The sequence below is a fragment of the Candoia aspera genome, chromosome 4, assembly GCF_035149785.1.
Source record: "Candoia aspera isolate rCanAsp1 chromosome 4, rCanAsp1.hap2, whole genome shotgun sequence".
In the NCBI taxonomy this organism is placed as follows: Eukaryota; Metazoa; Chordata; class Lepidosauria; order Squamata; family Boidae; genus Candoia; species Candoia aspera.
The window spans coordinates 118,726,496-118,840,771 of record NC_086156.1 but is presented as its reverse complement, the minus strand read 5'-3'; the positions used below and the strand labels follow the sequence as shown (position 1 = coordinate 118,840,771).

The 114,276-nt window shown below is 58.1% G+C and overlaps 7 protein-coding genes across 12 annotated transcripts; 3 read left to right on the top strand and 4 right to left on the bottom strand.

The window, feature by feature from the left end:
* The first annotated feature begins 1,521 nt into the window (after positions 1-1,521).
* On the top strand, positions 1,522-8,434 carry ENO3 (enolase 3). Its single transcript, XM_063301807.1, has 12 exons — positions 1,522-1,611; positions 2,308-2,393; positions 2,488-2,583; positions 3,010-3,068; positions 3,536-3,605; positions 3,705-3,838; positions 4,062-4,284; positions 7,152-7,349; positions 7,488-7,689; positions 7,822-7,930; positions 8,012-8,070; positions 8,176-8,434. The coding sequence occupies exons 2-12, from the start codon at positions 2,309-2,311 to the stop codon at positions 8,243-8,245; spliced, it is 1,305 nt and encodes a 434-aa protein (XP_063157877.1). The 5' UTR covers positions 1,522-1,611; position 2,308; the 3' UTR covers positions 8,246-8,434.
* Positions 8,435-9,597: 1,163 nt separating this feature from the next.
* Positions 9,598-11,078, bottom strand: SPAG7 (sperm associated antigen 7). The gene is made up of 7 exons (XM_063301821.1): positions 10,908-11,078; positions 10,715-10,782; positions 10,542-10,630; positions 10,379-10,463; positions 10,204-10,293; positions 9,894-10,050; positions 9,598-9,793 (listed from the first exon to the last, which is right to left on the bottom strand). Exons 1-7 carry the CDS (start codon positions 10,987-10,989, stop codon positions 9,672-9,674), a joined length of 693 nt encoding a protein of 230 aa, XP_063157891.1. The 5' UTR covers positions 10,990-11,078; the 3' UTR covers positions 9,598-9,671.
* Positions 11,079-11,156: 78 nt separating this feature from the next.
* Positions 11,157-46,351, bottom strand: LRCH4 (leucine rich repeats and calponin homology domain containing 4). Of its 2 annotated transcripts, none has more exons than XM_063301797.1 (18): positions 46,111-46,351; positions 23,704-23,848; positions 23,468-23,594; positions 22,983-23,088; positions 22,738-22,874; positions 21,459-21,574; positions 21,191-21,287; positions 20,922-21,009; positions 20,644-20,810; positions 20,362-20,432; positions 19,912-20,055; positions 19,221-19,284; positions 18,765-18,813; positions 15,402-15,524; positions 13,981-14,072; positions 13,603-13,740; positions 13,301-13,378; positions 11,157-11,303 (listed from the first exon to the last, which is right to left on the bottom strand). In XM_063301797.1, exons 1-18 carry the CDS (start codon positions 46,301-46,303, stop codon positions 11,196-11,198), a joined length of 2,043 nt encoding a protein of 680 aa, XP_063157867.1. In that variant the 5' UTR covers positions 46,304-46,351; the 3' UTR covers positions 11,157-11,195. The 2 variants fall into 2 exon arrangements, with proteins under 2 accessions (XP_063157867.1, XP_063157866.1); XM_063301796.1 differs by lacking the exon at positions 11,157-11,303 and adding an exon at positions 11,830-13,075.
* A 3,471-nt stretch (positions 46,352-49,822) lies between these two features.
* On the top strand, positions 49,823-57,058 carry FBXO24 (F-box protein 24). Of its 2 annotated transcripts, XM_063301775.1 has the most exons (10): positions 49,823-49,948; positions 50,919-51,017; positions 51,113-51,299; positions 51,568-51,806; positions 53,195-53,456; positions 53,772-53,930; positions 54,671-54,792; positions 55,394-55,525; positions 55,908-56,078; positions 56,594-57,058. In XM_063301775.1, the coding sequence occupies exons 1-10, from the start codon at positions 49,862-49,864 to the stop codon at positions 56,921-56,923; spliced, it is 1,788 nt and encodes a 595-aa protein (XP_063157845.1). In that variant the 5' UTR covers positions 49,823-49,861; the 3' UTR covers positions 56,924-57,058. The 2 variants fall into 2 exon arrangements, with proteins under 2 accessions (XP_063157845.1, XP_063157844.1); XM_063301774.1 differs by lacking the exons at positions 49,823-49,948; positions 50,919-51,017 and having other exon boundaries at positions 51,236-51,299; positions 51,591-51,806.
* A 5,092-nt stretch (positions 57,059-62,150) lies between these two features.
* Positions 62,151-67,493, bottom strand: PCOLCE (procollagen C-endopeptidase enhancer). Of its 4 annotated transcripts, none has more exons than XM_063301770.1 (10): positions 67,169-67,493; positions 66,775-66,883; positions 66,435-66,696; positions 65,840-65,920; positions 64,447-64,571; positions 64,175-64,311; positions 63,528-63,829; positions 63,185-63,268; positions 62,780-62,950; positions 62,151-62,441 (listed from the first exon to the last, which is right to left on the bottom strand). In XM_063301770.1, exons 1-10 carry the CDS (start codon positions 67,258-67,260, stop codon positions 62,284-62,286), a joined length of 1,521 nt encoding a protein of 506 aa, XP_063157840.1. In that variant the 5' UTR covers positions 67,261-67,493; the 3' UTR covers positions 62,151-62,283. The 4 variants fall into 4 exon arrangements, with proteins under 4 accessions (XP_063157840.1, XP_063157837.1, XP_063157838.1 ...); XM_063301767.1 differs by having other exon boundaries at positions 62,161-62,441; positions 63,185-63,256; positions 67,169-67,332; XM_063301768.1 differs by lacking the exon at positions 65,840-65,920 and having other exon boundaries at positions 62,165-62,441; positions 67,169-67,331.
* Positions 67,494-68,432: 939 nt separating this feature from the next.
* KIF1C (kinesin family member 1C) lies at positions 68,433-90,776 on the bottom strand. The gene is made up of 22 exons (XM_063301773.1): positions 90,606-90,776; positions 81,856-82,001; positions 79,033-79,109; positions 78,740-78,919; positions 78,495-78,560; positions 78,241-78,419; positions 77,839-77,950; positions 77,336-77,413; positions 77,158-77,223; positions 76,788-76,875; positions 76,013-76,091; positions 75,715-75,860; positions 75,349-75,527; positions 74,799-74,878; positions 73,693-73,768; positions 73,117-73,196; positions 72,921-73,015; positions 72,416-72,499; positions 71,796-71,976; positions 71,479-71,551; positions 70,360-70,998; positions 68,433-70,034 (listed from the first exon to the last, which is right to left on the bottom strand). The coding sequence occupies exons 2-22, from the start codon at positions 81,959-81,961 to the stop codon at positions 69,360-69,362; spliced, it is 3,339 nt and encodes a 1,112-aa protein (XP_063157843.1). The 5' UTR covers positions 81,962-82,001; positions 90,606-90,776; the 3' UTR covers positions 68,433-69,359.
* Positions 90,777-91,542: 766 nt separating this feature from the next.
* On the top strand, positions 91,543-113,437 carry INCA1 (inhibitor of CDK, cyclin A1 interacting protein 1). The gene is made up of 6 exons (XM_063301766.1): positions 91,543-91,620; positions 94,349-94,447; positions 104,883-104,925; positions 109,538-109,749; positions 111,335-111,482; positions 111,788-113,437. Exons 1-6 carry the CDS (start codon positions 91,580-91,582, stop codon positions 111,938-111,940), a joined length of 696 nt encoding a protein of 231 aa, XP_063157836.1. The 5' UTR covers positions 91,543-91,579; the 3' UTR covers positions 111,941-113,437.
* Positions 113,438-114,276: the final 839 nt, after the last annotated feature.

The window sequence follows — 114,276 nt, the reverse complement described above, 5'->3', positions numbered from 1 at the left end:
AAAACCATGCTTTCCCCACTTAAGTCGCTTTTTTTAAATGTAGTGCTCTTGAGCAAAAACCACTCCCAACGAAATTGTCCTGCTCTGCTTCTGCCTGTTACCTTGTTCTCTTTGGACCTCCTTCTGGTATGTGGCGCACACACGCCCGCATCCAGTGGGTGGGAGGTACGGCTGATACTTCAGAGGAGAGGAGATTCCAGAGATTCAGGCGGCTTGAGCAGTGGCTGGGAGGCACAGGATGGAATCAAACTGGGAGGAAATAGGATGGGGAGACCAGGCTTGGCAGCCTGGTCGAGGGCAAGCTGAACAAGTGCCAGCAGTGCAAGGCAGCTGCTCAGCAGGCCAATGCCAGCTTGGGGGGCATGAAGATGAAGTAGACGCTGGGCCAGAGGATTGCAAGTTGCCTTCCCCCCCCCCCCCCCCCCGTCTAGAAGTCCCCCCAGAATGCCACCCCCAGGAGTACCGTCCAGGACCCTCTTGGGCCCACACCCCTGTCGCCCCGTCCGAGGGGGAGCCGCCTGCCCCCAAGACGTCTGTCTCTTGATCACCCCTCCTGCTGTTGCTGCGCTCCCCCTCCCCCCACGCGCCTTTCCTTCCCTGCCCCTTTGCTTTCCACGAAGGCTGCCTTCGGTTCTCTGCCCCAGACAGACAAAAAGCTCCCGGTGCAGCTCCTCCTCCGCAGCTTCCCTTTGCGGGGCAGAGCGTCTCCAGCCTCCCCGGTGGGCCCCCAGCTCCGCCGTCGGAAGGGCTGCGAGAGGGCGGGGCCGCCGGCTGAAAGGTGAGCAGCCGCGGCTCCTCAAGTTGCCTGCTGTCCTTTAAGCGGCTGCTTGGAATGACCCGCTGACCTTTACCGGGGCTAAATTTAGGCCAAGACGCTGGCAGAGGGCCTGGCGGCGAGGGACCGTCTGCAAGTCCCCAGGCCAGGGAGGAGGGGGCCGGGGCCGGGCCCTGCTTCGTGCAGCCCTGGGGCCGGAAGGCGGCCCGGGGCGGCTGCGCTTGCCAGTCGGTGGGGCCTTCCCCCGGAGCCCAGGCGCGGCCGGGCGAGAGCGGCCGCTCGGGCTGCTTAAAAACGGCCCTCCGCGACCGGAGAAAGCCGTGGGCACCCCAAAGCGCCGGAGCGCCCTCGGCTCGGGGTCGGAGCGCGGGAGCCGGCTGGGGCCGAAAAGTTCCCTCTCCCTCGGGGGCAGACAGGAGTGGGCGGCCTGGCGGCGGCGGCGGCAACAGCAGCACCATCTCGGGGTTAGCTCGCTCCGCCGCGCTCTTGCCTCCCTGGCGCCTAACGAGGGGCTTCGGCTGGAGCCGTCCCGCACACCGGCCCCGCGCCCAGGGCACCGGGACTGGGCGGGCGGGGGGAAAGGCGGCCTCTTCGGGCAGTTCCGCCCGGCAGCTGCTAGGAGCCGGGGGCGTGGGGGGGGGGGGAGAAGCTGGTGACCTACAGGGAGCCCTAGCTCCAGCCGCCGCCGCCGCCCTTTCGGCCCTTTGCCGATGATCCCTAAGCCACGGGCGGGGAGGCGGGACTGTCCGGAGCCTCGGCTATAAAGGCTCCTGGCCAGGCCCGGTCGCCCCCGCCACTGCCAGCAGCTCCGGCGCAGCCAGCCCGATCCCACGCAAGTGAGCGAGCCGGCGGGCGGCTGGGCCTGGATTGGGGGCAGGGGGAGGGGGGGAGAGGCAGGTGTGCGGCTGCGGGCGGGACAAGGCCCCCAGGGGTTCTCTCCAGTGCCAGTGGGTGCCCAGGGCAGCGAGCCCTTGCCCGTTGGAGAGGGACCGGCGCCCCAGTTTCTGTTCTGCACAGAGGAAGGGGGGAGGGGGGCAGAATTCCTGGCTGTGCAAACAACATGTGGGAGCATTGGCAGCCCCAGAGAAGGGCCCCCTCCAGTCCAGCCTGTCCTCAGATGGCCATTCCTGGCCTCTCCAATGTGTCTGTTGGGTCTGTGGGTCTTCAACCCGCCCCAGAGTGGGGCCTTTTCAGAGAGCTTTGGAACCCAGGCCGGCCCCTCCCCTGGGCAGGGGCACTGCAAGGACCCTCGAAGCTGCCCCTCCATGTCCCAGCTGCCCCTCGGGTGTCTCCTTGCTGCCCCAACACTGGCCTGCCCTTCCAGCAGAAGCAGAAGAGAAGGGGGGAGCGGCTATTTTTAGTCTTGGCAGCTGCCCCCTCCCTCCCACCTCTGGGTTGCACTTCCACCCCCCACCCCACCCCCAGCACACAGACTGGCTCCTGGCTCCTCAGAAACAGGTGGGCAGACAGGCCAGCAAGGGCTGGGGCTGAAGGGGTGTGGCTCCACTGCTCACCCCCCCTCACCCACACAGGATGTCCATCCAGAAGATCCACGCCCGAGAAATCCTCGACTCACGGGGGAACCCTACGGTGGAGGTTGATCTACACACCGCCAAGGGTAAACAGGAGGGGCAGGGTGGAGGCTTTGGGTGCCCCCACCCAGTGCAAAAGTGGGAGGTATGGGATGCACTGACCCCGTCTCTCTCGGACAGGCTGCTTCCGGGCTGCGGTGCCCAGCGGTGCTTCCACCGGCATTTATGAAGCCCTGGAGCTGCGGGATGGAGACAAAGCTAGATACCTGGGCAAAGGTGAGGGACAAGAAATACGGGGGGGGGGGGGCGGCAGCAGTGGCAAAATCCCTTTTCCAAAGTCTCTGCGGGGCTGGGTGATCACCAAAAGCCTGGAAGCGGGAAGATGGGCAGAGGCAATCCACGACTGGTGGAACTCGCTGCCATGACATGATGCAGGAGCCCTTCTCAGGAGGGGATGGACGAAAAGCATGGCAGCAAACCGACGACCCCTCGGCAAGCATTTTCCGTCCACCTCCCCTGCAGGAATAGCGTTTGTCATCCTGCTGGGCAGCTCCGAGAAGGAGCAGGTCCCGTCCTCCCCCTGTTGCCCCCTGGCCCCTACCCCTAACCCTTTCCAGGCTGCTCCAGCAGGCCTTGGCTCCTCTGGGCTCAGCCTGTCCTGCTGACACCCTGCATTTTTTTTCCTGGTTGCTTGTCACACAGGGGTATTGAAGGCCGTGGAGCACATCAACAAGACAATTGCCCCTGCCTTGATCGAGAAGGTGAGTGTGTGTGTGGGGGCCTTTCCAGCCCTAGAGCACGGCCCTGCCTGGGGGGATGCTGGAGAGGGGAGAGCAGGCGCTAAAGCCTTCTGTGGCATCATTCCAAGGTACTGAGTGAGGGTCTCCCACTTCCTGGTAAATGGCAGTCTTCACATGCTCCAGGGGCCTTTCCCTGCACCTGATTCCTGCCCTTCTGAAGACCGAGCTCCACCTCAGAGCTCCTGTTGTTCAGGGGAGAGGCTGACTGCCCGGGAACACAAGAGTTTGAGGGCCTTTAGATGGGGCTGGGGGGGGGGTAGGAATTTTGCATTGCTGCAGTTGGCCTTTGTCCCCATTTCTCTTATCAACAGGGACTTTTTAATAAATCTTAAGAACAAAAGATGAAACTCGGCATTTTTTCTTGATTTTGTGTCTCCACATTTGAAACTTCTGGAAGATTAACCCACCCCTTTTTCTTTCCCTGGTAGAAAATTAGTGTTGTTGATCAGGAAAAGATTGACAAACTCATGATTGAACTGGATGGAACAGAGAACAAATGTAAGTGGGGATGCATTTGCACCCCTCGCCCCTCCCCGGTGGGGAAGCCTTATCTTGAGGTTGGGCCGGAGCTCACATCTGGCCCCTTTCCCTCCACAGCCAAGTTTGGGGCCAATGCCATCTTGGGGGTCTCTCTTGCCGTGTGCAAGGCTGGGGCAGCCGAAAAAGGGGTCCCGCTCTATCGCCACATTGCAGACCTTGCTGGGAACAAGGAGCTCATCTTGCCAGTGCCTGTGAGTGCCTGAGCAAGAGAGGGGGGGGCAAGTGGGGGGGCTCAGCTGCTTCAGCTAAGGGGGGTCTTGAAAGAGAGCTGGAGAGCAACTTTGTGGGGGTCTAGAAGTGCCTCTGGGTGGGAAGGTGCAGAACTGACATGGGACAGGTGCCCAGCAGGGCCTTGAGGGGGGGCGGGTCTTCAGTGGGTAGTCTGAGGGGTCAGCACCTACTTGCCCCCGCCAGGCTTTCAACGTAATCAACGGGGGCTCCCACGCTGGGAACAAGCTGGCCATGCAAGAGTTCATGATCCTGCCAGTGGGGGCGACCAACTTCAAGGAGGCCATGCGGATCGGGGCTGAAGTCTATCACAACCTGAAAGCGGTGATCAAGAGCAAGTATGGGAAGGATGCCACCAACGTGGGGGACGAGGGTGGCTTCGCCCCCAACATCCTGGAGAACAACGAAGGTGAGGGGGCCTCAGTGGCCATGGAGGGAGGGGCCCGGGACAGGCTGTTTTCAGCTGGCCGCTGCAGCCACCTTCGTCCCCAGCGGATTGTGTTTCACATGCCTGCGCCCTTCAGCCTTTGCGTGCTGGAGCTGAACTACCGCAGAGCTGTAACTGGAGCCCTGGCTGAGGAAGACAGTGATGGCTGGGAGGGCAGGAGCACAGGGCTCCTGCTGGGGCTGGTGCAGGCTGCACTGGGGGTCTGAGTGAGGGGCTTCATGGAGAGGCCAAGCCCCTCCTGCCTCCCTCTGCTGGGACCCTGCCCTCAAGACAACAGAAGCCCAAAGTGCATAAAGTTTCCTCCTAAAATCAAAGCCGTTCAAGTTCCATCAAAACAATGGAATTCTTAAAAAAGTAATAATAAGCCACATTCCACTAGAAAAAGTCTAGGGAAGAATTTAAATGGAGAAAATTAGGAAGGCATCTTCACCTGAGCAGAGTAGATGGAGAACCCCTCTTGGGAAAGGGGAAGCCAATTTCTTTAAGGGTGACAGAATCGTAGAGTGGGGAGAGTCCCTGAGGCCGTGGAGTCTCCCCCCGCTGCCAGGGCAGGGATTCGGCCAAAAGCATCCCTCCAGCTGGGTACATCCGCTGAAGGGGATTGACTCCCCCACCCCCAGTCATGGACTCATCATCATCACCACGCCCTCTTGGGTAGACCAGCTCTGTCTGCCCTCACCTGTCGTGCCTTCAGCCCTTGGCAAGGGAACTATCCTGAGATACTTTGTCAAACACTTTGCTGAAAACAAGATAGATTGTGTCGACAGCATTCCCAGACACGATCGAGGTCACAGGCTCGAAGAATGAAGAAAGGTCACCCCTGCAATGTTCGCTCTTGGCAAACTCATGCTCTTTGGAAACAATCTTCCCCCGCCCCCACTGACATTGGCCTAGCCGCAACACCCCGATCCCCCACTTCCTGCTTCTTGGAGGTTCACTCTCCTCTGGCATCTGGCGCTGCCCCTGCCATCCAGAATGTCTCTGACAGACCATCGGCAAGTTTCTTTGGCGCCTCGGATGCAACTAACCTGGCCCTGGAAAGCTGGACTCTTTCGAGCATCTATTCCCCGGTCATCCTCCTATCAAGCCCCAGCCTCACTCCTGCCCCTGGATCCTGCTGGCCGCAGTTTCTGGGTGAAACACATCTCTGTTGCTGAAGAGAATGTAGAGGTGGCTGACCTTTGCTTTGTTACTCTGTTAGCATTTGGCTTGGTCCCCCTTAGGTATTTGGTACCTCAATTGACACTTTTCCCGTTGAGCGATTGGCTTTTAGGATCTGGGATTTCACAATCTCAGGCAAAGCACAAGCGACTAAGCCATCGAAGGCAAGAGGGCGGACCCTCCCCCTCACTCGCTCCCCATACCTTTCTGTGCCTGCTTCCACTGCCTCATACGTCCTCTTCTGGAGAGCCGCCTCGGCTCCATTCAGCCAGGACTCTCTCCTCTCAACCCGTTCACACGTCTTTCTCATACTTACTGTGCAATTCAACCTTTACTCCTTCCGCACAGTGACCAAACCCCCTCAAGATAAATTATTTCCTGACCTCCACGTTTTGCATGCAGTCCACTTTCCTTCAGCAGCTTTTCATTTTCATTTCTGAAGAAGCCCATTCCCACTGCATTCAACTTACTTTTATGCGTCACCTGATACTCCCAACTTTAATTTTCATATAGCAAAGGGGGTGGAAGCTCTTGTGGTGAAAGGTCTCCTGTGCAAGCACCAAGTCATGTCTGACCCTTTGGGGGGACGCCGCTTTTGCGACGTTTTCTCAGCAGACCATAGCGGGGTGGTTTGCCATTGCCTTCCCCAGTTGTCCCCTTCCCCAGCAAGCCGGGTGCTCCTTTTACCGACCTCGGAAGGATGGGAGGCTGAGTCGACCTGAGCCGGCTACCCGAGAATCTGGCTTCCGCTGGGATCAAACTTGGGTCGCAGGGAGGGTTTTCGGTTGCAATGCTGCCCCTCTGCGCCACACGGGGCTGATTGAAAGCTCTCATTCGCACTGATTTTTGCTTCTGTTCACAAACATACAACCCATCCGTTCAAGGCAAATAACTGCTTCTCAACCAACAACACACCATCAGCTTGCACACAATCACATCCTGAGACAACACATCTCTAACATCAGCAGCACACAACAATCCCCTATAAATTTACTGACACAAACGTTAAAACAACCAAGGGGACATCACACCCCCTTGTCTCTTTCCCATCAGCACTGACCAACTCTCTCCCTTTCTTTCATTTTCTTTGGGGTCCATTTTCCTGAGCTCCACCCTTGAGGCCACTCAAAAATGGTCTCCCCCGTTTCAGAGCCGCTCATTGCTCCCATTCCCTTGTTCTTCACGCAAATCATTCGTATTTGCATTCATTCCTTTGCCACGTTTAAGTACGAACAGCCTGGGCTTAAGCTGCATAGTCGAACCAACTGAGGGTTTTCGAAGCAGAGACTCCGCAAACGGTTCCCGTTCTCAATCCTTGGGCCCACAAACGGCCCGGCCACTTTTTCTGATTTCTCTCATCTCGTTCCCACTTGTCCATTTGTGTCACCCAGCAGAATAATTTTTCCCCAGCGTTACATCTCTTTAGAAAGTTGCAGCATTATCTGTCAGCGGAAACATGGCAGTCGACCTTTCCAAGGATTGCCGCCAGCTTGCCTGAATTGCACAGGCAGGCTGGAGATCTCAGCAGGTGGTCCTGCAATCCAGACCCCCCCCCCCCCGCATTCACTCAGAGCTGGAAGGGGCTTCTTTTGCTCAGGCACTGCAATGCAGCTGGTTTGGGCGAGAGTCTGGGGTGCTCCTCAATCCACCAGTTTCCCCCCCTGCAGCCCTGGAGTTGTTGAAGAGCGCCATCGAGAAAGCTGGCTACCCCGACAAAGTGGTCATTGGGATGGACGTGGCTGCCTCCGAGTTTTTCCGCAAAGGCAAATACGACCTGGATTTCAAGTCTCCTGACGACCCGAACCGCTACATCTCTGGGGAGAAGCTGGGGGAGCTTTACCAGACCTTCATCAAGAACTACCCAGGTGATGAGGACAGGCTGCCAAGGAGGCAGACAACAGGGGAGGGCTGGCTCCCAGTGTGCACTCAGGAGCTCTTTTTGGCCCTCAGCCGATAAATGTATATCAGAGCAGGAGAACTGACTTCTCGCCGCTCTCCCTCAGTGGTCTCCATTGAGGATCCATTTGACCAGGATGACTGGGAGATATGGAAGAAATTCCTGACCGAGGTGCAGATCCAGATTGTGGGGGATGACTTGACCGTGACCAACCCCAAGCGGATCCAGAAGGCGGTGGAGCAGAAGGCCTGCAATTGCCTCCTCCTCAAGGTCAACCAGATTGGCTCTGTCATGGAGTCCATCCAGGCGTGAGTACCTTGCTGGTGGGTGGGTGGGGGGCTGAAGGCCTGCGGGTGGCCCCTCTGTAAGAGGGGTGGGGGAATCCCTCCTGGGTGGCGGTCTGCCTGCTTGCTTGAGCTTTTCCTTCTCTTGGCTTCCAGCTGCAAGCTGGCCCAGAGCAACGGCTGGGGAGTCATGGTGAGCCACCGTTCCGGGGAGACCGAGGACACCTTCATCGCAGACCTGGTGGTCGGGCTGTGCACTGGGCAGGTGAGAGACCAGCAGCCCTGCCTCTATCCTCCCAGGGCACACAGCCGCCTCCTAAAATAATACCTTGGCATCCACTTGCAGATCAAAACTGGAGCCCCCTGCCGCTCGGAGCGCTTGGCCAAGTACAACCAGCTGATGAGGTGAGTAGACAAGACACCCCCCCCCCGCTGCCACCCTATCTTCTTCTGGGGAGTCTGCTGCAGGGTGCCGTGGATTAAGGCCAGCCACTCTCTGCCTTTTTGCAGGATCGAGGAAGAGCTGGCTGATAAAGCACACTTTGCTGGGCGCAAATTCCGGCATCCTCTGGCCAAGTGAGAGCTCCAGATGGTGAGCCAGGGGGCTGACAGCAACCTCTTCTCTGCCTGCAAAACATGGTCCCAACACCAGCGGGGGGCCTTTGGGGTTTCATCCCTGTCTCTTTTCTGAACACAACTGTAGAACAACTGTGGAATTTCCCCAACTCCACTTTGGGGGGCTGAACAGAAAGGCTGCTGTGCCAGGTTACTGTGTGTGTCTGTGTCGTTCTTGAGAAAGGGTGACCTGGGGCTCCCTGCTCCCGTCTGTCATGTCCACTTTGTCCAGGAGCCTGGCATGCATCTGAACAGAGCCGACCTACCCAAGGGCCCCACTTTCGCAAGGCCAAGCTCTGAATCCCCACCGCAGGCAGGCAGGATGCCTGCAGTGAAGTCAGACCCGAAGTCTAGCCCCCACCCGCCCCAGAAAGCCCTAAGCAAGCCCAGAAGGCAAGAGCAGCCCAGGCCCACCCATGCTGCACATGGCTGCCAATTCATTCCAAGGAATAATGTGGGACCTTGGCCAGCTTTTCCTACCTGCACAAACAAAAATACAAAATCTTGTCTCTTCTTTCCAAAGAACTGGAAGCAAACACAAAACGCTGACAGGAAGTGTTTAATGGGACATGGATATGGTATCCCCCTCCAGATGTTAAAACCAGGCTTCTGGGATACCCCTCCGTGTCTCAGCTCCCAAAACAAAGCGACAGGGAGGGAGAAGCGAATAAAAATCCAGCATTATTTACACACTTATTGAAGTCATCCAAAGGGAGCCGAGACCAGCTAAGTAATAAAGGCGCTGACATCTGCCCTGCCCCAAAGGAAGCCCCACCGCCACTGCTCTTTCCTGGTGGACTTTGTTCTCGCACAATGTGCAGCTCAGCTGCGTGGACACCAACGAACGGGGCTCTCGGGAGGGGGAGGGGAGGGGGACCTCTGGCAGGGCGAGCGTAAGCGGTGAGGAGGAGGTAGTTCAACTCCAGGTCTTCCGGGGGCAGCGGGTCACCTTCCTCGTGAGGGGCAGAGGCCGAGCCGCAGCCCCAACGAAGATGCCTGCTGCAGATGGGGTAGAAGTGGGGAATTTGGATGGCAAAGCCAGGGGGCTGCAGCCCCACAACCCAGCCTTCCAAAAAGTAAGCCACAGAGGGGGCCCCTTGTGTGACTCAAATGTCACAGCCAAGCCGGATAACAGAGCTTAACAGAAAAGGAGAACGGGGAGGGGGATGCGCATTCGCGCACAGGGACCCCTGGAGGTGCGTACGTCCATGGCGACCTCTTCTCCTTGGCTGGCGCAACCTTTAAAGTTATTCTCCCCGGCCGTGCTAAAAAGCGACTCTAGCTAGAGCTTTAGTATTCAAGAAAGGAAGGGGAGGAGGGTGGGGCGTCCTGCCCGTCCCCGCTGAGTCCCCCCAACAGCAGCGGCCCCGGGGGCGAGGCAGCTGGACCCCCTACGAGCTCTTTGCCGGCGGGGCCGAGCCCTCCTCTTCGCTCTGGCGCAGCCGCTTCTTCGCCCTGATCTCGTTCATGGCCTCTTCGATGGAGCGGGTGTCCCTCTTGTTGGCGACTGGAACTGGAAGGTGGAGAGCGCAGGAGGTGGGGTTCCAGAGGCCCCCCGGGGGACCCGAGGGCCCAGCCGCTCTCGCCCTGCGGAGCCCTCCCCGCCCACTCACCGCAGCCGTAGGCCTTGTTGGCCTCCATGGCGTGGGCGGCGTCCTTGGCGGCCACCTTGCCGATCAAGCGGCTGTACTTCTCCTTGTAGTCGCTCTGCGGGTTCACCACCAGAGGGCCTCGCAGCGCCTCCTCCGCCGCCTGCCTCTGCGCGAGCTCCTGGGGACCGAACGGGGGACAGCCCGCCCCCTTAGAGGCGCACGGGGGCGCAGGGCGACCCTCGCGGAGGGGCGGGGCGCGGGGCGGGGCAGGCGCCCCTCAACCGCGCCCCGCTCCTTCTCCCCCCACCCCCGCCGCGGGCGCCGGGCGCACCTTCATCCGCCGCCGCTCCTCGGCCTGCTGCGGGTCCCACTCCTCCCCGCGGCGGTAGGCGTCCAGCTCCTCATCGCAGGGCGCGAACTCCTGGCGGGGGAAAGGCCGGTGAGGGCGGGCGCGGGGCCGGCGCGGGGCGCGGGGGGAGGCGCCCGGGGGCCGCGCGGGGCCTTGCCTTCTTGAAGACCATCACGTAGCGCGAGTCCTCGTCGTCGCCGAAGGAAAAGGACGCCAGCCCGGCCACCTCCGCCACGTCGTGCCTGCGCGGAGCAGTCGTCGCGTCAGAGCCGCCCGCAGCCCCCGCCGACCCCCGCCCGCCCCGCCCCCCGCGCACTCACAGGATGCTGCGCTCGATCTTGCTCATGGGCCGGAAGCGCCGCCGGGGCTGCGCGCTGTCCTGGATGAAGGCCGAGACCTCCCGCTCCATCTGGGGGAGAGGCGGCGTCAGCGCGACCCGCCGCCCGCCCGCGCCCCGCCGCCCGCCGCCCCGCGCCCGGGGAGGGGGACAGACCCGCTTCCGGAAGGCCGCCTTCTGGCGCTTCTCCTGCTCCTGCAGCGTCCGCAGCCGCGCGCTCTGCTCTGCGGGGAGAAACGACACCCGGCGGCGGCGGCTCAGGCGGCGGGCCCGGGCGGGCGCCGGACCCTTCGCCCCCCGCGAGGAGGGAGCCCGCCCGCCCGCCCCCCGCAAGCCCCGGCCCACCGACCCCTGGCGCGCCGGGCCTCGCGGTCGTCCAGGCTCGGGGGCGGCTCCATGGCGCTCAGGATCGAGCCCAGCAGGTCCGCCATCTTCGCCACCGCCGCCGCCGCCTTCGGCCCCGCCCGCTGCGCGGCGCCCCCGGTGACGTCACGGCGCCGGAAGGCCGCTCCTCTTCCTCTCAGCCCGCCCGCCCGCCGCGGTGGACCACAGCTCCCGGCGTGCCCTGCGCCCCGCGGTTCGAGGCACCCGCGCCGCCCCTCCCCTCCCCTCCCCCCGCGCCCTCCCAGCCGTGGGCCTAGGCCGCCCCGGTCCTGCGGTCCGTCTCCAGCAGCGCCTGCACGGTGGCGGCCAGGCGGGGCAGGTCCTCGTCGTCCAGCCCGCCGCGGGGGCAGCAGAGGTCGGCCTGCGGGCGGGAGGCGCTCGTTAGCGGGCGACCCCGGGCAGCCCCCCTCCCGCGAGGAGTCGGGCGGGCGGTGTCCCGCGTCCCCGGGGCCTTCGAAGCCCCGCCGGCGCCGGGGAGCGGCCGGCCGGCCCGCCCTTCCGCCCCGCAGCAGGCGCGTTGCCCCGAGGAGCGCGCGGGAGACCGGGAGCACGAAGCGAGCAGAGCCACGCGTCTGTCCTTTGCAACACGGTTTCTTGCGTTTTTCAGCGTACACAATTGGGGCGAGGGAGAACAGACGAGCAGGGGAGCTTCGACTGTACAGCGCGACGGAGGCTGACACACAGATGCGTTTATAGGATGCAGAATACAGAGAAGCTGGAGCCTTGAAAAGGGCTCCTCCCAGAGGAGAACGATAAATAGCTATTTACAATACTGTACACGCAGTAAAAAGACAAATCTTCACAATATCCCATAGTTCTCTTTTCTTCAAATATATATATACGTGTGTGTGTGTGTATGTATAAAATATATATATGTATAATTTAATATATTTAAGGCAGCAAAGGGGTAGCATTATTGAAAGGCCTACATCCGAAAGGAGAATCGCTTTCTCCCATTAAGGCATTTCCATTCAAGGGGGGGCTTCACCGGACAGGGCAGAGGCAGCTCAGGAGGAGCAGAGTTGTGCCAAGCCAGGTCTAGGTGAAGAGACTGGGGCACACGGGGTTCCTTCCTCTTCTGCCCCTACCTTGGACCTTCAGTTGTAGATCACAAGTCTGGTACCCTCGAATGCAGGCACGCACCAGCATGGGCAGCTTTAGGCAGAGAGGTTTCCAAAACCATTCCCAGGTGCCCCAAGATATGCACTGTTACAGCAAGAGTAGGAACTGAGCGCCCAGATCTCACAGGAGGTTGCAGCCATTTGGCCCACAGCCCTCGAAAGGTCATGGCCTGCCCACCCGGGGACAAGCCAAGTCCTTGAGTTCCCAGCTGGCAGGCAGAGGGGAAGCAAGTCAGGGCCTGTTCCAGAGTGCGAAACAGCCAGAAAGCTCTGCAACTCTTGGCCAGAAGGGTGTGGGAGCCCACACTGGGATTGGGAAAGCGTAGCCATCATTAAAGCGAAGGGCTGCTGTGCTGGAAGTAGCTCAGTTCTCGGGAACAAGCAGACAGAGGCCTCTGTGCTGCCAGGTGGGGCACACCTGCAGCCATCCTGCCCCAGGAGGCACTTAGGAAGGCAGCAGTTTCCTGGGCACTGGGCCAAGGGGAAGGCACAAGCATGACCAGGCCACGGTGAATCTGAACTGACGTAGCAGGGAACCCGCAGCCTCGAAGGGTCAGGAAACCCCGGCTGAACTATGTGGGGCAGCCAGTGCCTTTGATTCCCGACTGCCCCCAACCCATCCCACCTGGTGAAGAAAGGAGGGCTCGCCCAGCACTTGGGCGCTGACTACTGGTCTGACGTGGGAGGAAAGGTCTCCCTAGCAAGGGGGCAGCTTGACCAAGGCCTGAATCTCTGCTGCATCCTGACGCAGGGAGGGTGACTGGCGGAAGGGCCCAGCTTCAGACCCTCAGCGGCAGCAGCAGCAGCCACACAGCTTGCAATAGGCAAAGTACAACAGCAGCATGACGCAAGCATAGAAGATGCCAAAGCCCGCGAGGTGATCGGAGAGGGCGGCAGGGGCGAGGGGACTCCCTGCCACTGGGTGCAGCAGCAGGGCTTCCAGAAGGCACAGGAAGCCGTGGGCGTTGCCTTGGAGGAGCAGGGCAATGTCTGAGGCACCACAGAGAGACACCTGTGGCAGACAGAGAGAACACAGGACAAAAAGGACAGGCACGTAAATGCTAAGAGAGCAAGCCCAGGAGGAGGGGGAGGGAGGCACCCCCAGCTTTGCTTGGCGGGGGAGCGTGAGAGAGCAGGCCCGGATGGGGGAAAGCGGGCCTGAACGGAGCTGCGGGGAGGGGGTGGGGGCCAGTCGCTCCAGAGAGCAGCCCCCCCGGGTCCGCACCCCCAGTCTCACCTCAGGAATCCCAAGCTGGTGGCAGGCAGCCAGGAAGCTCTGCACGTTCTTGCGGCTTTTGAGGGCGTTCAGCTTCGGCTGTTGCAAAGGAGAGAGGAGTCGGTGGCCGAGGGCAGCGAGGAGGTTCGGCCTGCTGGACACGCACGGGCAGTGCCTAGCCCGGGCAGGGGACGCCAAGGCATGACCAAACTTCAGCCTGCAGGAGCCCTGGGCGGTCTGATAACAGCAGTGGCAGCTTGGCCACTCTGCGGCCACCCTGCTGCAGGAGCGAGACCTGTCCCCACCCTCCCCAAAAGGCTCACCACAGCAGGCGAGGGCACATGAATGAAGGGCACAGAGCGTGGGCACAGCTGGTTTGCCAGCTGGCAAAGGATGACCCCGTCAGCCAGGGCCTCGCCCAAGTCCTCAGCCAGCGTAACGTTCAAACGGGACTCGATCGCCTGGGGGAGGAGGGAAAGCGGCTCTTGGGTAAGAGAAGCAGGAGGGTGCTCCCCCGCCCAGCTTGGGTGCCGGGTCCAGCTCCAGTCCCCCCTGCCCCCTGCCCCTCTCTGAGAAACCCAGCCCCTCCGGCCGCAAGCCAAAGCACGGGAGCTGCTCTGCTACGTCTGGCGATAGCAAAGGCCACGTGTTTTGAATGACCTTGCCTTGGTTGGTGTTCGCCAAGCGGCCAGCACCCCTACCTTGCGCAGCTGACTGAGGAGCTCCTGCTCATCCAGGGCCTGGGATCCGGCACGGGACCGCAAGGGGCTGCCAAGCTCAAGAGAGCGCGAGCCTGGAAAGGGTTGTTTGCAGAGGTCAGCGGAGTGCGACTGCCAGGCTTGGTCCGGGCCTCCCAGAAGGGCAGGCTGTGTCTCCTGGGCCGGCTGGAACGATTGCCCTGGCCGAGAAGGGTCCAAGCCCGCACAGCAACAGCAGCACGCCTCTAGGGCTCACCCCTCTGTTGGGATCCTCTCAGCCCGCCTAGGCAGACCAGGCCAAGAACCCCATGGGAAGACTAAAGCGACGGCTACTGAAACTGGCTCTAGTAACAATCCTGCAAGCTGGACTCTCCTCCTCCTCCAAATTAAGGAGGTGTCTGCCAGTCGCTCCCAAATGTTACCTGGACGTTCTGGGCTTGAAAAATGTTTTGCACCTTGCTGCCTTGCATTCCTCCATCAGGGCCATCTTCCTCGCTCCCTGCTGATCCCACTTTTGCCTGGGAATCAGGAACTTGAGCACTGAGGCTTCTGAAGGGACCCACGGCAGCTCAGCTGGCTCCGCAGCACATCGGGCTCAGCCCAAACCCTAACTAGACAAGCGTGCCGCTTCCTGGTCCCCAACCAGAAGCAACTGGGAAGACCACAAGGAGCAGGACGGAGCCTGCAAAACTCTCATTTTGGGGGCCTCGACCCCTTGTTCTATATACGCCTCACCGGTGTACATAGAGCCACTGTGGCCAGTAGCCCGTCACGGCTTGGACTAATCCCTTTTGAAACAGTTCAAATTGGTAGACACCATTTCCTGGCAGGACATCTCACAGGTTAACTCTGTTATGCTATTTTCCATATCTCCCTAATTTTAGCCTTTTACCTCTCGTTGCTATTTTAATTTTTAACTTAATTTTAAAATTGCTATTTTAATATTTTAATTAATTTCATTCAAGGGTGTGTTCTATTTACTGTGTAAATTCTGCAAGCCGCCTAGAGTCTTGCTGGTTTCAGGCAGTCAGATAATTTTCATAAAGAAAGAACGAGACAAGCAGACCCCGGGCTCTGCGAGGCAGTCTCTGGTCTCCTCTGAAGCTCACCCCGCACCCACCCCCGTTCATCTCCACCAGAGGGCCCTGGACAGCCCGAGTACTCAAGGCCGAGAGAAATTCCCCTAGGCATAATGGCGCCTGCCGTCCTCTTCTGGTCCCTCTCACTTCCTCACACCTGGGCCTCCCCTCGCTTCTCTTTCCCTTTCAAAGTCCTTCCTGGTTCCTCCAGCAGCAAGGAGCTGCTTTTCAGGGGTTAACGGCGGCAGTTCAAAGCCTCCTCCGTGTTTCTGTGCAACATGTCCAGATGGCCCTTAGCAGGTCTGCCAACTGGCATGGGGGAAGGGTTTTCTCTTGAACACTCACCAGAACTCCTCTGGATGCTTTGCTGGGAGGAAGAGCGGAACAGGAAACTGGAAGGCCTGTGCACTGAGCCGGCCTCTCGGGGTCCAGGATTGGCAGCAGTAGAACTCCGAGAGAGAAGAGGGTCTGTATGGGCAGAAGGGACAAAGGTTGGCCAAGGATTCACTTGCCGGATGGCTGGAAAGGGCAGTGGCAGCCAGGGCGCCTGGGTGGGTGTCAGCACACTGCACATAGCACCTAGTTGGTGGGATGCAGGCCACAGGAGGTGCGTTTGTTTATTAAACTTGTATGCCGCCCAACTCCCAACGACTCTGGGCAACTCACAATGATCAGCCAAGGAACTACAGTAAAATCAATTAAAAGGAAGTAAAAAAAAAAGATAAAAGTTGCCAGGAACAACAGACTGGACGGAAACGGAGCAATGTGGGCTTAGTCGTAAGGTAGCCTTTAGATTGGAGATACTAGCCTGCAGAAAAGTGTGACCACGTTTGGGGGGAAACCTGGCTTTGGTCGCACTTGGGTACACGGGTTAAAATGAGCCAGAAGTGCCCGCTACCGTCCTTACTGTTAGCATATGCGGACTAAGCCAGGCTGTTCGTATATTTAAACGTGGCAAAGGAATGAATGCAAATACGAATGATTTGCGTGACGAACAAACAAGGGAATGGGAGTGAAGAGTGGCTCTGAATGGGGGGGGACCGTTTTTGGGTGGCCTCAAGGGTGGAGCTCGTGGGGGAAGAAGGGACACTGAAGCAAGGAAAGGAAGTGAAAGTGAAAACCGAAAGACCACAAGTTCAAGTCCTGTTTGAAAAGGTATTCACAGACAGACTAATCTTCCAATTAATGAATGGAAAGTGATATTTTATTTTATTTTATTCATTCATTCATTCTTTATCCCGCCTTTATTATTTTTATGAATAAATGGAAGACAGTAGAAAGGGCATGTACAACTCCACACATTTCTGTGGCACAGGGCACAGAAATGCATGGAGTTCTTCTCAAGAGAAGTACCCAAAAGGATGCAGTGCAACCATCAAGTGAAAGCGCTGTGAATAAGGCAAGCATGCACACAAGAAGTGACTTCTGCATAAAATGATGAGGGAATTACATTGCCTAATGTATGGAGAGAAAAGGTTGCAAAGCAGGTAGGCAGAGAAAGAAATGGCTACGATTAAAGGAGCAGAATGATTTAAGGGAGATTAGACGTGGGTGACAAGAGCTAACGACGGTCCTGCATCAGAATGAAAGGAATTCGAGATGATGAAACGGTTTGAGATGAAGCTTAAGTGAGGGATACGGGAAGGAGTATTTTAGAGAGTTCTATGAGCATCACAGGGATGTGTTGAGAAGTGGATTTGAAATGAATATTATAAATGTTAGTCTTTCGGGGAAAAATGATGGAACTAAGTCACACACACTCTGGCAACATTGAAAAGCAGTAAGTTTGCAGGTGCAGACGTTGTAACTGCAGATACATTAGAATATGAATGGAGCTGGCCTGTAGAGTAACTACAGTTGTTGTTGAACGTGTATGTGAAGAACACATCCATGCCTGATAATTGGAAAAGGACTGCCGTTGCTCCCATATACAAAGGGAATGCGAATGCAAAAATCTTCGTGTATTTCGGAATACTCCTCTGTGAGATGGGCGGATATATAGAAATATGATGCAATAAATAAATACATAAACGAAGCAGGCGGGAGCACCCAGTACGATAGCAGGGAATAGCTGTAGCTTGTGGCTAACTGTTGGGTGGTTGGCATCCTCCGAGCTCGGTTGTTTTTCCCTGAAGACATTTCATTACTGGGCTGGGTAATACCATCAGTGCGAGGGAGGGGTTGGCTGGTTGTTTATATTTTCTAGGATGCTAAGGAATTTCTGGAAGTTTGACATTCTGACAGATCAGCCATCAACAGACAGGAAAAGACAAACCCTCTCTACGTACCGTTGAGAAGACACAGCCAACAGTCAAGGGAGGAAGCAAACAGCCCGGGACGCCTCCCCTCAGCCAACAGCCCGGCAGACCAGAAACAGCCAGAAATGAAGCAACGCGAAGGCACTGTCAGGATCCCAACCTGATCCCAACCAAGACGGGCAGGGCAAGCGTCTGCCTGCCTGCCTGCCTGCCTGAAAACTTCAGTCCCCCTGCACTGATAATATTCCCTGGCCTGGTAAGGCAACATCTACAGGAAAACCACCAAGCTGAGGTGTGTTGGAGGCGATGTGAGTGAGTGCACCTTCCTGTGTGCAGACCCTGCTCGTTTGCTGGCTGAGAACCTGAAGGTTTACATCACGTTTTAGAGACATCACAGGATGCAACTAGACAGACCGACCCGGAAGGTAACACAGCGAAGACCAAGGGAGTCGTGTTTGGCCGGGGAGGATAGCCAGGCAAGAAACCAGACCCACCAGGTGGATTTCTGCACCTTGGAAGACCGCTTATGAACGATGAGAAAATGGGTGGAGAAGCTCTGAGGCACGCAAATCCTGGTAGAAAAGTAGTTGTTTGTGGTCTCTTTTGAGGAATCGTTTGTTGAAAGAAGCACTTAAAAGTGTACCTCTGCCCACTGTCTTACCTAAAAGTGAGATTTGAGGGTGTCAGAAGAAATACATAAGTTGGACGTGGTGGGAAGGGTGTACTTTATTATTTATTTATTATTCAAATTTCTATTACCGCCCATCTCCCCACAAAGAGGGGGACTCTTAAGATGCATGTGGGTTGAAAGAACGGCTGATGGATGAGCGTGAACTGGGTGCGAGAGTGAGTGACCAGGATGAGGTGGTTTGCTTGCACAGAGAGGAGGAAGGAGGGAAGAACTGCTAAAGAAAGAGAAGACGGAAGATGGGTCTTTGAATGAATGAATGAATGAATGAATGAATGAATGAATGAAGAGGAAAATTGAAAAATGGATGGCTGGATGGATGGAGCTCATGCGATTCTCAAAAAGAGAAACTGAAATTTAAAAAATGAAAGGCAACGTCTGGAGCAGCAGGTGGATGCAATGGACGCAAGGGCGATTTGCAAGGACCAAAAGATATGGGGGGCCATCCTAAACGGTGTGGGCGGAAATCGGGTTCAGCTACCTCTCCTCTTATCTTCTGCCTTGAATTGCTATGTCTTACAAACTCCTTTTCCGCATTCTGTGTAATGCTATTGACCCCAAGAGGGAAGTACATGATGCGCAGCATGGATGGGAGCCAGGGCCAGCCATCCAAGGAGCCGAGCCCGGCTCACGGTTATCTTTGCAAAGAATCCCCCAGGAATTGGCAGCTTCTTCCCACCCCTTCCCCTGTCCACCAGAACACAGAATGGCTGGGAAGCTCCCTCTGGCTCCCACAGCGTCTCTTATGAAAGGCCAACCTACCTGCGCAGTGTGGACTTTGCTTGGGGGAACCAGCCAGCGGTTCGGCTCCCTGCAAGACCATGAAGGAAAAGGGGAGTCAAGGGACAGCGGCGGCCTTCCAGTGGGAGGGAGAGGCAAGCAAGGGCTCCGGAACGCTCCCAACTGAGCGACCATGCAGGGCAAGCTGGTGGCGGCTGGGGCTGCAAGAAGACGTGGCACCCACAGCACCACACCTGCCCTCTCTCTTGCACGTACGCGGAGACCCCATCTCACCGGCTGAAGCCACATAGCACACAAAACCCAGCTTAACAAACCCTAATTACTTAGTCCATAAAATACGCAGCGCCAAAGTAAATTCACTCGATTCTGGCTCATTGTGAAGGCCTGCTTCCCTCAACAGGCTGCCTGGCACACACTACCCTAGACGAGCACGCCGTGTAAACCAGGGACAAGGCGGCAGTTGCCCACTGCTCCTACCTGGCTGCAGGGCCTCAGCTGAGAGAGGCTGCTGCTGCTGCTGCTGCTGCTCTCCACCAGGCTGCTGTGGAAGCAAGATGGCACCGTCAGGGGAAACCGAGGCAGCCCCAAATGGTCCCACTGGGTGTCCAGAGATTATCCTGTTCCCCTTTCTCAGCTCCCAAAGGCTGGATTTTAAGAAGGAGCTAACCCCTCCAAAGGAACGAGGAGGAAAGGGGGTAAACCAGCTGAGGCGCATGGGGAGAGAGACAAGGGCTGCCTTGGAAAAGGGAGGCCCCGATCCAAAGCCTGCCTGTCTGCTGGAGAAGGGGAACGACTCCTCCTCCCGGACGTGACTGAGGGCAACTATTTGGCGCTTCGCAATTTAAAGGAACAAGCGGGGAGGGGGTGGCAATTCGCTCCAGAGGCTCGAGGGAAGGGGAGCTCCCTGGAGGGAAGCAGGCAGCTTATGGCTGTGAGGGCCTCTCCGCAGTCACGTAGCAGGAGGCCCAACGGCTTCGGCAGCCACTGGATGGGGCTGCAGCTCCTCTGGATGAACCTGGGGAACGGGGAGGATCCCGGCCACTCGTTCACAGTCATGGTGGGCTTTGCTGATTGGAGACCAGTGGGAGGAGCACCTCCACCAACCGGAGGGCCCCAGAACCACTGCTGGGATGCAGCGGGTGCCCACCCTAACTCCCCAGATGACCACCTGTCCGGCTTCTCGGTCCCCTGGGGCCACAGGGGCCGCTGCTGCTGCTGGCGCTCCCTTTCCTGCCACAGCTGCAAGAGTTCAGGGCGGCGGCGCTCCTCGGCAGACAACTCTGGCCTGGGAAGGCTGGCCCCGCCACTGCTCCTAAGGAACGGGGAGAACGTCACCGAGTCCGTGTCCTCGGGGGGAGCCCCTTCTGTGGCTAGGCCCCAAGCCCAGCCGGCGGTGGGGCACCCGATCCGCAGACCAAGGGAAGGTGTCTCCAGGCCCTCGTCCCAAGGGGCAGGACAGCTGGCCTGCCCTCTGATTCCTGGGGGGAGGGAGGACCACAACCATCCCCAGCAGAGAACTGGCAGTGCCCGGGGAGAATGGAGGGCTGGGCAAGGCCTGGCCTCTTGTAGTCCTCTCCAAGACAATGCTGAGTGCAGCCAGCCAGGGAGTGCCATGTACCTGCCAGTTGCTCCTGGCTCTGCTGCAGCACCTGCTCTCTGGGAAAAGCTCCTGGCTGGCTTCGGGTGCTCCTATGGAGGGACCGGGGACAGGAAAGTCAGAGTGCCAAGGGGGCATAGCTGCCTCCTCCTGCCCCCACCGAGCACCCAGAGCACGTCCTGCACAGAACAGGAATCAGAATACTTCCCCGTCCCCAAATCTCAAGCCCGCCTGAGCCAGAGTCCCGGCTGCTCTGCTGCTTCAGTGAGAGCTGGGGGGAAGGTCCCGGGCAGCTCCTTCTACCTCGTGAGACGCCGTCCCTGGGAAGCCGGGCCACGCCTTGCCGGCCCTCCCTGCCAGAGGAGGGGGTGCCGTCCCCTCCTCCTCCGCCACCTCCTCCTCCTCCTCCTCCTCCTCCCCATTCACGCTGCTGTCGATGTAGTCGATCTGCTCCAGTTCGCTGGCATCGGCTGGGGAGAGAAGAGCTTGGCTGCAGCTGCCCGGCCTCTCTCCAGCCTCCCGCCTGCCCCTCAGATGTGGCCTGCCGGCAGCCGCACACAACCCCCTCGCCTGCCGCTTACCTGCCCCGCCGCGCTTCTCCTTCAGCTGCTTGGGGTCGCGGGCCAACTCAGCGATGCGGAAGGAGAGGTCTGAAAACTCATCGGTGGACTGAGAGGCAGAGAGAGATCCTCAGGGGAGGAGCCACGTAGTGGCTGAAACCCAGGCGCGGGGGTCTGCGCTACCCACGGGGGACCTTCCTGCTCCGGCAGCCCAGGGCAGGCTTCCCGCCACCAGCAGGGGAAAAGGACGACAGGGTCCCGCCCGCAAGGCCCGGCGAGGCCCGCGCTACCTCGTTCCCCGACCACCGCTTGCTGCCGCTGTCCACGCTATGGAAGCCAGAGTCGAGGCCCCCGTGCTGCCGGGCAGGATAGAAGTCCTCTGGGAGGCTGAAAGGTGGGACGGAAAGAAGCAGAGGTGGTGCCCAGAATGAGACCCGGCCGCCACCACAGCCCAAGGCCACGCCGCTTCCTCTGCCCAAAGGCTGAAACTGGCGTTACGGCGAGGTGGGTAGCTGCCCGGTAGACCCCTCTGTGGCCGCCCTCAACCCCCTTCCTTACCACGTGCCAAAGCCAGTGGGGCGTCCTTGGGCAAACTCTGCCAGGTCCGACCTGGCCTTGCTGCAGGCCTCGATGTTGAGGTATTTGAAGATGTGGATTTTGCCCTTCAGGCAGACCTGCGGGAAACGGGACTGGTCAAATCCAGAAAGACCAACCGTGCCACTCGGAAGGAGAAGCCGGGGTCTGCGTTCCACTGCACGTCCGGCCTTACCCATCCCCTGGTTTGATGAGGAGGGGTCTTCAAGTCCCAGGCAAACCATTCAAGTCTGCCTTTGTTCAGCCAATGAGCTGCCCAACTGAGAGCCTGAAAACTGGAGTGCCAGATAATACGGTTTCCTTCATAAAGATTTTGAATGCTTTAGTGTGAAGTAGGGGGACAAAGGCTCAAATTCAATACACTAGCTTCTTAATAAGCCTTTTCCATTTCTTATTTAATCAGAATTTAGGATGTACTTATTCACCATATATGATTAGTGACTCCCTTTAGCCAATCATATTGCCATCGTTTAATTTATCATGCTTTAAATAGATGGATAATTTTAGGCCATCTTTCCCCTGTTTTTTCTATTATTCCCATACCATTTAGATTAATTTTCCTCCTTTTCCTTTTTGGGCCATCTTAATTCCAACACCACAGGCTTTCTCAACCAGGGTCCCGTGGCACCCTCAGGTTCCACAAGAGGTCACGAGGGGTTCCCTGGGAGGTCAAGATTTATTTAAAAATTTATTTCAAATTCGGGCACCTTCACATTAAAGAGGAACGTTTCATTCCTTATTTTCAGTTTAAGAACGCTGTTAATGCATCTAGACAGGCCTTCCCATGAAACGAATATAAGAATTCTATGACTTCCGGCCTGTCTTTGGGCCTGAATGGGCAGGGGGTGGGTTCCCGAGGCTTGGAAAATATTCCATGGGTTCCTCCAGGGTCAGAAGGTTGAGAAAGGCTGCTCTATCAGCTCACCAAAGCCACCCAGGAAAAGGGGTCGGAGGAGCCTGGCTTACAGTGCCCACCTGTCCTCTTTGCTCGGGGCACCCTCGGAGGAAGGGGAGCTGCCAGGTCCGGGGTGCAGGAAAGGCCTCAGGCGACAGGAGGGGCAGAGGCTGGGAGACCCTCTGGCAGCCTCAGGCTTCCCACTGTTCCCGCAGGGGGCTCCTGGCCTCCAGGGGAGGACGTGGCAAGCCACGGTCCAGGGGACCGGCGCAGGTGCTCAGGGGGGGTCCGGACAGAGCCGGGCCCAAAGGAAGAGGGTGAGGGCACATCGGGTGCCAGCCCCCCTACCTGGGCAGGTGGGAATTGCAGGGGATTGTTCTCCAGAAGGATGCACTGGAGGTGCCGCAAGTGACGGAAGCAGACCGGGAGACGCGCAATCAGGTTGCAGGAGAAATCCAGCCGCACCAGCGGAAGCTCAGCCAACTCTGAGGAGGCAAATGGGACAGTCGGAGAGTCTTCCAGAGCAGAACCTGAGCTGGGACCCAAACGCCCGAGCCACCGGCCCCAGGGAGCCGGCCGGCCAAAGCCCTGACCTTCGGGCAGGACAGTGATCTGGTTCCGGCGAATGTTGAGATCCCGAAGGGACTCCAGGCTTCCCATGCCCCCTGGGAGGGACTGTAGCTCATTGCTGCTGACGTCCTGGTCAGGAAGACACAAATGTGCTGCGTGAGAACCCCCTGCCCCCCAAAACAGAGGGCCTGCCATGCTCTTGGCAGGAGGAAGGGAAGGAGCAGGCCAGGGCTGAGCAGCAACCAGCCGGTTGCTGCTCAGACTCTGAAGAGCTCTCCGAGCTCCGTCGGTCGAACCCCTTCCTCTCCTGTTTTTCAGTGGGTTGCCTACCACCGCCATAGCTGGCCAGCAACTGGAGGATTCCACACTGTCGCAGCCACGTGGACCTTTGCAACCCAGATGCAGCGACAGATTTCCCAGCTGGGGGCCCCTAAAAGCTTGATCTGGCTTGGACTCTCCCTCTCTCCGAGGGCCCCCGTCGCCCACCCTCCGCAGCCGGCAGACTCACCAGCTGGCGAAGGCTGCTGAGGGAGCCGATGTCATCCGGCAGGGACGCCAGCTTGTTGTTGCTGGCGATGAGGACCTTGAGGGGCAAGCGGCAGAGGCAGGAGGGCAAGGCGGAGATCTGGTTCCGGCTGAGGGGGAGGAAGGCATGGCTGGCTGAGAAGGGCTCTGCGGCAGAGCAGCACGCCTGTTTGCTCCCTTTCCCTGCTGACACCAGGCCGGCCCCCTCCCACGGGGTACCTGATGTTCAAGTACGTGAGGGCCTGGAGGTTGGCAATCGCTGGAGGGAGGCTGCGCAGGCAATTGTGGTATAGGCTCAGTCCTTCCAAGGACATCAAGTGGCAAGCGTCTTCAGGCACTTCAGCAAAACGGTTCCGGGAGAGATCTGTGAGGGAGGAGGGGCGGAATGAGAATCCCAGAACACTTTCCAAGGAGACCCACTGACCTGCCAACCCAGAGAGAGAGCCAAAGAGGAAGATGCCCTGTTACAATATGCCCCCTCCCCGCCCCCTGGATCTCTCTGTGGATCCACCAAAGCCTGGAAGGATTTGATGCATGATCTCTACAAGGAAGAGAGGCTGGGGTGGGGACCTCTGGGGAGGCAAAGCCAAGAGGTTCTACAATAAAGCCTTGATTTAATGGGAAGGATTTAGGGGAAAGGAAATCCATTAAACCCGAATTGGCATTAGTGGCATTAATTTGCATCATTTCTGCAACAATGTCAATCGATGCGAATGGCATAAAAACACCCATTACATAGTTACATAAATGATGGTAAAATCACAGCCAAGGGAACCAGCTTGGTGCCATCAGTGGGGAAACACCATGCTGAGCTTGTCCTGTGAAAAGAATTCCCCCAATACTGAATAGCTCATTCACTACTGCAATCTCAGCTGGCTCTAGGCCAGCGTTTCTCAACCTTGGCAACTTTAAGATACGTGGACTTCAGCTCCCAGAATTCCCCAGCCAGCATGGGAGTTGTGTGGACTTCAAGTTGCCAAGGTTGAGAAGCACTGGCCTGGACTGTCGTGGGACCGACTGATTGCCCTACTGACGCAACAGTGGTCTTGCCCAGCACAAGAAGCAGTGCCGGCTCAGGCCCCGGACACCGGTGCTTGGCTATGGAGCCCAAGGGGGGAAGCAACTCTCTGGGTGGTGACGCCTGAAGGCCTTTGGGTTAGCACCTCCCCAAATTGAACACTACCACCGTGGCCTGGGGTGGTATGAGGCACAGCCGGCCTGGTCTTTCTTGAGAGAGGGGCTCGCCCCCTGAAGAGCAACCTCCTCTTTGGACGAGAACTGCCTGCCAAGCCCAGCAGATCGGCCGGGCCTGAGCCCCGGGCGGGAGGCAGCCAATCGCCTAACCTCAGAGGTGGTTTTTGTATTATGCAGGGCTTCGTTTCCCTGTACAACGCTGGGCAGCACATCTCCTTCACAATCAAGAGGGGCAATCCGATTCCTGCTTCTTTAGGTATGCCCAGCATGCGTCCACCTCCTAGAACTTCAGGGGGGGGAGTGTCCTCGGAGGCGTGTCCCATCTGAACGACCCCACCCACACCTGCAGCACATTCAGGGGCCCTCTCAGCTTCTGGGCCCCTGAGACGATCCCTCGTCATCACTCCTGCAACCCTGCCTTGTCAGCGCTGAGTCCGTCCCTTTCTTGTTCTCTGAGCCTGGAGCGGGGGTGGTGGTGGTGGTCCATTTGCCATGGAGATCAAACCCGTCGAGTCCACAGTCTGGCCATCCAGGGAGGAGACCAATCATGTTTTACAGTCCTTTTGGCGCCTGAGAGAAGCAAGTCCCAAGGGCAGGTGACTGCAGCCGAGAGGTCCTGGGAAACTGCTCTTTAGAGTCACAAGCCAAGCCCAGCTCTTTAAACTACATTTAAATCCAGTTTATCCTAAAACGTTGAGACTCTGAGATCCCTAATAATGGCTGACCCTCTGTTTGGTCCCTCTGTGGGCTGCGCCTGAAGATGCTGAAGCGGTCAGAATACCAACACTTTTTGTCCTGCTGAACATCACGACGACGTGGACATTGGTACATCCTAGCCATTTGTGACCAATCTGGAAATGGAAATCTGTGGCATTCCCTTTTCGCTTTGGAAGAGGTAGATAGAACTGCCTCCACCTTTTTCCACCTTTCCATCTACCTCTGTCCCCAGAACCCCCGCTCCACGCACCCCAGGCATCACAGGGCCCCCTTCCATGCCTCATTGGGCAAAGGCCAACCTTGCCAACCTCTTGCTCAGGTCAAACCTAGTGATCTGCACGTTGGAGGGGGGAGAAGGGGGAGGCTTGGTAACACTGGTGTTTCTCTCCAGACTCAGTGTGCGTGGGGGGAGGGGGGCGAGAAAGCAATCCAGCATTCGGAACGTGGATCTCTCTGGGAGGTAATTCCCATTGCTAAGAAACCATTTCGGTTTGACGAAACTGGGCTCCCTCGTCCCAGAAACAGTGGGTTTCCTTCTCATGCTCCTCAGAGCAGATTCCCCACCCACCCAGGAACCTGCCCAATCTCCAACCCCCGTGGCCAGGGGAGCCCTCTGGAGGGGGGGGGGAGGGCTTTGTGGGCCCGGAAAAGAAACAGGCCGAAACCGACAGGAGCCCTGACCACCTCCCCAGGGCACTGAGCCCTCCGCCCGCCTCCCCCGCCCTTCCCGGGGGGCAAGGAGGGAGGAGTGCAGGGAGAGGCGCCTGGCGCGGATCCACGCGTGCGTAAGGGGGTGAGCGCACCCTGGAGCAAGCGGCCAAAGGGAGCCTCTGGTTTGCGATGCTTTTCTTCCGACAGCCTCCGGGGGGGGGCAGAAAACAGACGGGTGCCAAAAGGCGACGCTGTCCCTTTCAGAGGAGATGCTGCACTCGCTTATGGGGCGTTTGGGAAGCGGCAGCGGCTAAACTGAGAAGCTCTGGCACATCCACTGAGGCAGGAAGGAAGTGCAAACAGCTGCTGCTCCCACGGGGCCAGCCCCGTAGCCCAAGCTGCTTTTGAGCCCCTTTGCAGGGGCCATCCTCCCAGGGGAGCCTAATGCTTACACCAATCTGCTCTGCTGGCCTTTCTCCACTACGTCAAAAGCAGTTCTTTGAAGGTACAGTGCAAGTGTAGTGTTCAAAAGTGCAGCATTTCGACGATACGTCAAATGCAAAATCACGGTCAATTAACTGTACAGGTAGTCCTCATTTAGTGACTGCCTTCTTTAGTGACTGTTTGCAGTTATGACAGTAATGAAAAAATAACTTTCTGACCAATCCTCGCATTTACAGCCTTTGCAGGTCTGTAAAGCAAAGGATAGCTGAGGTAAAATCATACGCACAGTTGTGGTTTCACTTAGCGACCACTTTGCTTAATGACCAAGTTGCCAGTTCCAATTGTGGTCACTAAATGAGGAGTACCTGTCGACAGGCCGTGTGACTGGTCTTTCATTGTGGGGTCACTCAAATCCTGCATCCCGTGTCTTTCCAAGCGCAATGCCCCTTTCCCCAAACCTTTTTGGGATGAGCGAGAAAGAGCAGGGTGTCCACAACACACACTCAAACCAGGAATTTGTAAGCGCTTCCACCCAACAACCCTCTCCTGCCCCCCAGCAGAAGCCCAAAAGGTTGGGTTTTTCCCCCTCAGCAATCTAATTTTCAAACTGTTCCTCTTAGACCATTAGGGGCCCGAAACATCACCTAACGCAAACCTTCCCTAAAGTATGTCACCTCTCTCTATCCCAAGTGATCATGTGCAGCCTTTTTTGGGGGGGGAGTGATGACAGCTGGTAGATGGTAGCACGGAGCCAACTGCCCCCCCATTCCAACATTAACAATAGCGACAGAACGGCTGGCCCACGTGATTCTCCCAGGCACAGATGGCCACTGTCATGCCGAACCAGAGGGGAGGTGAGCAAGGCACGGGCTTGTCCTCAAGGATAATGTGAGCCGATTTTCCCAAGGCGGCCGTTCCGGGGCGCAGAAGCCTGCAGTCCTTATTCCCACGGTGGCTCTGCTGGAGTCACGCCAACAGTCCTGTGCTCCCCCGGGCTCCTGGGGAGCCCCACGATCCACTTAGCCTGGAAATCAGATTTATGCTGGGTGTCTGCTGAAGCACGTGCGCAAAGCCCCCAATTTCCCTCACGTGCTCCCCCACCACCTGGCTTTCCTTACAGTTCACGACTGAGCCCGTCTTAAGACAAGGGGCCCGTTCAGTTCCGAAAGTCAGGCTGGAGCCGCCCTTGAACAGGCCGGGAGGGGCAGCTGCAGCAATGCTTGGGCACCTGTCCTGGTACAGACAGGAGACACCTGCTCAGGCCCGGGCCTCCCCCAGCACTGCACTGGGACTGAGGAGCTGCCCAAGGCCAGGGGAGGGAGAACCGGCCCCCCTTCAAGCTGTGGGGAGGCCTCGGCACCCCAGAAGGACATGTGGCTTCAGGGCAGAGAGCTGGGCTCCTTCATGCCACCGGATGGTATTTATTTGCTTGTCTGCACAGCCTTATACGACGCCTACTTCCAGAAAGGCAGTTTACAGACGCCCAAACTGCTCTCATCTGCAAAAGGCAATGGTTGCAAAATCCACTGACTGAGGAACTGTCGAACTCCTTGGGACCCCACCCCACCCACCACCCACCACAGCCACGTCTTCAGCATCCTCCTGAAGGCCAGCAACTCCAGGGTGTCCACTCCTTCAGGAGGCAAAGGGTTGCAAAGGATGGGGGCCCTTCCCCAAGGACACACTATCAACCCGCCCGCCACCTCGCACGGGGTGGGCGCCTCAGCAAGAAGCCAGAGAGGCTGCTCGTGATGGCTGGCTATGGGCCGTCCCCCTTTGGGGGAAATGGGGGCGGGAGGTACGGCGGCTTGAACCACGCCCCAACTTGTGAGTTGCACGTGAGCAAAAGCTCCCTCCAGTCTTGCTTAGTACACACTCAACACTCTCCTGCACACCACACCCAAACTCAAGGAATACCGGCAGGCAACGCTTATGGTTCTTTATTTATTAGGGTAACATTTTATTTAGAATCCATACGACCGACCCCAATTCTGGAGGAATCCAGGCACCCTACAACTACAGCCAGAACAGAAACCAAAAGGATCTCTGCCGCAATAAAAACACTATTGAAACCAAAACCGAACTCGAGACAGCTGCCAGTCAGCTGGGGCCAAAGGCCTCCTGCTGGACAACTTTGTGTCTGAAGCCTCGGCAAGGCAGGGCCATGGGTGTGATGTCTAAGGAGAGGGAACCCTCCTCTGGCTTCGTTTCCTTACAGTTATTGGCCTCTGTAGAACAAGCCAGAGACCTGCATCTAGTCACTCGCTGAGTGAGATGGGCGGGGAGTAAATTTTATATATAAATGAAACAGTTCAGCACCTGGTACCCATCCTCCACCCCCAGGCCGAGCTGTGACTTAAATGGGATGCCCCCCCCAAGCAGCAGGGCCTGAGCACAGTGGGGCCTCTCCTCCCTCATGTCCCCAGGAGCAGGCACCGAGGGGCACCTGGTCCCCTGGATCTGGGGTGGCCTCAGCCATCCCAACGGCCAGCCGTGAGGACAGCTTTGTCCTCTGTGAACTGATGCTCCAGGCGGAGAGCCTGGGGGCTCCCTGACTGCTCCGGCAGCCACGTTTGATCCACCAGGCCACCACCAGGCCGCCAAAGAGAGGCGCTCGGCAGGCCCGAGGGTGGTTTCGCCGCTCCCCTGGATTGTTTCTGACAAGCCGACCAACCCAGGACCGAACTTCGGCCCCAGGCCTGCCTACGCTCGCCCAGCTCCGACTTCCTGCTGCAGCGGCAGGAGAATTCTGCGCTGACTCTCCATGCCCTGCCTCTCCCATGGGCGGCACAGCCCAGTTCACAGAATGCACCCCCACGCCAGCTGCCCCCGCAGACTGGGGCTTCCCTTCCCAGGGGGAGCCTTCCCAGGTGCTTCCCAGTTCCCCGCAGAAGGGGACCAGCTCCCTGGGAGGGCTGTGTGGCTGGGCGGCAGCAGAGGGCTTTCCTTGGGAAATGGAAAGGCAGGGGTCGGGGAGACCGGCTCCCCACCGCAGCCTCTGGAAGGGCTCTGAGCTGGCGAGAGGAGTCACCCGCTCGGAGGTGGCACCTGGCTTCGAGGCCAGTTCGGACAGTTCAGGAGGACCAAAACCAACTTTGTTGCGAGCAGCCAGGAAAGAGGAGCCCTGTCCTTTGAGTTCCCTGCCAGGCACAAGGAGGGGGAGGGAGGGGACAGCTGGCTTTGGGAAGGAGCCCCCTTCTGTCGGTGGTGTCCTGTGCCCGGGCTCCCTGGCCTCTTCTCCAAGGGGAGGGGGCTGCTCAGAAGGGGCCCCGCAGGGCAGCAATGGAACGGGTCAATCAAGCACCTCCTGGGCCTTCAGCTCGCCCAAGAGGGAGGCGGAGGGCAATGAGGCTCTCCCCCAGATAGGGGCCAGCCCAGCACCCCCTCCCCTCCTCCCTTCACCCCACTTCCTACTCCGGTAGCTTGAGGGACCCAGGCACCCTCCCAGGATGCATCCACATCACCGTGGTCACCGTGTACAGGACCAGATTATCCCACTGGTCGCAAGGAGCCACTGCAGATGCAGGCACCGACAGCTCCCTGTAATCATATGTAAAAGTAAATTTCCATGTTGCTTCTCTACCTCCTTCTCCATCAAACCAAAGAGAAACATTTCTGGGTTGTTGTTGTTTTTGTATGTTCACTTTGGGAATCTCATATTACCTATTTATATGTTACATATTTGGTCCCAAAACGTTTTAGCCTTCTCACATGTCCACCAAAGATGATAAAAAGTTCTTTCCTCCTGTAAACATTTCCAACAGACATTTGTTACACCATTATACATTTCTGACAACTTATCAGGGGTTAAATAATAACAACAATAATAATAATAGGAAGCCCGGTCAGAGACCCTCAACGCAGCTGTAAACCTGATCTACCGAGGGCACTTCCGAGAGGTGGGGATCTGCCTCAGGCGTGCGACCGCAGGCGCCTTCAGCACGGAGAGCGGCAGCCGTGAAAGATCTGCACGTCTTCCTGGCCGTTGCTCAGCTCTGAGCAGGAACCATCATCCTGCTGCTCGACGCCCCTTCCCTTAGGAGCGAGGAGTGGGGTCTGCCTGGCAGCGGGTGCCTCCCAACGCCCACCCCGGGGTCCAGGGAGAGGATCTGCCTGCAGGCCGGCCTCTTCCAGCCGTGCACGGCGTTTTGCAGCTGCCTGCAACGGTCCAAATTTGGCAGCAGCAGCTGCCCCTTCTCTTCCCCCTCCCTCCCACCCAACCTGAAACAAGCCTCCTTGCCACGCCCAGCAACGGATATCACAGAGGGAGCTGGGAGAAATAAAACCACCGCTATTTTGGAGGAACTCCAGGCCCCGGCTAAAAATAACCACCACATGGTTTCTTTCTTGGATAAAAGGAGGGTCGCAACTGCTGGCTGGCTGCGGATCAGCAGACACAGGGAAACCGTTGGGGGGCCTGAAGAGCAACAGCAGGAAGTTTTCGTACACACGGGCACACCCTCTGGGCGGGAGAGGGGGTTGAAGAGCAGGCCAAGGAAGAGGGAAGCAGCTCAGAGACCCAGGATTGCCCGAACCCTCTTGCCAGCTCGCTCTGTGCCCGGAGGCCTCCACGAAGCCGGGCAAGGAAGCGCGCACCAGCTTGGCATCCTGCAGAGACGCTCCACCGACTCCCGCCACCACTGGACGCTTATGGACGCCTCCATTCAACACACGGAAGGGGCATCACATGAGGGAAGGCGGCAAAGGGGAGCCTGTCCTGGCCGTTTTGTATTCTTGTGAAAGCAGCCCTGGGAACCTGGAAGTGGTCAGTGGCTACTCTGCATCAAGAGTGAGGTTCCACCCCTCCGATGTGGATGGACAGCAGCACCCCAGACCCTCCATTCCCCAAGCTCTCCTGCCCCCCCACTACTAGACCTCAGGCTGGGGAGAAAATAGGACCAATATGGTTCCTTCTAGGCCCTCACCTGCCCAACGGAAGATACAGGTAGTCCTCACTTAACAACCATTCGTTTAGTGACAGTTCAGACTTATGACGGTGCTGAAAAAATGACTTACAACCAATCCTCATACCTATGACTGTCACAGAGTCCCCACGGTCACATGATCACGGCTTGGGTGTTTGGCAACCAGTTCGCATTTACGTCCGTCACAGCATCCCGTGGTCATTTGACTTTCCCAGCCAGCTTCTGGCAAGCAAAATCAATGGGGAACTGTGCGCGTCACTTAAAAACCATGTGGTTCACTTAATACCCACGGTGATTCGATTAACAACTGTCGCAAAAATGTTGTAAAATTGAGTTGGATTTGCTTAACGACTACTTCGCTTAGCAACCAAAATTCCCGTCCCAATTGTGGTTGTTAAACGAGGGCTACCCGTAACCTGGAAGGGTGTGGAAGGGAGGAAGACTCAAAACAGATAGTGGGGAGGGTCACCGGTGCCCTCCCTTTGCCTGAGCCAGGCTTTTCCAAGCAGACAGCCACCAGACGTGCCAGAATGGGCGCTCCAGCAGGACCAGACAGGCAAAGGCTGAGGCGATCAATCCTTTCCCTGGCGAGATGCTCACAGGATAGCACAGCTGCCCTGCGGACGAGCACGGTGAGGTGCACTCCTGGGCCACCAGAGCCTGCTGCTCCACCACACAACCCCCCCCCCCAATTCCACAGACACAAAAGGAACCGAGAATTCCTGCTTCCAGCTGTCCATATCTCCTTGGAAAGGGTTCCTCCCCCAGCAGGCAGCATACGGGTGCTGCTATTTCTCCACCGATGGCTGAGAAGTGAATTCTTCCTCCACTCTGACTGCGAGGGGCTCCCCACCTCCCCCCAAACTGCCAGGTCCTATTTTGCAAGGGAAACTGACTGGCATGGAATCCCTCAGAAGATGGGGACCAGTTGGCAGTGCCCCCACCAGGGCCATCCTGGAGGCTGGCTGCTGCAACGGTGGGGCTGCAACTCACCCCAGAGCCCCCGGGGTCCAGCTCCTGCCGGTGAGTTCGCTCAAACCCCAAGCCGCCAAGGCCCGCCCTCTCCTGCGACAGAGTGCTGGGCCAGGCGCTCCCAGGACCCACGGTGGCTGAGTTGGGGGATCCTCCTTGCTACACATCGGGGATGTCGGGTGGGGGCTCAGCGGAAGGACCTTCCTTCCAGGCCACCTGGACATGAAATCTCGGATTCCCATTTGTGAAAAATGGGAGGTTCACCGTCCCCTTGTTTCTTTTCCACCTGGGAAAAAGGCTTCTGAATATGAGTTGCCAGAGAGGGGTGCTCCTCCTGCGTTCCCGCTTGGGAGATTTCACTTCAGCTAATTTCCCTCCTGCTAGAACTCTGCGGGATGTGAGTGAAGGGAAAGGACATCCCTGTTTGGTGCAACCGCCTCTTCTCCTCTTCAGTTTCCAGCTGGATTTCGTCTGGCACATCCTCAATCTCTTGCGTGGCCTTCGGTTGTGGGGTTGCTCTATCTAGGAGGGTCAATTTCCTTAGCTCAAAGTTTGGGAAATGTCCCCATTTCCTCAGCTCGGGTCCTTCAGGCTGCCAGCCCCCCACAGCCAGAGAGGCGCCTCTGTCAGCCACCCCCAAAGGCTCCACTCCTACCAGAAGCGCCTCGGAGAGAGGGGCACCAAGGCCTGCCAAGGTCACCACACAACTCCGTACCGCCTCAGCCACAACTCAAAGCCACCAGAGAAAAATTAGCCCCACAAGGAGTTTTATTAGCAGAATGTGACTTCTGATTTGAATTCTAGGAATCCAGGTGTTACAGTTTACAAAGGAACAAGCGGTAGGCCTCTGACTGGCGGCAGATGGGCACCACACAGGCATCTCTGCAACCTATTCTGGCCAAGCAAGGCCTCACAAGCGCCGGAGAAGGTGTCCCTCCAGAGCCATCAGATCCTGTCATTCTTCATCCCTTCAGAACACCAGCATCCACCTTTCCATTCTGGGCAACGGCAAGAGAGCAGGAACAACCCTTGAAACTCCGAGAGAGCCACAGGCGAGCAAAGGACCGGGCCGTCCCCCGCATGGAGCAGAGCAAAGCAAAGCAATCCCTTGACTGAAGGATGCGTTTTTTCTCCAGGCCGCTGGCCCTGATCCTCGGTCGTCATCCTGCTGACTCCAGGCAGTCTCAGCCGGGTGCCAGAGGAAGAACCGTCTGTGAGCAGAGACGGCTCCGCTACGTCCAGGGAATGGCTTCGGAAGCAAAGGGTCTTGTGTTGACCCTGACAAGGCTATTTTCTGTCCCTTTTATTCCAAGAGGGGAGTCTGGACGTTCCCCTCTTTCTCTTAAGCTTCTGACTCTTAAAGGGCAGGAAACAGACAACAAACATTTCTGAAAGAGGTGAGGCGGCTCTGGGCAGGATTACTGGCTTAAACCCAGATCTGCCCCCAATGGAATAAGGACTTCAGCGAGAGGAATAAAGTTTTTGGAGCAAAAGGGTCCCTCCTGCTAAAGGAAGTCACACTTCTCTTGGCAGCAGCCAGAGGCTGGCGAGGGAGGGGCCAAGCCCATCCCCTAGTGGAAAGCCTCCGAAAGGGATCCAATCGCTCGACAGCTGCCTCGAAAATGCGAGCATGCTAGCAGAGCAGAGGAGCCTGAGGATCTGAAGCAGAAGGGTCAAATGGAGGCCCAGAAAACCACACCCAGCGCTGGCGAGAGAAGCCGCTGCCCAGAACAGAACTGGCCTGTCCGGCTGGAGGAGCTTCCAGTGAGCCGCTGCAACTCACGTCCTCGAGGGACGCAGTAGTGGGGAACCTCCTCCTCGTGAACACGGCGGGACCAGCGCTCCGTTCTGCTACAGCGCAGCCCCCTCCAGACGTGGGGAGACAGTCTGGGGCCCTGGAGAGAGCAGCATCGAGGGACCCTGCTAAGTCTGCAAACCATATGACGCACACGGGTCTTCTCTCTCCAGGACTCCCAGCAGTAATAGTTCAGCCAGAACCCCATTTAGCCGCTGATGCCTTTGAAAAGCCTTTTACTGACGTGCTTTTCACATCGGTAAGATGCAGTGCTTCAAGCCCCATCCCTGAAAACCTGGGGACCCTTCCAACAGTCACCCAAGGAAGAGAACACAAGCAGGCATCCGCCCTTCTGGCCACACAGCAGCCACTCCCCAAGGAGGCAGCAAGCCGGGCGGCACATCTCGGCTGCGAAGAGGAGGATCCCAAAGATGGGTTTCAGAGTCCAGAACTGCAGAAAGACCGAGCCTGCATCTAGAGAGAGAGAAAGGAATTCGGGGCCCTGGAGCCAAAAAGGGAGATCGCCCTGCTGCTGGGACAACCCGGAAGCCCGAAACGCCCCACCCCAACTCAAGATGACAAGCTCAGCACCTGCGGTGAAAAGCGTGCCTGTCTGCTGGGCCCAGCTCTAGCCGCGTTCAGGAGGAGAGCCTTCCCAGCAAAGGGGCCTCAGGACCGTCTCCTGAGACCGCAGCGAAAGCCGGCTGCCCCTCGGACCCTCTTCTGCCTCTGCGACTGAGCAGGACACCGAGAGTGCGGGGGGGGAGGGGCGGGGGGGGGAACACCTCTTCTGGGGACCAGGCTCTGGCGCAGAAGGGCAACGTGAGCCCAGAGGAGGAAAAGCGGGCCTCGGCCTTTCCCGAAGGAAGGAACGTGCAGGCAGCAGAGCCGCTTCTGCCAGCCTAAGAGGCACCCTTACGCCAAGGCCACAGAGGAAGACCATTCTCTTGCCAGGGAGCGCCGCTGCTGGCCCTCGACAGGGACATGCTTTAAACACCCATCTGGTGCACCCCAGTGGTTTCCCAAAGGGCCCCTGGGCATCGCTCCAACGCACCTCTCCCTGGATTTGGTGCTGAGCACCTTTTCCCCCGCTCTAGAGCAGAACGTCTGTGGGAGAAGAAGGGCTCCGTTGCCGCCACCCCTAATCCCGGGGAGACCAAAGAACGGACGGCAGAAGGTCTCTCGCCCATGGAGGGGGAAGAAGGGAATGGTCTGCGGCACTCTGGCCGCTCACCCCGGCTTCTGCCAGCAAGTGGAAAAGCACCGCTCTGGAAGCGCAGCCTGGACAGGCCACGGAGGCTGCTTAGCGGCAGCGGGCGAGGCTGAAGGCAGCATCATGCATACCTCGGCCGTTCACGGGTGTCTCCACATTGGGCCAAGCAGGATGTGCAGGTGAACCCCGCGACGAAGCGGCTGGAACCTCCTGAAGTCCTGAAACCCCTCCGCGGCCCTCTCTCTCGCCCCGTGCAAGCCTTAAGGCCACCGCTGCATTTCCAGGGGTGACCGCTGGGGGCGCAGCTTGCTGGGAGAGCCCCTGTCCCAGATTCAACCCCGACACCTTCTTGGCTGCCAGGAAGGCTGGAAGAAACTCCTGCTTAAGAGGAGCTTAAAGACATAACCCATAAATATAGATTTTTTAAAACTTAAATGGAAGCTTTTAAAAATAAAATCAGCTCACATTAAGTGCTGTTTTTGAACCTGGTTTTTAAAATCTGTATTACATCCCAAAGGTGTGTTAAATTCTAACAGCTCTCTTTGAACGCAATCCACGATGACGCGCAAGGCACATCAGTACTTTTGGATGAAAGGGGTATGAGTTCAATCAGCAGGAATCGATCACACCCTTGGAGCTTGGGCACTGGGGATGGGGCACATTCTCCCCAACCCTCCGCTCTACAACGCATCCAGCAATGCTTTGCATGCGTAGAGAATTTGTGCGTATGGCACAGAGATGAAGAGGAGGCCTGGCTGAGCACTCATGCCTCCTTTTCTTTTCGAACAGCTTCTGTTGACTTTTGCTGCTTTTTTCAACCAATTTCTCTCCTGTACATGGGTATAGGCTCCATCTCAAACTTGCTATGGGCAGACCAGGGAGGAGAAGGCCCCCAGATAACTACCAGTGGGCCAGGATGCTTCTCCATGGAGTTGCCAGCCTGCTCGCTCTAGCCATTTGCTTTCTGACAAAACAATTAGTCCCTCTTGTGCGGGGGAGATGGGCAGTGGCAAAATTTGAAAAATAAATAAAAATAAATAATCCAACAGACAAACATGTTCATAGTATGGCACTCTGGCCCTCCCGGCCTGGTGCCTATCGAGCCATCACCTTGACAGCTTGATAGGCAGCAGTGGTAAGTCCCATACGTCAGGATGCTGAACTTGGTTGTTCGCATAAGAACTAAGGAGCAAGCTAGAGGAGGATCTTGACAAGCTGCAACGGTGGGCAGAATCCAGCAAGTTGAATTTCAACAGGCAGAAGGTTGGGTAGGAAAAACAATAAAAAACGAACAACCACGGCATGGTTGGGGGCATGAGGCTTAGTGGATCGCAAGCTGAACAGGAGCCAACACTGTGATACGGCTGCAAAAGGGGCAAAGATAATGCTAGGCTGCATCAACAGAACCATCAGGCCAAGATCAAGTGAGGCCACGGTTCTTCTAGAAGGTTCTGCCGAAAGGGAAGAGCTGTTCAGCCCAGGGGCGGGCTGCAGCAAGAGGCGGCGGACTCTCTGCCAGGGGGCTGCAGCGGTGGACGTGCAGCGGGCAGGGGCTTTCATAGAACCCGGTTTCATAGACTGTAAGGATCGGAAGGGACGCTGGAGATCATCTCGTCCAAGCCTCAGACGCGCTTCAAGGACCCTTTCAACTGTGACACTACAGGGCAGTTCAAAACAAGCCCGGTTTGTAAACAGAAAAGGGGTGGAAGTTCATGGGCCTCTTCATTCCGTCATCGCGCATCTGACTGGCAGGCAGGAAGTTCCACGACGCTTCTCAAGCGTGTCGTTCTTTGCTCCAGGGACACCCAAAGCTTAGGGAGGGACATGCGGCCATAGTTCCTTTTCACCTTCTACAAATGTGACCCATCACAGACCTTGAGGGGTCCAAGAGGGAGCGGCCTGCACCCAAAGAAAACATCAAGGCCGCCTCAGATTCGAGCCCCCTGGCGGACAGCGCTCGCCCACTCCACAGTGGATTGTGTGGGGTGAATCAGAGCTACCCGTGAGGGATGTAAGTGCAGATCTTTGTTTTCTACATATTTCGACTACTAGAGATTGAATGGTGTCAGGCTTGATCCAAAGGTTTGGCTTAGTGCATGAGAAAATGAGAAATGACTCCAGGAAGCCTGGACACTTCTATTTACTTTGACCTCGTAAGTGGCCAGAAGCCACCTTTACATACCGAAGGATATACTGAGATGCCCAGATCACGATTTAGGATGCTGGGGCCTTCGGGCTCCTCTGGCTAGTTTGACATGAGAGAGACCCTTCCCCTTGGTGGTGCAAGTCTTCTAATGCTGAAAGGCGCTGTAGGTGGGTGGCGGGGGGGAACTGCACACGCGGCAGCAGGAAGCCAAAACACGAAAACAGGTGTCTAGTTGGTCGAAGGGAAGCCGAGGGTGGGGAGCAGCCCCTCCGACTGCAGGAGGACGAAACCTCTGATCACGGTGAGGCGGAGAATGCGAGGGGCCTGCAGGTCACCATCCTGGCCGGCAAGTGTGCGAGGTAAATTGATGTGAGGTATTGTAAGACGTTGGATCCCTGAAAGATGCCGATATGGAGGAATCTGATCAACCAGCTCATTTTCACGGTCTTCCCTTGCTCCTAAGGAAGCACGTGGGGGAAGCGGAAGAGACCCCTCGCCCTCTAAGCAGACCGGGCACACACATCATCATCAAGCCGCTCCGGCCGAGCAGGCGGGCAAAACTCAGCCTTCCACCACCTGCGACCTCAGTTACAAGTCGGTGCTTTCGTCTGCGTAGTGAGCTGTTACGGCCCCTCCCCCCAAAAGCAGGCACTGTAGGATGCTTGCTCTGGGCAACTGTGTGGGTGCCGGAGGAAGCCAGTGAAGGGCAGGCAAAGCTGAGAATGCACACCAGGTACCTCCTCAACAAGGCCTCCAGCAGATTCCTCAGCAGGAACCGATCACACATCTTGGAAGACAGATTGCTCTAGCTGGAGACCTTGCCTCCCACAGTGACACAGACCACAACAATGCAGGGACTTCCTCATTCTTTCCACCCCATCCTTGCCGTGCCTAGAACTCTCCGTTGGGCTGCAAAGAGGAAGAGGCCACTTCCTGATGCACAAGATGCTCTTGCACAATTCCCATGCTCTCGGCTCTCCCCAGCACACCATTTTTGCTGGCGGTGGGGGCAGAGAAGAGCATCAGGGATGCCAGTTCCCCCAGACAGCATCAGGAGGACTAACCCAGTTTTTACACACAGCATAAATATTCCATCTGAACAGCCCAGAATATAAGGTTGACCCTTCCACCTACCCCACCCTTGACTTAAGGTTTATGCTGCTCATTGACCTTCGGGGGGGAGGGGAGAGGTCTCACAAGGCAGACACCCATCAGAGATGATGTCTCCCTGGCCAGCCTGGCACCACCAGCTGGATGAAGTGCATCTCCTCTGGAAATGATGCCAAACCATTCAGAATTGCCACTAGAATCCCTCTGATCTGCACGAGGCCATTATATTCAAATACTAAGAGGCAACATGACAATAAATTTAGGTTGGGGATCCAGCCGTAGTCTTGGATGAAGGTCCCTGTTTTCCACCATCATGGTCCAACTTCACCAAACCGTTGTGAGAATGATGAGAGCCCTCAATGGGTCCTCCAAAATCCCTGGAGGGAAGACGGGGCACAGCAGAAACATGGAACATTAACACTGAGTGCCCCTCTTAAAGTGAGACAAAATCTCCTTCTGTCACATAGCAAGTGGCCCTTCAGCCTGACCTTGGAGGTCCATCCTGAGACGCTGAGCCAGGCATCTTTCGTAGAGGGGCACGTGCAGTACCCAGACAGCGAAAGTGCTCGGACACGAAGGTACTGGAACTGAGCCCCGGTTAGTGAATTTAATCCTCCTCCAAAAAAGAGAAACCCAAATCTCTTAATCCAGTTAGAGCTGGAAATGGCTGCCTGCTCTTGATCCAGGCGCACGGTCCCACCACCCACCGCTCTCTCTCTTTCCAGGTGCCTTCTTGCCTCCTGCGTGCGGGCCACGGCCCCCATTTTTTCACCAAGTGACCCAGAGGGAAGGGACCTCCGATCCATCCCTGCAAAAGCCCGGGCAAGCGGAAAGGACTGGAAGGTCAGCCTCCCTACCTGCAAAAGAGGCCCCTCATTCAGGATCCGGCTCCCGTATCAGAGCAACAAACAAAGTCCGTTTCTAGCCGGGCTTGGATACCTTCGGCCACCCGCCAGGCGGCCAGGCGGCCCTCGGCCGTCCCACGCACACTGGGGGTGGGGGGGACCTCTGCCCCTCTGCCCAACAGAAATGCCCCCGGAGATTAGGGAACTGATGTTCCCTAAGTGCTCCCCACCACCTCGAACTGAACAAAAGTCTCCTGGCAGGGACTCTGCCAAAAGTGCTCCTCCGCTGCCTCTTGTCTGGGGGTGGAGCAGGCTGAGAGAATCGGGGGGGGGGGGGACAAACATCCATGGAAAATGGCTGGTTCCCTCAGAGGGCTGGGGTGGGAATGGCTGTATCACCCCCAAACCCAAAGGGGGCTTCCCACCAAGGCTGTTCTCCCCACCAGCTTCCCTGCAAAAGACCCCTAGCAAGGCAGCCTTCTCCAAGCAGAGGCTGCCCACCCCCTTTGTTGGCTCTGGAGTGATGAGGAGGGGGGCAAGTCTCCCATCCCCCCCACCTGCAAGAAGGAGAACGACAGCTGTACAAAAGTTCCCAAAGGCCAAGGGGCTTCCTCCTGCCGCCAGCGGCCCCCGCTCTCTCTTCAGCCACGGCAGGTTGGGCGCAGCGAGAGGCAGGCCCCCTCCTCTGCGTGGCTCCAGGGCCCCACCGATACCACGGGGCCCCGACAGAAACAGAATGGGGTAGATGGGCCCCAAAACAAGGGGGGAGCAAAAGAAGAGTCGGATCAGCATCCAGTTCCATGGTAGGATTCCTCGGAGGCCTCGGGCACCGACGAGGAAAAGGCTCCCCCAAGCCAGGAAGAATTCCCTCAACACCGAGAGGAGGGACAGCTTTGCGACCTGGAGCAGGCTCCCCATCTCAGACTGGCCGTTTTCTCCACAAAAGGAGGCTGAAAGGCAGATCTGAGCCGACTCGGAAAACTAAGAGCGTCTGGAGAGTGAAGCAGAGGCCCAGGAAGGCGCCAAGCTCCCTTGCTGGAGGTGGTCGAGCGTTCCAGGTTGGATGCCCGCACCAAGGAAGAGCCGGCGGCACGCTAGACAGCCACTGGCAGCTCCATGACTAATGCAACAGCTGGTTGTTTTTTCAGTAGGAGCTGACAAATCTGGGAACTACCTTTCTGAAAGGCTGCCTCAGAGGAGAAGCGACTTCTAAATCTGCCCTGGCTGTGAAATGGGATTGTTTACTGCATCTACCCTACCCCTGATCGACCCAAGGGCCGGCCGGCTTCTGCCACAGCAACGCCTGAGTCAACTAACAGCCACCCTCAAAGACTCTGACCCACAAAAGGGGGAGGGGAGTGGCACCTTGGGCCCCCAGGCCTGGAAACTCATGCCTGCGGAGGACCCCGAGGCCTCGCAGGCTGGCTCAGCGTTTTCCTTAGTCAAGGCCATCCTCGGAGCAACTTGCAACACACTGCAAACGCCCAGGCGCTCCAAGGTCCCCTCCGGAGAGTGGGATTCCCAGACATGCTGCTGGGCAGTTGCCTCTCCACCCCTCATCCCCACGGGGTGCTGGGCTTTCCCTGAAGAGAAGGCCTTCAGCAGCGTTGACCCCAGGGCCAAGGAGAATGAGAGGCCTGACCTGGAGGGCCCACGCAGCGCAGAGGCAGAAGGGGCCGAGTCACTGTCCTGAGAAACCAAGTGCAGCTGGGCGAGGCACAGGGCTGCAGGACTGATGCAAGAGGCAAGAAGCCCAGCCATCACTCGCTCCGGTGCAGGGAGAAGGCGCTGCGAGCTTTTAGCCCCTGCCCTCCACTGCACGAAGCATGCTTACTGTCCGGCTTCGATGGGCCTCAGCAGCAGGCATGCATCACACAGAGTTAATCTGTAGCTAAACTAGGTACACCAGAGGAGGACTGGACGCTCCGAACATTCCCTAGTCAGTTTTTCCACTGCCCTCCAGCGTGAGCCAGCTGGACCTGGTCTTCAAGGCAGAAGTCAGCTCAAAACCCTAAAATGGAACAATTCTGTTCCACTGGCAGTTCTGTCTGCATTACCACCACATGATCTTTGGGGAACCTGGCAGATACGACAGCGCCTTATTATGATTTACGGTACTTGATTCCTACCTTGCTTTTCATCACCGGAAAAAAAATCCAGAGAGCAAAAGAAAGACTGTGGCAGGAAAAAGTCTGAATGAAAAATTCAAGAATTACCAAGACGAATCCCATTAATCTATGCCAGTCTTTCTCAACCTTGCCAACCTTAAGATGCCTGGACTTCAACTCCCAGAATTCCCCAACCAGCCTGGAGCCTGCACATCTTAAAGTTGACAAGCCTGAGAAAAACTGATCTACGCATCCAGCTCCCAATCACACCTTATGGTAAAATGTTGTAAGCCCAGTTTCTGAGAGAGAGATACCCAGTTCACAGGTACGAGACATGCAAACCTTTTCCATAAAATACAGTGGTTCACCCAACATGTTATGCCATGGCCTCTAATCATGGCTTGTGGAATAAACCACAATGATCTGAGTTAATACAACAATCCCTATATTACGATTGAGAAATCAGGATGTGACTTTGCATCGTGATAAAGCCAAAACCAAACCAATCAAATGGGGGCTTAATAAAATGAATGAACTCAGCCAATTCAGGTTTCACGCAATGCCCTAATTCAAACATCACCCTAAACCATGATTATGTATGTTACCCCATTTTTTTTCTTCAAGACCTCTCATGGTGGTTTTCTTTAATCTTATCTCCATAATAAAAACTCCAAAAGAAAGCTAACCAGTCTCTCAAAATTACCACTGATTCTGTGATGTGGGGACCTGAACCTGGGTTGCCTGATCCTAGTCAAACCCCTTAATCGCTCACTGCACCTCTGCCTCCTGGTTTTTCTCTCTCTCTGAAAAAAAAATTCTGAAGCTTCAGCGTTGTATCTGAACGTTCCCGGATGCACAAAGAGACAACGCAGAGCCACCCGTTGCCTGCTAGCCAGAAGCCACTCTTCATGTGGATTGACAAACCCTGGCTTGTGCTATCCGTGGTCCGGCATAACTGACAAGGCCCAAGTGCCGGTCCATGTCCTTCTCCTGGTGATTTCTTGCCTAAGGCCGGAGCAGAGAGCAAACTGGGCCAACCTATCCCTTTAGGACTTGGGCGGCCCACGTATCTGCAGGCATGCCACCTTCCGTTTCTGAAGGAAGCCAGGCAGCTTTCTCTGCTTTGCCTCAGCTAAGAGGAGGAAACCAATTGAAGCATTATACCCTCAGCTGATCTCTACCCAGAACTGTGGTCACTGGTTCTGTCGTGCCACCAGTGAGTCGGAAAAGGAAGTGCGCCTACGCACAATGCCATTTATTTAGCTATCGAATTTCTAGGCCACCCAAATCCAAAACAGCTCTGGGCAGCTTCACAAGATTAAAAAACAAGAAAAACCACTTTATACAAGAATGCAGCTATGCCAAGGGAACAGATTAAAAAACACTCTCTTATATCACCCCAACCTCAAAGGCCCATGAAACACCCTAGCCGAGGCCCGGAGAGAGAGCCCGATTTTTAAGGCTCACGCAAAGGTGGGTAGGGCGAGCGTCTTACAAATTGTGGGGGGATGCTTTTCCAGACAGCAGGTGCTGTGACAGAGACAGCCCCCCACTAAACGGCACGAATCCAAAGGAAGCCAATTCTGTCCAATGGCACAGGACGGGCAGACGCTTTGGGGCCGTCAGGGGAATCTCAAATACCAGGAGGTCCAAACCCCACAGCCCTCGGCCTTGCTTCCTCCCCAGCCGGACCCAACAGCCTCCAGGCCTGGGAGGAGAACTTGACAGCCCTGCTTAGTTGGCCTGGGGCATTTCTTCCACGTCCTGTACAGAGGATAAGGTAAAGGTAAAGGTTCCCCTTGACATTAAGTCCAGTCGTGTCCGACTCTAGGGGGCGGTGCTCATCTCCGTTTCAAAGCCGAAGAGCCGGCGTTTGTCCGTAGACACTTCCGTGGTCATGTGGCCGGCATGACTAAACGGAACGCCGTTACCTGCCCGCCGAAGCGGTACCTATTAATCTACTCACATTTGCATGTTTTCGAACTGCTAGGTTGGCAGGAGCTGGGACTAGTAACGGGAGCTCACCCCGTCACGCGGATTCGAACTGCCGACCTTCCGATCAGCAAGCTCAGCAGCTCAGCGGTTTAACTCGCAGCGCCACCGCGTCCCTGTACAGAGGATACCTGGCCCCAAACTGACCAATGACCTCCCCAGTGACCTCACATACATGTCAAACAGAAGAGGCAAGAGCATCAAGCCCAGGGGCACCCCACAGATCAGGGGCTTTGGACTTGACCTCTCCCTCCCCCAAAGACCAGCTGCAGAAAAAGAAGGAAAACCTCTGTCACACCATGCCCCCCACCCACTATGATTTCCAGCAACTGGTCCAGAAGGATGCAGTGCTATGAACAATGGTACTGAAAGCCACTGAGAGGTCAAGGAGGGCCAGGACAGCGGCACCCCCCAACACAGCCGCAGATCATCAACAAGGGTGATCAATGCCATCTCAGTGCTGTGTCCAGGCCCGAAAAGAACCCCTCAGGCACCAGGGGCAGGCTGATCTAATAGGTCCTACACCCTGGGGGTGGGGTGGGGGGTGGGAGAGCACCAGCAAGCCAAAAGGTAATGCAAAAAACTGGTAGTAACCACCATCTTCCAATGAGGTCGCAACTGCCCCAGGACGAGAAACAGGCTGAAGGTGCAACCGCCATTTGCATCAGGCCTTTGATGATGTGGGACATTTCCACGGTTGCCATGCATTACTGAGCTGCCTGAATGAGGGCCAAGCAGGGGAAGGTTAATCCCCAAGAGCTATCACCCTGGGGAATCCACTGTAGGTAGTGCCCAGGTTTGGAACCTCGTTGCTGCGCATTGTGGAGGGCAGGACAGCCACAGCCAACCCAGCTCCCCCATACGGCCTCGGGCCAGGGTCAACCCCAAGGTCTCCCATCTGGTTATCTGTGGCCCACGGCCTCTGAAAACATCCTGGCAACTTCCTTCATGGCAACTGCCTCCCTGCCCCCTCCCCCACAACCTGCGGGGTTCGCTGCCACCAGCAACCATGGTATCGACTGGCTTAGAAAGGGGGCCAGGCTGAAAGAGGGAACCAGATGCTGCGGGGGGAAGGCTGTGGGCTCAGCACCATTCCACCTGCCTTGGTGGGAATCTCTGACCCCTGTAGGAAAAGGGGATGCCTTTGGCCTTCTCAGCACCTCAGAGAGGGAGACCTGCCGGCCCCATGCTCTCACCACATGGGCACTAGCCAAGAGCATGCCTCCGGGCAGACATTTCAGCAGCTAGCAGGCTCGATTGCAGAAGCAAACCGCCCCACTGCCTGCCCTGCCTGGGGTGAGTCACTTCTCCCCAGCAAGAAGCACCTTTCTCCTTGCCACTCAATCCCCGCCTCTCTAGGGGAGCAACCTGCACAGGCATATGGCTCCCCAAATAGGGTGGGGGGGATCAGCCAGCCACAGCAGGACATCTGTCTGCAAGGAACCCCTGGGCGCAGGGAGCATGCCCGCAGAGCATCACTCACACACACAGGTGCACCTCCCTGCTCTCCTTTTGACTATGGCAGTAAAGCCCAAGGGCCGCACATGCAGGCCTGGAAGGGCAGCCCCCCGCAACCTTCCCTCTCCTGCTCCCAGGAGAGACTGATGGGAGGTTAAGGACGGACTCTCCAAGGGCCACCAGAGGGGGGCCAAGCACTCCAGAGGGCAGGAACCACAGCAGAAAAGGCCCTGCTGCAGCCCCCCCCAGAGACCCCGCTGCCTCGGGGGCGAGCCTGGCAGAGGAGGGCTGCCCTCGCCGCCTCACTCCGAACGGCCGAGCCTCTGGGGCGCCCTTTGCCGCAGGGGGGACGCGTCCACACGCGTCCCCGCTTGACGCGGGCCAGGCAAAGCCCAAGGCAGCGCCCCCCCCAGCCAAGGCCCCGCTGCCCGCTCTCCGGCGAGGCGGCTCTCCGGGGATTCCGCTCTCCTCGGAGTGACGAAGGCCCGGCCCGCGGGGTGCCGGCGGGGGCCTCTGGGCGGCAGGGCGCGGACCCCTCCGCTCCCCTCCGGGCCGGCTCCCCAGCCCCCCGAGCCCCGCCGGCTTCCAGCCCCGGCCGTCCCTCACTGCATGGCCCGGCAGAGAGGCCCTCGCGGCCGGCCCCGGGGGCATCCCCGCCGGGCAGAAACGCTCCCGGAGGACGCGCCGGGGCCGACAGGCACGTCCCGCCGGGAAGGAGGAAACGCCGGGGCGACCTCCCCCCACGCCTCCCAGATGGTTAAGCTACAACCCCCATTATCCCAGGCGGTAGGGATGATGGGCCCTGTAGTCCAGCCCATCTGTCCGGGAGGAGAAGCGGCCGGTAGAACCGTCCCGGCGGCTCCTGCGAAGGGGCGTGGCGCGGCGGGGGCGTGGCCGAACGCAGCATAACGGAGAGGGCGGAGCCTGAGCGCAAGAGAGGAGCCGCTGGGGGCGTGGCCGGAGCAGTCGGGGGCAAGGGGCTTCGAGGAGCGTGGCCGCACCGCGGGAGGCGGAGCGGCGGCGCGTGGCCGGGAGGGGGTGTGGCGAGCACCTCACCCGCTTGCGTGATGTCGCTGAGGTCCCAGCGCCGAGCTGCTCCTCCGGGGAAATGCCTCAGCCGCCGTCCCGCCAGGCTCAGGCTGCCCGAGGCCGCCGCTTCTTCCAAGGCACGCTCGGAGCCCGGAAGGGGGCCCGGCAAGGAGGGGGAGGGCGGGGGCAGCGAGTCGGCCCCGCCCTCGCCCGCCGCCATCCCGTAGGCTCCGCTGTTTTCGCTGCGGCCGCCGGGCGCCGAATGCGAACTCGAAGGCAGAGACAGCGAGACCCCAGCCAAAGGGGGCGGAGCTAGGGCGATCGCGTTCGCCTATGAGAGGCCGGCCACGCGGGAAGTGGCCAATCATAAGGTCCCCAGCCGAGCCGCTCCGCGCCCGAAAGCCAATCTCGTTTAAAGGGCCCTGGCTGACTCTTCCTCCTTTTGCTCCAATCGGATGCCCGGGATTGAAGAGAACTGGGACGTGTGCGAAAGGACCTCAGTTCAGCCAATCGCTTACGGGGGAGGCAGATTCCCCCGGATCCAACTTGTCTAACCGCCGCGTGAAAGTGCCGCACACGTGCCTCTGCCATCCTATCAAATTGAAGCAGGCGGGGAGGGCAGCGATTGGCTTAGCGGGAGAGCCGATAATGGGCGTATCACTGCGCGTAGCGTCGGGCGAAGGCAGGCCTCCCTCTGACAGATGGCTGAGCTGCCAATCAGACACAAGGCGAAATGTCGCTCTGCTGCTGGCGGCAAGCGGTTGAAAGCCGGGAGCGCGGCCGAGCCAGGCGCGGTCAAGCGTCCATAGGGAAGAATGGCAGCCACGGCAACCAATCAGCAGCGACACGGCCTCTCTGTGCAGGGGAAGGAGATCCTGACGGCCAATCAGGATAAAAGCCGCGGTCCTGGGGGGCGGGCCCGAGCGCGTGGAATGGCACGGCGTCGGGAAACTGAGGGGGAGAGGGATGCGGGAAGAGGGGCTGGCTGCGCGCAGGGTCCTCGGGGCATACGCAGAGCGCATCGGCAGGATGCCGGATGAAGAATCCACCATAACCCCGAAGACCGCACACCGCGGCTTTAGCAAACTCCTGAAAAGTCCCCCGGCGTGGCAGGCTTGCGAGTGATTTAATGAGCGTCTTTCCTACGCTGGTGGTAAAGGGAAGGAAAACCTGTTTCCCGCTTCTAGGCTTTTGCTAGACAACTCCCCTAAAACAAAGAATGTTTCAAAGAATTGTGAAGGAAACCCAAAGGTCATTTCTCAACCTGGGCAACTTTAAGATGGGTGGACTTCAACTCCCAGAATTCTGCTGCTGGGGAATTCTGGGAGTGGAAGTCCACACATCCTGGCTGGGGAATTCTGGGAGTTGAAGTTGGTCGGTCGGTCGGTTTAGGCCCATGTCGGTTGGCTTAAGCCAGTGTTTCTCAACCTGGGCAACTTTAAGATGTGTGGACTTCCACTCCCAGAAGTCCCCAGGCTGCCGGCTGGGGAATTCTGGAAGTCTGTGCATCTTAAAGCTGCCCAGGTTGAGAAACACTGGTTCAGGCAGTGTGGCTGAGCTACTGTATTTCTCTGGCTCGCTGGTATGACATTCCTGCTCCCTTGGAAACTGGTTGACCTCCAGGAGCTGGTCAAGCTGCAGCTTCTCCCTGAGAGCTAAAGACCCCCCCAGAGGGGCTCCACCCCACATCACCCGGGAGGGTGGTCAGCCGAGCTGAGAGCCAGCAGCTGAAGGGGGGGGCTTGAACCCAGGCCTCCCCAGGCCCCGCCCTGCCAGACCGGAAGCCAGGAGGGCGCTTCCCAGGCCCTTCCCCAGGACCCTCCAACTGCAAGGGACCCCCTGAGCTGACAATGCTGTTCCTCCAATCCCCTGAAAAGGAGGGGCATGTCTGCCCTAACTAGTATGGGATGCTCTGATATAAGGGGGTTGCCTTTATTCCTGGCATTTTGGCAGGTTTATTAGCCCAGGGGCCCTCAGCTGCCCTTCCTAAACCAGATGCCACCTCCTGCATCCCATGCATAATGGCTGGAAATGCCAGGTGTCCCCATCTGATATACCACTAAGTGGGAGAAGCCTCTTTTATGCCACTTGCAGCAACTAAGTAGAATGGTGTGGTGTGCCACAGGGGTACACTTGATCAGTGAATAATTGTGCTGTCCAATACACCATTCACAGCAGAAAGGGCCAGGTGGAGGCTCGGTTCCCCTGTGGTGTAGCCCCATGCCCAGTTGCTAGCTCGGAGAAGTATGCCTTCTGCTGCGCCACCCACGCAGCCAGACACCCATGTCTGTTTGTCATTGCAGGAGCGCTGCAGCCTTTTGTTCGTGTAAGTTGAGAATAGAGGAAGAAAACAGGGCAGGTTATGAACATTGGTGGCTGGGGGTTTAGGGGTGGCTGTTTGGATAGGGAAGCAGCCAGAGGGTGGTGCTATACAGTTCAAATCACGGTGTGATTATTGGTTTAATTGTCCACAGCTACTGAGACTTGTACCCATAGCATGATGCCCCTGATGAAGACAGCTACCGTTCATGAAATCTTAGGCCTTTTATTAAATGTGGTGGTCTGAAAAGGGGCTGCCAGGCTCCTGCTGATGTATGGCTTCTGTAGACTGACTTGGCTCTAACCCTAACAATGTAACTCATGTGCTTTCTCCTTCCACTACACTGTCCTTCCTCATACGCTAGTGGCCTTCCTCTTCTCAGAGCTACGGCTGCTGCTGCCCACTGTAAGTCAAACTCCAGCCCACGTTGGACCCCTGGGAACTGCAGCAGAGCACTGGCAAATGAAATGATTGATAAGGAACCACAGAGTGCCGGCTTCTGGTGGTGAGTGGATGAGGCCTGGGATCAACGGGGAATGTGGAAAGATGGCTAAAACGGCTCAGAGCCTGGGCACTTAATGTTCTCTAGCATAAGATTCTGATTAGAACCCTGGCAGGCTCTAGAATTCCTGGATTCTGCCAGGAAGGGAATCCAGTGGGTGGACAGAGCGTGTAATCTGAAGCTGAACTCAGTAAGGGAAGAGCCCACTGTTCTTTCTGATCACCTTTTAGTACCGTTTTGACAAATGCAAATATTTCCACAGGGTCTTCAATACATTTGGGAAGCTTTAAAAAATAACTTTCCCGATGACTCAATTCCCTCTATTCCCCCCAAAATGACCCTGTAAGAACCTACAGGAATTAAGCGAAGCTCTCCCACCTCGTCCTCCAAACACCAATGAGCACTGGCTGCAATGAAACAAAAATTAAAAGAAACGAAGTGATCGATCACCTTTTGTCAATCAGTCTTCAGGTTTAACAACAACCCAAAATGCAAGGTGGAAACGGCTTGGCCAGGAGTTCTTAATGAGAAAGCTCACTATGATTTCAAGAAGAGAAAGACTGATTTTTGGTTCCTGCCACTTAATGTTCCTTAGCATCTGGATGCAACATTCGGAAAGCGAAATCGGAGGATGGACTGCCAGAGCTGTTTGCAGGATCTGTGCCCCTCAGTCCACCTCTAGGCTAATCTTTGATCCGAAGACTAGATTGATCTCTCGTGTCCGGGTCACAAAGCATGTCCCGGATGGGTGCTGATGTCACAGTGCCCCAGTTACCAGGGGAAACCCAGTCTCTGTGAAGCCATCAGGACGGCCATTATCACATAGTGCTATGTCCCCCAGGGTGATAGACTTTGTGGGCAGAGGCATTCAAAAGCCTTGGCCATGCTGGGCCCAGCAACAAGGGTGGGTCTGAGAGCTCACACCCACCGCACAGTCCTCGGCTGGGCGGGCAGACATGAGCGACAGGCGCATCACCCGAAAATTCAGGAGGAGAAAGCCCCAGCGCTTCTCCCACATCTCTAGCACTGAAGAGCCACCTGGAGTGAGCATACATTTTGACCACAGGGCGTGGAAGAGGAAAACTATGAGAAATGCTTTGGGGGGGCGGGCAAGGAGGATGCTGAACAAGGGAGGGGCTTTCTCTTTGAGCTTGGCATGCAAAATTTCCACTTCTCCTGTTCCTTGTTTGCATATGCAAATTAATTTACAGGCATTAATCTGCTTCCTTTAAAGCTGGAGAATTCCATAGAAACTGACTTTTGTAGCAAATGTTGCTACTCTTAATCAAGTTAGTCAGTGCTGTGATTCACAATGCATAAACCTTGAAAAGCAGACTGATGTGGGGTTTGGCAAATTTGATTGGCCTCATTTCAAAATGTTTTTAAGTCCTAGTATCAATACAAGAAAGCAACTGCAAAAAAAAAAAGGCCAACTTGTCGTCCTAAGAATGCAAAAAAGTCTTATGAACCAGCTATAATGAAGTAGATTCACTTCACGGAATCCATATTCACCTGTTAAGGACTGTTTTCTCAGAAATTGGAGTCACCTCTTTACCTTTAAAGATGGTCAGTCCTGCCACCTGGTGCACATTTTAGGAAATGCATCCAGAACCTGGCATTCCTTTCCCTCTATCTGGCCAAGAAAGCAGTTCTCCGTTGGCTTGACTACTTGTGGTTGCTCCCATAAAGAAACCTGGGGAACCAGAGATGGGCGCAAGGCTGAAGAGCTCTTTGTTGGAGATTATGAGCCTTCCTTGCAGCTTTAGAAGTAGCGGGAGTGAGGCAGATGCTTCCTATTTCTTCTCTGGCTTTTCGCAAGCGTTGGTCAGCCACAGATCCACCAGGGAATACACCGCGTGCCAGGAAATATCTTTGCCCACTGAACGTCTGACCGCCAAGCAGCTGTTAAGGGCAGTTCAGGCCCCCTGGGATAAAGTCCTGCTCGCCTCTTTGTAGGAAGGCCCCCCGGGCAAGATAATCCATGGCTACTCTGCTTCTCTCTTCCGCCTGCAGCAGCCCAAGAAGAAGCGGCGCAGCTCATCGACCGAGACCACGGAGGATAAGAACACCAGAGGAGATTCCGCCTCTATCCAGATCTTCCCTCCTGAACTGGTGGGTGAATCTGAGCGGGAGAAGGGACAGGGAGGGAGAGGCTGGGCTTGGGAGCAGCTTGAGGTGTGCCTTGACTGAGCCCGCTCATTTTCCAGCTGTACTGCATCATCTCCTTCCTGCCAGTAAGGGACTTGGTGGCCCTCGGCCAGACCTGCCGGTATTTCTATGAAGTTTGCGACAGCGAGGGGGTCTGGCAGCGGATCTGTCGCCGTCTCTCCCCTCGGCTGCGGGATGAGAATTCGGGTGGCAGCCGGCCGTGGAAGAGATCGGCCATCCTCAACTGTCAGTATAGCGTGGTGTGAAATGGGGCGGGGCAGTGGGCGAAGGAGTGAGAGCTGGCACCGCCCAGAGGAGGGTGGTGTTTGCATGGAGGAAGAGGTTGCACGTGGGGAGGGGCACTTTGACAGAGGTTGGGATGGCCTCCTGGAGAGCCCCTCAAGCGTGGAAGGTGGGGCTCGTCCCCAGACCCACCCCTGGAAGGGAGAGCTTACCGAGTCGGCTCCTCTAGACAGACCCAATTTCCCTGCCCTTGGGTCTCTCTGTCCCACAGACACCAAGGGCTTGTACTTCCAGATGTTCAGCGGCCGGCGGCATTTCGTCAGCAAGACGGTTGCCCCTCTCCTCTCGCACGGCTACCGGAAGTTCTTGCCCACCAAGGACCACGTCTTCATCTTGGACTACAACGGCACTCTCTTCTTCCTCAAGAACGCCCTGGTCTCCTCCACCATGGGCCATATCCAGTGGCGCCGGGCCTGCCGCTACATGGTGCTGTGCCGCAGCGCAAAGGACGTACGTGCCTAGGTGGCAGAGGGCCTGTCCTCCTGCTTCCAAAGATGATGGGGAGGCAAAATGCTCTGGAAGTGTGTCCTGGCATGCCAGGCGTCGGGAAGTGCAGTTCTGGTGGGAGGAAGGGCACCTTGGTCCATCGGAATCAGGGATCCTCTTCCCGCGTTTTGTGCCCAGTCCCCTCCTTCCTCCTTGTCCTCCTCAGTAGTTTTCTTGTCTTCCTGGACCGAGAACCATGAAACAATGGGTAGAAAAAAGAGGTTAAGGATCCCTCCTTCTGTTGGCACACTGCAGACCAACCCTCCCCTCTCGCTCCTGCTCTGCGACACCAGAGAAGACCGGAGGAGGGTTCCTCTTTGGTCCTGCACTGCTCAGAGCTACTTGTGGCTCCTGCTGCTGACGCCAAAGGAGGACACGGACCCTGTTCCCAGGCATGAGGCACCTCTCGCGGCAGCAGCCCCCTGGCTGAGTGGGTTTCAGTCTAACGTCTGGTCGTCACTCTCCAGTCTCCTTCCCAGGCCTTGCTGCCCATCAGGTCCTTTTTACCACAAGCCTCCCTTGCTTTCCCAGAGTCTCTGGACCAGGGTGGCATCGATGCCTGAGCCTTGTGTGTACAGTCTCTCTGTGCCTGGTACCCTGAAAACAGGAGAGGAGCAGGCCTCCTTGAGACATTCTGGCAAGAGATTCGCCGCACGTCTCTTAAAGAGTACAGTTGCCCCAGCAGGCCTTTACAAACCATTCTGCGGCTTGATACCCCAGAGGCCAGACCTGGGGATATGATCAGAATTAACAACTAAGAAATAAAGGTGGCTGTTCCCCCTCTGCTCCTGCCCTGCTTGACCATCGCTGCAACCGTCCATATAACCCAAGGGGTCACCGAGGCTGACGGAGAGCAGCAGCTTTGCCAGGACTACCCAGTTGGATGCTGGCTGGGATGCCAGACGGAGGGTTACCCCTTGAGCCGCTGTGCTCCGCTGGCTCTTCCGTAACTCAGCTGCTGCTTGCCGGGCTCCTGAGCGTCTGGGGGCAGAAGAGCACAGTTGAAGTGGGGGAGAAAAGCCCCACTCTCACCAGCTCAGCAGAAGTTTATTCCCTTTGAGGACTGGCAAGAGACCACCCTCTGGTACCTGGAGGTCAACTTCTGTACTCCTCCAGGAACAAAAAATAGTGAGCTCCTGGTGTGCCAGAGGACTCTTAGTTACCTCCTCTGCAGCAGTGAACAGCAGACTTCTTGATTATTACGTGGAGTATCCTAAGAAGAGAGAGCTGCTGCATGACCACAGGGGGTGCACCCATGTGTTGCGCTGTAGAAAATAACCTCTTTTCCACTTAGATCCCATAGGATTTACTGCAGCTTCTGACATTGGGTGCCTCCTGTCTTTGCACTGCAGTTTGCCACAGACCCCCGGAATGACACGGTGTACCGCAAGTACCTGTACGTGCTGGCCACCCGGGAACAGCCAGTCACCACTGCTCTGGGGCGCACTGAGGGCTCTGGCCCAGCAACCAGCAGCCGCCTCTGTGACTGCGTGGAGGTGTATCTGCAATCCAGCGGCCAGCGGGTGTTCAAGATGACCTTCCACTTCTCCATGAAGTTCAGGCAGATTGTGCTGGTGGGACAAGAGACAGAAAGGTCTCTCTTGCTCCTGACAGGTGAGAGTGAGAAGGCCCGGCACAAAAGTAGCAGTGGCCACACACTCTAGAGGGGGTCCTTCCCAGAGTTCGGCAGCAAGGGCATAGATGGTCTGTCTGGACCGGAGGGGACATAGTCTGCTCCTTCTTCAGGGCACATGTCTACCACAGAGAAGGATATTTCAGCCCTGGGTTTACCCAGCGTAGTTCTGCTTGTGGGAGAAAAGGAGAGGCACATTTTATCCGCCACAAGACCTCCCACCATTTGGTATTGCTTGTATGTATGCAGCAAAATATTCTTCCCTATCATCACCTTCTGGATTTTTTTCTCCACAGAGGAAGGAAAGATCTACAGCTTGGTGGTGAATGAGACGCAGCTAGATCAGCCCCGTTCCTACACAGTGCAGTTGGCGCTTCGGAAAGTGTCCAAGTGTCTTCCACACATCTCCATCCGTAACATGCATTCCAACCAGAGCAGTGCCGTCTACCTGACAGGTAACTCAAAGACAATGGCTGCCACAATGCCGCTTTCAACCCAAAGTCCTCATCAGGGGGCTCTGTGGCTCTGGCAGGGCTTGACCATCCTGGCTAGCCATTGTTTGATCGGACGCCTGGTGGGACGGGTGGTTGTGTTTCTGTCGATTGTTGTGAGCTGCCTAGGAACATTATGTATATGAGATGGGCAGCCAACTACATTCAGGTTTTTAAAAAACAAATAAATAAATTGTAGCACTAGCAGGAGTTCAGGGGCTCTACTGCCTCCAGGTGCAGCAGGGTCCGCACCTAGGAGCTTCCCAGTCCCATTAGACAGGGGTTGAAGATTGAGAGGTAGCTCGTATGGACTGGGAAGGAGGCGGCTGTCACTAAGCCAGACAGGCTTTGAGAGGAAGCAAGAGACAGGCACCGATGATCGAAGCAAGGAGCTCTAGGACGGAAGTCAAGGGGGATGGTAAATGTGTTTGGAAACGAAGAGTGGAGGTGGAGGTAAGGGGAGGGTTGAGGAGGGAAAGAGAGAGCAGCTTTAAGTCAAGGCAAAGCCTGGCCAGAGAATCGTGCCCAGAGGCTGAGGAAGCAGAAGCTGTTCCCAACACCTGTACCAGACTGCAGCAGGAAACGGCACGAGCCCCTTCTGCCCCACCTCAGATCAGCGGGACTCTGCTCTGGGCGGGGGGGGAGCCCCTGCTTCTCGGTAGAGTTGGGTTTAAGCCAACTGTGAGCCTGTCTCCCCATGACAGATGAGGGCACCGTGTACTTCGAGGTCCACTCACCTGGTGTTTACCGTGATCTCTTTGGCACCCTGCATGCGTTCGACCCGCTTGATCAGCAGATGCCCCTGGCCCTTTCTCTCCCAGCTAAGGTAACACACAGGTAGAACTTTGCCTTACCTGGTCCCATGGCAGGAATGCGGCTGGCATCAAGGCACACAAAAGAACTTGCAGTAAAGTCAGCATGAGACGGGCAGACTCTGAATGAGATGGTGGGGAGGAACCAAGGTAAGATCCCCATGTGTAATCAACCTTACCAACCAAGCCTCTGTTTCATCCCTTCCCTGCATAGCCACTGTTGCCCTCCCCGCTGCCCTTCTGGGTGCTCCGGCGGAGGGGAGGGGAGCAGGGTCCTTCCACACAGGCTTCTTAGACAATACTTCCAGGGAACAGCACTTCCCAAGGGGCCTGGACAGCTGAGTCCCAGGCTTGCACGTTTAAGGACGTGGCATGAAACTTAAGAGTTGACAGTTCCTACCGCCACCACCATTCCTACTTGCAGCTCCTGGGAGAAAGTGCTCCAGATGCTCAGAAGCATACTTATAGCAATAAATCAAATATTTTCACTTTGGGCAGCCTCCAGAGATCTTTCTTGAATTAAACCATTATTCCCTGCCACTCCTCAAGCACCATCTGGCCTCGAAGCCTGGCTCAAACTTTCTCAGCCCCCCTGCCTCTCTCCATTTGTGTTAGGTGCTCAGCTGCGCCCTTGGTTACAACCACCTGGGTCTGGTTGATGAATTTGGACGGATTTTCATGCAAGGAAATAACCGTTACGGTCAGCTGGGAACAGGGGACAAGATAGACCGTGGAGAGCCTGCCCAGGTATAGGTTAACCGTCTCTCCCGTCCACCCCATTTTCCAACGAGTCTCAAGGGCAGGGAGGTTTGGATCTGCAAGCCACATTGGTCATTGCCCAAGGTGCTTCTGTCCCTCACAGCTTCATTGTGACCCTTCTTGGTTTCGGTTGTCCCTACTTTTGCCTGGCTACCCCTCCCCCAACCTGGAACTATGGCTATATGATGTCAGAACTTTTCAGAATAACGATCAGGGGAGGAGTCCTTTAATTAATAATAACCTTGGTATCCTCTAATACCTCCGACTTGGTGCCTGTAGCAGGAAACGTACTGTATTTCCTGTGCCTGGTGGGGGGAGTAGGACCCTCAGCCCTGGTCAAATGCCCTCCCATCATCATTGTCCCATACAGGTGCACTATCTCAAATGGCCCATAGACCTGTGGTGCGGTCTCAACCACACCCTGGTGCTGAGCCAGAGCGGGGACTTCAGCAAGGACCTGATGGGCTGCGGCTGTGGAGCAGGGGGGCGTCTGCCGGGATGGCCAAAGGGCAGCGCCTCTTTTGTCCGGCTGCAGATCAAGGTGAGGGGGCTGGGCAAGCGAGGCAGGCCCAGAGCTGGGGGGAGTGCCTCAGACCATGTCTCTTCGGTCCTGAGGAACCCTTGGGATCTGAGCCCCGTCTTTCCACTCCCCTTCCTCTCCTCCTTCCAAAGAGCAGGTGTCCTCTCCACTCACCTCAGAAATTAAGGCCCAAGAGGCAGTGGCTGGGGTGGACGAGGTCTGGCGTAGGGGTCACACTTCGCTTCTCTCCTCCCTCCTTCCACATTGCCAATCCCCCCTCCCCCCAGAATCAAAGGGCGGGATACAAGCAATGACCAGCGGTCTGCCTGCAGCTAAGTAAGAAGCTACCCATGTTTTGTAGAGCAGCCAAATACAGGCCAGTTTACCTAGAGGAACTGACCACAATAGTCGATCCGTGATGATGTAGTTTCGATTTTAGCTCCTGGTTCTCAGTGTCTTTCTCCAGGCCCCCTGCGCCCACAGCTTCCCGAGCCAAGTAGGGCAGTACCTGATCACTGTCTCCTACGCCTGTGCAGGTGCCACCGTGTGCCCGCCGTATCTGCTCCACCCGTGAGTGCCTCTACATGCTGTCCAGCCACGACATTGAGGAGGTGCCCGCCTACCGGGAGTTGCCTGCCAGCAAGGCGGGTATGCCCCCCAGCGACACAGACGCTCTGGCTGCGCGCACGTGTGAAGAGTACCTAAGCCAGTTGCACAAATGCCCAACGCTGGAGGGGCGCATGGCCAAAATGAAGGAAGCCGTTGGTAGCATGCCTCTCATGACGTTCCAGAAGGATTTCTTCTGGGAGGCTCTGGACATGATCCAGAGGGCAGCGGAACTCCGGGACACCCCTGCTTCCAGCTAGCTCGCCGATCGTGGCTCCCTCACCCCATTCCTCCTGTCCCCGATATCCCTCCCTTATACGCATCATGGATCATGATTCACAGATAGAGAAGACTTCACACTGAACAATTGGGAATAAATAAACCACAAGCACAGACCTTGTGCAGCCTCTGCTGAGCCACGCAGGCATCGGCGACGAGCGGCCGGACTGGGACTCCCAAGGAGGGGCTGAACGCGACAGGCGGGTTGCCACGGGGCCCCTCGGCACGCTCTGCCTCAGCTGCTTTCACATCCTTCTGGACAGAACGGCCTGTCTGCAGAACACGACTAGCGGAGCAAAACGGCACCGCCAGTCAAGAGAGCTGGAACAAGTGGCAGCAACAGCCACAAGTTGGCCATAAGGCAGAACTATGCGCTGTGGGCACAGCCTCCTGCGGAGGACCTGTCCACAGTGCGCTCGTCTTGAGCGCCGGTGTCCTCCTGGGCCATGCTGGCAGCTCAGAGCGTGTGCGTGCCCACCCCAGGAGCCATGCCACGCCCCTGGAGCAGGTCTGAGGCAGGCCTGTGCCCAGAGGAAGGCCGCCCGCTTGGAAGTTGAAGCGCCGTTGGCCCTTTGAGGCAGGGCCAGGCAAGAGCCACCCTTCCCCTCCTGAAAACGGGCCCTGGGCTTCTTTGGGCAGCTTTTCTGCAGTTGCCGTGCCAAAAGCAGACGCGGCAGAGCCAGGCGGAGGGTACTGCAATTGATGCAGGGGTGGCAATTTCTGTCACGGCGGTTCCCAGACCTCCCTGGGCCAGAGGATTGTTTGGGGCAGGGCGATGACATCACAAGCCACGATGGAGGGACTCCCTTTGCCAGTGCTAATGCACCTTTGACCAAGGTCAGTGTTTCTGCCTGTCTGCCAGCCTGCGAGGGCACCGAAACAGCCTTTGCATGGGCGGTGGCCAAACCTGGAGCGGGTCGGAGGCCCGAGGTTGCCTGAACCCCACCTGCCACCATGGCAGCACCTGGCGCCCACTGCTCCTCCAGCAGGACCCTTCTCTGGCCCCCTCGTCTGCAGGCGGGGCTTTGCCGCCGCCACCTCGTGCCCTTTGCCCTGGGCCTTGGGACCCAGCTCCGTCCTTCAGCCCCACAGAGCTCTTGCCAGTTCCCCATGTGCCACAGTTCTGCTGGGTACGACTGCCCGCCCCAAGTGCTCCTTGGAGGGGGTGAGTGCCAGCCCTAGTGTGGGAGTTTGGCATACACTGTGCAGCCGGGCCGCACCGTGCACCTTCTGACCCGCCCGCTGGGCTTGGCTGGGAGGCACTGACACCCTGCTTTTCCCAGCACATGGAAAAGGTGAGTGACAGAAAAGTGGAAACGAGCCAGTGTCCAGAGCAAAGAACATCTCCTTAAGTCCCAAATGCTTAAGGCCACTGGGCACAGAAAACAAGCCGCCCCTTGCCAGGAGCCTAGGGCCACAGGGAGGCCACAGAGAAGCAGCGAAGCCCAGCCCCCTGCCTGGAGGTGGGTCTGCTCATGAGGAAGGACCTTGCTAAACATCCCAAGAAAGCTTTTGGAGGCTGGGGCACACACACACCCCAGTCTTGGTCAAGGTCAGCTCCAGTCAGGGAGCCTGATCCTCTGCCTGTGAGCTCGCACATGCCACCCCAGCAGCTGTTGCGCAGCCCTCGAGCGACCTCAGCTGTGGCGTTGCTTGGAGGCTGCAGGGGGGGAACGGTGCCCTCCCTGGCAAGCCTGTGGGCCACAGCAGAGGTGTTGGAAACAGCAATGGGACAGCCTGGCTGCATGCAGCAGGCAAGGCTTCCATCAAAAAGCTAGTTTTACTCCCCCCCCCCAAAGAAACGCAGCCAAGCACCCCTGTTTTTGCGCATTAGACACAGCAACTCAGGTTACATCAGTGTATTCAGGCAGAAGGTGCCGCAAGGCTGGGAACAGGGCTGGTGGGAGCAAAGCGGGAAGGGGCTCGGGTCAGTGTGGCTGTTTCAAAAGCAAGGGGGACAGGGCTGGCAAGGTGGCCGAACCAGGTTCACCACGGTGCCTGTGCCCAGGAGGAGCCAGCGCTGGATCTGAGCAGAGCAGTAGGGCCCATCCCCCTTTGGCCCCAGCCAGAGCCCTTCTGTCCTGGGGGTCCTCCAGCCCGTCCCGTCTGGAGCTGCACCTTCCCCCCATCGCCATTCCCCACTTCAGCCCTGTTTGCTTCTTAATGCCCCCCTGGGGGCGAGTGGAGGGACAGGCCATCTACCCACATGGCGTCTTGTGTTCAAGTTGCATCCTCTCTACTGGGCTTTGCTTCCCCTCCCCCCCAGGAGAAGAACTCAGCTTCGATTTTGGGGCGCGGGGGGGGGGCACAGATGGCAAGGCGTGTGCCTCCTCCGTCCTCCTTCCCAGGCTCGCTCACGTCCTGGCAGCTGGGGTTAGAGGGGGAGAGGAGGGGGGGGCCGTCCCGCGGCTCCACCTTCCCACGGATCAAGTGCAGTTCATCCGAGGTGAGGGGTACAGAAGGCATCCAGCAGCCGGCCAGGAAGGGGCCCTTCCAGGCCCCCGAGCTGCTCCAGAAAGCGGAAGGCAAGGCGAAGAGGGCCGGGAAGTGGGTCCAGAAGCCGCCGGTTTCGTCGGTGGGCCGGGTGGCACTGGGCGGCCAGGCAACCACCGACGCCCCTCGAGGTCCCGGCGGTGCGGGAAGGCCGCCTGCTGTTCTCCGAGGGGAACGAGGGAGGCTGGGGGCCGCCGCGGCGGGACTCAGGGGAGCATCCGGGCCCCTCTCCCCCGCCCCTCCCCGCTCCGCTGCCATGCCTCGAGGGAGGGGAGGGGGGCCAGCACCGAGAAGAGCGGCTGGCAAAGGCGGAGCTTGCTGCCTTGCGCGGGAGCGGGCGGGGAGGCCAAGCTGAAAATGCCGCCGGGGATGGGGAGGCGGCGGCGGCTCCACCGGCTGCCCTGCGAAGCTCGCCCGCGCTCCGCCGAACCCCCCCGACGGCGCGCGGAGGCCCTGGGGAGGGACGGGTGAGGGACGGCGGGCGAGCGTCGCTGCAGCGCCCTGGCGTGGGGCGGGGGATTCGGAAGGCGGGAGGGGGCTCCCCGGGCGGGGGCGGAGCAGGGGCGGCGCCCAGCCGGGATGCGGGCGCCGGGATGCGGGCTGGGCGGGCTGCTCCGCCCTCACCTGTCCCGCGCCGCGCCGCGGGCGCCCTGCCAGGCTCTGCGGGAGGGGCGGGCAGCGGCGGCCGGCCGGCCGACGGTCCCGCGAGGCCCCGCGCGTCCGAGTCCTGGAGCGCGAGCGAGGCGTTGCGCTGGGGCCGCCGGCAGCCCCGGAGCCAGGGCCCCCCGCCTCGGGAGAGGGCAGCGGGTCTGCCCGGGCGGAGGGGATGCGTGGCGCCGGCCGCAGTTAGCGAGGCGGTTCCTCGGGGAGCCCTCGCCCGTCCCGCGGGAATCGGCGGGAAGGAGGGGCGAGGCCGGAGCAGGGCGGCGGACCGACGCCGGATGGCCCTGAGCTAGCGCCTGGGCCCTGCGCCCTCCCGGCCCCCGGGCCGAAGCGCAGCCCCTCCTTCCCGGTCGGTTTCCTGCCGCCCAGCGGCCTCGGCCTGGCTTAGTGCCCGGCTACCTGGGGGCCGCCTGCCCGCGCGTTTCTGGCCTCTAGGCCCCTCGCTGGAGGGGGCGGGCTGCAGGCCCCAGGCCCCCTCCCCCCTCCGTTGAGCAATGGCATCTTATGGGACCCCGGAAGGCGGCCCCCCAGCATGATCCCCCCCCCCGCCACATCTGTACCGCCCCCACCCTGTTGGTTTTGCACAGACCTGCTTTTCTCCCAGGCCTTCCGGTAGGGTTAGGATGGTTTTTTGCTTTAGGCATTTTTTTGGTTTGTTCCTGTTATGGGTTGGTCTTGATAGGTGGTATTTTGGGTTTTATTTGGTTTTATTTCATTGTCAGCGGCCCAGAGTTGTTGCAGTCAGGCACCCTCGAAACTGGGATATTAAATTAAAATAAAATACTGATGATGACTGGCTAGTTCCCCCTGCCCAAGGTGAGTGGCCAGGGCCTTCTACTGCCTTCTATTTTTAGAAAGCCCCCCCACCCTGAGAATGTTGGGGCAGCATAAATAGTCCAGCCCCCCCCCCCCCCAGTCACCACTGCAAGGACAGCCAGGGCACTGCTGTGTCTGGCTCAAGGCCCGGATGGGTGACTTCAGGGCATCAGGGAAAGCAGAGCCCTCCCTGGCTTTTCCTGGCACCACCAGGGGGCGCTCAGGCCCCGTCTCCAAGCATCCGGCCCTTCTGGCTGTGACTAAGCAGAGAAGGAAGGGCCCATGGTGTGGGAAGCAGGCAGATGCCAGGCCTCCTTGCTAGGGAAAAACCAGGCCTCTCGCCTGTCCTGTCAGCAGACCTCTGAGGGGAGCAACGCTTGCCCATTCATCACCTGCCCCACTTTGCCACCAGCCAAGCAGGAAGGGCAGAGAAAAGCTGCTGGAAGGTCGAAGGGCAGCTGTGGCCCAGCCAGCCCTGTGACCCTGCCTGGGGTCTGGAGAAGAAGCACCGGGCTGCCCTGCTCTTCCCTGCCACCTCCTGCCGCAGCCCAGCCCAGCCCAGCTGAGGTCCCCCCCAGTGGCCTGGACTGTGGCCGCAAAGGGGAAGGCACTCGGGGAGGCACTTTCGGGGGTCAGGAGGTGGTGGCCAGTGGGGGGAGCAAGTGCCTCACGTGCAGGCTGCCTCCCAAAAGAACGGAGGGGGCCTTAGGGGCATGGCTGTGGGGGCCAGCCAGAGGACAGGCTGTGGCTTCCCATTCAGGCTGCTGTAGGGGAAGAAATGCGACGGGGCCTGTGCTGCTGACATGGCTGAGGGAGGCTCGCAGGAGTGGGGTATTCCCGCTTCCGCAGAGGCAGCTCTGCAGGCAGACTGCCTGCCAGAAGGCCACCGGCCAGACCTGATCACAGACTGTCAAGTTTGATCGCCAATGGCCATTCCTGAGCCCCACTCCTAGAGCTCAGAAGCACATGTGGGAGCTGGGGGAACAAGGGGGGGCAGGGCATCTGGAGCCAGCCTTCTTCCTGACTGGCCTTTCTCAGTCACAGAAGGCAGAAGCCCTCCTCCTTATGTGCCACCCAATCAAGGGCATCCACCTGGTGGGTGCTGCATCTGCAGCAGGGCAGCAGGAGGGGGGGTACGAGGGAGCTTCACAACGTTGCCAAACAACAAAGGCTAGCGCATGTGTGTAAAAATACCTTTAAGATGGTGTGGGTGTGAACAACAGGGAACAATTTGTGCAATTCTCCACCCAGGGAGTCCATGAACTGCTCTCCCCCCCCCACCATTTATCGATTATATGGTGCGCTTGCGCAGCTTCTCCAAAGCCTGTCCAAGACCAAGGAACTGCCGCCGCCTCGTTCCTCCTGGTGCTCAGCTCCGGTTCCTGGCAGCCGGGCCGGGGCACGGACGCTTGCTGAGGTTGGTGAGAATCTGCTGCTGCTGCTGACGGAAGGGGACCACGAAACTGGTAGGAGGCAGCTGCCCGGTCCCATCGGCCTCCACCCTGCCCATGAAGACATAGCTGGCCCCTGCGGAGGAGAGAGGGGTGAGCCGGAGGCCGGGAGTGGCAACCAGGTCCGAACCGAGCGGGAGGAGTATCGTGCCTGACCCCGCGGCCCTCTTCCCTCGCCAAGAGCCGCATCCAGACACTCCTCCTAATCTTGACGGGAAAGCAGCCTGGCATTCCGTCCCTGGCCTTCCAGGGGTTTGGCTGCCTCTGCCGCTGACCGGACACTTCCCTCCCCCACCGTTTTCCCCCTCGCTGGGCAGGTGGATTGTGCACAGATGAAGCGGTATTGGGAGATCCGAGCGAAGGAGCGGCCCACAAAGAGGGAGCTCCCCAGAAGCGGTCTGCCTGCCCTCTCACCTTTCTTGAGAATGGGGCACTGTCTGCAGGGCACATCCAGGCGGAGGGTAGCTTCGTCTCCTTCTGGGGGGAGGCTCAAGGCTCCCGTCTTGTAAGTGTGGAGGAGTGTCACAGTGGCAGCCACCCGGTTCCCCGTTCTTCGCATCACTGTTTTCACGGTGCCGATGATCACTGCAGATGGGATATCGGGGGAAGGGTGAGAGGCTGGCAGCGAAGGTGGCCTCTTCTCGGGGAAAGGAGGAGCCGTGCAGACTTATGGGACTTTGGGGTCCCTCCCAATTCTGTGTCGGCTTTGCTCCCACCGCAGGGGGGCTGCTCCATGACGGTTCCCAGGGCTGGCAAGGTTGGCAGGCGGAAGGCGTGCAGGCATCCCCGTGCTGGGAAGACCGCCCCTCTGGCACTTACCGAAATCACTGGCACAGAAGTTGCTCTGCAGGGTCCCCGTCCGCTTGCAGCGTTCTGGGCACGTGATCTGACCTGGATGGAGACCTGAGAGGGCCGGGGAGAGGATCAGAGCTGGGAGCAGGGCTGAAGCCAGAGCCAGAGCCGAAGCCAAAGGCCAGCTGCCCCCTCCTGCCCTCCATGGCTTTCCTGTTCAGAAAGCTGGACCCAGCTCCAAGTGCCCTCTGCACATGTTCTGGCTCTTCCTGAGTTTGCTGGGTCCAGGCCTGCTTCAGCAGCAGCACCTCGCTCAGAGCACAGACCAGGCTGGGACGGAGCCCACCCCTGCCCCCCTCAGCGCCCTCACCTGCAGCAGGAGTGGTGGGGCCCACCGCCTCGGGAGGGGCTTGGGGCGTTGGCTTGAGGGGCCGAGCTGGCCTGGTGGGGCCTCCGGGTCTGCTGGCGGGCTTCGGCTTAGCTGGGATGGGCTGCCTGCCTGTCTGGGTGGGCTTGGAGCCCGGGAAGACGGGGCCTGTTGGCTGGGCCTGTGTGGTGTCCACCAGCTCATCACGGCCCTTCATCACGTACGAGGCGGAGAACCCATCAGCGGTGACGCTGAGATCCGAGACAAACTGGACCAGGAGCTCGTGGCCGTCTGAGTGGACCGGGCTGCAGAGGGGTGGAGAGGAGGGCAGGGAAGCTCTCTCTTGGCAGCTCAGATGCCCCCAGCTGCCCGCCCTTCTGAACTGGGCTCTGTGGGTGCCCTTTTGGCGATGCCAGGAAGGCCTGTATGGGAGGGTCCCTCAAGCTGGTGCAAAAGGAAGATCTGCAGCTCCAGGGGGGAACGCAGCAAAGGGCAGAGCAAGGGAGACGCTGGTTGGAGGTTTTGCCAGAACCTGTGTAAAAACGTCACCCTGGATTGGCTGGCTCGGATTCTGGGGGGGCCAGGCTAGGAAGCATTTCAGCCCAGAGGCATCACTTTTAACCCTCTCAGGCTGGGAAGGGCAAACTGACCTTGGGGAGCTGTCTCCACAGAATTTGCCCACACGGCGCGAGTCGTCTTGCTCCCTGCTGTTGAACACGGCAACGTAGTCGTACCGGCAGTACGTGTCAGGCTCCACGTCAAACTTCCCAAACGTTAGGATGATCACCTAGACCAGAGAACTGGGGGTCACCCTCCCGCTCCTAAGTTTTAGCCTCAAACATTTGGGGCAATGGTGGATGGCTTGCTGTTCGCCCCCCACAGCAGAGGGCTGGAGAGCTGTTTCCCTCTCCTGCAATGTTACCTTGTCCTTTGGGGCGACGATGTGCCAGGAGCAACTGATGCCAGGTGGGTAGTCACTGTCAGGCCAGTTGGGTGTTTTGAGAGAGCCTTGGGCTTTTTCAAGCTTCCCCCCACAGAACTGGTGCTCTGCAAAACAAAAAGGGGGGGCGAATGAGAAGGAGCCCCCAGGCACTTGAGAGCTGTTTTCTCCAGCCAGCAAGTGGCTGGCAGTTACCCTTTCTCATGCAGAATGTAGCTGGCAGGAGCAAGACCTTGACTTTCCTTGCCAGCCAGCCTGGCTTTGCAGAGGCTTGGAAAGGGGGGCACAAGAGCCCTTCCCTTTGGGTTCAAACTGCCCAGAGTCGTTCTGGAGTCAGGGAGCACCTAAATTGAATGTATTGAATTGAATGAAGCATCCAAAGAAGTTGCCCCATTAGGCAAGTACCCATGGCCAGGCAGAGTAACGTTTGGGGGGTCCCGAGAAGTCTTCCCTGAAGAAACATAGTGGGGCCAAACCACTCGTGTGTGACCCATCTCGGGGCCGACATACTCACCTTCTGCAAACCTGTGCCAGGCACGTGCACCAGCCCAGGCAGATGCTCAACCCAAATACACATGCCAAGGTGCATGGATCCAGGGCTCATACAGTCAGAAACATCTAGGCATTCCTGCAGACTCATGCCCACATGCAAACCGCGAAAAATCTCCACGCCCAGTGCCAGGGATGTCGTTCTACTATGCAGCCGTAGGCAAGTATGCAACTTGACTTTGCGTGCATTCTTGCATGCGTGCCAACCTACACCAGAAGGAGTGATCTGGACATTCTGCTCCCACCCTAAGCCCTTAGGGGCATCCTGTTTTTTGGGGGGCAGAGGGAGGGATCTAGACTGGCAGACCACAGTCAGAGGGGAAGAGCAGGCAGGAATGCTGGCTCAAGTCATGATGGCGGCCTCCCTGGTTGCACTGCCAACGGGAGTGGGTGGGGAGGGGGGAGTGTGCTACGCAGAGAGAGGCCTGTAAGGGGAGCAGAAGAGCAAAACACCCATTTTGGAGACCGCAAAATACTTGCTAATGACCAGTTACAACGGAAGTGGAAGTGGAGAAGCTGTTTAGCCTTGTCCAACTGGATGCAGGAGGCAAAGAATGCTTGGGAAGAAAGAGGACTGGGGGGCGGGGTGGGGGTGGGAGTTCTCTGCCAAGTTCCTTATTAGTTCAGCTCTTCTGCTGCTTTATTCTTTTTCCTTGTGGCCCAGCTGGACAGTCCATCCCTGATTTTCACTCGCAGCAGTGGAGCAGCAGCATTCACTACCCCCCACCCCACCAAAGCCAAGCCAAGTGCTGGTCTCTCTTCAGAGGCTTCGGGGGGCTGCCAGGCTGCAGCTGGGGGGAAGTGCAGGGTGGGTTCCCGTACTCACCGTCCCAATAGTCCCACGGCTCCCAGAAAGCCCAGGGGCCTATATGGTTGGGAGCCCATTTCCGCCGTGCCTTTGAGCGCCCTAGAAAAAGGTCCTGGACGTTGGGACTGGCAGCGGCGGTGGGGCAGGACAAGAAGGCAGGGAGCATCCTTGCTCAGCGATACCCCCCTTGGCATTGGGGCCAAGTTCACAGAGAGGTGCCCCCAACTGGACTAAAAGCCTAGCTCCATGTCCCCTCCTTCCGTTCACCTCTGCAGAGCGCAGCTGATCGTCCCCACCCTCCTTCCCAGCCTGTATGAGAAACATCTGGGGAGCCAGCTGGCCGCCCCTGAGTCAGCAGCATTCATTCCTGCGGTGGGCTGCAGGGCTGCATCCCGTTCCCCAGAGAAGGTCAGCAGCCCTTGGCTGGCCAGTGCCTGGAGAACCAGGTCTGCTGCCCCCTGCCCTCCCCTCCCCATTGGGCACCCCTTGGCTTCCTTTGGCTCCACAGGCGCCATCCAGGAGGTGGTGCATCATCCCAGCCCGGCTCCGTGGAGATGGGGCCCCGGGCGGGGGGCAGTCTTGGCAGGCTCCACCACAGTAGAGCGGCCCTTACCATCCACGTGGGGGAGGCCACTGCTGAACCAGACAAGGAAGCCCCTGCCACCACTGCCTTCGTCCGACACCATCCGCAGCAGCATCTGGTTGCTGGTAGCCAGGATGGCGCCGGGGCGGAAGGTGCCGCAGAAGCGGCCCAGGCGCTGGAGTTCGATGGCCGCGTGCCCGTTGAAGACCTCCAGGTAGTCGTAGCGGCAGACCGGGTCAGGCTCCAGGTCGAAGACACGGAAGGAGAGCATCACCACCTGCCCCTCCGGCACCTGGAGGGCGGGACGGGGTCAGCGGGCTCCCCGCTTCACTCACACGTGCTGGGGGTGTGGGGGGGTGCCCCGCCTTACCGTGATGGTCCAAGTGCAGGTCTTGCTGGGCGGGTAGTGCTCTGGGAAGCGCTCGCTGGCCAGGTAGCCGTTGCTGGCACTGTAGTCACCCCCGCAGAGGAAGACGGGCCTGCAGGAGAGGGCGACATGAGGGAGCGACCCGAGGGCAGCTCCCAGCTGGTCTTCCCGCTCTTGGTGGGCCCCTGCCTGGCCTCCGGGGCTGGAGCGGGAGCCCCTCCCCGCAGCATCCCCGCGCCCCGCTCGCGAGCCGAGAACCCGCTCGGCTCGTCCGCCTAAAGCCTTCAGGAGAGGGGCCGACGGCCGCCCCAAACCCTCCGGGCTGAGCCCGGGGAGCTGGGCGGGCGGGCGAGCGATGGGGCCGGGGCTCCGCCGGCCTGCGCGGCGCACGGTCTACCTGGTCTGGTTGGTGGCCGGAGCGGCCGAGGGGCCCTGGGCGCGGGCCAGCTGCAGCAGGGGGAGCAGCAGCACCGGGAGGGCGAGCGGCATCGTGGGGGTGTCGAGGCACCACGCGGAGCAGCTATACGGGCTGGGGCGGGAGCCGCTAATGGCGGGCTGAGGGGAGGGACAGCGGGACGTGGCTGCGAGCGAGGGGCTGGGCAGGGGCGGGCGCAGTAGCCCCGGCCCCGAAAGGCCCCCGGAGGCGGAGGAGGATAGGGCTGGGAGGGCCGCCGAGCATGTACAGAGTGCCCTGACCACCGGCCCGGCGTTTTCGAGGCTGTCTCACAAGCAGCCCGCCCGCCCCAAGGGGCCGCGGGGCTGCCGGCCCTCCGTTCGCGGGCCTCTCGCCTCGCGCAACCACCAGCCCCCCCGCGAAAATCACGCCCCTCATTCACGCCTGGCTGGCGCGGCGCTGGAGGGGGAACCCCCGCTTGCGGAACGTGACGTGGCGGGCAGCCCCTGCCAACCGGGCGGCGCGGGCGGCGAGGAGCGGGGGCCGGGCTGGCCAAGAAGGCGCCGGGAGAGGCAGGAGGCGCGGGGGTCCCTTCCCTCCCCTGGCAGAGCGGGGCTCCCCTCCTCCAGAGTAGACCTCTTGCTGGCTTCGGAGCAAGGTCGCTTCCCTGCAGTAACCAGAGGCACATCCACCCTCGGGAGCGAAGGCGAGGCATCGCGAGGAACCCCCCATTTACAGCAAACCCCCCCACCCCCGGACGAGCTCCACTAATCCCATCCTCACGTGGTGGCTCTCCGTCCTCGGCCGCCGTCTGCCTGGCATTACTCCTGCAGGTGTGGCCCTGATCCTGCTGGCCACCCTCCCACAGAGGTTAGCGGTGGCTTGTTTTTTAAGAGGGGGCGGCTCAGTGGCCTCCCAACCGGGCCGGTGGGGGCAGAACAGCACTGTTTTGCACGCCACCAGCACTACCACCCCGCCACTTAGCAAGGGACAGGCACAGTTGGAGAAAAGAGGGGCTGCTTCTCCAGGCCACTGGGGGTGGGGGGGCACAGGGCGAGAGGAGGGACCTTCTGTCCTCCTCTGATCTTCTTGCTGGTGGGGCCCTTCTGTGTTGGCCGCAGTTGGCGTGACCAGGAAGGATGAAGGCTCACGAGCTTAAACAGCTCCCTTGCCGCCTGCGCCTTGGGGGAAGACAGCAAGGGTCTGCCTCAAAGAGGGTGCGGTCCCAGCTCTCCCCCTTCGCCCCAAAGAGCCAGAGGCAGCCAGGTGGATGTTCTGCCACCTTTATTGTTCAGGAATTTGGCAGCAAACAGAAGAACGCAGCCCCCCCATCTCCCACAAGCATGAAAATAAGAGCTCCAGATACATCCCCCTTGCCCCCAGCAAGGCTTGGGGACCCCCCCCCCCACGAGGCTGGCAATTTCCAGGGAGCTCTTCTACGGGGGTGCTTGGGTGCCTGATTCTCCTGAGGCCAAATGGACCATGTGGAGGGGGAGGATAAAGGTCCTCTCTAAAGCGGGTCCTTTTCCTCTCACCCTGGCACTGGGGAGGGGATCCCCAGGAACTTACAATTAACGCATGATTAGCAGGAGCAAAGTCAGAGGCAGCTAAGGATTTATCTCCCCCCCCCCCCAAACAGCACAATGAGCTGTTTGTACCGTTTTGGAGCCATTGCAGTGGGGAGGGGGAAGCAAAGTTTGAAGTTCTGCCCCTTTGCCCCAAGAGCGGATTTTACTTCAGGCTATATCTGCACCTCCCCCTTTGGGAATTCCATCCCTTCGCCCCGTTTCGCAGATCAAACCGGATCAAGCCAGCCCATCGTGCCTGCCCACCTACCGTACAAAGCAAGGGGAAGCCCCCCCAAACACTCGCTGCACTGGATTCCCCCACCCCCCCCAAGGCTGCTCCAGGGCGGGGCAGTGGGGGGGGTGCAGACAATCCCTGCAGCTGCTCCCAGGCAGCTCCGCATCCTGTCCCCGGCCAGGCGCTCCCAGCCCTCCACACTGCCTTCCTACAAATGCTACCGCCGCTCCAAGCAAACTCGTTGCGCAGCCCCCGTCAAGGGCTCTGCAAACTGCAGAAGCCAGCTCTCTGCCCATTGGGCGCTGGGCTCAGCCGCCACCACTCTTGTCAAGACGGGCTCCTCCCCACTGCCCTCTGGAAAAGGGGGTGCAGGAGCAGCCACCTTGCAGAATCACTCGGCGCCAGCATGCTCCTGCTGCAGGTTGGGTGCTGATCTCTGCCGGCGCATGCGGGGTGGGGTGGGGCTCTCCAGGCCCCCCGGCCGGCGCTGCGGGTAGGGCTGGTGCTGGTAGGGGTAACAGGTATGCTTGCGTGCTGGGTGCTGCTCCTGCCCCCGTCCACAGCTGTGCCTGCCCCGTGGCCCACCTTCCAGGGAGTGGCGCCGGGGCAGCTGCTTGGGCTGAGGGCCGGGGCTGCTGTGGCGGTCGGGGCTGGGGGCCGGGGGCATCTCCTCGCCCGGCGCCCCTTCCTTCTCCTCGCCATTGCTGCCCACCATAAAGGCTGTGCTGGGCCCCCACGAGTAGCGGTGCTGTGGGTTGCTCTTGAAGGGGAAGCGCAGCTTGCAGTCCTGCGGAGGGATGAAGCGGCTGTGGCCCCTGCGCTGCTGCGGCTGCTGCTGCAGGTTCTGGAGGCGCAGCTGCTCCTGGCGGAGCCAGCGGAGGCGCCCCCGGCGGAAGGCAGGGTCCTTCTTCATCAGGCGGGAGACTCGGTCGCAGCACGAGGACCCCTCTTCCTCCTGGGGGGCTGGGCTGCCCCCCTGCTCCCTCGGCTCCCCCTTGGCTCCGAGAACGCGACCCTCCTGCACCAAGATCAGGGATTGCCACTCGTTCTCCAGGTCTTCGTCTTCCTGGGGCAGGAGAGAAACGGAGAGGAGGAGCTGGCGGGGACCCAGAGGGAGGGCCCTGCCCTGGCGTGGAGCGAGGGGCACTCCAAAGGTGTTTTGGAGAACAAGTGGGTGTTTCTGGCAGAGGCCATGGAAACGTGGTCTCTTTTGTTTACTTACTGTGCTGGGCAAATCAAGCCAGGTTGCTCAACAGACCACAGTTAAGCGCCCCCCAGCACAGCGGAAGCTGTAAATGGACCCCCGATTGCTGAGCAACTTGGGGAAAACCTCCTGCCAACCTGGAGAGCAGAAGCCGGGCATCTGCTCAGCGATACAGGCGGCTGCTCACCTCGGTCGAGACGGGGATGACCTGCTCCATCTTGACCACCCGGTCCCGCAGTGCCCGGATCTCTTCGTCCTTCATGTTGTTTTGGATCTTCACTTCTTGGAGAATGTCCGTCAGCTTGTCGATATGCGCTCGGAGGTCGCTGACTTCCACCCCCGGCGTGCTGGCCCGGGTCTCCGCATTCCCAGTCCCCACGCCACATCCTCCAGGGCCCTCGGTCTCGCCCACACCCACCGTGTCCCAGACGTCACGGGCTACAGCACGCCAGCTGTCGCGCTCGTTGGGGTCGCGCCTGCCATAGATACGGCAGAGCTCCTTCATCTTGACGATGCTCATGGCCTCGATCTCCTGGCGGGAGTGCCGGAAGTCATTGAGGGCTACCTCATAGCAGATCTCCTTGACCGCCTGCATCTTGAGGTCGGCCAGAGTCAGCCAGCGGGGGTCCTTGGCTGCCCTTCGGCGCTGCGGAATCTGGTACACCCGCAGCGGCTCCCGCTTCTTGCCCGAGCTGGGCAGGCCGCAGCGGCGCACGATCGTCTGCACTTTGGTGGCCGGCAGCTTCTCCCGCAGGGAGGAAATGAGTCTCCAACTCTCCTCGCACGAGCGCTTGTCAGAGTCGTCACCACTGTCTGAATCTGCATACTGGGAATTGGGGGGAGGAAAAGGGGGTCTGTCAAGGGTCCGTTCGCTGCCAGGCTCAGATAACTCCACCAGAAACCAACGTGGGCCGCTAACTGTGGGTATGCATTGCAGGGAGACAGGAAGGGGACCTCAACGGAAACACGCAGGAGCCGGTACCAAGGTGAAGGGAGCGCCAGCGTTCTTGAAGTCTGGAGGATCCAGATGACATCTGGAAGCGGCTCAGACGCCTCCCTGATTCACTGAGCTATAAAGGGGAGAGGGAGGGGGAGGTCCTGTGCCATAAGACCCGCAAGACCCTGCTTTTAAGGCCAACACCAGTCAAAGCAATTTAGGCCTCCAGTGAAGTCGATTCCCTGCCCTGCCCTGCCCAGCGGGGCTGATGTGTTTGGGGTGCACCCCCTGACGCACGCTGCGGAGCATGGGTGACCGTGGCACTGCGCCCCAGAGCATGAAGGCCTGTCATGGTTTGTGCACACGTACCAGCCTTTGTTGCTCCAGCAGCAACTCCGCTTCCTCCTTCTCTCGCCGGTACTGGGTCTCCAGGTCCTGAAGCCTGACCACAGCGCGGGGCAAAAGCAGGACGCTCAAATGAAGCAGGCCTCGGCCACAGGGGCCATCCGTCCCAAGGCCCCACCTCAAAGGCAGCATCGAGGCTGTGGAGGCGCTCCCCCACCCGGGCCTCGAAGACGAAGACGGCCTGGGGGAGCAGGGGCTTAGGAAGACCCCGGCACACCCCGCACCGCAGGGCCGGCCAGCTGCCCCGCCTCTCCCGCACAGCCGACACCCTGCCCGCCCACCTCTTCTCCATCTCCAGCTTAATGTCGATGCCCTGCTTCTCCAGCAACTCCCGCTGAGCGAAGTTCCAGTCCACCGGCTCTGCCTGGGCCTCGAGGGGGGCGCTGCGCTCCCGCTCCAGCCGGGCCTGCTCAGGGTGGTTGAAACGGAAGACGTGGTTCTTGCCCATCACGACGCGGTGGCCTGGTCAGGGGGCAAGGCGGGGTTGGGGAGATGTCAGCTCAAGTCGCAGCAGCAGACGCAGGAAGCGCAGAGGGAGGCCAGCTGGCAGAGGCAGGGCGCCCGGAGAAGGGTGGGCAGCCTAGCCCAGGGGCCCGGAACTGCCTCGGCAGCAGAGCCAACTGGCATACCTTTTTCCCACTGGGCTGGCTGCCCTTGAAAAGGAACGCCAAACAGGTAGGAGGTGGGAGGGGCACCACAGAGCGCTTTGGGGGGGCACCTCCCCCCTCCTGATTTTTGAAAGCAGCACAGCCCAGGAGTGCTCAGGGCAAGCTTAAGAGCAAGTGGTGAAGCTCCGAGGCTGCAGGTGCTGGAGCGTCCCTTCACTCGGCGTTTCAGCTGAAGCCGCTCTTGGCAGCCCTTGCTCCCCGGACACTGCGCCCACTGTGCCCCCCGGCACTACCTGATCGCAGGACCTGGGGCTCCGTCACCTGCTTCCCGTTGACATAGGTCTCAGCCCCGTCGCACGGCTCCAGAGTGACGACCGCTGCAGATGGGAGAGGCAGAGATCAGGGCATGAGGTCTTGGGAGGCGCCCCACGCCTGGTGGGGGTGCAGGGGAGTTGGCAACAGCCTGGGCTGCCACTGACTGCCCTGTGCGGCCACCCGGTCAAAGGGCCACTTGGCTAACGCACCGCCGGGACAGGAGCAGGTGCAGAGAAAGGAGCACCTCTGGACGGGGGAGGCTGTTCGACCCTGGGCTCGGCAGGATGGTGACTGGGATGCCTCCCTGCCTCCCCATCCAGCAAGACCCCCAAACGAGCCAATACCTGCTGCTGCCTGCTGCCCCGTGGCTGGGCACCCCTGCTCCCGGCAAGCACAAAGAGAGGGGAGAGGAAACACGGTTACCCTGAAAGCGAGCGCCACTGGCAGACACACCGGTGGAGCTGTGCGTGCCCCGAGCCTCACCTTCTCCCCTCTCGCTGGTGACGCTGCGGAAGATGCAGTGCTGCTCTTTGATGAACTGCCCGCTCAGCCAGATGTCCGCGTTCTGCTGGCCAACCCTAGGGCGGGAAAGCGGAGGTCAGGCCCGCTGGGAGAGAGACCAGCGCTCCGTCCACCTGCTGGGGGAGAGACCAGCGCTCCCAGCACCGTGCAGCCTCACCTGGTGACACCGTCTTTGATGTGGTAGAGCAGGCACTCCGACATCAGGGGGTCCTCATTCAAGTTCACCAAGTGGGGAGTCTGGGGAGGGCAGGCACTGACATCAGCAGGGGGGCTGGGGACACTGCCTCCACCCAGCCCAGCCAGGGCATTTCAGATGGCCTGCCAGCAAGTGACCCTGCGTGGCCGCGCCCCGCCGGCCTGTTTTGGCAGGTGCACAAACGAAACATCTTTCAGGTTTGGCAGGAGGCTCTCCGCAGGGCAGATTCCCTGCGAGTCAATTCTAAAAGGTGGCGTTTTGGCACGTTTTCACTGGCTGAGCACAATGCAAGGTGGCTGTCTCACACTGGAAGCAGCCCTTTCTGGGAAAGCCCAGCCTGAGGGCAGCTGCTCTCCATGTCTGCTAAGGGGCTGTGAAGGAGCCTCTCTCTGGGGCCCCGGGGAGAATTTCCTCCCAGGAAGGGAGAAGGGTCAGCCCAAGGGACAGAGGGGAAGGTGGGGCAGGTCAACCAGGCAGGCGACCCAGAAACATGGCCACCCTGACCGCTCTTGCATGGCATCAGCGCACTGTGCCTACCTTCTTGGGGGAAAAGACCCCAACGGTGCCCCCGTCCTCTCGAAGAGCCACGCCCATCTCTGCCAGGAGAGCCTCTCTGTAGGAAAGGACAAACAACCCCCAGTTGGGTCATTTGAAGACCAAAAGAAACCTGCTAAGTTTGTGCGACACGCTTCAATGGTGGTGGACAAAGGTGGTTCCGGTTGCTGAGCGCATAAGCCCAGCCACCGAGGAAGCAGCAGACGTCCTGCTCCCGTTAGCTGCATCCAGGACCAGCACAGCCGTGTCAGAGCTGGGGGACTGACTGAGCTCCATCAGCTCAGCCTTCAGGAAAAGAAGCCGGGACAGGAAAGGACTGGAAAAACGGACTCTCTGCCACGGCCTTCCCGCCAACCATTCAGCAGCCGCTGAAAGCGCTTCCCTCAGGCTCATTTGCTGCAGGGACATGGAAGGGTTCCGAAGGAAAGCTCTCCAAACATGCACCTGCGCATTCCCACGCCCTCCCAGTGCACTCAAGCAACAACACCCTGGCTTCTGCCCCCCACCCCTTGAGGTCAGAAGCCCCCAAGTTTCTTGTGCAAACTGTTCCGTTTCCAGACGTGGAAGATCCAGGAAACGCAGAACCTGCCACTCCTTCTCTGGACCGGCTACTCTTCTGGAAGAGGAAAGGGCCCGATTCAGCCCAGGGGCACAACCTGAATGCCCCAATCACTTCCTCTTCCGGAAGAGTGCTGGGCCACCCCAGGATGCCAGATCAGCGTGGCTGGGAGGAAGGCCAGACTAAGGACACTGGACGGGCTCAGCAGCTGACGAGGCGAGGCGAGGCGAGGCGTGCCATCGGAGCACGGCTGCCCTGCGCTACGGAAAGCCAACTCTCCGATGGCCCAACTCCTCTGGGGATCAAACAAATGGACGCGGAACAAGATGGAGGACAAGGCAGAGCTGAAGATCGCAGCTCAGGTCACTCCTGCCTTCTGGGGGCTCCCCTGGCCACTCAGCGGCCTTGGGGCCTTCCCTCCCCACCAAGAAAGAGGCCCTGGAGCACTGAAACGTGCAGCCCGCTGAGCAGGATCCCCTGGGGCTCACTGGCAAAGCCAGAGCCCCGGGGAAGGGGCGGCTGCGCTCACCTCTCCATCCGGATGGCCTCTGTCTTCCGCAGTTTTTCCTCCCACGTTTCGTTGAGTTCCGCAATTATCCGCTCGGTCTCCTACGAGGGCAGGACAAGAGGCTGCTCAGGCAGGCTGGTTTTCGGAAGCAGCGCCTCTCTGCCAAGGCTGCCCTGCTGCTGCGTGCCAGAAGGGGACCGACCGCGCTGCGGCAAGGGGAGGGGACCCGAACCACAGCGGCTGCACAGAGCGAAGGCAAGGCGGATCGGGCAAGGAGTCCGCCTCGAGCCAGGCTCCTGCGGCTGTGGAGGATGCCGTAATCCGCTGCTGCGGCTGGGCGGCCCTGGGCCAAGGGGCTGCTCCCCTGCAGAGTCTGGCCACCAGAAAAGGGCCACTGATGGGGCAGAGGTGGGAGGGCGGCTGCTCTCAGAAAACCGGGCAAAGAGGAGTGCCGTCTGCCCTTGTTCCTGCCCAGCAGACCCCAGGTGCTTGTGCCCAGGAGGGGGGGTGGCGCCCACTCCACTGGAAGCTGGAGCACTGGCAGAGATTGTGTCCCCCAAAGGCCCCTCACCTCGAGTCTCTCCATGGCCTCCTCTGTGCAGAGCATCTGTTCCTCCGAGGCCGGGAGGCACAGCTCCAGCTCCCCGTTGAGGGCAACGGGCTCCAGCAGGAGAGAGGAGCCAGCCATCGAGGCAAAGGGCAAACTGGGGATGCTCCGCCTGCTGCTGCCCAGATCGGCAGGCTCAGTGCCTGGAAAGACACAAGTCGAGTGAGGGACAGGGCCTCCCTCCTCCTGCCAAGACCTCACGTGGTCCTCCCCGCCTCGACCGGTGCTGCTCTATGCTGCTGGGAAAGATTCGGAGCGCTTCCAGGCAGGGGACAAGTACCCGGTGTGCCCACCCCAGATCTGCCTCTTTTTCCCGGGGGCTGCTCCTACCCGAGAAGCAGACAGCCGAGAGGCCCTGCGTGGAGAGGAGGTCCCGGAGCCTGGCCACTTCCTCCTTGAGTTCCCGGATGAGCCGGGCATTGGGGTCCTCGTTGATGATGGCATTGCAGCGGATCTGCTTGGCACGGTCGGCGTAACTGGGGCAGGAGGAGAGGGCACTGAGACGGCGGGGCAGGGGGCTGGGCCTGAGCAGGCAGGAGGAAGAGCCCAGCCTTTGCTTGGACCTTTGCCACAAGGAGGCTCCCCCCCCGCCCACTGACTCTCCTCCTGGGTCCGCCTTCCAGCTCACCGGAGGGTGCTCAGCGTCTCCTCGTAGTTGATGTCGGCTGGGCTGAGGGCGGCAATCATGGCCGTGCGGGAATTACCCCCTGAAAAACAGAAAAGGGGGAAATTGGAGAGGAAGATCGGAGCTATGTTCGCTTTCTCACCATCAATGCTCCTGAGGGGTTGGAAAGAAATAGGGCTGCGCGTAAAACGAAGTGCATTTTGCTCTGAACCCTTAACAAACACACTGTGTTTCCGAACTTCTGCTGAGCTATTCAGGGAGGGCAGCTGAAACAAAATCCAGAGGGGGGTTACGGAGGGAGATGGTATGCAGTGCGCCCTCCCCTCCTCCACGTGGCCAACACCTGGACCCTGCCTTCCAGGCCCCTCCGCTCCCTGCCTCTGCTGAGCTGCTGGAGAAGCCCCAGCATTTTCCCGCTGTCCCCCCAGGGGCACCTGCTGGGAGTGGTTAGTGCACAGAAACTTCTGCAGCCCTTCCTGGGGAAGCTGGCCATGCAGTGACACAGCCCTCCAAGCGGGGCCAAGTCCCACCAGCTGCAGCAGCCCGACCAAGAAGGGTGACTTTTAAGTGCCAAGTTTCCCCAGTCAGGCTGAGAGGCGCGAGGGCAGCAGCCCTCTCCGGCCCCTGCCGCAGGAAAGAGGACCAGACGAGCCCTCGTGCAGCCCTTCCCGGCCCTGCAGCAGCCCGAGTACATCTCCCAGGCTGCCCGTTCAGCAAAGCAGGGGCGGGGTCTCTCCTGCAGCCCCTTCTCCCTCCTGGCCCCCATTCAGGCACTCACCCAAGTTCTCTTTCAGCAGCCAGGTGAGCACTGAATCCCGGTAAGGGATGAACTCTGTCTTCTTCTTCTTCTTCTTGTGGCTGCTTTGCTGGGAAGGCAGGAGGCATGAGCTGGGGGGGGTGCCCTCCCACCCCCAGGGGACCAGGGAGGAAGGGAAAGGGGAGGATGCTCTGGCAGAACCAGCCACATCTACATTTGACCCCCCAACTTTCTCCAGCAGAGCCTCCCAAGTGGCCTCAGCTGCTGTGGGAAGTCCCCGGGCCACATTCCGTCTTGGCACAAGCAGAGCCCCCAGCTTCCTGTCCCAAGAGTGCCCCCCCAAAGATCTCTGCATCCCCCTGGACCAAGGGGGCCCAAGCTCTTTGCTCACCATCTCAGCCAAGGCAGAGATGACCTTGCCCAGTGTGGTCAGGGATTTGTTGATGTTGGCACCTTCCTGGGGAAGAGATTCCTTGTTTAGACATGCATATTTGGAGAAACGCATGAGCTAACGCCGCCTGCCCGCCCACCTGCCAGGAAAACGAGACACAGCCAACCCGAGTCCTTGCCTTGAGCCTTGTGCCCTTCGCACCCGATGAGTTAGCCCGCTCGCTCCCGGCCAGGTCCACCAAGCTGATCTTGCTGACCTGGGGAGAAGGGGAGGGCAGCAAGGATGAGGACGGGAGCCCCCAGGGACCTTCTTCAGGGCGCCCCAGGGTGACGTAGCAAGGGCAGGCCGCTGTGGTCTGGGGGCCTGAGGTCCAGCATTACCCTAAGCTCCAGAAGAGTTGCCCGTTGCTACCTGCCCCCTTGCCCGTGTGTGCACAGGCTGGCTGCTGCTTCTCAGCAGAGGTCCAGGGCAGGAACTCTGCAAACGTGGGACTCACAAGCCAACCAGCCAGACCGTTGCTCGGCAAATCTCCCATCGGAAGCCCCTTCCAACCTCAAAGACCTCAAAGTGGCCCTTCCACACCGTTCAGTAAGGCCACTTTGACCTCAGAAAGGTCTGTGCACCTAATGGGAGGCCCCCCCGCACCCGGGCCCGCCTCCTGGCTGGGGTCGGCCTCCCTACCTTCTCGGTGTCCAGGTCCGTGAGTTCGTCGTGCCGGCGCTGCGTGAAGACGATGGTGAACACAGCGTGGGAGCGGCTACTGGTTTCGTTCATGTTGGTTGCCGCCACGGTCCTGGGAGGGCAGATGGGTGTGGTGGGGCCTTTCCTGGAGCAGCCACCCGTGTGGGACCACACCTCTTGGCCCCGATCTGCGGGTCCCAGGCCCCCTGCCCGCGCAGCTGGAGGAACACCCACAGCCCCGTCTCCCACCACCAGGCCCGGGCTGGGGGGCTGCTTCCTGGCTGGCCGTGGGGGGTGGGCGTCCTGGCTGAGACCCCTGGGCGGAGAAGTGGAGGAAGGAGGGCCCTCTCCCCCCCCGGGGCCCAGGCACCCCTGGCTCCTCCCCTCCACCGGAGGGCTCACCTCGCTTTATTGCCGCAGTCCATGAGGTCGGCGATGTCTTCGAAAGAGGTGACGGCCAGCTTGGAAAGGTCTTCGACGTAAGGCCCCATGATAGGGTGCTCGCGCACACGCAGGTTCCCGCAGCTTTTGGGGTTCAGGAGGTCACGCACACGTTCACAGTAGATCTCCATGTAGCTCACCTGGGAGGGGCAGCAGGCCGTTCAGGCTGGGGAGTGCGGGGCGAGAGCCAGGCGGGGGACGGCGGCCCAACCTACCTCCACGGAACAAGACAGGGAGGGTGATGCGTCCTCCGCCACGCGGCCAAAGAGGTCTTCGCAGAGCTGGGGGGAGACGGAGGGTGGTCAGGGCTGGAGGGCCAGCTGAGGGGTGGGGTGGGTTGCCCTCTTTAGCCACACATCCCAGCACACAGGGTGCGGGGTGTTGAGCGGGTGGAGGTCGGGGGAAGCAAAGAGCAGCAAGGGACGATTGATCGTGAAGGTGTCCCCTTGCCTCCGGGCACCTGAGGGATGATGCCCTGCTGGCCCTTCTCCTGCTTGCCCATCATGGTGTACGACTTGCCGGCCCCCGTCTGCCCGTAGGCGAAAATGCAGACGTTGTAGCCCTCAAAGGCGTGGCGCAGCATTTCCTCCCCGATGTCTTTGTAGACCTGCCGCTGGGAAGCGAAGTGGGGGTCCTCCTCCTGGAAGAGAGAGGTCCTTGCATGGGGCGCGCGAAGCGAGCCAGCCCTGTCAAGCAAGGGCGGCGCCTCCGCCCGGGCAGCCAAGCACAGCCTTCTCTCCGGCCGACGCTCACCGAAGTGTGGGACCAGTAGGAGTAGTCAAAGGTGAAGCTCTTGGGGGCGTCCTTGGTCTGCTTGGGGTTGGCGATGCCTGCAGGGAGGGAAAGAAGAGACACCCGTCTGACCAGCCCCACCATCCCCAGCCCCCCATACGACAAAGGCAGCATTACCAGGAAGAGGTGACCGCCTTTCCACGCACAGGAGTGGTCTGTCGGGGAACGCCGCTACAGACCATGGCTCCCCACGGTCTGTCCCAGCCAGTGCGATCTGCAGCCGCGGCATATCTGGAAGGCTCGCGGGCAGGGAAAGGGGGGTCTGGGCTAGGAGGCCCAAGGGGGGCTGCAGGGAAGTGTGTGCCAGCTCAGCGCGTTCCGGCATGGCTTCAAACGGCTTTTCTCACAGCAGCTGAGCTAGGTGCAGAAGGTGGCAAGAGGGCAAGGTGGGACTTGAGGGCAGGAGTCCCCTCCCTCCCGCGCTGTTGCCACTTCCTAACAAGTCAGGGGTAGACTGCTATTGCATTTGGAGGCTCCGTTCAGCTCTTATTCACAACCACTCAGGCTTTGGAAGCCAAATAGAGCATTAACTCTGGCCAACAGTGCTTGAAAGTTATCTGCCAGTGCCTTTCCCTCACAGACTCCACTGGCAGAGTGCCCCTCAGTGGCACACCTGTTTCCTGGCCTCCTTCGGCCTCCTTCAGTCCTCAGGGAGCCCCCGGGCCTGGAAGTCCCCAGGCCTGCGGAAGGAAACCTGCTTGGGCCCCATCCCCTCAGGAGCAGCTCCAAACCCAGGGGCTCAGCGCTAGTCCGGAAGAGGTGCCTGGGAGCTCCGTGTCCAGCGGCCACCCAGAAATGGGACTCTGCTCCGCAGGGAGGCACTTAAGGTGCCCCTTCTCTCCGGCACACGAGTCCCATTCGTGGCAGCCCAGGGTCAAGGGCAGGGCAAGCGGAGCATGAGGCTTCAGCAGCCGGACCTGGGTGAGGCTCAGCTCCGCTTCTTCTCTGGCGAAGCCTGCAAAGGAGGAGGACTGGTGGGGGAAGCCGGACCTCCTTCCTCCAATAACCCATCCTGTGCATTTTAGTGCAGGGCTTTGGAGGCGAGCTGAGCCCCATCTTGCTGCTGGGAGGGGAGCCAGGAATGGGCTGGGATTAGTCCCAGTTACAGCCTTCACATCCTCCAAGCTGAGGCTGAAGCACCGAGCACCAAAGAGCTCCTTCGTGACCCACCTCAGGAATGCCAGCTGGTTGGGCGGCACAGAGGCAGCCAGGTGAGGGAGAGCGGCCTTCCTTCCCGGCCCCTCACAGGCTGGAGGGCACTGGGCTGAGGGCCGCCTTCGAAGACCGCTGGACAATCCTGCCAGCTGCAGCACAGCTACTGGCTGGCCTTGCCAAATCTCTCCCCCCCATCTATGCTGGCCAGGAATTAGAGCTGCCAGGCCACCATCTGGAGGGGGCAGGTTGGGCAAGGTGGTGCCAGACAGAGGAGGTGACAGCATGAACCCAGAGCCCACCCCCCCGCAGGTCCGTGAGATGTTGAGGCTGCTTGTTCTAGCTTTGAAAAATTATCTGGACGGCAATGGCTTCCGCAGATCTGGAAATGGCCCTTTCTTCCTTTTCCTTGTTCCCCTCCAGGTTTGTTTTCCTTGCCAACTTTGTTCTTTGTCTTGTGCTGTTTTTGTGTTTTAAATTGTTCCTTGTTCTTAAATGTTTTTAACAACTTAAACTGCCCAGAGTTGCTGGGAGTTGGGTGGCATATAAATTTAAATAATGATAACAATAACGATAACAATAGGCATCAAGAACTGTCCTAAAACTGGAAACTACTGAACTATTAAGTGGGACCAGGTAGGGGTGGCATAACTTTGCCCCAGGGTTAACAGTGCCCAGGCAGCCCCGTCCAGGCCCCTGGGGGGGCCACTAATCTTCCCCTGCAGCCTCTGAGCGGGGCAGCTCCCTGGCTGGGGAGGCATCAGCTGGGCACTGCAGGACCCCTTCCTTGCCGGTCTCCAACGGAGCCTCCCCAAGGCAAAACAAGGGGGGATTCCCAGGAGGCGCCCCTGGATCTGTCTCTTGGGAAGCAAGGCTCTCGTGCTCCCCACACAGAAACCCAGGCGCCTGTTTTGCTTTTGCAGCACCTCTCGCAAGGCAGACCTGGGACAGACCAGGGGCATCAGAGGACAAGCAGACAGGCCTTTGGAGACCCGGAAAGGCAGCTCCTGAACTCCGTGGCCCATCACCCCTGAAGCTGCACTCCTTGCTGGGGGGGGCAGGGAGGGGATGCACTCCGTCAAAATGCATCTGGGGCAGGAGAGGGTCATGACGTGTCCTCTCTGACTTTGGGATGGTGCTGGGCGTGATCCTGCAAGGGCTTCCCGGCACTCCCAGTCCTAACATGGAGAGCCAGCCAGGAAGTCTGAGCTGCGCAGCCCAACGCCAGGCCGTACAGAGGTCGCCCTGGGGAAGAGGCCGCCTTGTAGCCTTTCCTCAGAGGGGTTTGGGAAGACTGAAGCCAAGCAGGGCCACTTCCTCTGTGCAGGGAGACTGGGCTCCCCCAAAGCCACCCATGCCCACCGCTGGATCAGCTCAACCAAGTGAGCTCTGAGGCCTCTCTCCCATCAGGTCCTCTACACCAGCGTTTCTCAGCCTTGGCAACAGCTTTCAAATGCGTGGACTTCAACTCCCAGAATTCCCCAGCCAGCATGGAACACCGCTCTAGAGCGTATCACCCCATCGCCCAGTTAGTCTCAGGCAAAGGGGCCATGCCTGAGAATCCTAAGGGCCGCCCAGCCCATCTCAACCCGTAATTCCTGTCCAAGCTCCAAAAGGCAGGCGGAAACTCACAGGTCGTTGGTCCTTGCATCTGGATGACACACGTGGCAGCGTGGCTGATTTCACGGGCATTGAAGGGCCGCACCCGGACGGCCACTTTGACCGACGCGCCCGCCATCTTGGCTCCGTCTCAGCAGCAGCTCGGAGGGAGGGGCTACCTGCAGGCACAGAAAGGCAGACGTGGCCTTGAGCCTCCCAGCCTGGGCCAGCCCTGATCGGGGTCAGCCCCTGCAAGGGAAACTCAACAACGAGACACCCCAGCCAAACTATGTCTATGGCTCCCCTCCCACCCCAGGGTTAACCCTGAACTTTTCTGAACCTATGCAGCTCAATCCCTCCACCTGACCCTGACCCCACACCCAGGAGGCTTCCCACAACCCACACATTTCTCTGGCAAGGGACAGACACATCCAGGCGATCCACATGCCAGGACTGGGCTGGCCCCTTTCAAGGAACAGGCTGGGCAACCCTCCACCCACCCACCCCATGCTGCAAACACACCCATCCTTAGGAAATGGAGCACTCCCCCACTTCCCATTGGCTATGCTGAGCAAAAACCTCCAGGTGGTTTAAGAGGGGGGCGGGATGCGATGCTAGAAAATGCCGCGTAGTTCATTCCAGCCCTAGAGCTGAACCAGCAGACTCAGCAAGGCCCCGAAGGCTCCACTTGGGATAGGAAGGGGGGAAACGTGCTGAAGAAGCCCACCCCAAGGACCTCGGCTTCCCACGGCACAGCTTGAGACAGAACCAAGTCCAGGGGAGCCCGTGATGTCTTACGGCTTGAAACCAGAGGGGGGTCAGCATTCAGCGGATGCCAGAGGTGACTAGTGCGGAGCACTCTGAAAGACCAAGCGCAGTCTGATCCGTAAGGGAACAGAAGAACCGTAAAACCCGGATCCAATGTTTGTCCTCTTTAAAATCCTCAAAGCCACAAGACAGGGGACGAGCAGCTGTCCCCTGCGACACGTGGGTACCAGTGTGCTTTTGAAGCAGGCGCTAGCCATCCGGGCAGAGGCTGCTTAAATCTCAGAGGCCGGGACAAGCCCCAGGAGGCCTCCTGTGGAAACAGGGGCCCATGGGGCCCCTATGAGAGGCCCACAGAGTCTCTGGTTCAGAAGGCCCAAAGGAAGCGGGGGGGAGAACTCCTCCTGGACCGGCCTCTCCTGCCTTGACACCTCCCAGATGCGTCGCCTGACAAGCTCCCAACTGGCTGGGCCCTGAGGAATGGCTGGAGCAGCCTTGCAGGGCTAAGAAGGACGTCCCGAGCAGCGGAGCCACCAGGCGAGCTGAGCTCTGGGCGGATCACGCAGCCCAGGAAGACTCTGGACCACAAAGCTGCCAAGCTAGAACTCCTGCTCCTTAGCTTTTTTAGAGACAGAGAGCTGGGATGGGGTAGCAGAGGAGCAGAGACTGATGGTGCCCAGCTGGCACTACCCTTGACCCAGCCAGAAAGCACATAGGCAGGGGCCAGACTTCTTGCAACCTGAGCCCCCTGCCCAACCAGTCCCCCCCTTCCAGAGCCCACATTTAAATGCCCCAGAGAGAAGCCAAAGGCCTGGGCCCCCTGACCCAGGCCTGCTCCCTGGCGGTGGAGCGGCGGCTGGGGAGGAAGAGCAGAGGGGGGTTTCCCTCATGCCATCCCAGCAGCTCTGCCGCAGGTCATTGCAGAAAACCCAGGCGCCCCACGCCAGAGAATGGCTGAAAGGCCTCTCCCCTTCCGAGCACGGTGGCTCCTCTTCCAACGGGGCAGCTTTTCCAAGTGGGTGGAGTTTTTCACGAGCTGGACTTCCGTGAGTGTTGTAATATGGCACCCAGGTTTGCAAAGTGCTTGGAATCTCGGGGTGAACGGATGTCAGGTAATCCACACCTCTCCTCTCAGCCCCAGGTCTCGCAGGCTGGCTCACTCGTTTCTGCTTCCCCCAGCCCTAAAATCACAGCCCCCACCTCCAGGCCTGGAAGTGGGGGCTGGCTGCTTCCATGGGAGGGGGCCACCAGAGCTACCCCTGGCCAGGAGGTGGGATGGTAATCAAATTCAAGGAGGAAGGACACATTGTCTTTGGATCTGGACCGGGCACAGCCCTCACATGTCCCTTTGTGACTCTCTTCCTGGAAGTGCAAACCACACACCCCCAGCCTGGACAGGGCACCAAGGTTGCCCCTCATGGCCAGTCAAGCTGTTTGGGGAACCTGCCTGGGTTAGGCTAGACCCCTAACCCTGAGTCGACCCCCCGCCCTCATGCCCCTTACCCCAACAGGTCAGCCAGCCTTCCCAGCAGGCCCCAATGAGAGGGCCCTCCTGCCTGGGTGCCAGGGCGGGGGCAGCAGCCCCTTGGCCCCCCAGGGGCCCAGATCCGCCTCTTCCTTAAAGCCGCTGTAGCCGTGCCCATCCCCGCATCTATGCACGCCCGGCCTCAAGGGCCAAGCAACGCTCGCAGCCTGCACCACGCGAAGGGCTGAGAGTCTCTGGCTGCGTCTTTCACAGCCGTACGGAATCTCACAGCTCCTTCTGCAGACCGCTTCTCCCTGCTTGCGTGTGCTCTTCCTCTGAGCCCAACGAGGATCCGGGAAGCTGCTGTGGTGCAAACCCATCACGGCTAACCCCAGACGTGGACCACACACTCCCTTCGCCGACAGTTGGCGTTTTCATGGAACGCTCGCCAGAAACCTTGTCTCGAGAGCCACTTCCCGCTCAAATCACACACAGGAAGTTGGGTTGGTGCTTGTGCCAATGCCACGCTATTTGCCACTTAGCTGCGGCATGGAGGGACCGTTTGGGAGCCCCCAAGGTTGCGAAGGGTTTCCCTGCCCTAGAAGATCTGTAAGTCTTCCCCCAGATTTGGCGTGCACAAGTCACCTTGGGCCTTGCTGACTTCCCCCCATTGTGCAGACCCTCCCTTCTCCCAGCTGCACTTCCTGTGCAGCTGGTGCAGAGCCCGAGCCTAGATAAACACCGCTGGGAAGTGCCCTTGCTTGGCACGCAGCAGAGTGGGAAGATGAAGGCTTGGTGAGTCACAGCAATGCCACACGGACATCCACGCTCCCTAGACTGGGGGCCAAGGGGCACAATGAGGTCTGACCACCTTCTGCTGAAGGGCCCAGACCCCACCAGGTCCCTGCTCGGGAGGGAGGGGGAGAATCCCCCACCTCCTCCCAGGAACATGCCCAAAGCTCACAAGACAAGGGCCTGTCCACCTTGAACCCAAAGTCGCAGGATCGCCACTCAGAGCCTGGGGGCCAGCTGTGGTCTTTGCGTGTGGACGGCCTCCGTCCCTCCAGGTAGGCAGCTCCCCGCCTGGGTCTGGAGTGCAGGGCCCAGTGCCTTTCCTTCCACAATGTGAGGCCAAGGACATCAAAGACCAGCACGGGGACCGAAAAGCAAGCCTCTTTGCTCACATGACGGCTGATGAGAGCGAAAAACAAATTATTTTTAGCCAAGGCAGCTGTTCCCTGGCAACCAAGGCCTGGAAGAGAGACGGAGGATGCAGGCCGAGCCCTGGCACAAGGGCCTCCTTTTCCACCCAACTCCATGCACACCTACACACACTGGTGCTGCAAGAGACACGGCCATTGCACAAGTGCTTCTTTTGGGAGAGCTGCACGGTCCCGCCTGTCTGTTCCCAGGAATGACTTGAGAGCCGGCCAGCCGGCCAAGCACAGAGGGGCTCTGAAGAGTCGGCTCCCAGGCTCAGCCCACCGTCTTGAGGAAAGGCTCCGCGGGAGGAGGCAGGCCAGGTGCACACGCAGGAGCTCCCCACTTTGGGGACAGCCGCCCAAGGACCGGGGTTGCTCCTTGGGCAAAGGGGGGACCTGGTGGCCTTTCTGCCCAGCATCAACGGCAGGGTGATGACTGCCCCCGCTGGGTCTCCAGCCCCTGAGCCAAGTCAGCCGGAGGACACTGGACTTGGCCAGCAGCAGATGGGAACGCTCTGCGTAGGCTGGTTCGTGAGGTTATTTGCCAAGATGAAAAGAAGCCAGAGGCAAAATATTTTATTCATTAATTCTTCCAGGGAGGCTCCAGACCCTCAGTCTGTCTTCGCAGGGCTAGACGGAAGCCAGCGGTGCCGAGCATGCACTTGTGCGGATATTCCAGACGTGCAGGAATGTGAGTCAGGGAGCCGGCATCCCAACCTGGAACTCCCACCCGTCCTGGGTTCCTCCCGGCCCTGCCCGGCCCCTTGGCCAGGCTGTGAGAAAAGCAAAGCCGGCCAGGCTCGCCTCGAGGGAGCAGCATAGCCAGGAGCTCCCTGGGGAGGCCAAGCCAGCCGCTCCCCCCATCCCTCTTGCCCCCTTTGCGCAGGGGCACGTGAGACGCTGCTTCTGCCAGCCTTTTGCTCCTTTGTCTCTCCCCCCGCCTCAGTGGATTCAGCACCTTCCTTGCAGCTCCCTCCTCGCAGGCCCCTCTTGACTTCCATTAAATGCCCCCCAGGGAGGAACAGGCTTTGGAGACCGAGCGGGAAATACTGGCCAGACAAACCTCGGTTCTACGGTAGCACAATTATCCTTTTCTTATTCTTCTCCTGCAATAAGGGGCAGATTGAAAATACCTGCCAGCATGTGCTTTGAGAAGAAAAAGCTGTTCTTCTGTGTGTTCCCATTTCCGCAAACTCTCCCTCTTCCGACAATGCAAGCCGCAGAACAAAAGCCTGCTCGTTGCTGCTTCATCAGAGCCGCAAGGAGACCCCCGCCCACCGCATGCATTAGCCCCCCCAGACAGCGGAGGGGTCCCCAAGGACTGAGGCTAACACAGGCTAACCCTTGAGGCTGCCCCCCTGCCAGCCCCCAGGAGAGGCCGGGCAGCCACGTGGAGACCCTTTCAGAGGGGAAAGTAAAGGGGGGCAAGGGGGGTGGGGCAAGCCAAGCCCTCTTGGCTAGGCCCGTTTCCATCGGGCTGGTGGGAATGAGCTGGAAGGACCCTCTTCTTTCCTGCCCGTTAAGACCACCACAAAGAGATGGCACAGCTTTGGTGAGCACTAAAAGGGCCCCTCCCACACCTTTCCAAACCTCCGGCCCCCCAAAAGCCTCCTTTGCTCTGCTGGAGCCTCATCCTGGGCTGGGGGAAAAAAGATCCCAGCTCTTTTCCCTCTGGCCTGCTCTCGGGCCCAAGCACTTCTCAAAGGCCTCTTGGCAGGGCACCACCAGGCCACACTGCCCTCACCCACTTCAGCTCCAGGAGCGGAGGGCAGCTGTCACATGCCTCCTGGGCTGGACTTCTTTGTGCTCCTGCTTGCCGTGGACTGACAGGCCCCTGCCTCCCTGCAGAGCGACTGCAAGAGCGGGGGGAAGGAGCACCTGGGGCAGGCAGCCATCCTTTCCGGGGCAAATCCGATTGCGCGCCAACCTAAGAGGGGCACTGCGGGATCGCAATCCCTTCCTGATTCTGGCCAGCAGCCCAGACAGAGCACCACAAAGGCCACAAAGAAGGCCCTGCCTCTTCAGCCGACAGCTTTTCCCGAGAGGTCTCCCCCTGGTTGATCCCCAGCCAGCAGAGCTGTTTGGGCACACAAAAATGGGGGTGCTTGGCAAAGGGGAAGGAGCGGGGAAAACCTCCCCCCAGCCTTCTTCCAATTATCCCCTTTCTCCTGACAACGCCTGCACCCCTTCCCTGCTCAGGGGGGTCCCACGGCCTCCGCAGCTGGCACATCCCCAGCCTAAAGACCTGGAGAGGCTCTTCAGGCCCCCCGGAAGGTCCAGCCACATGGTGACACTCGCCCGATCCCTCGTCCGGGAACAGAGGGAGAACGAGAGGGGAGGGCCCAGCGGCACTGGTGGGACTTTGGGGAGGGGCGGGAAGGGGGGCTTTGGTCCTGCCAGAGCACCTGTGGGACTCAGCCACCATACAGGAGCTCAACTTCAGCCACTGGGGCACACGGCTGAGCACCCAGAACAAACCATGGTGTGCTTAAGCAAGCCAGGCTTACCACAGTGTGAAAACCTAGTCAAGCTCACCCACCCATGTGGAGTGCCAACAATTCAGGCCTTTCTGGGAGGCCCAGCCTGCCGGGGCACCTGCCCAGGCAAATGAGGGGCAGGGCGGTAAGACTTTAATTAACGCTTCTTGAGCCCTGAGCCGTGCTAATTCCGAAATGGCAGGGCAGGTAGGAAGCAGGCACACGCCCTGAGGAAGCCTCCAAGGCACCTTGGGCTCTTCGCTCTGGCAGGAAGGGGCAGCCCCACCGGGTCCCCCCTCCATGGGGAGCCAGAGAGTGAGTCCCCACGGACAAGAGAGCTCTCCCCAAACCAGGAGGAGGCTTTTAAGTGCTGGTTTGCTGCGGTCGGAGGCGGCGGCAGTTTGCTCCACAAAATTACAGGCCTGAGAGAAATAAGGCACCTTTGATCCAGGCTGGTCACTTAACACACAGCTGTAATCAGGAAAGGGACCCCCGCAGAGCGCGGAAGCGCAATGTGCAAGGACAAGCTTTGAGCAAGACACTGCAGCACCGGCAGGCAGGCAGGGCAGAAAGTGTGGCAGAAAGCAGGAGCGGGGGGGGGGGGGATGGCTCGTTTGCAGGGGAGGCAGCTCAGCTCTGGGGGGCCAGGAGCTGTTTGCAGGCTGCAGGAGCTACACTTCCTCAAGGAGAGGGGGCCACGGGGCCGCTGACCTTGCCAACAGTTATGAGAAGGACAGCAAGACTGAGGGGGCAAAAGACCAGGCTAGAGAACAGGCAGCGCCCAGCTGCAAGCCGGGGGGGGGGGGGAGGAACCCCATCTTTCCCTCCCTAAACAAATAAGAAACGAGGCTGGCTATAATGACTGCACCCGTGCAGAACTGTACAACGCCCAAGAAGAACCTGACAGCGGAACTAAGGGATCCTTCTGAGGGGGAGCAGGCGCCTCCTATGGTAGGGCGCAGCACAAAGAGAAGCCGTGGCAGGACCCTTCCCAGCAGTCGAAAGAGCTGAGCCGCCGTGCCTCAACCGACTCAGATGAGTCCCTTCCTCGGATGCTGGAAGGGTCAGCACGTGGGAGCTTCCAGCTCTCTTGCCAAGCTCTCTTGCCACCGGGGCCCTCCGTTGTGCCTGGCCTGGATCCCATTATCCTCAGCCAATTCAGCCACTGGCCAGCCAGGCTGGGGATCCTGGGAAGGGAGTGCCAACCCAACTGGGAGAGGATGCTTCGTGGACTGGCCAGGGGTGGGGAAAGGCCCCGGTCTCCCCTGAAATGTTGCACGGCAAGCCACTACAGGTCCTGCAGGCCACCTGCAGAAGACGGCGCACGCCCATGTTTTGATCCCAGTCCGAGGACAGCTCAGCGGGAACTGTGAACTCCGGGGAAGGGCGAGGAGGAGGGCAGGACAACATTCCTGTGTGCTAGTTCTCCTCGCAGGCTGCGGAGCGCAGGGGGCAAGCCGAGGAGGAGGAGGAGGGGTGGCTCGGCTACGAGGGTGCCGGAGGGGGAGCGGCTGATCGGGAAACGGCCCCCCTCAACGGGTACCAGGAGGCCAAACGGCCCAGGAAAGGCATTCCCCGCCGAGCCAAGCGCGCGACCACCGCAGCCTCACGGGGGACCTCTCCCTTGCTGCCTGCGGCCTGAGTGCAAGTGGCCGGCAGCCACGCGCCCGGCCGGCTCCTCCCCCGCGGCCGAGTCAGCCCGGGTGCCCGGCTGGGCCTCATCCAAGGCCGCTACCGCACGGCCGGTCTCCGCCCCTCCAGGAATCCTTTCCACCCGCGAGAAGGACCTCCGCCGGGGACCGACAGCCCGCGGACTGTGCTTTCCCCAAACGGCTCCGTCCTGGGCGGAGGCGGTCAGGCTCGGGCAACGCGCCCCAGACCAGCTCCGATCCAGGAATGCCAAGCGCAGGGCAGCGAAAGGGAGGGAGCGTCGCGGGAAGACAGGGGGGCCAGCGGAGAGTGCCGAAAGGCAACAACCCCGCGCATCTGGGGGGCGGCCTAGACGCCGCAGAAGGGGCTACCCGGGGGGGGGGGCGGTCCGCAGGAAGGGGATCCAAACGGAGGACGCGGCCACAAGCGCGCCACCCGAGCCCGGCCAGCAAGCAGGCACAGAGCCCGGGCCAGCCCGGTAAAGGAACCCTCTCTGACTTGCAGACCCCTGCAGAACGGGGGGAAAACGGGGAGGGGTTTGCCGCCCGGCGCCTCTGCGGGGAACGGGAGCCGGAGCAAGCCGGGCTGGGGCATTATGGGAGAGCCGGAGGACCGGCAAAGCTGCCAGGTCGGCCTAGGGATCCGGAAGAACCGTCGCAGGAGGAGCAGGAGCCGGGCTTAAAAAGTGGGGGCTCGAGCTCCTCCCAAAAGCAAGGCAAAAGCAGCCCCCCCAAAAGGCAGACCGGGCCGTACCTGCTTGGGGAGAGCCGCGAGACCCTCCCGGGGCGAGGCCTTTCCAGGCCAGGGGGACGAGCGGAGGGACCAGGCGCACTGCCCCCGGAGCCACCCCGAGGGCCAGGGGTCCGGCCACACGCAGCCACTGACAGCGCAGGCCGCTCCGCCCAGCCAGCCAGCCGGCCGGCCGCCTCCCCGGCTCACAGGGTCGGGCCGAGCGCCGCCGCCGCCGGAGACCCTCCCCGCGGGCCCCGCCTCGCGCGCCGCCCGTGCCTGCCGGCCAGGTCAGCCTGCTAAAAACAGCGCGCCGCGTCCCGCCGCGACCCACTCCGCCGGCGCTGGGGGGAGCGGGGCGGGCTGCGGAGGCTGCAGGGCCGCGGGCGGAGGGCGAGCCCGGCCAGGCGCCCCCCCTCTCCAGGCGGCCGCCGGGACCCCGCCGCCCCCTCCCCTCCCCTCCCCTGCCGCGGCCCCCCCCGGCCCGCCGCTCACCTTCCGCGGCCGCCGCTCGGCTCGCTCGGCTCCGGGGTCCGCGGGCAGCGCCGGGCGGGAGGGCAGGAGAGGCAGATGCCGGCCGGGCGGGGCGGGGCGGGCAGGAATGTCGCGAGACCGGGAAGAGCCGGCCCTCCCCGGCGGAGGGGCCGCCCTTAAAGGGGCGCGGCAGGCCTGGCGGGCAACAGTCCCGTGAGGTAGGACGGGTGAGGGTTAGGCTGCCCCCGCGAGGGCCGCCGCGGCTGCGCCCCCGGATCGGCCTCGCGGGGGGCCCGGGGTCTGCAGCAGCGGGGGGGCCCCCGACCTCCCCGGGCCCCCTCCCGCAAGGGACCCGGGGACGGGCCCCCTGCTCCTGCCGCCCTTTGGCCCCTTCCCCGCCGCCCCCCAAGCCGCGGGCGCCGCTCAGCCCCCCCCCCGCGGGCCTTTGTTCGCCGCCGCTGCGCTCTCGCCGCGCGCTCGGGCGCCCCCTGCCGGCCGCTGCTGAGCAGGAGGGAGCGGGTCGCGCCTCCCGCCTCGGACTCCGCTCCCAGGATGCCCCGCGGGCTGCGGGAGCAGGGCATTCTGGGAGCGGTAGTCCCCGCCGGCGCCCCCTGTCACGGCGGTGCTGGCGGGTCCCCCCAGGCCGGGAGGAGCCCCTGCGGGTGCGGTGCGCGCAGGAGCCCCGTTGGCCGCGGCTTGTGCCTCTCGCCTGGCGGGGCTTTCTCACCGGTAAAGCTCAGCCAGCGGGGCCGTGACACCGGGCTCCTCAGCCAGGCGCCGGGCCGCGGGGGGCCGAGCGGGGGCCGGCCGGCCTCCTGGAGCCCCTTCGCGGGCTCCTCCTCGCCGGCCTGGGCAGCTGACCCAGGTCCCCCTCGAGGGGAAAGGGCCCGGGGGCTTCCTCCCCGCTGGCGGAGGCGGGCGGGCGGGCGGGCGGCTGTCTGCCCGGTGCCCTCTGTCTTGCAGGTCGGGAAGACGGGCGGAGGCCGAGCGGACCCATGGAGGGAGACGGTGGGGCCGCGCTGGGGCCCTTCGTGAAGTAGGTGCTCCCCTGAAACCGCTGGTGCTCCAGGGCGCCCGCGGCCGCTGCCCCTTCGAGCCCCGACCCTGGACGGCTGTCCAGCCGGCAGCGCCTCGCGGAAGACACCGGGGCGCCGCGACCGGGTTCCCGCCAGCAGCCCCCGGCAGATAAGCCGGACCCCGGTCGGGGGGCTGACGCGAGCCGGAGGCGGCTGGTCCGCGGCTGGCTTGAAGGGACTGAAGGGCTGCGCCCCTCCCTGTGTGCGAGGGCCGGGTGTGCCCCAGTCTGGCGAGGTGGGGCGGTGGCCCCCACGCTCCGTCCTCTCCCGCGGCCTTTCGGTCCTCGGTCGGCGCCCCCAGATCGGCGGCTCCACCCTCCGTGGTGACCCTGCCTGGGAGAAGCTGGCCGGGTTACTGAAGGCCAGTCAGGCACATCCAGGAGGAGGAGACCTGTTGGGAGACAGCGGAGCAGCCTTGCCCCACAAGCCTACGGGGAGGGTCACCCTGCTCTTCCTGGCAGCGACAGGGACGATTTTTAAAAAAAGCTTTAGGGGGTCATTGTGGAAAAAGCAAAATCAGGTTATTTTCATACAGCCAGTTGGGCTGTCTCCTTGGCTGGTGCTTCAGCTGGGCAAGAGCGGATAGCGAGGAAGACATTTGCTCTTTGGGTGCTGATCCAATGCGGCCGCCCCACCCACCTCGAAAAAGGGCCTTCAGCAACGCACATCGCAGCCAGGGTGGTTTCCCTGAGGCTGCTTTATTTAGCAGGGAGCCATGGGCAGGGCACAAAGCAAGTGACCGGCAGGCAGCAGAGGGAAGCTGATCTGAAAGGCCGGATCTTAGCTTCGGTCAGCAAAACCCTTCAGGTCCCTTCCCTTTCTTTGCAGATTAGGAAGGATCTCCTGCCTCGGATTAAAATGGCCTTTGCAGAATTTTTTTCAGGTCTTGTGATATATTTATTCCTTAAGTCTTCCGACTGGCAGATTGGAAGACATAAAGTAGAACAGTTTGCATAAAGGAAGAGAGCCAAAGAGCCTGCCACCTTGAAAGGAAGACGTCTGTGTGGCATCGCTGCAGTGGGGAGGCAGAGCCAAAGGGCTGCGAATGTTAGTGGAAGTGTGAACACAAGCCGGGGGGGGGGGGGCGTGCGAAACAGAAGTTGTTTAAAAGCAAAAACCCTTCAGGATCGTCCGCTTGTGACGGAGATGATTAATTTCAGTAATAGTTTCTGCCTCAGAAGACATCACGTGGCATGCTGCTGATAGCACAGTTGTCTAATCCTTTTCCATATCTTTGAAGCTCTGAAATGATTAAAAAGGAATTGAGTAGAACCACGCCAATAAAATAGTGATACAATAACTCCAAAGAATTCTGGGTACAAATAGAAGATGATAAATGGGTGATAAAAATTGAGCCCATTCTTCAAGCCATAAATATATTTCAGAGTCTTCCCAATAGACCTGAAATCTGTTGGAATACTTATATTTACTTAGTTGTGCACTTTAACAACAAGGTAGTCCTTGTTTAGCGACTGCTTCATGCAGCAACTGTTCCAATCCTCACATGTACAACTTTCGCAGGTCTGTAAAAGGAAGGCTGAAGGAAGATCATAAGCACCATCATGGTTTCACGTAGCAGCTGCCTTGCTTAACGACCAAATTGCTGTGATTGCTAAACAAGGACTACCTATAAATAAGGTGTATAAAAATAAGTAAGGACAAGTATACATGGGTCTGGATTTGATTATCATCCTGCATTTCCTGTATTTGAAGAGTGGACAAATAATGCCACCTTGAAAGGGTGGGGCCAATCTATTTTCTCAAAGGAGCTCTTATTCCTTGCTGGATCTGTAAACCCAGTTACTCTTTCAATCTTTCTTTTGGGCTATAATTGTCAAGTATTACTGTAGCCAAACTTCATCAAAACATTTGGAAGAACTTCAAGACAGATGCCATTCCTTGGCCTTAGTTTAGGGCTGCCATTTCTGGACTGCAGAACTCCAGGCCATTCCTAGATGGCAGCAGCAAGGAGAGTTTTCGGTATCTTTCTACTGACCCCTGCTGCTTGCTTTCTGCGCAGCCCCACGCATATTTCCATAGAGGTAAATTCCACTCAATACAATGTGCTCTTGTGCCAGCTGAAGGTGTTCAAGACTTCAGCTGTAGATATGACTAAGAAGTATATCTTCTATGACTAAGAAGTATACCTTTTAAACAAGCTATTTTAATGTTTCTTCAACATTATCTTACATGTTAATAAAGGATGATAGCAGATAATACTGTACCAACCTTTTCTTTGGAGCAAATGCAGTCTGCCTCTCGTTCCTTTTACATTGATAATATGCCCCAAACTTTGGAGACAACTTAATCTATCACCCCAGGAGAAACGCTTATTCCTTTTCTTATTCGACCAAAGTTGCTTTTCTGTGGGAAAACAATTGACTTCCAGGGAATGCTAGTTTTATTATGCCTTTGATTCCTCTCCTGGAATTATGTCAGGTTCTTGGAAGGAATAGGCAGGGGCATTAGGGAAATCAGTGGGAGTGAAATTTAATTCAGCCTAATGCTGCAGATGGATCCAGTGAAGTAAGTGCTCCATCCATGGATTCTACACTCCCGCTCCGGGTTTCCAAACCTGAGCAATGTGCGATGTTTTAAGAGTATACCGGATTCTGCTTATATGGAATAAAGACACTTTCTTGCAAAATATTTGGAAAGGTAACAGGTTTGCACCGTCCTGTTTTCAAGGCAGTCCAAGATGGTTAGCAGATACCAGCCTGAAGTTGATCCGTCCGGCAATGCACGTTCCTCAGGGGACTTTTGGGACAGGCTTGTTCAGCAGCCAAGGTATGTTTCATTATCACGTTGGATAATACGATGGGGCAAAGTATAGTTCCAGGCCTTTCAGAGAGCTTTCACTTTCCTTCCCTGATGCTGGGAACGCTGTGGCTTACGGTAACGTGTTACTGTCCTCGCTACTGATTTGATTACGTAACAACAAGTCCATGCTGATGCTTAGCAACCACGTGGATAGACTAGCTCCAGGATGATCTCTCCCCAGCCTGGCCCCTCTGGTCTTCCATTACAATCAAGTCAATCCACCTTGTTGCTGGCCATCCTCTTGTATTTCTTCAACCTTTAGGTACTTCTCAAGGCAGCTGCATCTTTGTCCGATATGTCCAGATTATTTTGAGCCCGGTCGTTTTTGCCTCAAGGGAGAACTCTGGACTGATTTGTCTGTATGATCCATTTGTTTGTTTTCTTGGCAATCCATAGGATTCTCAGGAGTCCTCTCTGGTATCAGAGAGTTCAGAAGCATCAATACTTTTTCTAACTTGCTTCTTCGAAGTTCAACTTTTGCTTCCTTCATTGTTTTTCATGTCTGAGTGGTAAACAGTATGATCTTCTGAGTGAAAGTGTCCAATTCCAGTCCATTTTGGTTCGCTGGTGCCTAAGATGTCGGCGTGTAGTCATTTCGCCTTTCACTGTGTGGAGCATTCCCATGTTCACACTCTGCACATTCCTTGTTCCCCTGTAATTCTGTCTTTGCAGCTTTGGACTTCCTTTTCCTGCACGGCAACGTCAGTGACTAGACGTCCAGAAGGCCTTAATTTAGCTGTGTCATAAAGATCTTCAGCTCTTCTTCAGGAGCATGTCAAGTACTATCCGACCTGAAGGGCCCATCATCCGGCGCTGTATCGTCAATCATTTTATTGTCTTTCCATCTGGTTTCTTTGGTGAAGCTCAGGACTAGTCCACCATTGCCTTCTCCTGCGCAGTATGAAATGCTGCCTTTGCAATGTCACTTGAGTAGTCTTCCCGTATCGCTGCTGCCCAGAAGAAGTGCCTGCTTGCTTTAGGTGGGCAGCTGAGATGACCTCCAGGTCTTGGGTAACCCAGGGTGTACCATCCCAACGTTCTTGGCTCATCCCTCCACACCCCAATACCACTATTGGGCAGCAGGACTTGAGGGGAGTCTTGTTATGACCGCAAAACTATTCCAGCCACTTAACTTTTCATTGCCAAGAATGTATGCAGCCAAACAGAACATTCTGTAGTTCTGATCCATTTGTCAAGTGGCCTTGATCGGCAAGGCTGGTGTAGGAACAGCCTGCAAAGACAAGAGATTCCTGGATCATTGACTGCAAGGGTGGGGGGTGGGGGGGTCATCCCTCTGGTCCATCTTCCAGGAACTTGCATGCAATCCAGACCTGCATACCCCAACCTGCTTTTCCTCCAGGAGCAAAAAGCATCTTCTTCCCACAACAGCAGCCCTGTGCGATAAGCTGGCTACGAGTTATTGACCCCCGCAATGGAGGGTCGATGTGAACCAGGTTCTCCCCAGTCCTCTGCTGAGGACTCTCTTGGTATTTGGATCCGTTGTCAATCCACATCCTCCTAACATTCAGGTAAAATCGACCCTCTTGTAAACTAAATCCAACAGATTTAGTTCTACCCTCTGGAGCAGTAGAAAACAAATAACTGCCCTTTCGTCATAGGATAGGTTTTCAGGAATCGGAGGCTGTGCTTGTGTTAAACCATGGTTAGCAAATGACATGGCTGTATTTACACAATGTGTTGAAGTGAAACAACCTCTGTTATGGCCCTTCTCCAGGCTGTTTATTCCCAGTTCCTGCCACCTTTCCTTCCCAGTTCATACCAACGGTGTTTGGTTTGGCTTAATCATTAGGGCTTGTTAGCACTAACTTACGGTTTAGCGTTCCTGGAACCATAGAATGTAAGTGTCAGAAAGGACGTTGGAGATCATCTAATCTAACCTCCTGTCGGGTGAAGGATTGTACCACTAGAGCATGCTCAACAGGAGCCCACCCAGCCTCTGTTTAACCACCTCCACAAAGGAGGGTCCACCATCTCCCGAGGCGTTTGTTCCTTTGCTGAACAGCTGTTCTCCTTGGGACCATGTTCCTGAAAACCAACCAAATCTGCTCCCTTGTAATCTAGTCCCTCTCTGTCATGCGCTGCCTACCCCTGAATAATGCTCAGACACTGGCTCGGTGGAACAGGCTCTGGTTTATTCATAGCGTAGGTACAGCATCGGGAAAAAAGCTGAGAGTGACAGGAGCGCGCCGGTGCGGGGTTTAAATACCCCGCGCCGGTCAGCGCCCCCTCACTCGTGGTCACGTCACCCCCCTTTGTCCAATACGTTGACCTGCCGGTGGGTGAGGGGTTGCGAGGCCCCGCTGGCGTTCCGGGATCGCCCATCATCGGTTTCTCTATTCCTCCGGTGATTGCTTTCAGCTGGGCGATCTCCGTTGTATTAGCGCTGATGGCTTGGGTGTGTTCCGTGATCCGTTTAGCTATTGTTTCTTGACCGTTAGTCGTTATGGGTTGATGGCTACTTATCTTGAGCCCCTTCCCCTGTTTCCTTGCTATTGTCATGTGTGCCATTGCGCTGATGACTTCAGCTCAACGGCACTCATGACATACTGCCCCCTGTCCGAATAGTGCTCCCCCCCGGTTTTCTGGTTTTTTTTTTTTTTTTTTTTTCCCGTGGAGCTGTCAAACGGCACTTTTTTTTTTTTTTTTTTTGAAATTCCCGCCGGAGTAGTTTTCGCCCCTCCCTTTGCTCCTCCCTCTACCACGTGCCTTCCCAGGGTGTGTCCTAGTACGCATGCCCAGGCCACGCCCTGGCATGCGCATGCTCCGGCCACACCCTGTTTGTTTGGCTCAGTTCGGCGAGGAGAGAGGCGTGGCTGGTCGGGTGCTTATCAGCTCCAGGTAAGGCCCTTCTTTTTTATTTAAAGTGCGTCGCCTTTGTTATTTGTGCTCCTGGGCGTTGCCCCCAGGTTGCCCTGTTGACTTGCTTGCCACTCCCCCGTGGGCCCGGGGCGGGGGGAGGGTGCTGGCGAACGCTTGTTACTGCCTCGTGGGCCCGGGGCGGGGGGAGTGAGTCCCGGGGGGGGGAGGTCCACCCAAGTCGCGGGCTTGGGGGGGCCCTTTCCCTTGGGGCACGGTAGGCGGGGGGGGCCGCGGGGGAGGGGTTTTGCAGGGGACGGCTTGCTAACCTTGGTTTTGGCTTGTCAGGGTATGCCCGGTGAAAAGCCCGGGTCAGGCCAGGCGCGTTAACGTTGTGCGCCGCCACCCATTCCGGGTGGGGGAAGTGTTTCCACCTGACCAAATAGTGTAGAGTTTCTCGTTGCTTGCGGGAGTCGAGTATGTCCCTTACGTCGAAGTGATGTTGCCCGTCGATCATCACCGGTGAGGGCTGTGGCGTGCTTGGGTGCCATCGAGAGGTGGTTGCCGGTTTCAGGAGGCTGGTGTGGAACACCGGGTGGAGTCTCCGTAGGTTGTGTGGCAGGTCCAAGCGTATTGCCACCGGGTTCACTATTTGCGTGACTCGGAACGGCCCGATGTACTTAGGCCCCAGTTTTTTCGAGGGTTGGGGGGACTTTAGGAATTTGGTGGATAGGTAGACCATATCCCCCGCCTGGAACGTCGGTTGTTGGTGCCGGTGCTTGTCGGCCTGCTCTTTGTAGGCTGCCTGTGCATCCTTCAGCGCCGCCGTGATTATTGGCCATGATTCCGCGATCTTCCGTCCCCAATCGCTAGCGTCCACCTGGGGTTCCGGGGGTTGAGGTAGCTCCGGTATGGGGACAAAGTCGCGCCCCGAGACTACCTCGAACGGAGTTTTCCCCGTGCTCGTGTGGACGGCGTTGTTGTATGCGACTTCAGCGAACGGGAGCAGTTCAGCCCAGTCGTCTTGGTGATAGTTGGTATATGAGCATATGAATTGCTCTAGGGTGGCATTGAGGACCTCTGTGGCTCCGTCCGTCTGGGGGTGCCAGGCAGTGGATAGGGCCTGTTGGGTCCCCGTCAGCTTTAGGAAGGCCCGCCAGAATTTAGAGGTGAACTGTGTGCCCCTGTCAGTCACCACACGTGCGGGACATCCGTGTAGCCTGTACACGTGGATGAGGAAGAGTTTGGCTAGTTGTTGTGCGGACGGGACCGACGTGCAGGGGATGAAGTGGGCCTGTTTTGAGAAGTAATCCTTCACCACCCAAATGGCCGTTTTCTTCTGGCTGGGTGGGAGGTCCACTATAAAATCCATAGAGATTTCCTCCCATGGGCGGGAGGGTTCTGCCACCCGTTGTAATAGCCCCGCGGGTTTGCCTGGTGCCCGTTTGGCCCTAGCGCACGTTGGGCAGGACGCTACGTATGCTTTCACGTCTCGCCTGAGCGCGGGCCACCAGAATTGACGCCGTGTTAGGTGTAGGGTCTTGAGGAACCCAAAGTGTCCCGCTTGCTTGGCGTCGTGTGACCTATGCAAGATCGCTTGGCGTTGCGAGTCCGGGACATAGATTCTGCCTTCCCCCCATGCCAGGTCCTGTGCCATCGTTACCTTGTCGGGGTTTGCCAGGAACCAGGGGTCGGTTTTGAGGGCGGCGGCGATGTCCGTGCGTATTCCCCCTGGTAGTTGCGGTTGGCTTCGTCTGGTCGCAGGTTGTCCCGCCGTCGGTTGCGCCGTAGAGTCGAGCTGTCTCCGGGTGCCGCTTCGGGTGGTCACGGCCATCCCCAGTTGCGAGGCGGATAGGACCGTCCCAATGGTGTCTGGGGCGGGCTCTTCGTCTTGGGGCAGTCGGGAGAGGGCGTCGGCCAGGAAGTTCTTTTTGCCCGGCATGAACTTCAGCTGGAAATTAAAGCGGCTGAAGAATTGGGCCCATCGGACCTGTTTTGGGCTAAGGCGTCTGGGCGTTCGTAGGGCCTCGAGGTTCCGGTGGTCGGTCCAGACCTCGAATGGTTGGGTGGCTCCCTCGAGTAGGTGTCGCCATGTTTCTAGCGCCGATTTTACCGCGAAGGCTTCTTTCTCCCAGACGTGCCACCGCCTTTCTGTCTCGGAAAACTTCCTTGACAGGTAGGCGCATGGTTTCAGGAGTCCCGTGGGGTCCTTTTGGAGTAGGATGGCCCCCAGGGAGAAGTCTGAGGCGTCGGCTTGGACCACGAACGGCCGTTCTGGGTCCGGGTGCGCGAGGATTGGCTCCGTGGTGAACAGCGCTTTCAGCTTGTTGAATGCAGTCTGGCACGCGGGAGTCCAATTCAACACTGTGCCCGGGTTCTTGGCGCGTCGGGTGTCCCCCACCCCTTTGGTTTTGAGGAGGTCCGTTAGGGGGAGGGCTATCTCTGCGAACCCCCGGGCGAATGACCTGTAAAAATTCGCGAAGCCGAGGAAGCTCTGGAGTTGGCGTCTGTTGCGGGGGCACTCCCAGTTTAGCACCGCCTCGACTTTTGCGGGGTCCATTTCAATGCCGTCCCCGGAGATTCGGTACCCCAGGTAGTCTAGGCGCGCTTTATGAAATTCGCACTTTGTAGGCTTGGCGTAGAGCTGCGCCCTTCTGAGCTTGTCGAGGACTTGCCTGACTAGGGTCACATGTTCCTCGTGCGTTTTTGTGTAGATAAGGACGTCGTCGATGTAGACAAGGACCCCTTTGAACAGGTGTTCATGCAGTACCTCATTGATGAGCTGCATAAACACCCCAGGGGCCCCCGCGAGTCCGAACGGCAGCACTTTGTACTGGAAGGCGCCTAGGGGGCAGTTGAACGCAGTCTTCCATTCGTCCCCCTCCCTGATTCGGATGCGATAGTACGCCTCGCGAAGGTCCAATTTGGAAAAGACTTTGCCCGTGGACAGGTGGGCGAGCATGTCCTTCACCAGGGGTAAGGGGTATTTGTTGGACAGGGAAGCCGCGTTTAGGCCCCGGTAGTCGGTGCAGAGCCGTAGGGTGCCGTCTTTCTTCTCCCGGAATAAGACGGGGGCTCCGACCGGTGAGCATGCTGGCTCTATGAATCCCCTGTCTAGGTTTTTATCGATGAACTCCCGGAGGGTTGCCATCTCCTTCGGGGTCATCGAGTAGATCTTTGGTCTAGGTAAGGGGACGTCGGGCAGCAGGTCGATCCGGCAATCCGTCTTGCGGTGGGGGGGTAGTTGGTCAGCTTCCGCCTCTCCGAAGACCTCGGAGAAGTCGGCGTATTGTTCCGGTAGGTCTGCTATGGTAGCGGCGTCCTGTGTAGTCGCCTCCGCTCGTCCCACAGTGGGGTTGGTTCTGCCCGCTGGAACTGGTGCCCGATACTCGCCGTCGCCGAATGTGAAGGTGCGGGTCTCCCAGTTGATGCGCGGGTTGTTTGTCGCGAGCCATGGCATCCCCAGGACTGCGATGGGCCGTCCGATGTGAGTGACGACGAACGATGTGCGTTCGGTGTGAGTGCCCATTTGCAGGGTGACCGGCTCGGTTTGCAGCGTAGCTGGTTTCCCTCCCGCTGTAGAGCCGTCCAGCTGGTGGAATGCCAGCGGCGTGGGGAGGGGGAAGCAGCGGAGGTCGAGTTTGGCGACTAGGTCGGGGTGGATGAGGTTTTTTGAACACCCCGAGTCCACTAGTGCCGCGGCCGTGGTGGCTCCGTTGCCGGTAGAGAGTTTAATTGCCGCCATTATTACGGGGCTTTCGCCGTTCCGTCGAGGTGGTCCGCACTGCTGTCCCACCGCCTGCCTCGCAACGCGTTTCAGGGCAGGCGGGGAGCTTTTCCCGCCGGCTGGTCGGGGTCTACGTTGTCCTCTTCCCCCCAGTAGGCGTCCCAGCCTTCCTCTGGTGTCGCTGTGGCCACGGTCATTCGGCGGTGAGGGGGCGGCCCCGGGTTAGGTGGTTTGGGGCTAATTTTCGGGGTGGGTTTAGGCGCACTGGTCGGCGGTCGGTTGGCGAAGCAATCCGCCGTCTTGTGCCCTAGTTTGCCACACTTCCCGCAGGGCTCCCGATTGAATTTCTTCTTTGGGTATATGGGGCCGGCCGTCCCCACGTGTGGTGCGGGTACCTTTTTGCAGGTATAGTTTGTGTCTTCCGTGGTTGTCATGAGGAAGGTGCGGTGCGCGTGTTCGGCTTTCCCCGCGAGGTGGATCCACCCGTGCAGCGTTTCTGGGTCGTCGCGGTAGAGGGCCCATTGGAGTACGTCGCGGTTGAGCCCCCTTTTGAACATTTCCAGCAGGGTGGTCTCGGACCAGTCGCTGACCTTCCCCGCGAGGGCTTTGAACTCCAGGGCGTAGTCTGGGACAGTGCGTGTGCCCTGTTTAAGTCTTTGGAGTGCGCTTTTCGCCCTCACTTTGGCTAGGGGGTCTTCGAAGTAGTTTTTCATCTCATTGATGAAGGCGGGGAAGTTGGCGAGGGCGGGGGAGCTGGACTCGTACAGTTGGACGTACCAGTCCGCCGCCCTGTCTTGTAATTTGATCGCCACGGCAGCGATCTTGTCCGCTTCGGAGTCGTAGGAGTGTCCGTGCCTCCCCATGAACTCCCTGGCGTTCGTTATAAAAAACGACAGTTTCGTGGGGTTCCCATCGAAGAAGATGGGGAAGTCCTTTGGGGCCCGGGCGTTTTGCGCGGCCCTTCCTCTCGCTTCCTGGCCTGTGGTGTCGTCCGCCTGGGCCGTCTGCTGACCTTCAGCTGGCCCATGGGGGTTCGGTGCTTCGCTCGGGGTGTGGGCCTGTGCGGGGACGTCGTTGGGCGGCGCGGGGGGCATGAGCGACTGAAGCATGGTCCGGAGTTCCTCCAGTTGGGCCCGCATGGCCGCGAGTTCAGCTCGGGCTTCCTCGTCCCCGGTCCGCGCCGCCGCTGGGGCCGGTTCCGTCGGTGTGTCGGCGGGGGTGGGTTGCCGGCGGGGTTCAGCCTCCCTCTGCCGTTGGTCTGCTTCCTCCGCCGTGTGCTGGGTGTTTCCGTCGTCCTCCTCCGTGCTGACCGCCGTTGGGCTGTCGCTCCACGCCCGTTGCTGGGGTGCGATGTGGGGCGCGGGGTCCTCCGCTGGTTTCGGAAGGTATGTTGCTCCTTCCCGCGGTCGGGTTGCCTCCGTCGCCATCTCCCCTTGGGGTTGGAGCTGAGGCTCGGGTCGGGTCGGGTGGGCGTCCATGGCTCCGGGAGTCCGCGGTGCCTCTGGCCTCGGTCGGTCCTCCTCTGTTTCTTGCCGTGCGGCTCGCCCTCCTTGTCCGCGTCGCTCCGGCTTCATCTTTCTGGTCTTCTTGCTGTCTATTCCTCCCGCGGCTCGTTGTCGTCCGGTGGGGCTCGGCGAGGCTGAGTTTATGACTCTCAGCTTTATGTCATGCGCTGCCTACCCCTGAATAATGCTCAGACACTGGCTCGGTGGAACAGGCTCTGGTTTATTCATAGCGTAGGTACAGCATCGGGGAAAAAAGCTGAGAGTGACAGGAGCGCGCCGGTGCGGGGTTTAAATACCCCGCGCCGGTCAGCGCCCCCTCACTCGTGGTCACGTCACCCCCCTTTGTCCAATACGTTGACCTGCCGGTGGGTGAGGGGTTGCGAGGCCCCGCTGGCGTTCCGGGATCGCCCATCATCGGTTTCTCTATTCCTCCGGTGATTGCTTTCAGCTGGGCGATCTCCGTTGTATTAGCGCTGATGGCTTGGGTGTGTTCCGTGATCCGTTTAGCTATTGTTTCTTGACCGTTAGTCGTTATGGGTTGATGGCTACTTATCTTGAGCCCCTTCCCCTGTTTCCTTGCTATTGTCATGTGTGCCATTGCGCTGATGACTTCAGCTCAACGGCACTCATGACACTCTCTTCTGGTCCCATTTCCCCAGGCTCAGCAAACCAGCACCTCTAACTCCTGCTTGCAGGCTTCTCCTTGCAGGCCCTTCATCACCTCGGTTGCTCTCTGGGACCTCCCCGGTCAGTTGGTGTGCTTCCTAAAGGGCAGTGCCCAGACCGGGAAGTGAGAGCCCAGGTGGGCTCTGGCCAAGGGAAAGAGAGAGAGCTCTCTTGGTCCTGGCAACGCAGCCAAGGATTGCGTTGGCTTTTTCTGAAACTGCTTCACCCAGTTGGCTCTCCTCCTGCCTTGGGCTTTTCCCACCCAAAGGTATGACCCGGTTGAAATTCATCTTGCTGGTTTCTGCCCCTTATTCCGGCTTTCCAGGATCCTCCTGAACGTTGAGATTGTCCTCTAAGGAGTCTCTATCTCCCTGCTCCCATGCCTGGGTCATCTGCAGATCTGATAACCGTCTTTCCCAGCACCTCATCCAAGTCATTTGCTGTATAAGGGTGCTGATGAGTACCGGGCCTGGAACAGAGTCGTCGCCGTTCCACCCAAGAGGCCCTCTGGCCTGATGCAGAGCTGTTGACCGTCGTTGGGTGTGATTGTTGCACCAGCTCTGCCTTGTGCAAACACAACTGCTAAATCCCTTCTCCAGGCTGTTAATTCCCAGTTCCTGCCACCTTTCCTTCCCAGCCAAGGACTAGTTTTTCATTCCTCTGATCACCACCCCCACCACAAAGTTCCACATTGTGTCCAGCCTTCTCATAACCTGACTGGCCAACCTGATGGATTCTTTTTCAATTATAAAGCAGAAGTGAAATGTTATAAATGAGCAATATTCCTAATGAGATCTGGCGAGGGTCTTTTAGGGTTACACCACAGACTGCCCACATCTGCGTGGCTCATTTGGAGCCCAATGGTCTCAGTTTCTGCCCCCCAAACCCTCTTTTCTATCTGGGAGGCACCAATGGCAATTTCTAAATGTTGCTTGGTTGCAAGGTTAGGAAACCCTGGTGTTTCAGCTGGAGCCTCGTGTGTGCATGTCACGGTCCCTCTCTTGGCGCAACTTGATGGGTGCTACCTGTCATCTTCCATCAGAAACCTGCTGACTGCGGCTACGCCACTAATATTCTTCTGCCTTCCACCTACCAGATCTGGTCTTCCGCCGAGCCCCGAGATGCAGCCTCACTGTTCAGCCTTGTCAGATGAAAGTTTTGCGTGACGGCCAGAACCGTTGAGAACCTTGGCATATTGTTCGTGGCAGCATAAGATTTCCTTGGCTCTTCTCATCATTGGGAGTGGTTGAACTGACCAGAACCTGACAGTGACACCAAACTTCCCTGTTAAATCCTAATCTGGATTCCTGGTTTGCAACTCTTCCGTCAAATTAGCATCTGAGGCCAGGCCTGGAAGTTCATCATTAGGTCGTTAGCAGGGTGGGAAGCCATGGCTCCCCTTTGTGCACAAAAGGAAGTTTTTGCTCCCTCATTAGCTTCTGGAGCCTTTATTTGATGATGAGACCAAGCAGAGAGAGTGTCATCATCACACTCTTTGTAACCATTAAATCAGAATTTTCAGCAGTTTCATTTTGCTTTTGCTGGTGATTATAGCCAAGCGTTCCAAATTTAAAGACTTGCATCGGGCCTAGTTGAGTCCCTACAGCTCATTCTCTCTCCTAAGTTTATTATATAAGGAATTCTGAAGTAAAAGCAAATAGTACTTATCAGCACATTTACCTTTCAGTTCCCCCTGGATGGAAGAGTACCGTGAGGCACCACCCCTACTGGTAGGTTTTAATAGCTTGGATGAGACTTCCTTTTAAATTACTGGCTTTTCTCCCGCATGTTCCATGTGAAAAGAGGATGTCGCAAGCAGAGTTTGTCTGTTGGGTGAGCTCAGCTTCGTCAGTGCCTTGGTAGAACCTGATACCTTGTAGGGGGTAGGACATAGGACATCCCCACTGGGCAAGGAAAGAGAGGTCCTTATTTTACCTGGAAAATCTCCGACACACAAGGCTTCAGCCCAAACAATCATGTGCTGATCTATATACTACTAAAACTCTCGTGTCTGTTTGATTGTTTGTAACCTTGAATTGGGCAAAACAGGGCATCAAAAGGCAACGATTTTTGAACGAAGGTACCTCAAATGGGCTTACTTACAAAATGCATCCAAAATCTGGAACCCATGACTCCTGTAGAATAGAAATTTGGCAAATTTTATAAAATATTTTATGACGTAAAAATATGACATAATACAAAATGTCATAAAACATTTCCTGTGGTCAGCTCCTGATGTTTGACTGGGCTATGCAGTTCAACATGGGCTACTTTCAAGGCAGATCCACCTCTCCCTGAATTTTTAAGAACTTTTCCAGTACCTTAGAAGCTCTGAGGAATCTGGTAAGGAAATATCTCTGGAACGATGACCCAACAGGTCCTGGGTTGTCTAGTATCAGTTATGCAGGAGCAGTTTCTCTCCTGGCTGGGTTAGCAAAAAAAAAAAAAAAGCCACATCCTACACTTCCTCAGGCCCTGAGGAGAAGGGAAAGCAAACCACTAGCATACACGCATTCGTATGCATCCTCTGAGCTATGCAAGGAACATTATGCAAAATCCCGAGCGGGAGTGAGAAGGAATGATCAAAAGCAATTAAAGGCAGGGGATAAAGGAAGAGAAAGGCAGGCAAAACCAACTGCCCTTCCCTGCATCTCTTTATACCTTTCTGTTCTTGCTTCCGCCAGGTGCATCCACGACTTCACGCACTTCCCCTCTCCCTCTTTTTGAGGATCTCATCCCCCACTCCAGTCACAGCTTCCTCCGTCTTCCCCTTTCTCTCAATCCACTCATTTCCTTCTTTCTTCCATCCTTTATCATTACCTCTACAGCAGTGCTTCTGAACCTCGGCCACTTTAAGCTGTGTGGACTTCAACTCCCAGGATTCCCCAGCCAGCTGACTGGGGAATTCTGGGAGTTGAAGTCCACAGAGCTTGAAGTGGGCAAGGTTCAGAAGCACTGCTCTGCAGGATCAAACCACCTCAAGGTCCTCCTTTCTTACTGGTCACTCATTTTCAATTCTCATTCATTCATTCATTCACTCATTCATTCATTCATTCATTCACCCATTCATTCTTGTCCATTTCTTTGTGTGTACCAAACACTTCTAAAGAATCCCATCTCTACTGTATGGAGCTTTAATGTTTCTCCTAACATTCCCAACTCCCACATAAAAAGTGGCAGAAATCTACTGTCACGCACAGCCATTTTTGCTTCTATCAGTAAATATTCATGCAATGCAAGGGATATAATACTACCTTTCTACCAGCATTTCTACTTAAAATTTGTCCACCAATTTTTTAAACTTTGGTAAACATCCTAGCAAACTATGTAAATTTGTCAACTTGCTCTGGTTTTTCCCATTTGCATTTAACTTGCAATTAGGTTTCCTGACCAACTCTATTCCTTGGGTCTTTAGTACACGAATTTCAGATCCATTGTCCTTGTTGCATTATACAATCTCTCTAACATTCACTGCAAATCATTTGTGTTCTCAGTACACATACAAAGGTACAAACGCCATCACATCTCCAACCAAAGCAGTTCTAATATCACTAGAGGCATTTGTTCTACTGTATTTCTGCCACTTTTTATGTGGGAGTTGGGAACGTTAGGAAAAGTATTAAAGCTGCATACAGTAGAGATAGGATTCTTTAGAAGTGCCTGGTACGTGCAAGAGAAACGGTCTGGAATGAATGGGTGATGAATGGATGAATGTGAAATGAGAGTGAGTAACCAGTAAGCACATCTGGAAACTCTGACAAAGCCCACCAGTTGGGTCTGCACAGGCAGTATTGATGAGGAAGTGGACAGGAACCACGGCAGATGCGCACTCCTGCGGTACCACACAGCGAGCCAAGGTTGCAGTGGTTTCGCCCCAGCCCTGCTGCTTCTCTGGTGCCCAGGCATCCTTGCGGGCAGCTAGCTCAAGGTGGGGCAGAGGAAGCAGGGCCCGCCTAGTGGCAGACCCACAAGTCTGTGAAAGAACGACTGCCTTGCTGAGCCAGGTCTCAGGTTCCATCCAGGGAGGGCCAGGTTCTTTGGGCTGAGGGTCTGAGAGAGGAGGGGGCTCTGGCCTCAGGGCTGAGCACAGGATGGCTTAAGGCTCTCCTCCGTCCCCTGCCCACACCTGATGGAGGCATCTTTGTGGAGCAGATACACCGATGACCTGCTCCCAGGGAGTCACTGCCATATGGTAGGACGTCTCTGCCACATTTTGGGGCTCACGCCAGGTGCAGCCTCGCATTGCCCTGGTCTTTTGAAGGAAGTCTCCACAATCTGTGCAGGAAGTTACCCTGTGCGGCCAAGCAGGAGCGTGTGGGGAAGATGCCCAGCCCCTGGCTGTCCCGGACCACCTGCTCGAGGGTTGGGCCAGGGTCCAGGAGCAAGGGCCCAGGCGCCCTCCCTGCGTCTCCAGAGGAAAAGCAAAAGGGTCTGGGAGGGAGGGAGGGAGGGAGGAGAGCAGCTCTCCTCCACCAGCGGTCCAGCTGAGGGCTCTGGGCCGGAAGGATGAAGACCCAAAGGTGCTAAATTATGAGCTTAGCAGACCTAATGGGCTGGGCTTTGGGCTGAGCAGTGAGGGTTCTTTCTTTGCCATCTCAAAGTGACCTGACCTCAAAACCCCGGAACCAGCGTGGGATGACAGGGTCCAGTTTTGGCAGGGCCAGCCCAGCTCCCTTGAATCCATCTTACAAAAGCCCCCTTGGCCTTCCTGGTTGCCCACTGAAGGATCGCTTTGCCGTTCTTATCAAATTGTGCTTTTGAGCTGGAAATGGAGAAGCACTCCTGGCAACTGACGCTCAAAACTTTCCTTCCAGGGGTGGGCAGAGGAGAGCGGAGTCTCTGCCACCAGCAGGCCCAGCAGCAATACGATAGCCATCTTCGGAAACAGAATTGCTGCCTGGGATCCTGAAAGAAAAGTGGGTGAATCTTGTTCCTAAAATACACATAGCCTGCTTTTGTCCCCCACACGTTGCGTTCCTGAATTAGTTATCTTCTGATGTGCAGCATAGCCTGTGTCTTCAGGTGTTAGGGTTTTGTCACACTTAGCTCACCCGGGGTGCTAATTAGGGGTGCTGTTGGCTTTGCTCAGGAGGTGGGGGAGTGAGGGGGCTGCTGGCGTGGAGAAGTCTTCCCACTCACTCCCCCCACGCCTTGCCACCCTCTCGCGACACCTGGCCTCAGCCCAGCCTCCGTGAGTCGCCCACACCCGTGATGGGCTGGCCGGTGGAGGATTCCACAAAGCAACCATGGCCAAGTGCAGTCTGTCAGTCCGGTCTGGCACAAACCACATAAGCCGAGTTTGGTGTACTACTGTGTGTTTTGCAGAGAAAAACGTTGCGGCCCCAAGATCTGGGAAGCCACGCTGTGGGGGCATTGCAAAGGCTGTGAAATAGCTGGGGGGAAAGCGTTTGCGTACAAAAAGCATCAGCTGGGCTTAATATCCCTTTTTTCCCAAATAACCCTCCCTAATAAAGGCAGGATAAAAATAAAATAAATAAATATCAATCGGTAATGGTTTAACTCGATACGTAGAGAGCGGGGTTTCTCAACCAGGGTTCCGTGGCACCCTCGGGTTCCATGAGAGGTCACTAGGGGTTCCCTGGAAGATCACAATTTATTTTTTAAAAAATTTCAAATTCGGGCGAGAGGTAAGTTTCGTTCTTTATCTTCAGTTTAAGAACACTGTTAATGCATTTATACAGGCCTACATGTGAAGCAAATATAATGATTTTGTAACTTCTGGCCTATATTTGAGCCTGAATGTGCAGGGGTTCCCCAAGGCCTAAAAATATTTCAAGGGTTCCTCCGGGGTCAAAAGTTTGAGAAAGGCTGGTATAGAGTGTATACAAGAAAAAAATTGCTTTTGTTTTCAGTGAGCAAAATTGTACAGCTGCTATTGGGACTTCTTATAGTCCCTGGAAAAGGCCATTTTGTTTTCCCTTTTTTCTTTCATAGATATGGAAAATAATTCCTCTTTTAACTTGATCCATTTTTCCACTAAATGTAGAAGTACTTCCAGTACTTCATTTATTTCTCTATCTGTCTATCAGATGTATGTATTTAACCTTCCGGGGGGGCGGGGGGCGGTAAATTGCCATGGAACTTTTGCTGAAGGTTAAACCACTAAGCAAAGTACCCACGACACCTTCCCAGTCTACTGATTGATACACAGAGGGTACTTTCTTCCTTGGTTAAAGTTAAAATTGCTCTCTCTCACTGACGTGTGCGGTCCTCCCGTAGAGAAGTCAGGGAACAGCTAAGGGTGCAGCGGCATTGCACACGCTGCCCCGTGACCGAAATAAAGCCAGTGCCTGAGTCCCTTTTGGCTTCTCTGCCCTTTAGACATCTGGCTGGGCAGCCCAGCGGCCTGCTGGGGGCGAGGCAGGCCCTTGGCCCTGGCAGAGGGCCTCCACTACGCAGAGCCTGCCATCCCCCAAGGAGCTGTGTCAGAAGAAGAGGAAGGGCCCAAAGCGAAAAGGGCCGGGAAACGTCCGTGCCTTGTCTGTGTTGTATCATCTGGAGGAGGTGAAGAGACGGCAAAGCAACATTGACGAGTAGGAAAACCGTCTTTTGTAAAGAATGAGACACTTGGGGCACGTGCAGGTGGGCAGGCAGGTGTTGGGTGGCTCAGACAAGGGCCACAGGTTGTGACTGGCTTCGTAGACAACAAAGGCTTCAGGTGTTCTGCAATAGCAGGATCAAGCCTATCAGGGTTTGTTTCCATCTGGCTGCAGAACAAGGGCAAGAGGGCCACCAGAGCCACACCTTCCAGTTCTCTACAAACCATATCCATGGGTCATCCTGCCCCGCTTTGGGGAGCTGTTGGCATCTGTAGTACAGATAGTCCTCGACTTACAACCGTTCATTTAATGATGGTCCAGAGTTACAGCAGCCTCAGAATGGGTGCTCTATGGTCTGTAAAGCACTTCTGAGCATCACAAAATGTCACACCACCACCCCACGGTCACATGATCGCATTTTGGGCACTTGGCAACCGGCTCACATTTATGATCCGTTGCAGTGTCCAGCAGTCGCGTGATCACGTTTTGTGACTTTTTTCCTGTTTTCTGGCATAAAGTGCCCATTGGGGAAGCTGGATTTGCTTAATGACCGTGGTGGTTCGCTTAATGACCATGATTTGTTTAAAGACCACCATAAAAATGGTCATAAATTGGTTCCAGTCACATGGTGACTCGACTTACGACTACAACTTACCATGGAAATTCTGGTTCCAATTGTGGTCATAAGTCGAGTACCTGTACAATGCTATGTTGGGGAAGGCCATGGATCAGGAATGGGAAATTTGGCAGATTGGGTTGGCCAGATCTATGGTGCAAAAAGTCAAACCACCATATGATGGCAGTAAAGGGCTAGTTTTTTTCCTGCATCTTTCTGCTGCCATCTCTTGGCCTGGGTTCCTCACGCTGCATCCGGCAGCTCTAGTCTAGGCATTGTAAAACTCTATTGCCCACTGAACATGGCTGCTGGAAGTTGGAATCCTGCTCAGCCCCAAATTACACCTTACAATCCCTCCTGGAGATACAAATCCCGATTCCACTTTTATTTATGAAATGGATCACAAGACCACTGCTGCTTTTATAGAAGCAGCTGCACTCCATAGTGCTTCTGGCTGGTTCACACAACATCCTAAACCCTAAACCTGGTTTAACTAAACACTGGCTGTGTCCACGTGACCCAGGCTTGTGCTGTCCTGCTTTGCCTGAACACCCAACCATACTGAGGCTTGGCCTGATGGCTTGGTTCCCACGACTGGCTGGGGCAGTGGCAGTGGCTGGGAACGCACCAGGAACTGCCCAAGCCCTCTTCAGCGCATCCTGGCATGCTGTGTGCAGTTGCTGAAGTGGCATTCCGAGGCACAGGCGTTGGACCCAAAGAGCCAGAGGCCAGTTCTGCAGGCTGTAGCCTGGGTTGGCTGCCTTGCATCAGGCGATGCAATGACATGGTTTCCCTTGCAAACTGTCTGGCTGCCCTCAGGGGTGCCCCACTAGCTCCTTGGGCCCTGCTGCACCACCCCCTTCTCGGCCTCTGCTGGCAGAAGTGCCTAAATTGCTCCCTAGAGGAAGGTGTCCCACCAAGGGTCAGCCCTCCGTGTTTGATCTCCACTTCTTTGTTTAAAAGGCAGAAGGCAGCGCAAGAGAGTCGGGCTCTGCCCCAGCCCTCCCCCCAAGGAAGTGGGGCGGTTGGGGGCCCACCTGCACACCTGCTGAGCCCCGCCAGGACGCCAAAGCCCTACGGAAGGCCCTTCTTCCTTGGCAGAGACACCCAGGTGAGCAGTTGACAGGTAGGGGAGGCCATCGGTCCAGCAGGTTGCAATGCAAACCAGGTGGGAGATGGCCGTTGCCTAGCAACGTCATCTGCAATTAGAGATTGGGAGGGGTGGGTGGGGAGCCCAGTTCTTCTAATGCAGTGTTTCTCAACCTTGGCGGCTTTAAGGTGGGTGGACTTCAATTCCCAGAATTCCCCAGCCAGCAAAGCCACCCACCTTAAAGCCGCCAAGGTTGAGAAACGCTGCTCTGAAGAGTCAGACTGAATTAACTGCAGCGTTTTTTGAATGCCTGCCTTGCATTGCAGCTCCTGCACCACCTGAGAGAGCCGCTGATGTTCCCCGAAGAAAGCCCCATGGTGTGGTGCGCCATGGCGGCCCGGCCCCGGTCTCCCCATGGAGGAACGGGGTGCTGGCCTGGAAGAGGGCTGGGAGGATCTGAGCTGCAATCTGAGGAGTGACCGTGGCCAGGCTGACGTTTGGGGCCAGACTTCCCAAACTGGTTCCCTCCAGAGACGGGAGGACACCGTTCTGTGGGCAGGGAGGCGGCTGCCAGTTTGCATCTGCGCAGACAGAGCAGGAATATGCAGAGGCAGGCCCTGAGGCCCCCTGCGTGCCCCTCCTGGGTGAGCCTGTGTGTTTCCTCAGCCAAAGACCCGCTCTGTCTCTCTTCCACCCGTTCCTGGTCCTCCTGTTCCGGGGATGCCCTGTATTTTCGTCTTGCCATTCTGCCAGTGTCCCTGTGTGCCTGGCACCCAACCCAGCATCTGTCTTTCCCTTTGTGCTGTCAATAAACCTTCTGCTGTAGGCCGGGGAAAGAAAGCGAATACCACGGGAAGCTTAGGAGGTTTCCATAGCAATCTGGGCTCTGGCGGAGGCCGGCCTCTCTCTAGTTTGGCATTTCTCTTCCACCTGAGCGTAGTGTAGGTGTATGTTCCATGGAGAGGGAGAGAACAGCCCACGGCAGCTTTCGCAGCTTTGAAATGGTTTTAATTATCTGCAGCGCTTGGTGAAGACAGGGCTGCGCTTCTGGGACCCTAAAACTTCCTTTGCTTCTGCAAGAAGTTGGCTCTGAGGAAGATCTAATAGCAGCTGTTTCTCCCTTCCCCACATCCATCGCCCCCAAGCCGATTGCGTCCCCCTCTGCCTTTCCCCTCTCGGCCTGGTTCTTAAAGCAAATTATAAAACGCTTCCGAGGCAACCAAATATTTACTGCAGATTGAGAGAGACCAGTGCTGTGGGGTGGAAGGACTAATTTCTCAGAAAGTTAATAGGGAAGTTCCACTGTTGTGGTTTGGGGATAAATTGTTGCCTGTTTAGGGTGGAATTAATTCCTAAAGTCTGTGATAGAGAGTTAGGGTTTCTTGGCCAGGTAATTATCGCTGCCGATGCAGGGATGTCAGGAATGTGGAACCGGACCAGCTTCTCCTGGCTGGGGCTGCGTACTGAGGGCCGGGGAGCAGATTCCGTTCTCCTTACGGATGCTGGGGGCCTCAGCCAGGCTGACTTTTCCCAAGTGGATTTTTGGGAGAAAATGCTTCTTTAGATTTTTTTTTCACGTTAATCCTTTCTGAGGCCTAGCGCATTTATTTTCCGCTTAAAATGGTGGGAGGTCATGCTTCTGTTTTTCAGAAATTTGCCATTGGATCTCAACCGAACAATTCCAGACAGCTTCTGTTGCCTACCAGAAAGGGGCTTGGGGAGGTGGCTAGCCTTTGCCTCCATTGTTTTGCAATGGCATTTTAAGATACAAAAATGTTTTTGACCAGGGAAACCCACCAACTGGTCACTCTCTGATTTCAAGGTGCTGCTTGCGAGACCATTAAATGCGCAGCTTGAGAAAGGCCACTGATGTTCCTTAAGGAGGATGTTAGTTTGCAGCCCTGCAGCAGGGGAGGGAATCCCCCCCCAGCCAATTTCAGGACTGGTCTTCCAGGCTCAGTGGGGGGGGGGGTTGGTGCATTTCACCCTCCAGAGCTCCTTAAAACAACCCTGAGCTACACGAATGTAAATTAATGGTCTTGTAATGCTAATATAAAAGAGGGTCAGTTTGGCTGTTACAACTGTTTATCAAATGTATTTGTGGAACCAAATTCTGATGGTTGCAGTATTTTTTTTTTACCACAACTAGGGAAAAACGGGGTCATTGCTTGTGCCTTGGCAACCGTCCGCCCCCGTCCCCCTCAGTATGGGGGCTTCCAGGTGGTTGTACTTCGACTGCCCCACCAGAATGTCCGACTCCCTTGCTGGCCGGGAATTACGGGGTTTCCTAAGCCAACCAATGGGAGCAGACTGAAAATTTCCTTTATAGGCTGGCAAGGAGGGCCCATCTGTGTCTCCCCTGCTCCCCAGCGCATCTTCCCGGTCCCTTCTGAAGACATGGGCCTTTGCACATCTGAGGGCATTACTTCTCATCATTTGCATTGTGTTTTTCACACTTGGCCACTTTAAGATGGGTGGACTTCAGCTCTGCCAACTGGGGAATTCTGGGAGTTGAAGTCCACCCATCTTAAAGTGGCCAAGTGTGAAAAAATTGATTTACATTAAATTAATTATTCAGCTCCCTTGCAACTACTCCCCAACAGTTTAGGTGATCTGAAGGCCACCTCTTCCCTAATTGTCCAAATGTCACTGAGCAAAAGGTGTTGGGGGGCAGCCCAAGAAGGAGAAAATGCTGCCCCCCTACCATTCATCTGGGTTACTTCTCGCCCCTTCCCCTGCCCCGAATTTCCTGGGCCGAGCCGTTGCCATCTGGCTCGGAGGCTGCCGGGCTGCCCGCCCCTGCCGTCCCGCAGGC

Bases quoted from the DNA above. Each gene is read 5' to 3' on its own strand.
- ENO3 (XM_063301807.1), top strand. From the start codon at position 2,309: ATGTCCATCCAGAAGATCCACGCCCGAGAAATCCTCGACTCACGGGGG. The intron at 3,069-3,535 runs GTGAGTGTGTGT...TTTCCCTGGTAG, and splicing joins CCCCTGCCTTGATCGAGAAG to AAAATTAGTGTTGTTGATCA. The intron at 3,606-3,704 runs GTAAGTGGGGAT...TTCCCTCCACAG, and splicing joins GGATGGAACAGAGAACAAAT to CCAAGTTTGGGGCCAATGCC.
- SPAG7 (XM_063301821.1), bottom strand. From the start codon at position 10,989: ATGGCGGACCTGCTGGGCTCGATCCTGAGCGCCATGGAGCCGCCCCCG. The intron at 10,783-10,907 runs GTCGGTGGGCCG...TTCTCCCCGCAG, and splicing joins CGAGGCCCGGCGCGCCAGGG to AGCAGAGCGCGCGGCTGCGG. The intron at 10,464-10,541 runs GTGAGTGCGCGG...TGCTCCGCGCAG, and splicing joins AAGATCGAGCGCAGCATCCT to GCACGACGTGGCGGAGGTGG.
- LRCH4 (XM_063301796.1), bottom strand. From the start codon at position 46,303: ATGGCGGCGGGCGAGGGCGGGGCCGACTCGCTGCCCCCGCCCTCCCCC. The intron at 21,575-22,737 runs GTAGGGGGGCTG...CGTTTCCCGCAG, and splicing joins TGCAATTCCCACCTGCCCAG to GTCTGCCTGAAGGGCAAAAT. The intron at 20,056-20,361 runs GTACATGGCACT...CCCGTTCCTTAG, and splicing joins GAGCCAGGAGCAACTGGCAG to GAGCAGTGGCGGGGCCAGCC.
- FBXO24 (XM_063301775.1), top strand. From the start codon at position 49,862: ATGAGCGACAGGCGCATCACCCGAAAATTCAGGAGGAGAAAGCCCCAG. The intron at 54,793-55,393 runs GTAACACACAGG...CATTTGTGTTAG, and splicing joins CCCTTTCTCTCCCAGCTAAG to GTGCTCAGCTGCGCCCTTGG. The intron at 55,526-55,907 runs GTATAGGTTAAC...TGTCCCATACAG, and splicing joins ACCGTGGAGAGCCTGCCCAG to GTGCACTATCTCAAATGGCC.
- PCOLCE (XM_063301770.1), bottom strand. From the start codon at position 67,260: ATGCCGCTCGCCCTCCCGGTGCTGCTGCTCCCCCTGCTGCAGCTGGCC. The intron at 65,921-66,434 runs GTAAGGGCCGCT...ACCTTTTTCTAG, and splicing joins TGGCCTCCCCCACGTGGATG to GGCGCTCAAAGGCACGGCGG. The intron at 62,951-63,184 runs GTAAGTGCCAGA...TCCCATCTGCAG, and splicing joins CTTCTGTGCCAGTGATTTCG to TGATCATCGGCACCGTGAAA.
- KIF1C (XM_063301773.1), bottom strand. From the start codon at position 81,961: ATGGCGGGCGCGTCGGTCAAAGTGGCCGTCCGGGTGCGGCCCTTCAAT. The intron at 78,920-79,032 runs GTGAGCGTCGGC...TCTCTCTTCCAG, and splicing joins CCTACTGGTCCCACACTTCG to GAGGAGGACCCCCACTTCGC. The intron at 70,999-71,478 runs GTACGTGTGCAC...CCCAATTCCCAG, and splicing joins TGCTGGAGCAACAAAGGCTG to TATGCAGATTCAGACAGTGG.
- INCA1 (XM_063301766.1), top strand. From the start codon at position 91,580: ATGGAGGGAGACGGTGGGGCCGCGCTGGGGCCCTTCGTGAA. The intron at 91,621-94,348 runs GTAGGTGCTCCC...CCTGTTTTCAAG, and splicing joins GCGCTGGGGCCCTTCGTGAA to GCAGTCCAAGATGGTTAGCA. The intron at 111,483-111,787 runs GTGAGCAGTTGA...CTTGCATTGCAG, and splicing joins TCCTTGGCAGAGACACCCAG to CTCCTGCACCACCTGAGAGA.